The sequence below is a fragment of the Uranotaenia lowii genome, chromosome 3, assembly GCF_029784155.1.
Source record: "Uranotaenia lowii strain MFRU-FL chromosome 3, ASM2978415v1, whole genome shotgun sequence".
Taxonomy (NCBI): Eukaryota; Metazoa; Arthropoda; class Insecta; order Diptera; family Culicidae; genus Uranotaenia; species Uranotaenia lowii.
Window position 1 is genome coordinate 13,862,352 of NC_073693.1, and position 134,408 is coordinate 13,996,759.

Genomic DNA, 134,408 nt, shown 5'->3' on the forward strand with positions numbered 1-134,408 from the left:
GACAGACAGACAGACAGACAGACAGACAGACAGACAGACAGACAGACAGACAGACAGACAGACAGACAGACAGACAGACAGACAGACAGACAGACAGACAGACAGACAGACAGACAGACAGACAGACAGACAGACAGACAGACAGACAGACAGACAGACAGACAGACAGACAGACAGACAGACAGACAGACAGACAGACAGACAGACAGACAGACAGACAGACAGACAGACAGACAGACAGACAGACAGACAGACAGACAGACAGACAGACAGACAGACAGACAGACAGACAGACAGACAGACAGACAGACAGACAGACAGACAGACAGACAGACAGACAGACAGACAGACAGACAGACAGACAGACAGACAGACAGACAGACAGACAGACAGACAGACAGACAGACAGACAGACAGACAGACAGACAGACAGACAGACAGACAGACAGACAGACAGACAGACAGACAGACAGACAGACAGACAGACAGACAGACAGACAGACAGACAGACAGACAGACAGACAGACAGACAGACAGACAGACAGACAGACAGACAGACAGACAGACAGACAGACAGACAGACAGACAGACAGACAGACAGACAGACAGACAGACAGACAGACAGACAGACAGACAGACAGACAGACAGACAGACAGACAGACAGACAGACAGACAGACAGACAGACAGACAGACAGACAGACAGACAGACAGACAGACAGACAGACAGACAGACAGACAGACAGACAGACAGACAGACAGACAGACAGACAGACAGACAGACAGACAGACAGACAGACAGACAGACAGACAGACAGACAGACAGACAGACAGACAGACAGACAGACAGACAGACAGACAGACAGACAGACAGACAGACAGACAGACAGACAGACAGACAGACAGACAGACAGACAGACAGACAGACAGACAGACAGACAGACAGACAGACAGACAGACAGACAGACAGACAGACAGACAGACAGACAGACAGACAGACAGACAGACAGACAGACAGACAGACAGACAGACAGACAGACAGACAGACAGACAGACAGACAGACAGACAGACAGACAGACAGACAGACAGACAGACAGACAGACAGACAGACAGACAGACAGACAGACAGACAGACAGACAGACAGACAGACAGACAGACAGACAGACAGACAGACAGACAGACAGACAGACAGACAGACAGACAGACAGACAGACAGACAGACAGACAGACAGACAGACAGACAGACAGACAGACAGACAGACAGACAGACAGACAGACAGACAGACAGACAGACAGACAGACAGACAGACAGACAGACAGACAGACAGACAGACAGACAGACAGACAGACAGACAGACAGACAGACAGACAGACAGACAGACAGACAGACAGACAGACAGACAGACAGACAGACAGACAGACAGACAGACAGACAGACAGACAGACAGACAGACAGACAGACAGACAGACAGACAGACAGACAGACAGACAGACAGACAGACAGACAGACAGACAGACAGACAGACAGACAGACAGACAGACAGACAGACAGACAGACAGACAGACAGACAGACAGACAGACAGACAGACAGACAGACAGACAGACAGACAGACAGACAGACAGACAGACAGACAGACAGACAGACAGACAGACAGACAGACAGACAGACAGACAGACAGACAGACAGACAGACAGACAGACAGACAGACAGACAGACAGACAGACAGACAGACAGACAGACAGACAGACAGACAGACAGACAGACAGACAGACAGACAGACAGACAGACAGACAGACAGACAGACAGACAGACAGACAGACAGACAGACAGACAGACAGACAGACAGACAGACAGACAGACAGACAGACAGACAGACAGACAGACAGACAGACAGACAGACAGACAGACAGACAGACAGACAGACAGACAGACAGACAGACAGACAGACAGACAGACAGACAGACAGACAGACAGACAGACAGACAGACAGACAGACAGACAGACAGACAGACAGACAGACAGACAGACAGACAGACAGACAGACAGACAGACAGACAGACAGACAGACAGACAGACAGACAGACAGACAGACAGACAGACAGACAGACAGACAGACAGACAGACAGACAGACAGACAGACAGACAGACAGACAGACAGACAGACAGACAGACAGACAGACAGACAGACAGACAGACAGACAGACAGACAGACAGACAGACAGACAGACAGACAGACAGACAGACAGACAGACAGACAGACAGACAGACAGACAGACAGACAGACAGACAGACAGACAGACAGACAGACAGACAGACAGACAGACAGACAGACAGACAGACAGACAGACAGACAGACAGACAGACAGACAGACAGACAGACAGACAGACAGACAGACAGACAGACAGACAGACAGACAGACAGACAGACAGACAGACAGACAGACAGACAGACAGACAGACAGACAGACAGACAGACAGACAGACAGACAGACAGACAGACAGACAGACAGACAGACAGACAGACAGACAGACAGACAGACAGACAGACAGACAGACAGACAGACAGACAGACAGACAGACAGACAGACAGACAGACAGACAGACAGACAGACAGACAGACAGACAGACAGACAGACAGACAGACAGACAGACAGACAGACAGACAGACAGACAGACAGACAGACAGACAGACAGACAGACAGACAGACAGACAGACAGACAGACAGACAGACAGACAGACAGACAGACAGACAGACAGACAGACAGACAGACAGACAGACAGACAGACAGACAGACAGACAGACAGACAGACAGACAGACAGACAGACAGACAGACAGACAGACAGACAGACAGACAGACAGACAGACAGACAGACAGACAGACAGACAGACAGACAGACAGACAGACAGACAGACAGACAGACAGACAGACAGACAGACAGACAGACAGACAGACAGACAGACAGACAGACAGACAGACAGACAGACAGACAGACAGACAGACAGACAGACAGACAGACAGACAGACAGACAGACAGACAGACAGACAGACAGACAGACAGACAGACAGACAGACAGACAGACAGACAGACAGACAGACAGACAGACAGACAGACAGACAGACAGACAGACAGACAGACAGACAGACAGACAGACAGACAGACAGACAGACAGACAGACAGACAGACAGACAGACAGACAGACAGACAGACAGACAGACAGACAGACAGACAGACAGACAGACAGACAGACAGACAGACAGACAGACAGACAGACAGACAGACAGACAGACAGACAGACAGACAGACAGACAGACAGACAGACAGACAGACAGACAGACAGACAGACAGACAGACAGACAGACAGACAGACAGACAGACAGACAGACAGACAGACAGACAGACAGACAGACAGACAGACAGACAGACAGACAGACAGACAGACAGACAGACAGACAGACAGACAGACAGACAGACAGACAGACAGACAGACAGACAGACAGACAGACAGACAGACAGACAGACAGACAGACAGACAGACAGACAGACAGACAGACAGACAGACAGACAGACAGACAGACAGACAGACAGACAGACAGACAGACAGACAGACAGACAGACAGACAGACAGACAGACAGACAGACAGACAGACAGACAGACAGACAGACAGACAGACAGACAGACAGACAGACAGACAGACAGACAGACAGACAGACAGACAGACAGACAGACAGACAGACAGACAGACAGACAGACAGACAGACAGACAGACAGACAGACAGACAGACAGACAGACAGACAGACAGACAGACAGACAGACAGACAGACAGACAGACAGACAGACAGACAGACAGACAGACAGACAGACAGACAGACAGACAGACAGACAGACAGACAGACAGACAGACAGACAGACAGACAGACAGACAGACAGACAGACAGACAGACAGACAGACAGACAGACAGACAGACAGACAGACAGACAGACAGACAGACAGACAGACAGACAGACAGACAGACAGACAGACAGACAGACAGACAGACAGACAGACAGACAGACAGACAGACAGACAGACAGACAGACAGACAGACAGACAGACAGACAGACAGACAGACAGACAGACAGACAGACAGACAGACAGACAGACAGACAGACAGACTGTGGGTGTGTGTAAAGAAGAAATATGAATATTCTGGAATCGATTTTTCGATTTTTCATTAGTTGGGCAGTTGGCATCGGTATATATATTTTTCACAGATCTTCGAAATAATAGCAGCACAGAATTAAAACTGTATAAGAAAGCCGAAAATATTTGTTTTATATAGTTTTTGATACATTCTTGGAAATGAAAACGAGAATGATTAAAATATCGAGGCATCGAGGCATGCAACGTACCAATTTAAAAAAAAATTTAAGCATTTTCTACATCGGAGCTTTCAATAAAAAAAATAATTCAGTTTTAACCACAACAAAAAAAACTCTTGAGAAAAATTAAAAAATATAAATATATTTTGATATCAAAGTTTTCATTTTAAAATCAGAAAGGCATTCCTTAAGGTTTCTCAGATTTGTTTAAAAATTTAAATCACGATCATTGGTTAAAATTTCAAATTCACCCTCTACAGCTGTTATGACCCGAAGCGAAGATTCAAAGCATCTTAAACATCATTCCAACATACTAAAGAACTGAGATTTTATTGCTTATCAAATGGTTTTAATGATTATCAAATTAACAAGAAAAAAATTGAAATTTGAGTGAAGAATATCGGTTCATTGAGAAATGAGATACAGCGAGGCCAAGAAAAAATTAGATGTCTTTGTTTTAAGTAAAAAAAAATTTCTACCGGAAAATACAGGATAGAGGTCAAAATATTCATCGGACCTCCACATATTTCTACATCGTCTGAACAGTTCCAAAAATCGAAGAAGCACTTAAATACTCTAAAACTATCAGAAATTATAAGCAATTTTAAAATAAAATTAGCTATTTTGGGACTTTTTTCATTCGGAACCAACTACAGACAGCCTGTGAAACAAATTCACTTAGATAATTCTGAAACATTCGGAAACTAGAATAAATTACCTACAAAATGAATCTGATACAGACAAGGATTGGTCGATCTTGGATCGATCTTTGCAAGATTACTGAAATTTTCGGTTTTGGGATTGATTCCTACCCTTGGAAAAATCGATTAAATTGGTTTATTTTAGATTCGATCTATCGATCTTTAGAAGCATTTTCTTCTATTTTTTTTCCGGAGATTTTCAGATTCAGTTTAGTGCAGAATTTTAATACCTGCAGCATTAGAAAGACTTCTTTCCATCATTAGTGCTACCAATGTAATCGAAACCAACTTGAGAGATAGTGTTTATTCTTTTGCATCAAGCATTCCGAATTGTCCGTATTTATCCGAGCTTGTCTGGTTTTTCAATGAAATTTTCGAGCCCAGACCGGCCTGGATGTCCGAATATTGTAAAAAAAACCCGATTTTGCTGAGCTTTATTCAAATTTTTTGAAAAAATTAACACAAATATTAAATCTTGTTTGAATATTTAAAAAATACAGGGTTGAATAAAACTATCAAACTTAATCTATTTATTTTTCCGGATGCCTAAAACACGAATTGAATATTGAATTTTTGACAAAAAAAAACAAACTTCAAATCATTTTTCTTCACTTTTACATTTTTTGGATTCTTGTCTGACATTTTCTTTGCTTTGATATTGCCCGCTTTTTTAAATGGAAAGTTTAAAATTAATTGCCTGAATTTTGCCAGGTTTTTCAGATAAATTGGCAGGCACGGTTACGTGTGAAAATAATTCTGGAATGTTTGCTTTATATTCATCTATCCTCTTGAGGAAAACCTGAACTCGAATGCTCAAGTATAGAAATGATACTTGAAAGTTTACTCAGGTCAAGAATTAAGTCCTTATCACAACTTTCAAGTTCTATAGCTGAAGCTCGATAGAAGGCTGTTCAGCTTCTGAATTAGTGAGAATTTTGACCCCCTACCCCTCCTCAGTGGACATGCATAAATATTCGATTTAACCACCCTTAGTATGTGAATTGTCCCTTTTTTTTAAATCCAATCCAGGAACAAAAGCTTGAAGGTGTTCGAAGGAAACAACAGACAACTGACAACGAGGTCCGAAATTAAACTCAAGCTCATACACAAGTTGACACCAGAAATCCAGAAAAAAAATATTTTTTGTTCCAAAGTGCTCCTGAGGAGTAACAAAAAAATTATTAGGAAATACTGTGCCGAATTCCTACAATTTATTATGAAATGCTCAGAATGTCGATAAAAATACGTTCCCATTTGGTAAGCATGTCACCTACCGATGTCTGTGGACAGGTGATTCTTATCACCTCTAGCTGCTTCAACATACTATCATTTAGTCATCGTTTAGCCGATAACAGAACCGGTCGTCGTTTTTGTGGCGCGGGCGGTCATTCTAACGTATTATTTTTTGTCCGGTTGATATTACGTACCTGTAATCCGTCCGGAATGTCTCAAATCAAACGACCAGCACCGGGCCCGAATCAAAGAGAAAACTTGGAAGCAGACAATCCAACGTTCGATCTCAGCTGGGACTATGGCTACGATCCGGAGCTGCGGGTGGCTCCTAGGAATATCGTCACTCCCGTGGGTAAGTTTCTCTAATTGATGGCCTGATGTTGTCGTATTCACTTTTTTATCATTCGCCATTGTCGTTTATGAATTTTTCTAGTGCACATCGGGGAGAATCCAATCATCACAGCACAACCTCAACAACGCGATAATGAATGTGAGTATGGACGATAAGACGAACCACTTGACGTGCGTTTTTAAATGTACCTCTGTAATTTTGTCTATGTCGTCGATTTCTAACTCTAGTGAGTCTTCGGATTCCAAATACCCCGGAAAATGCGGCCATTCGATTCATCAATAATCCTTCGCTGACCCCGTTTAATCCCAGATGTGGGCTAGATTTTCTCTACGGACTGGGATCGATTTACATCGAACAGGATTATGAGTTGAACGATTGTGAGTTGTAAGAACTTATGGATAGACAACAACTAAAACACTTAAAATCTCTCAACAGTTCTTACTGCAGTTTCTTCAGACAATCGGTACAACGTTCGAGGACCATCGAGTGAAGCTTTGTATGCAGCTTCGGAAACTTCCGACCCATCAGATCGATGTTGGGGATCTCTGAGGCCCTTCCAGCTATCCATCATCGACCGAAGTCATCAGGAGGTGTTGCTACTCAAGAAAAACCTTGGCTGTGGCCTCTTGTGCTGCTTTTGTAAGAACCAATTCCTTGAACTGTGGGCCACTCCGGGAGATTTGATCGGCTGCATCCAGCAGGACTATGGGCTGATGTCGCGAGAAATAATCCTCATGAACGGTGATCTGGATGTGATGTTCCGGATACCGATTGCGCTAGTGGAGGCGATTCGAATGCCCAAAGAAACACACTTTCGGGTAATGGATCGGGATCTGTTGACCCAAAAAGGCACCATCACCAGAGCCTGGAATTCCAGCAGTTCTCGGTATACCACCAATATCTACTTTTCCGAGCCGGAACTGGATGTTCGACTCAAGACACTGTTCTTGGGGGCTGCTTTTCTATTGGTGAGTTTTGAATATGACTTTAGAAAATCAAGCTACGTTATTTTCTTGAAACATTGTGGTATAAAAATAACGATACATTTCTTTAAATGTGACAACGAAAAATGCCTATACAAATATGAAACTAGTACAAACGAAAATTGAACTTAGAAAACGGATTTAGGGATTTGTTGTGAAATATCGGAAATGTCCAAAAGGTATCGAGTATTAGAAATGGAATGGCCACAGAATAATCCAACATCTTTTATCAAATGTTCACGTAAAAAGAATCGAATTTCAAAATTGAAAATTATTTATCGTATATCAAATATCGAACATCGTATATCGAATATTGAATATCAAATACCGAATGCAGAATAATGAATATCGAAGTTCGAATATCGATAACACAAAACAACAAAATTTACATTTTTCCGTATTTTAAATCTATGATTTAAAAACTTTTAGGGCGCTGACTTAGCTCTTTTTTTCGAACTAGAGAACTAGAGAAATTAAATTCAATATGTGGCACACTTTCAAATCATGTCAAAGGCATCAACCCTGCGGCTGACGGGTCTAGTCGCTAACTTCGTTAAACGGAGAAGACGAATGCGATTCAGATAGAAAAAGCGTCAGTTTACACACTAATTTCAGAAAAGACGGACGGCGTGTTCCTATGGGCGTATGGTTATACACCATGGGTGCACGGATTCACCGCAGTTTCTGCCTAAGTATGTGCACATATGCATTTTTAGATTATTAAGTTCGACAAATCTCCAATGTTTAAGGAAATAAAAGAGTGAGAAAAGATAGGAAGTCAGTCGGTCTCGACAATGGCGTGATCGGTTTCACTACGTGACGCAGATAAGCTTTTGATCCTAAACTGAACTTGAAATAGTGGATTTTTATTGATAATTAGACAGATTTTTTTATTCGTGATTCGTCTGAATCTTCTTGTTTTTCGTCGACTAGTATCAAGTCGAATGCTCTGGTGTAAAATATAAATTATTTTTTAAGGTGATTAGTTGTTGATGTTTGACATAAAAGATATGAATAATATCCACATCTTTGGGTTCGAAGCATATTGTGCGGGTCTCTGTAAGGAATCATTTTTTTTTTAACGAATAGTCACCGTTGATTATTATTATATGCTAGTTTAATGGCATTGCGGTGAACTTTTACGACGAAAATTCTTGATTGAAGAATTAAAGATTGAAATTAAATGACGGATAGATAAAGCAGATGCTTAGTAGGAGAAAATGTATAGAAGTTTAAAATGAGCCAAGAGCATATTTTATGGAAAGCTTCAAAGGTGCGTTCTCGCAACTACGTTCACCCATACATCCAACCCGATGGATTGGTAAAGCACGTGCTTCCCAATCGGACAAAAAAGTCTAGACCGCATGGCTCTGGCGAAGCTTCCCTTTTGCTGAAACAGTTCAAGCGATGTGATATTGGTTTTTTCGGATTCCGTTTTTATCGGCAGCGCTACTTATTGTTTTCACGCAAGTACCGTGAACGTCCCTACTTTTGCCAACTATTTAATTTTTGAACTGTATTTCGATATATTTACCCCTTATTTAAACCCCCCGAAGCCAAATGATTTTATTCTTTTTAACGAATAGTCACCGTTGATTATTATTATATGCTAGTTAAATGGAATTGCGGTGAACTTTTACGACGAAAATTCTTGATATAAGAATTAAAGATTGAAATTAAATGACGGATAGATAAAGCAGATGCTTAGTAGGAGATGTATGGGTGAACGTAATTGCGCCTCTCGCTATTACTTCTCCCAGCCATTCAATTGATGTGGGACAAAGGGTCTAGAATTCACCTTTGAAGCTTTCCATAAAATATGCTCTTGGCTCATTTTCAACTTCTTTACATTTTCTCCTACTAAGCATCTGCTTTATCTATCCGTCATTTAATTTCAATCTTTAATTCTTCTATCAAGAATTTTCGTCGTAAAAGTTCACCGCAATGCCATTAAACTAGCATATAATAGGAATCTGTTGTGGCGGACCATTTCGGAGGAACAGAAAAAACACTTGTTGTTTCGCGAACAGCTTGCCAGAAAGAGGAATTTTATTTACAATAAAACTAACATCTTGGCAACATTATAGCGGCGCGGTTGAATTGTTCCGCTTGATAGTATACTTTCAGGCGTTTGAGAAGTATATCAGGGTGACCAATAGTCGTGAGATCGATCATACCGGCCACCTAAAACTACTGTTTTAACACTAGTAGCCCTAGCTTTGTTTTGAACCAAGTGTTTACAACAAATTTGGCACAAAATTTTACCATGTTAAGCGGGATCACACGAATTGAACGACTGCTGTTGAAACTGGTACGGGTGCACTTCACTACAGGATGGACGAAGGTCTTAACAAAATGCTGGGATGCTTCGGGACTAGTACTGGCTGGGAAGTCAGCACTGCAGACACCCGGATGGCTGGTGATGAATCAGCAGCACCAGTACCTTCCATCCGGATCGCAGGGACATATGAAGCTGTTAGCATGCAGGTTGGTAAACTTCGGGTCACATAAGATTCCGGTTCACTGGGACATGGGATGACACTACCAGATCCTTGGAAGCGACGAACCATTCGTAGCGTGTACTGGCCGGATTGACAGCACAGCAGATGATGCCCGGATGGCTGGTATTGGACTTGAATACCAGTGCAATCCATCTGGGTTACTTAATTTTCACTTTTATAGGCTGGATCTGATGATATTGGGTTGGCTAGGGTCTTATGTGAACCGGATTTGGGTCGTTACGGCTGGCGGCTGCGGTTTGCCAAACGGGTCAAGGGTCGATAGCGTCAAGCGTGATCGAGGCTAGGTTAGGTTACACAGGACGGGGTAGCTTAACGCTGCAAGAGTAATAAACTCTTGGCGAAAGCTTTCCCATCCTGGTCACGGCACCAAATGTTGTGGCGGACCATTTCGGAGGAACAGAAAAAACACTTGTTGTTTCGCGAACAGCTTGCCAGAAAGAGGAATTTTATTTCGTCTTTATTTAAAATTACAGCTTTTCCCGCGAATTTAAAACAATACAAAAAAAATACAATAAAACTAACATCTTGGCAACATTATAGCGGCGCGGTTGAATTGTTCCGCTTGATAGTATACTTTCAGGCGTTTGAGAAGTATATCAGGGTGACCAATAGTCGTGAGATCGATCAGAATCATATTTTAGACAAGAGCGTTGAAGTACAAACCCCTGAGTGAGGCAGTACTAGAGAGAATATAAGTACAAACCCTTGAGCGGGGCAGTACAAACCCCTGAGAGGGGCAGTACAATGGAACGGTAGATGTAAATCCCTGAGAGGGGCAGTACTATGAGATCAAATGTACAAACTCCTGAGAGGAGCAGTACAATGGAATGGTAGATACAAACCCTGAGAGGGGCAGCACCATGAGATGGAGGTACAAACCTCTGAGAAGGGCGGTACTATTGAGATTGAAAAAGGATGAATAAAGGAGTGAGTACGTAAGTATTTATAAGGCTAACGAATTGAACGAAAATTTAAGAGAATTTCGGGGTTATAAATGTCAATCTGTTACGACAAATTTTGAAGAACAAACAATTGAGATTAGAAAAAATAGTATGGAAGACGGAGAAAAAAATTATGAATACAAAATACGAAGGGAAAAAGGAGCCAAAGAGAAAGGGATTATACAATGAAATCTTCCAAAACCAGTTATTTGAACTTATTTAGGCACCAACAATGCTGTATCCTCGTGCTAACAATCAAATTTCTCCTTTGGCTATCAACCGAGTTTCGTATTTGAAGAATAAATTTCAAACTAGGGATTTCAAATTCTGAATTACCAATTTTCAATTTCGGAATTCGAATGTTTTATTTCGAATTATTAATTTCAAATATTGAGTTGTGAATTTTAAATATATTTTAATTCAGATTTCGGAATTAGGAATTTTTATTAAAAATTTGGAAGTGAATTTGGAATTTTGAATTTGGAATTTGAAAAATCAATCTTGGGAATTTTTAAGAAGCATTTTGATCACCGTTTTTTTTTTTTACTAAAACTTTGTTTATTTGCTCTTTTACAATAATGTTACAGATCAAACAACTCAAATTCTACATACTCTTCAGCTTTAGTAACAGTATAGATTTTCCTCTATTTCATTTGTTTTGTAAGTGCCTACATTTGTTAGTCATTTTATGCATCAAAACAACATTTGGTTTTATTTATTCACCAATATTTATGTTTGTTAATTTATTTATCGGCCTCATCCATCCATCCATTTTAGTGGAGAACATTTCAAGATTTTGAAATTTTATAGACGGATAGAAAGATAGAAGAAATGAAAGATGGTGAAAATGAGTGACTAGAATTTCGTTCGTTCGCACTGCCAGTTTCCGCTTGTGGGGTGAACCACGCTTGGCCTACTTATGGGTGCTGGAAGATTCAATTCCATCTGTATCTACCACTTCATAGAAGACGACCCGTGCTGAACAAAAATTTGATATGCGATGAAAATGCTTCTTAATAAAGAACTACTCGCCCATTTTCAACATCTTTCATTTCTTTAAACTTTCTATCCATCTAAAATTTCGTAATCTTGAAATTTGGAATTGGGAATTGGAAATTGGGAATTTGGAATTTGGATTTTGAAAGTTTTTATTGTAAATTCTCAAAAGTAATAAATGATGGATGATTATGCTGTTTTGTAGAAGTTTGTGCTGGTAAAGTTGATGTTTCGGATAGTAACATTTCAAATATGAAAATTTAAACAAACACTTGGTAAGGAAAATTTGTTTTAAAAAATCATATTTTGCTGCGAACAATCGTATTTTCACAAAGTCAAGAAATACACAATTATTAATGCTTTTTTATAATACGGAGTAGAAAATATATGTAAAACCACGCTAGTTCCTGAAACAAACCGAAGTGTTCCGGAAGGTACTTTTTGAGAATCCGACCTTCTCATCAAAGTTCGTTTGTTTTGGGTTTATTTTGAAATTCAATTTTTTTTCATAACTTTTCATGACTTCATCGAGTGAAATTCGTTGCTAGATTCCACGGCAGAAAACGCTCATCGTGCCTCGATCAATGTTGCTTGTACTGAATCAGTGGGGGTTCTCATTATGCCTCTACAGTGACTGATTTTCAGCTCTCGGCAAAAAATTTTAAAATGCATTTTTGAACGATTTTATCTTCTTTTTCAAAATCCATCCAATTAGATAATAGACTATTTGAGTGTCTGAACACGATACAATGATGTAATTCACATATCATAGCTGTTCTCTATGGTTAAATAAGCGTTTTCCTTAAAATGGTCATTATGCCCTTATCTCCCCTATTGTTATTTTATTATTGTATGAACAAAAAAATCAAAAATTAAATTTCATAAACATTGTATGCCATCAACGAAAAAAAAATATTTAAACTATTTCAGTCTTACAACCTATTCAATTTTTTTTTTTCAAATTTGTCTTCCTTCTTAAATAAAAAAAATTAACAATTTGGAACTTCAGAGGTTGAAGCAGATAAAAAATTCAAAATCATTTGCTGGTGTAAATTTAGGCGTCGGAGGACAAATTAGTGAAAATTAAAAATAAAAAAGTTTCCACTATATCTCATTACGTAGTTCAAATTTATGAAGTGTACAGTAGAAAAATAATCAGCAAATTCAAACTCAACACTCTTAATAACTCAACAAAATTTATATATTTGGTAAAATTTTGCCCAGGATTCGCTAGTTACAGGTGTTTGAGTTTGGAGGACTGACACTTTTTCTCTAGACCACGAGTAATTAAGACTTCTGAGAAAAAAGGTATAGAAGTTTTGTTTTCCTCGACTTTCATCTATTCAACAAAATCAGGAATATTGATTTTTACTTCGGAAACCAGCATCTCTAGGCAAGGTCGGATTTCTTGATTGCCTGAACATAGTAAATAAATTAAAGATCTGTTTTTAGTTTAGTTTTCCTTCTAGGTTTATTAGTTTATCATTTTATTAAAGATCGATTTGATTTTCAATTTCCTATTTCGAATTTTCAGTTTTTTTAATTTGGAATTTGGAATATGGAATTTGGAATATGGAACTTGGAATTTGGAATATGGAATTTGGAATTTGGAATTTGGAATATGGATATTGGAATATGGAATTTGGAATGTGGAATTTGGAATATGGAATTTGGAATATGGAATTTGGAATATGGAATTTGGAATATGGAATTTGGAATATGGAATTTTGAATTTTGAATTTGGAATTTGGAATTTGGAACAATCAACTTGGATTTAGGAATTTTAAAATAGAAAACCTTGAATTTCGAGAATTTTGAATTGGGAATTCTTAAAAGTAGTAAATGATGGATGATTATGCTGTTCTGTTTAAGTTGGTACTGGTAAAGTTCATGTCTCGGATAGTAACATTTTAAAGCCGAAAATTTAAACAAACCCTTGGTATGGAAAATCATATTTTGCTGTGAAAAATCGTATTTAAAAAAAAACAAGCAATACAAATTTTTATTTTTTTTTTTATAAAACAGGGTTAAAAATATATGTATAATTACCTATACAAGACTTGTTTTGTTTATTATTAAATTTTTTTCGAATTTTGTTTTGTTTTCATTACAGGAATACATCTATTATCAGTCAAAGTGCTGCTAACCTATGTATGTTTCCCCTATGTTTTCTTCTGCGTATTTTTTTGTTTGATTATAATAAAACTTATCGGATGCCACTAAGTATGAACTCATTCTTTTTTTATTTTCTTTTCAAACTGGAGCTGTCCCAGTTCCGGTTGTTTTAAATCGCAATGGATAATTCTTTTTTGATACACTTTTATATAAATAAATAAATTACTAAAAACTAATTTGTTATTCCTTTTTTCTTTTAAAACGTATCACAGCCTTTGCACCCCTATCGCCATAATCCGTTAAAGAGACTTAAGCGACCTATGGAATGTTTCAACAAATCCCAAACTGTGATCGGACAATTCGCCACGGGGACGCTCCTATTACAAAGCTGACGTTTCTCACGTTCATTGCTCCCAAAACCAACCGAATCCAAAGCACTTTTAAGGTAATTTGCTGTTTCACACTTGGTCCACTGCTTGCACTGATCACTAAGGTCGTTTCCCAGAATCTGCTCCGTTATCCGATCCAGCTCATCACTCGAACGGCCAGCTTCCGTATTTTTCGAAATGCCTCCACGCTCTGAAAACGCCAACATTAGATAGGCAACCCACAGGGAGGCAGCTTTGAAAATTACCAAGACGAATGCTGCTAGTGACCAACCCCAGGCATGAGGGTACACCACTGGAATTTAGGAAAAATGTTGAAATATTTTTTAAATTTGAGTCATTGAAATCCCACCGGCATCGAAATAAGGTGTATCGGGTGATTGACGTCCAACCTCTACCGGTTCCGGATCCTCCATTGACGAGACCACGTTCAACAAAACGCTGCTACTGAAGATCGCTGCAATGATTAACATGTTGTTGTTATCGATGAGATTACGAGGGCTGAACTGATCAGCAGTGAGCAAATCAAACGTTTTCCTATCATCCGGCGGAAGAAAGCTTCGGTAACATTAACACGATTGCACTAATTGAGATTACCGCATGGAAGCTCAGTCATCTAGTTTGATAACAGTTTTTTTTCTGGAATGATGAAACTCGAACGGAAACTAATATTTCCCAACAGATGACACAAAACTACTGACGAGTAACGCCCGACGTCCAATTTTTTAATTTTAACTTCTGACCTCTAACATCTGTATTGTGACTTCTGCATACCGACTTCAAACTTCTGACTTCTGATTTCTAACTGATGGCTTCTGATATTTTACTTCTGACGTCTGATGTCTGACTTATGACTTCTGGCTTTTGACTTTTTCAGAAGTCTTACTTCAAACTTCTGACTACTGAATTCTGACTACTGACGGCTAACATCTGACTTTGGAGTTCTGTAGTTTGGCTTCTTACTTACTTCTCACTTCTGACCTATGACTTCTGACTTCTGACTTCTGTCTTGTGTCTTCTGATTTCTGACTTCTGACTTCTGTCTTGTGTCTTCTGATTTCTGACTTCTGACTTATGACTTCTGACTTCTAACTTCTGACTTTCGACTTTTGACTTTTGATGCCTGACTACTGACTTCTGATTTCTGACTCCTGACTGCTGACCTCTGACTTCTAACTTTTGACTTTTGGCTTCGAACTTTTGGCTTCTGACTTCTAACTTCTGACTTTTGACTTCAATCTTCTGACTACTGTCTTTTGACTTTTGAATTCTGAATTCTGCATTCTGACTTCTAAATTCTGACTTCTGATTTCTGTCTTTTGACTTTTGACTTCTGAATTCTGACTTCTGACTTCTAAATTCTGACTTGTGACTTCTGTCTTTTGACTTTTGACTTCTGACGTCTGACTTCGGACGTCTGACTTCTGACGTCTGACTTCTGACTTCTGACGGCTGACTTCTGACGTCTGACTTCTGACGTCTGATTTCTGACGTCTGACTTCTGACGTCTGATTTCTGACTTCTGACTTTTGACGTCTGACCTCTGACTTCTGACTTCTGACTTCTGACTTCTGACTTCTGATTTGTGACTTCTGATTTCTGACTTCTGACTTCTGACTTCTGTCTTCTGATTTCTGACTTCTGACTTCTGACTTCTGACTTCTGACTTCTGACTTTTGACTTTTGACTTCTGACTTCTGACTTCTGACTTCTGACTTCGGACTTCTGACTTCTGACGTCTGACTTCTGACTTCTGACTTCTGACTTCTGACTTCTGACCTCTGACTTCTGACTTCTGACTTCTGACTTCTGATTTCTGACGTCTGACTTCTGACTTCTGATTTCTGACTTCTGACTTCTGACTTCTGACTTCTGACTTCTGACTTCTGACTTCTGACTTCTGACGTCTGACTTCTGACTTCTGACTTCTGACTTCTTACTTCTGACGTCTGACTTCTGACTTCTGACTTCTGACGTCTGACTTCTGACTTCTGACTTCTGACTTCTGACATCTGACTTCTGACTTCTGACTTCTGACTTCTGACTTCTGACTTCTGACTTCTGACTTCTGACTTCTGACTTCTGACTTCTGACTTCTGACTTCTGACTTCTGACGTCTGACTTCTGACTTCTGATTTCTGACTTCTGACGTCTGACTTCTGACGTCTGACTTCTGACTTCTGACTTCTGACTTCTGACTTCTGACTTCTGACTTCTGACGTCTGACTTCTGGCTTCTGACTTCTGACTTCTGATTTCTGACTTCTGATTTCTGACTTCTGACTTCTGACTTCTGACGTCTGACCTCTGGCTTCTGATTTCTGACTTCTGACTTCTGACGTCTGACTTCTGACTTATGACTTCTGACGTCTGACGTCTGACTTCTGACTTTTGACTTCTGACTTCAGACTTCTGACTTCTGACTTCTGACTTCTGACGTCTGACTTCTGACGTCTGACTTCTGACTTCTGACTTCTGACTTCTGACTTCTGACGTCTGACTTCTGACTTCTGACTTCTGACTTCTGACTTCTGACTTCTGACTTCTGACGTCTGACTTCTGACTTCTGACTTCTGACTTCTGACTTCTGACTTCTGACTTCTGACTTTTTAATTCTGGTGTTGAACTTCTGACTACCTAATGTTAAAATTTTGAAATTGGAACTTTTGGTTGAAAGTTTGATTAAAAACCATCCTGATAGGAAATAGACAGGCTGCAAAGAGGCTTCACATCCATGAATATAACAGTTTGTTTTTTTTTCATAATTTTTGTTATGTGGGATGCTGCCATTTCAAAGATGTAAGGAAGCGAATAAAAAAATGTGGCCTTGTTTCAGATAAGAAGATATTTTCAAGTGGTAATCCTTTTAAAAATATTTTTATTTTCATGTTAGATTTACATATTTTGAAAATTTAATAAAAATGTTAAGTTTTAACAGATTACTTCCTTTATTTATCATACATGGTTTTTTTTATGAATTAGTAGGTATATACATATAAATTAATTCAGTCTTCATGTTGTCAACTTCCATTGATGCAATCATCAACCCCATTTACTGAACCAAGAAGATGGTGCTCTGAAAAGAATTAAAACAAAATTAATTAAATAAAGCTGAAAAAAATATTGCAAATTGTTATTTACCCATAACTTTCAACATGGCCATCGATATAAATCGGCCCATGCGATCCTTCGTCTGCTGATTTGTAATTTTTCAAACCTTGAATGGCCGTGGTGCCAAATGTAAACAGCACAACTGCCAAAAGGACAGCCCATTTGATTGTGATTATCAGCGGGAACTCCCAGAAACGATACCCTGTAAAATAGAAAAGAATAACTTTGGGTAAAAACAATCAAGTATGACAATACAAAAATTTTCAGCTTTTAAACTCCAAATCTTGATGTCACATCAGATAATCTACACAAAATTCAGATTTTTAATAAGGATTTCTGAAATCCTTGTTTTCCTTTTTTTTCAAAACTTACATAGTGTTGCATAATATAGGGCATTAGCTCGAGCTTCATCGCTTTTAACGTTCGAAAGCAGAAAATCACCAACAACGGCCCCATTCTTCTGACAGCTAACGCAAACCACCTGATAGACCACTAGCACAAACCATGGCATCAAAATGTGTATCCAAAATCGATCCCAAGGCAGCAGCATGTTTCCGTACGTTGAGTAATGGCTGTGGGTTATCTATCAAAATTATACGAATTGAAAGGGAAATTTCGGTAAACGCATCTATTTAATGTCCCAGCCGAGTCCCAGTCAATGGGCGATCTTCACCCCGATGAGATAATCCGGAATCGATTAGCTTCAATTAGCACCCGGAAGCGGGACGGTACGACGGTTGTTATAAATAACGATCGCCTCCATTTGTTATGGATTTAGTGCATTTGTAGCAAACAGTGACGGATGTTGGATTAACGAAAATGAAAAATCGAATTGTTATTTTAGTGGTTGTGTTCTCCATTTTGGCTGTTGATGTAATTTCCGCAAATACAGCGTTACAGCCTGTGGTGAAAAACTCAACAGAACACAGTGAAGCTCGACAAGCAGTGGTCACTACTGCTAATCGATGTGAGTAGATGAAGCAACAGCATCTGTGCAGAAGATTATCATACTTCTTGTTCACTATTCCAGGGTGGCCCTACGGCTGGGGTTGGGGCTGGGGCTGGGGAATAGCTGTCTTCGTCCTCGCCATCGTGAAAGGCTCCATCCTTCTGGGTCTTTTCGTGATCTGGGCCTTCTTCAGAGGATTCGGAGGAAAACATGGCGGATGTGCTCCGATCATCATTCGTGAATCTCCACCACCAAGCTACAGTCATCCGCCCTGGGATCGATCCGGATACGTAAGTGGTCCTCAGCTTACCAGATCCAAACGTTCAACCGACTACAGAGACTCCGAACTCTATTGGACGGACATGATCACCGATCTAGGGTTTAGTTTTCTGGGTATTCACTCCAAGGATTGCCGCAAGCGGTTCGTCTGTGAAGTTGACGTGCAAGCTCGCACCGATCCGATGATTCAACTGGCCACGCACATGTTCGGTCGCGATATATTTCGTCTCTATCGTTCGGCTGGTGACCAGCTTGCCAAGAGCGTTGATCAATGTGGTCAAATCTATAGCCAGTGTAAACTCCTGGCGCCGTCTCTCACGTTTGGTGCATTCACTGGACAGATTGATCCAATGGCGGACTACGATGATACCATGGCGGCATCGATTGACGATGCTGAAGAAACGACCGATACAGCCACCCCTGTGGAAACTGATCAAAAGGAATTGAGCAAGCAAACTATGAGCGAACCCCTTCGGGAAAAGAAGTATTTCAACAAACGGAAGCGATACTTCAAAATAACAAACGTTAAATAAATTTCTTTGAGTCTGTAAGGAAATCTATTTGTAATAATTTATTCTACCACAGAAGACTGCGATATTTATTTTAAATAAACGATTATCTCATTCAACTTAACCTAGTTTGCACTTTGAACAACCAAACAAACTGCATACCTTCTCAACACAAATGGCTTATGCCTGAGTCATAAGAAGCGGGAATAAATTCATGTCTCGTTTACTTTTGCTACAACACGCCTAGACCCCCGCCAAAGATCCAGCCTTATCTCCTAGAACCACGTGTGCACTGTACATTGCAACCGATACAGTTAGCTAGTACTAGTCGTCTTCATAGCAATCAAAGAAATTCAATCTTTATCCCATCCAGATCTTTGAGCTTATCATCATTTAGGTGCATCTTTTATAGATAGGCGCTCACTCAACTTGATTTTGTCGTAAATAAAATGGCAATCAATTCATTCGCTCCTTGGATAAATTTTGTCAACTTAGAATCCGGAATCACTTATTTTGTTTCAAAGGAAAGGAAAGTGACCAGCAAAGTTTCGTCACCAACATTTTAGCTCGGAAATGGCATCAGCAGGTTTTGACGGAGTACCAAGGATGCCTATTTATTAGACTAGTTCACTTTTCGGCTTTTTTCGCAGATCAAAGCCGGACTCAGATGGGTTGTTCCTCAGGCATTTTCAAGTATTTCTGCCAAATTTGAGATCTATTGAAGTAATTTCTGTTCTGCGCAATGAGTTTTTGTGAAAAAAGTTAATTTTTCTTGAAAATTTTCTTATAAGAGTTCTAGCAAGCCCCTTCTAATATGAAACAATAATTTAAGGATGTATAGTGGTTGATATTATTAGCTTTTTTATGGATCTGTTTTAGATAATCGTTCAAAGCAAACCGAAAAAATTTAAAAAATCATAAACTACCAACTTGTACAGAAATTTTACTTACAAGTTGAATGTTTAAAATATACAGTAAATCCGAAAAAAATATTTTTCACAAAATCTTTTCTTGTTAATATAGGCCGGTTTATTATCAATCATTTGATGTATAAAGTTTAATTATCGCAAGAATAGGAGCAAAGTTATTCAAATAATAATGCATCAGTTTTTAAATCATAATTATGTTCCTATTCAAGTTTTAGCTTCATGCAACCTGAAAAACGTGGCATCAAGAGAACTTGCATACAACTTGATCAAAGCGCGCGCGTTTTTTACTCCTGGCCCAGTCTTGGGGTACTAGATTGAATAAAATATTTTGGCTTGTGCACAAGTTGGTGAGGAGAAAACTTGAATGAAAAATATTTTATCAATTCAAATTTGTTGCAAACATCTGTAAATAACTTGATCGCTATGTATCCAATTTGTATGTTAATTACATCAAAAGAAAGGTAATAAAAAGGGCTAGCTTTACAAAAAGAGCTTTTGCGAAAAATATTTTTTTCTAATTTACTGTAGATTTTTAACATTCAACTTGTAAGTAAAATTTCTGTTCAAGTTGGTAGTTTATGATTTTTTAAATTTTTTCGGTTTGTTTTGAACGATTATCTAAAACAGATCCATTAAGATACTAATAATATCAACCACTATGCATCCTTAAATTATTGTTTCATATTAGAAGGGGCTTGCTAGAACTCTTATAAGAAAATTTTCAAGAAAAATTAACTTTTTTCACAAAAACTCATTGCGCAGAACAGAAATTACTTCAATAGATCTCAAATTTGGCAGAAATACTTGAAAATGCCTGAGGAACAACCCATATGAGTCCGGCTTTGATCTGCGAAAAAAGCCGAAAAGTGAACTAGTCTACTATTTATTCATTAACGGTTAGACCTATGTCAAAATGGATTTCGGACAGGAAATTTTACTTGGCAATCACACGGGAAAATGTTCCTGCTTAGTTTAAGTTTGCTTTCATGGACAAATTAGTAAGAAAAAAAAGATGATTTGTCAAGGGTTTTAGAGTTTTAGTGACAGTGTACAAGGACAAATGCCTCTAACCGCGCAAAACCTTTCAAGTCCATAAAAGTCCCGTGAAGTTTTAGGCAGATTTAGGGAGTTGCTACTACAGCCGGCAAATCATCCAGTTCATCAGTAGTATCGCTCTGATAACGTAGATATCCTTGAGCTGGAGCTTGTTATCAACCTACGGCTCCTCCTAGCCAATAGCATAGGGTAACGGACTTATTTTGGACCAGGGGACCTATTTTGGACCACGTTGTCTAGCTCTTTAATAAAGCTACAAATTATGAAAAAATTTAGTGCATTACATTAAATGCTAAAATTGTTAAAATATTTAATGATAAGTTGCTTTATAATTTAGATTTTTTGGGGACAACTTCAACAATTTTTAGAAAGGGCAATATTTTTTAGCAGAAAAAAATCAAAAAATCTGCAAGTAAGAAATCAACAAGTTAACAATTAACAAAATCAGATAGTCAGAAAATCATAACACCAGACATAAGGGAAAAATAAAGTGAGAAAGCCCAAAAGTTGAAAGACACTTCATAACATCGCGCATATTTCGAATCCGTTGTTGATTGAAACCTTCATTAATAGTACACTTGTTTGTGGATTGTAAAAAAAAATAACAAAAAGTGATACAAATGCATAAAATTAAAAAAATCATACCTACATATTGGGGTCCAATACAGTCCCAACATATTTTGAAGCCAAATCTTTCGTATTAAACGAAATTTAAAAAATATAAGAGACACATGTTGGATTCCTTTTCAAGATCTGAGAATTTTAATAGGAAAAATGGCTTTTTTTTTCAAAAATCGTACCAGTGCGACTTCTAAACATCATTTTTCTGAGTCGCCGCTAAATAAAAATTTGTTTTAACACCCTAAGTAATCGGTGGAAGGTTGAGCCCCCAGAATCCCAAACATTAATGAAATTTTGGGTCACCTTAATCAGCATACATTGAAACTTATTTAAAAGTCGCTCAGAAGTATTTTAAAAATTTAATAAAATAAATAAGAGAAGAACTGAATACTTAGTTTTGCATCCTCGAAAATTTGAAGCTTGATCTTCTCGGACTCCTATTTTCCATGCACCTCCTGCCGAACAGCCAGCAGCTGTTATTGCAGTTAGCTCCATCATCATCCCGCTTGCCAACCTTTCGGATCTTCTGGAGCCGCAAATCCTAGTGCAATTTGATGTGAGGCATTTGGAAACGATTTTCCGGTAAATAATTTATTTTTTCCACTGAAATTTCCAAGCTTCCCAAGTTTGAATCTGGCAGATGAATAAAACACGTCTTTCTTGGCACATGCCTGTTTCAGTTTCCCTTCTGATAACGTAGATTTCCTAGAGAAAAAACCAAAATCCCTAACCTCCCTTTTGTATTACGTCACGTTTTCCTAACTCCCCCCCCCCCCCCTTGGAGTAAAATTTCCAACTTTAAGAAATTTGATTAAAAATGTTGCTTTATTTAAATTCATCAGTTTTATTCAAAGAATTGAAAAAAAAGTTAACAATTTTTAATAAGCCTAACAATCATTGCTTAAAACACATATCAATCATGAGTCCAAGGATTATATTGATGACTTTCCATATCAATGATCAAATCTAATCTATCCAACCATCAAAATCTAGTTCCTTTTCTTCAATCCATTCGCTATCCAAATTTTCTCTACAGGTTAGAATAGCCAAGCAATCCTGTTCACGTTTTGCCACAATTTAAGTGGGAAGGACTTTCCTGAGTGTTGCAGTGAAAGTGTTCTTGTGAACTTTCTTATGCTAATAAAATTTACCAAAAGTGATAACGTGAGTATTATTATTCATTAAATGAACGGTGCAAGTATAGTTTTATTGAATTAAGGATAAAATTATTTGTTATTGTTTTGCTGTGTTTTTGTGTAATGATAAGTGATGTCACGCTCAAGCTGACCCCCCCCCCCCCCTCATGTCACAAATTGTCACAAAAATCGAAACCCCCTCTCCCCCCCTAACGCGTGACATAATTTATGGACGGCCCCTTATTAGACTCCACAAGGGAAACAGCAATGATGTTGATTTTTCGGAAGAAAGTATCAATCTTCTCATACAAACCTAAAAGTTAAAATTTACTCAGGTAAAAGTTACTTAAAAATGCTGCAAAATATCATCGAGGAGTTCAGAATCAAAACGAAGCTTTTTAAAATCCAGGGTTTGAGAAACTTAAACATTGTCAGCAACAGCAGCCTTGAAATCTGCGCTTTCTAAGCCAATCCGTTTTTTTCCATCGGAAGGCCAAATCGAAACAAACAATCCACAGCAGCAGCCTTAAAAATCTGCGCTTCCCAAGCCAATCCGTCTTTTTCCAACAAATAATCAACAGCTTCCAAAATCTGCGATTCTTAAGCCAATCCGTCTTCTTCCACCGGAAGGCCAAATCACAACAAACAATCCGCATCAGCAGCCTTAAAAATATGCGATTCCTAAGCCCATCCATCTTGTTCCACTGGAAAGCCAATTATAACAAACAATCAGCAGCAGCAGCCTTAAAATCGGCGCTTCCTAAACCAATCCCTCTATAGCCACCGGAATGCCAAATCAAATCAAACAATTAGTAGCAGCCTTAAAATCTGCGCTTCCCAAGCCAATCCGTCTTTTTCCACCGGATGGTCAAGTCACAACAAACAATCAGCACCAGCAGCCTTAAAAATCTGCGCTTTCTAAGCCAATTGCGTCTTCATCCAAAGGAAGGCCAAATAAAATCAATCAATCAGTAGCAGCCTTCAAAACCTGCGCTCTTTGTGCTTATTCCATCAACTACGCCAATTGTAGTGATTCTACGAATCATACGAATGTCAATTGTTGTAATGTATATGAGACGAATAGCAAAATTGTTGTAAAATATAGGAACCAAAATATTTGCTGGATAGCCGCTTAAAGCAATTTTCGTATTTTCTTGTAAAGGCACGAACAAAAATCTCGGCGTTCTCAAACTAAATTTGACATAATCAATTTTGAATCATCACCTTGAGTTCCACAACGCGCAATGAAGTTTTCTGAGGACTAGCCTTGCTATTTTCCACCCACGCTTATACCAAGAAGTAGGATTTTTTCTCGGGATTTCCACCCGCAAAATGATTCAATTCTTAACCAGGAGGTTATTTTCGAGAACACCTATCTAACTATTTTTAGTAACTTTAAGCTTAGCAATCGTTTAGTCGATTCAGGCCAAATATTGTTTGAGACGATAGACAAATATTGTAAACCTAAATTCTACCTTTTATTTTCGTTGTTTAGTTTTGCCTAGTTTGCAATTTGACTAAACAACTCAACCTTGTAACAGTTTAAAGAGTTCTTGTCTCGAGAATTTATGTTCGACAATTACGAAATTCTTAACACGCTAATAAAGATTTTTTTTGGTATTTGTGATATTCATAAGCGCATTGAGTCAGCAATTTATATTCATACACTCACTTTATTTATCACAGAAAACAGAGGATTGTGGTTACAGAAAACATATCTTTTAACCGTAAGGTTGCCATGAGGAATACCTGAAATGAGAAATAAAATAAATATGATTCAATTTTGCCCCTTAAAAATGTTTTGATTAAATAAAGTATCGAATAAAACTTCTTAAATAATGATGTTGAAGATTGGAGGATAACTCTTTTGGAAATAGGCCAGCGACCTTAGCTTGTAGGTTACAGAGTAAGTTTTTTAGGCCAGAGGTCATGAGATCGAATCTCGATTATGGCGAACATAGTTCATCTTTTGAAGTTTTGGCGGTTTAAGCATTTCAAGTAAACTAATAGCCCCCTCTGAAAATTTATACACTTGAATACAAAGATATGGAAGTATCTTTCAAGGGAACATAAGGTTGCACTTAGGATCTCTTATCTACCAAATAGTCGCATTGGTCTACTCCAAAATAAACCTAGAAATAGACTTACCCATAATGTTGGCCGTCGTACTGATACAGGGTTGGAAGTTCCTCCAGTTCGTCCTTTTTCGGGGTCCAAATTCCGAGCAGCAGGAAAATTTTCAAAAAAGCTAGCATAAAAAACAGTGCCACCTTGAACATCACCCAGCGACCCCAGAAAAATTGCTGCGGAAACCCGAACTCATTGTACCAATCTTCGTAGCTGTAGATGGCACGCCCAACGGAAGTCGCCGATTTATCTTTGAAATTAGTCGTTATCTCCGTCGTCATTACGGAACCGTAACTGGTGAGGAGAAAAAATACCAACAGCATCACCGGAAGACACTCCATCGCTTGCCAGAACCACTAGTTTGATGAACTGTTCACAAATCTAATCGAAATTGCACTGGGAGACGAACAGTTGATTTGCATAGGTGAATGTTGCTCTAGGGAGGTATCTTCCCAGAAGTGCTAAATGGTAATTGAGTAATCGCTAGTCGTTCGAATTTTCTCGTTCGGAAAGCGTCGTTGTCTCATCTCAAATAAGTCAGATCATTTGTAACATTCGACGGGTCAGCATAACCAGGAGCATGGAACAAATAGCGAAAATTTTCCTCCTATTCAGCTGGTGTGCATCGTTGGTTAGTGCACAGACAAATATTTTATACACCGGCGAAGGATATTGTAAGTCATATTTAACTATATATTTTAATTTAATGATACATATATCAAAAATCACGTATATTTCAATCTTCTAGTCCCTCTGTGGTGGAGTACGGCAGCGTATAGCTGGGGATTCCTGAAATTAGCGTACATTTTCTTCGGTTTGCTGGCTTTATATGTGTATCGGAATTGGGGTTACGATTCAAGAGGCGATTATCCCAGTTATTCTTACTCGTAAGCTGATTTACCACATTTCACTAGACAATTTTCAGAGAAAAAAAAACGGTTTTTTTCTTCTACAGACACTACCGAAACCTTGACGATGTTATGAACGTTGAATTAGCGGACCTTGACAGTAGAATACAGGCATATGGAAAGAAGTTTTCCGACTAAGCTAATTCAATACTGTTTGCAAATATTCCTGTGATATAATTTATTCAATTAATTGTATAATAAAGAATTAACTTTTAATTTAGCTGTCGTCTTCAACATTCATCAGCGTAAACGAAGTGCTACTTCGAAATTTAAACCTTTGAATATTGCTAGCGACACGATCGACTATCTTTTTCCACCGGAAGGCCAAATCAAATCAATCAATCAGCTGCAGTCTTAAAAATCTGCGCCTCCTAAGCCAATCAGTCTTCATCAATTGGAAGGCCAAATAAAATCAATCAATCAGCAGTAGCCTTAAAAATCTACGCTTCCTAAGCCAATCCGTTTTTTTCCACCGGATGGCCCAATCAAAACAAACAATCAGCAGCAAAAGCCTTAAAAATCTGCGCTTCCCAAGCCAATCTGCCTTTTTCCACAGGAAGGTCAAATCAAAACAATCAGCAGCAACAGCCTTTAAAATCTGCGCTTCCTAAGCTAATCCATCTTTCCACTGGAAGGCAAAATCAAAACAAAAAATCAGCAGCAGAAGCCTTTAAAATGAGCCCTTCCTAAACCAATCCGTCTTTTTTCACCAAAAGACCAAATCAAACCAAAAAATTCGAAGCAGCAGTCTTAAAATCTGCGCTTCCCAAGCCAATCCGTCTTTTTCCACTGGAAGGCCGAAACAAAACAATCAGCAGCAGCATCCTCAATCTGCGCTTTTCAAGGCAATCCGTGTATTTCCACCCAAAAACCAAATCAAATCTGTCTTTTTTCCCCGGAAGGCCAAATCAAAACAAACAATCAGCAGCAGAAGCCTTGAAAATCTGCGCTTCTCAAGTCAATCCATCTTTTTCCACCGGAATGTCGAAACAAAATTATCAGCAGCAGCAGCCTTAAAAATCTGTGCTTCCTAAGCTAATCCATCTTTCCACTGGAAGGCAAATTCAAAACAAACAATCAGCAGCAGCAGCCTTAAAAATCTGTGCTTTTCAAGCCAATCCGTATCTGTCCACTAGAAGGCCAAATCACAATAAACAATCAGCAGCAGCAGCCTTAAAAATCTGCGCTTCCTAAGCCAATTCCGTCTTTTTTCACCGGAAAACCAAATCACAACAAACAATCAGCAAAATAAGCTTAAAAAATCTGTGCTACACAAGCCAACCCTTCTTTCCACCGAAAGGCCGAAACAAAACAATCATCAGCAGCAGCAGTCTTAGAAATCGCTTCCTAAGCCAATCCGCCTTTTTCCAACAAAAGGCCGAATCAAAACAAACAATCAACAGCAGCAGCATTTAAAATCTGCGCTTTCCAAGCCAATCCGTCTTTTTCCACCGGAAGGCAAAATCACAACAAACAATCAGCAGCTGCAGCCTTAATTTGCGCCTACCGAGCCAATCCTTGTTTTTCCACCGGAAGGCCAAATCAAAACAAACAACCAGCATCAAAAGCCTGAAAACTCTGCGCTTCCTTAGCCAATCCGTCTTTCCACCGGAAGGCCAAATCAATCAATCAGCAGCAGCCTTTAAAATCTGCTTTTTTAAGCTTATCCATCTTTCCACCGGAAGCCAAATTTAAAACAAACAATCAGCCGCAGCAGGCTTTAAAACCTGCGCTTCCTAAGCCTATCCGTATTATTCTACTGAAAGGCCAAGTCACAACAAACAATCATCAGCAGCAGCCTTTAAAATCTGCGCTTCTTAACCGACTCCATCTTTCTCCACCGGAAGGCCACATCAAATCAATCAATCAGCAGCAGCCTTTAAAATCCACCCTCTTCGTACTTATTCTACCAATAAAGGCATTGTAGTTTTTTGAACAGAAACAAAATCCAGAATACAAAAAAGTTCGTACTCATTTGAAATATCAGTCTTTATTTGATAAAAATAAATAATAGAAATCACTTAACCAAAAGAGCTTAGTTTATGTTCGATAACTTCTATTTTATCAATCAAATACCTCTTGATATCTTCATCACTAATCTCACTTAGTCCGTTTAGATCCAATAAGCTGTCATCAAATGCTCGTTGGTAACTGAAAAAAAATTAAAAACAAATCTTCAAACACACTCCTATGCAATCACAATAAGTTTTCTCACTAATAGTAAGGACTTCGGTTAAAAAATCCACCGGTCTCGAAACTCCCAGCATTCCATCCTTTGGCAAAGTACAGAAGAACGATGGCCCCAAGAATCAACCCTAGGGAAGCAATGTACCACGAATACGCTCCAACAGTCCATCCAACGGGGGCAACTAAAAATAAATTTATTTGAAATTAATTTATACAAATTTTAAACAATCAATACTTACAAATTCCATAGCTAAATGAATTGCCTGTCAAAAACTGCTGATTCGGAAAAAGACTCTGAGTGTTGGCCGTTTTAAAAAATGCCACAACGCAAACTAGAATTGATAAACTTCTCGAATATTCGAAACGGACTGCCATCGTGGGTGATCCTTTTACGATTGAAAATTCAACAATAATGCAGCAGGACAAACAACAACGCCGATTATCATTTTTTTTCAATCTTTTTTTTTTTGAAAATGCTTGTTGCACGGAAACGCGTCTTAAGGTGTTAAATGGAACTCGGAGAGGATGATATGTAATACCGGCTATCGCGTGGTTTACATTATTCAAACTGAATCAAACGGAGGCCGATAAACGTTGGAATCATAATCGATTACACCGATATATTTCCTCATGTACAACGTGATAACTGCCTTCCTAGAAACGAAATGAGGTCAACTTTATTTCGGAAACAGATCGATAATCTAAAAAATATCATATAGCTCGTGATTTTTTTTCTGTTATTATCCAACCTTGCACCAACGTTTAGAAAGACGATAACATACAAATATTGTACCTCAGGATGACTGTGGATATATGGAAAAAAATCCATTATCATTTTTCATTTGATTTCTAAAAATTAATTTTTGTCATTGTTGTCTTTATTGTCATTTTTGTCATTTTTGTCATTTTTGTCATTTTTGTCATTTTTGTCATTTTTGGCATTTTTGTCATTTTTGTCATTTTTGTCATTTTTGTCATTTTTGTCATTTTTGTCATTTTTGTCATTTTTGTCATTTTTGTCATTTTTGTCATTTTTGTCATTTTTGTCATTTTTGTCATTTTTGTCATTTTTGTCATTTTTGTCATTTTTGTCATTTTTGTCATTTTTGTCATTTTTGTCATTTTTGTCATTTTTGTCATTTTTGTCATTTTTGTCATTTTTGTCATTTTTGTCATTTTTGTCATTTTTGTCATTTTTGTCATTTTTGTCATTTTTGTCATTTTTGTCATTTTTGTCATTTTTGTCATTTTTGTCATTTTTGTCATTTTTGTCATTTTTGTCATTTTTGTCATTTTTGTCATTTTTGTCATTTTTGTCATTTTTGTCATTTTTGTCATTTTTGTCATTTTTGTCATTTTTGTCATTTTTGTCATTTTTGTCATTTTTGTCATTTTTGTCATTTTTGTCATTTTTGTCATTTTTGTCATTTTTGTCATTTTTGTCATTTTTGTCATTTTTGTCATTTTTGTCATTTTTGTCATTTTTGTCATTTTTGTCATTTTTGTCATTTTTGTCATTTTTGTCATTTTTGTCATTTTTGTCATTTTTGTCATTTTTGTCATTTTTGTCATTTTTGTCATTTTTGTCATTTTTGTCATTTTTGTCATTTTTGTCATTTTTGTCATTTTTGTCATTTTTGTCATTTTTGTCATTTTTGTCATTTTTGTCATTTTTGTCATTTTTGTCATTTTTGTCATTTTTGTCATTTTTGTCATTTTTGTCATTTTTGTCATTTTTGTCATTTTTGTCATTTTTGTCATTTTTGTCATTTTTGTCATTTTTGTCATTTTTGTCATTTTTGTCATTTTTGTCATTTTTGTCATTTTTGTCATTTTTGTCATTTTTGTCATTTTTGTCATTTTTGTCATTTTTGTCATTTTTGTCATTTTTGTCATTTTTGTCATTTTTGTCATTTTTGTCATTTTTGTCATTTTTGTCATTTTTGTCATTTTTGTCATTTTTGTCATTTTTGTCATTTTTGTCATTTTTGTCATTTTTGTCATTTTTGTCATTTTTGTCATTTTTGTCATTTTTGTCATTTTTGTCATTTTTGTCATTTTTGTCATTTTTGTCATTTTTGTCATTTTTGTCATTTTTGTCATTTTTGTCATTTTTGTCATTTTTGTCATTTTTGTCATTTTTGTCATTTTTGTCATTTTTGTCATTTTTGTCATTTTTGTCATTTTTGTCATTTTTGTCATTTTTGTCATTTTTGTCATTTTTGTCATTTTTGTCATTTTTGTCATTTTTGTCATTTTTGTCATTTTTGTCATTTTTGTCATTTTTGTCATTTTTGTCATTTTTGTCATTTTTGTCATTTTTGTCATTTTTGTCATTTTTGTCATTTTTGTCATTTTTGTCATTTTTGTCATTTTTGTCATTTTTGTCATTTTTGTCATTTTTGTCATTTTTGTCATTTTTGTCATTTTTGTCATTTTTGTCATTTTTGTCATTTTTGTCATTTTGTCATTTTTGTCATTTTTGTCATTTTTGTCATTTTTGTCATTTTTGTCATTTTTGTCATTTTTGTCATTTTTGTCATTTTTGTCATTTTTGTCATTTTTGTCATTTTTGTCATTTTTGTCATTTTTGTCATTTTTGTCATTTTTGTCATTTTTGTCATTTTTGTCATTTTTGTCATTTTTGTCATTTTTGTCATTTTTGTCATTTTTGTCATTTTTGTCATTTTTGTCATTTTTGTCATTTTTGTCATTTTTGTCATTTTTGTCATTTTTGTCATTTTTGTCATTTTTGTCATTTTTGTCATTTTTGTCATTTTTGTCATTTTGTCATTTTTGTCATTTTTGTCATTTTGTCATTTTGTCATTTTGTCATTTTTGTCATTTTTGTCATTTTTGTCATTTTTGTCATTTTTGTCATTTTTGTCATTTTTGTCATTTTTGTCATTTTTGTCATTTTTGTCATTTTTGTCATTTTTGTCATTTTTGTCATTTTTGTCATTTTTGTCATTTTTGTCATTTTTGTCATTTTTGTCATTTTTGTCATTTTTGTCATTTTTGTCATTTTGTCATTTTTGTCATTTTTGTCATTTTTGTCATTTTGTCATTTTTGTCATTTTTGTCATTTTTGTCATTTTTGTCATTTTTGTCATTTTTGTCATTTTTGTCATTTTTGTCATTTTTGTCATTTTTGTCATTTTTGTCATTTTTGTCATTTTTGTCATTTTTGTCATTTTTGTCATTTTGTCATTTTTGTCATTTTTGGTCATTTTTGTCATTTTTGTCATTTTTGTCATTTTTGTCATTTTTGTCATTTTTGTCATTTTTGTCATTTTTGTCATTTTTGTCATTTTTGTCATTTTTGTCATTTTTGTCATTTTTGTCATTTTTGTCATTTTTGTCATTTTTGTCATTTTTGTCATTTTTGTCATTTTTGTCATTTTTGTCATTTTTGTCATTTTTGTCATTTTTGTCATTTTTGTCATTTTTGTCATTTTGTCATTTTTGTCATTTTTGTCATTTTTGTCATTTTTGTCATTTTTGTCATTTTTGTCATTTTTGTCATTTTTGTCATTTTTGTCATTTTTTGTCATTTTTGTCATTTTTGTCATTTTTGTCATTTTTGTCATTTTTGTCATTTTGTTTTGTCATTTTTTGTCATTTTTGTCATTTTTGTCATTTTTGTCATTTTTTCTTTTTGTCATTTTTGTCATTTTTGTCATTTTTGTCATTTTTGTCATTTTTGTCATTTTTGTCATTTTTGTCATTTTTGTCATTTTTGTCATTTTTGTCATTTTTGTCATTTTTGTCATTTTTGTCATTTTTGTCATTTTTGTCATTTTGTCATTTTTGTCATTTTTGTCATTTTTGTCATTTTTGTCATTTTGTCATTTTTGTCATTTTTGTCATTTTTGTCATTTTTGTCATTTTTGTCATTTTTGTCATTTTTGTCATTTTTGTCATTTTTGTCATTTTTGTCATTTTTGTCATTTTTGTCATTTTTGTCATTTTTGTCATTTTTGTCATTTTTGTCATTTTTGTCATTTTTGTCATTTTTGTCATTTTTGTCATTTTTGTCATTTTTGTCATTTTTGTCATTTTTGTCATTTTTGTCATTTTTGTCATTTTTGTCATTTTTGTCATTTTTGTCATTTTTGTCATTTTTGTCATTTTTGTCATTTTTGTCATTTTTGTCATTTTTGTCATTTTTGTCATTTTTGTCATTTTTGTCATTTTTGTCATTTTTGTCATTTTTGTCATTTTTGTCATTTTTGTCATTTTTGTCATTTTTGTCATTTTTGTCATTTTTGTCATTTTTGTCATTTTTGTCATTTTTGTCATTTTTGTCATTTTTGTCATTTTTGTAATTTTTGTCATTTTTGTCATTTTTGTCATTTTTGTAATTTTTGTCATTTTTGTCATTTTTGTCATTTTTGTCATTTTTGTCATTTTTGTCATTTTTGTCATTTTTGTCATTTTTGTCATTTTTGTCATTTTTGTCATTTTTGTCATTTTTGTCATTTTTGTCATTTTTGTCATTTTTGTCATTTTTGTCATTTTTGTCATTTTTGTCATTTTTGTCATTTTTGTCATTTTTGTCATTTTTGTCATTTTTGTCATTTTTGTCATTTTTGTCATTTTTGTCATTTTTGTCATTTTTGTCATTTATGTCATTTTTGTCATTTATGTCATTTTTGTCATTTTTGTCATTTTTGTCATTTTTGTCATTTTTGTCATTTTTGTCATTTTTGTCATTTTTGTCATTTTTGTCATTTTTGTCATTTTTGTCATTTTTGTCATTTTTGTCATTTTTGTCATTTTTGTCATTTTTGTCATTTTTGTCATTTTTGTCATTTTTGTCATTTTTGTCATTTTTGTCATTTTTGTCATTTTTGTCATTTTTGTCATTTTTGTCATTTTTGTCATTTTTGTCATTTTTGTCATTTTTGTCATTTTTGTCATTTTTGTCATTTTTGTCATTTTTGTCATTTTTGTCATTTTTGTCATTTTTGTCATTTTTGTCATTTTTGTCATTTTTGTCATTTTTGTCATTTTTGTCATTTTTGTCATTTTTGTCATTTTTGTCATTTTTGTCATTTTTGTCATTTTTGTCATTTTTGTCATTTTTGTCATTTTTGTCATTTTTGTCATTTTTGTCATTTTTGTCATTTTTGTCATTTTTGTCATTTTTGTCATTTTTGTCATTTTTGTCATTTTTGTCATTTTTGTCATTTTTGTCATTTTTGTCATTTTTGTCATTTTTGTCATTTTTGTCATTTTTGTCATTTTTGTCATTTTTGTCATTTTTGTCATTTTTGTCATTTTTTTCATTTTTTTCATTTTTTTCATTTTTGTCATTTTTGTCATTTTTGTCATTTTTGTCATTTTTGTCATTTTTGTCATTTTTGTCATTTTTGTCATTTTTGTCATTTTTGTCATTTTTTTCATTTTTGTCATTTTTGTCATTTTTGTCACTTTTGTCATTTTCGTCATTTTAAATTTTCTCATAGACCCTCCCAGTGTTGTGAGTTTATTTCAAAACAAATTTTTGAATTTTTCAGGCAAATATTCGGGTTAAAATTGATGACCACTAAATTTATCGTATGTTGAACGTTCTTTAACAAAAATTAATTATGATAACATTAAATTCAATTTTAATATCTGTTCAAGCTGTATAATTGGAGGGAAAAAAAACTTATCAACAACGCAATCGCAGTTGATAGGCACGCTTTATAAAAGAATCCGAATATCGGAATATCTCCCTAGAAAATTCTGCAATTTATCTACAGAGATCACAAAAAGGGAAAACTGATAGGCGTTTGCTTCAAGGCGGAAATGATCCCATTTCGGAATATATAGTTCGTAGTTAAGAAGCTGAGATTAAAGAAAGTGTACCAATTTGAATTCCGATAAACTATGTTTTATTTTTACTATTTTTCACCAATCGACATCGGTTAAAAGTAGTTTCACAGTCTTCTCTTCTGGATGGAATTTTCGCTCTATAATTTTTAAACAAATCATATTCAAATTTGGATCCCGCCGAACGATTCCTGCCGGCATCAAAATCCAGCTCACAAACAATCCGCTTCCGGCAGTCACCCTCGGGTACACCCATCACATTGAACATCCAATCTGCAAAATCCGGCTCCTGATTCTGCAAAGACCGAGCGTATCGATGTCCCCAACCTTTCAGAAAATCCCAGAAGCATTTTTTCGGAGCAACCGTTTCCTCGATGTAATAATTTTGATTGGTCCACGGGTATCTTGCAAGGATCTCCTCACCCTCGTGTTTGCTGCCTTTGAACTTCTTCCAATAGTACCCATCTCCGAAGGCGTATATGGCTGCCAATCCGATAGCGATCTTCAGCTTGATCATTATTACCGTTGCCATGTCGTTGAACCACGGCCACCCTACAAATTCAATGTTTGATTCAAAAATATCCAATTCAAATGAATTTCCGAAAGTACTTACAGTAATAGACATCATTGTACCAGTACGAATCGTAGGACTGCAGTCGGCCTTCCACAGGCTGTACGTCATTCTTGACCAATTTCTCGCAGCTTATTTCCGTCAGAAATAAACTCATCAGCAACAAACTCCCCAATGCCCAAAACCGAATCCGTTCGCAAGCGGCCATTGTCCAAATTGAACTGGGTAGAAAAATTTGGCCCCAAATGCCAATGATGGCCTTTAACCGACCCGAACAACTACACCTCACTACAGACAGCAGGTGCTAACAGCTTTCTCAAATAAACAACCCGAACGGCGGAATTATGCAGCTATATTTGGTGCAAAATTATCAAACATCCGAGCACGATTTGGCATCGATTTGGTTTGTCACCTTCCGTTATTCCGTGAACTGCCCGGGCGGATTCCCATTGATGCAACTCAACTCGGTAACAATTTTTATGATGCTGCAACCCAGCCAACGCAACGGAACAGGAAAATGCACCAGATTTTCGTGATAAATATGCGCTAACAGCAGCACAACACCAATCGGTTAGCGGTTTTTTCTTCTTCTTAAGGACCGGACGGAAGAAATGGTACGAGTTGTTCAATATGGTGTGTGAATATTTTTTTTTCGAAACAGTTTAGCAATTCCGCCGGTTGTTATGAGCGTTATGGGAAGTGTGAGCAATGACTGGACGCGGAATTAACACGTGTATTGTCCCCGTCATTATCGGTTCGATTATGGCTGGGATTATGTCATGACGGAAGTAGGTCAAATAAATTATCCGACTCTGAGTACGATGTTTTTATGGGAATGGCCTACAATGTCAAAGTAAGTAGGTACCTACCTATTCTTGAAAGAAAGTAATTCCTCTGAATAGTTTGAATTCCAACTTCTTTAACTACTAAATGCTTATTTAGCACTATTTTTGCTTTTCTATCCTTTCTGGTTGTACAGCATACATCGTTCTTCAACAAAAATTTTAACCCTCTGCTGCATACGAAATCATTCATGGTTCCATTTTTTAAACATTTTTAAGCTTAACTCTGTATTGTAAAACATTTCAAAATATTTTAATGCATCAACAATTCAATGAGCAATTTTAAAACCCAAAAAATCTATGAAAAATGTTATTTATCTTTCCACTGTAAAAAAAGATTACATATTTCGAAAAAATAGGTAAATAAACTTTCTTCCATCAACAATATTTCTTCATTTCGATCATATTTCATTTTCATTTTTTTTTCATAGAGGATTAATGAGACCATAATAATGGAATTCGGGATGAATAAACCTACTTGGTTTAAAATCCCTGAGAAAAAAGGAAAAAAAAATAATAATAATAATGGAATTCCAATGTTTTTTTAGTTTTCAACTAGCAATAATCGCACCTCGGTAGAACCTCATTGGTTACGATATCGCCAATGCGCAAAGCTAAAGAATTCCAATGTTATTCGAATGGAAGTATTTAATCAAAATTTTTCTTATTGTGATTGAATTCAAGTTCGTTCAAAGTAATAATTTCTACTAGAAAAGGATGCCTTCGCCACATCACGAAATTTGTTTAAAGTTTGGGAGAGAAGGTTTATTTGGCAATTGATTTACATACATTAAATTCAGCAATTTGTATCCCAAGTAACAATTTCAATCCCAACAGAGTTTGTTGACGGCAGTGTTTTAAACAATATTCATTGAGTAATTGTCATCGTAAAACGTTTTTCAATAAGAACTCTATATAAACGCTCTTGGACAGCTATAAAACCTATATCCAACTCTGAAGCAAACTTTCAGTTGTATTGCTCCCAAAGTTTTATGCGATTTTTCTAGAGTATTTGCAATTTATTTTAAATGCTATGGATATCTAAAATACTGACCTACTACAATAAATTGAAAATGCTTTAAAATATCATTATAAATTTGCTGTTTAGCACTAAACATATCAACCGATACTTTGTATATATGTACCTATTTATACCGCCTGGGGTCAAATGACCCCAAACAAATTTTCGGCAGAAACTATCTTGTTCCCAACCGATTTTTACAAAATTTATAGTTTTGAAAAGCTTGTAACGTGACTAACATATGATTCTTAGGCAATATTCAGCTACAATAATTGATATAAAAGTTATCCGATGTCGAAAAGTTTGGAAAAACATGCTTCGGGAAAAGACTATAAATCAGTTATGAAGTGCTCGAAAAATAAATCACCTAGTGTCTGAGAAAGAAGGAGCTATTAGAAGCTGTTAGAAGCTTATAAAATGTAAAATGTAAAAAAGTGGTGTAAAAATTTGCGAAAAAAACAATAATTATAGGAGTTATAGTCACTTGAGGTTCTAAAAATGTAATTGGACCCCCTCCGGTACGTTTAGTGTTAAAAAAAAGAAAGAAGTCTTTTGAAACACATGAGAGTTGTATGAATTTTAGATGACTGCCAACAAGAACTTATTCAAGGATCAATAGTGGCAAGCCGGATGAAATGTTAACCAAATTTTCCGAATTTTCAACGTTAACTTTTAGAAATCGCAAGAAATAACAAGAAAATGTTGTTTATTTGTGTTGAGTTATGCTACACTTTTTTTTATAAACGAACTAGCTGACCCGGTGTGCTTTGCTACACCTTCCAAAAATGAATGAAATTTGTGGTACCTAGTTCTGACTTTTCATTTATTTGCATTAAATTTCAAAATCATCAAAAGGTTTTTAAAATAAAATTGCTTTTTTTTGTTCAAATCTTTATTGTTTAGTTGAATACGTGTTTTAATTCTTTTTATGACTCTGGTGATTTTTACTTCATAAGTTTATAAATAATGCCAACATATTTTTTTATATATGAAATCTACGTTGTCCCTTTTTAATATGGTTGTCCCTTTTTAATATCATAGAAACATTTTTTGTAACAAAATACCATCACGGGACACTTATTTTACCAATTTGTTCTCGAATTATTATATAAATTGTGAGAGTGGCCACCTTCCCCCATATAGGCCTAATAAAAGGAAGGGGGGTTTCATAACATCAGAAAAACACTTTTTGTATACAAATACGATCCCATGACTCCATTTTCGATAAGTTCTCGAGTTATTCAGAAAATGGGTGACTTTCTCTCCACTTTGTATCTCCCCTCTGTCAAGAGAAAGGGGTCTCAAACAATCGAAGAAACATTGCTAGTACCCAATTTTACTCCCATGCAAGTTTGGTTCCATTTTCTAGATTAGTTATTGAAATATTAAAAAAATATGTGTGACCCTCTCCCCCTTTTTTATCGTTCCACTGAATGAATGGAAGGGTGCTAAACCACTGGAAAAACATTTGTTGTGTTCGAATACCCTCTCATGCTAAATTTGGTTTCATTTGCTTTATTGGTTGTTGAGTTATGCTATGAAATTAGTAACGGAACCCCTCTTCCTACCAATCCCCTACCTGGAAGGAGGGGATCAAGATCAAACATTCCGTGTATTCAAATACAATCCCATGCCCAATACTGTCCATTTGTTCGATTGTATGATTGTTCGCATACCACATTTGATTCCATTTGTTAGAAAAGTTCTTGGTTCATGCAAAACAATCGTATGTGAGTTTTCGTCTTCTTAAACTGTATCCCCAATGCTTTTCTATGTCAAAGTTGTTTCCATTAGTTCTAGAGTTTGGCGAAAAATTGTAAAGGAGCCCCTCTCTCCTTCCTATCACGCAACTGGAAGTAGTACCAAATATTCACAGAAACATTCCTTGTGGTCAAATACCCTCCCAAGCCAAATTTCATTCCATTTGCTGGATAAGTTCCCGAGTGATGTGAAAAATTGTATGGGAGCACCCTCATCCCTCATGATTTTCCGCCTTGAAAACGAAGGTTTTTAAAAATATCATAGAAACATTTCTCGTAATAAAATATCTGCCCACGCCAAATCCGGATCCATTTGCTTGATTATTTTTCCAGTAATGCTGAATACCGTGAAGAAGCCCCTCCCCACTTTCTATCTCCTCAATAGACGGAGGGAGAGGTACCAAATATTCATAGAACTATTTATCGTACCCAAATACCCTTCCAAGCCAAATTTTGTTTCATTTGCTCGAATAGTTTTCAAGTTATGTAATAAAAAAGGGGTTAAAGGCCCCTCCCCTCCTTCTTGAATCTTCACTGGAAGGAGGGAGGGGTCTGAAATAATCATAGAACGATTTCTCGTATTACACTTCCCTTCCATGCCAAATTTGGTTCCATTTGCTTGATTAGTTGTCCAGATATATAAAAAATTGTAAGGTAGGCCCCCTCCCCCTTCCTATCTCCCCACTGAAAGGAGGGAGGGGTACCAAAGCATCATAGAAACATTCAACGTACCGAAATACACTCCCATGCCAAATTTGGTTCCATTTGCATGATCAGTTCTTGAGTTATGAAGACTTATCACTTTTATTTATATGACCCCCTCCCCCCTTCCACGAAGAGGGAGGGGTCCCAAACTATTATAGAAACCCTCCCCGGCCTCCAATACCCCCATCTGCCAAGTTTCACGCAAATCGGTTCAGTAGTTTTCGAGTCTATAGGGAACAGACAGACAGACAGACAGACAGAAAGACAGACAGACAGACAGACAGACAGAAATTCATTTTTATATATATAGATACAAACATATACAGGATCTCAATAAAACTTGATATTTCCTCGAATAGATTCCTTTTTCTTAACTCTAAGCGTACATCTTTCGAGGATATGAAGGCTAGCATCTTACAATTCAAGAACCACTAACCTACAGAAAGTGTACTATGTGTGCCGTGACCGGGATTCGATCTCATGCCCGCTGGCTTAGAAGACTTGAAGGCTATCCTCTACGTCACGGGCTGCGGAAGGTACACTGTTACCTAACTTAATAAAAAACCTTTTCAATAGATCTAAGAAAGATTCGTGAAAGACTCGAATGCCTTTATAGGATGAGAGGATGAGAACCTGATTTAACGAAGTATTTTTTTTATGAGCTTCATAGCCAAGCCAATCCAGAATAATTCAGACCTTTTAAATTTCGGTCATTTGATTTTAAAAATTTTAATCCAAAATCCGGAGGATATCCGGGAAAATTTTGAGCAGATCCCAAGAATCATTCAATAAAAAATCAAGATGCAAACCACTTGAAAAATTGTTTTTCAAATTATCGAAATGCATTAGATCATGGGGAAAAATATATCTCAATTTACTCTAACTAAATTCAAAACAAAGATCTTAAAATCTCTTTTAAATTGTAGTGTTTTCGAATGTAAATATATGCGAATATAATTTTTAAAGTCTTAAAAATTCAACATTGAGAATCGCTTGGCATTATTTACTCAAAATCGATTATTTTTGCATTTATACCTATTTGGTTCTGAGGGACTCATATAATTATAAAATATCGGAAATTTATCTAATTTTTTATTGTTTGCTGAGCTTTAACAGAAAAGGGTATATTTATGAAAATCCAACCAAATCCAAATTTATTTTTATTGACATCTTGCTCTGTATTTATGAACATCAATAATTAAAAACTAGACAGAATTTACAGTCGGGTAGTAAAATTCAACTAGAACCGATTTGGTACTGACAAATCTCTGAAAAGAACTACCTTTTTTAAGCAAAATTTTGACTTCCTTGACTTTTATCCTGTTCATAGAAGGCTTTCCAAATTCACTTTTCAAATCGAGATATTGAAAAATTTGGAAAGAGTTGGATTGAGTTGAGGTTGAGGTTCGTACTTTGAAAAATCAATATGATTTATGATATAACTAGAGTTCGTCGAAAAAAATATTTTTTTAAATGTCAAAAGTTTGTGAACGCTACTTTTTTCAGCAACACCATTCTGTGATTTTTTTTTTTAATTTGCCTATCAAATTTTTTCTAAGGAAACCGGTAAACTTAAAAATTTTGGAAAATGGGCGGTCATTTTGATTACATGGAGACCATAAAATTCATTTAGGCTACACAAAACCATGATTATTTTTTTTAAACTAACTAAAAAATTCTCGTTTTGGATGCATAAATAAAAATATTTTACAATAAAATTTGATTTATTTTTTGTTTTGTTAGATTTAGCAAAACAGGTTTCCTAGCATTTTGAATTGAAATACGGGCATCCGAGCCGGGCCGGAATTTTCCCAAATTATGTATTGAATATCCGAGCAAACCCGGACAAAACCGGGCAATCTGACAAGCCTGATCTTCACTTTCAGGCTTAAAAAATCGTGCAAGTTCATTTTGATAAAACTTGCTCATTCATTTTATTTTGGGACGAAAATATTGAAAATTACAATAACCCAGTTAGATTTCTTTTTGTTGTTTTGTTTTTTTTTTTCAAAAAAAAATGTATTAAACTAAGTTTTTTCAACAAAAATCGAGGAATATCCGTACAAGAATGGATAAAACAGGGCGATATGACCAGGTTATCCATATATGTTGATTAGCTGGATAAATAAATGGTTTTAATGATCGATAAGGTATTTATTATAATAAATTGTCATTTTCAAAATTCCGAATTATGTTTGTCATACCGGAACCAATATTAAATTATTTTTCCTCAATACTTATGAGCTTACCTTAGCTTAGTTTGATTGACTACCCACTTCCACCTGAAACCCGAAATGCTCCACAATCAATATTTACAAAAGGATCTTAATGAGCTAATCTATTTTTCTTTTAGTTGTCGATTAATGATATCACTAATGTCTATCTTAAAAAAAAAAAAGCTTCTCGAAAACCATGATAGAAGGCGTGGCTCAGTAGAAGAAGTTCCACATCGCCAATTGTTGCTACTCCGTGATTGACTGAGGCTATCAGATTTGCGCAAAAGCCAAAAGAATGATGCTTGGCAATAGCAACTCATTCTCAATGCACAAAACTGATTCTCTCTCTTTCTACATTAATAACGGTGCCGGCCACGTCCTAGTAGACAATAGATAGATTTGGAAAGTAGAAAAACGGATGAATGGTCAATTTTGTGCTTTAGGACCGAGGTCACCTCTGCATCCTAGCAAATAATTTTTGTTTTGGAATGTGGGTTGAAGGATAAGATCAGGAAACACTTTTGACCAGTACGATTTTTTATTCAATCCTATTCTTTAAAAAAAATGTTTTTTTAATACATGTTTCCGAAAAGCTCGAAGGGGGCAATTGGATGACGATTCTGTGCATTTTTGATTGTGTACAAGGTCCAATTTTTTTTATTTCAATTTATTGGATATTTGAATAATTTTTTGCTATTCCTCTCGTGATGTTTGAACTTCAAGATACAAAAGAATGATTTTACATTTGTTCTGGCCTTATTGGACATAACGAATATGTACTAGCTGATCCCGGTTCCACTTTCAATCCTGAAATTGCTGCTGGATCAGTTCCTCATCAGGGTGGTTCCTCGTCAGAATACCTTTTATCAATTGTATGATTAGAAACAACTCTTATATATTACCTAGATTCGATTTCATCTCTTCTTTTTTCTGAAAAACATTTATCATGAATTCAGGAACTTATATATCAGGTCTTGGGTCTCAGAGCTGATTTCAGTTTCAACCTTAAAAATTAGAACGGGATAGGGAATAGTAAATAATTTTTAAAGTGCTTTACATCGATCACTGATCATAAAGTTCATGTGCTCAGAATATGAACAGGCTGTAAAAATCATTAATACCATTGGTAATATTGCATTGAAAATATAAAAGATTTTTTCTTTTTTTTTTTGTCTTTATTTAAGAGGTTTTCAGCCGCAGGCTGGTTCGCCTCTGAAAATATAAAAGATTATTATATAAAACTTTTAACCACTTCACCTCAATGCTCTGTTCAAAGCAAGAAAAAAAATTATTTTTGCTTCGACGCTGTTATTTATTCCCATTATATCTTTCTTCTTAAAGAAGTGGCCACCATTTTGGTGTCTTGAGAATAGAGTTGCAAATTCGTACGCATTCGGACCAGGAATGATGAAAAAGTTTTCAGATTTTCGGATGGCCCTTTTTGAAAGGGGTCGTCCTTACAAGACAAATGTTGTTCAAGCGATATTGACGATATTATACATTGGATTGGGCTGAAAATTTGCACATGAGTTTTATGAGGGATGTGCAATCGATTTCAGTTATCAAATTGAGGGTCAGGGTCATCAAAAGGAGACGTCCTTATTGACTATACACTTTTTTTGCGATGTTGACTTTAAAATACATTGGATTTAGATGGAAATTTGTACATGGGAATTTTTAAGGACGCACAATTCCTTTTAGGTTTTAAATTTTGAGTCAGGGGTCGGCAAAAGAGATCGTCCATATTATCTGTTCACAGTTTTCGCGATTTTGTCTTGATTATTCTGAGACGGCATTGGAAAAAGGAGTCGTCCATAATAATTATCCAATGTTTTTGCAATAATTACGTAATTATGCATTACATTGACGTTTTACAGGACGAGAAATCAATTCCTGATTTCGATGAGACGACAGAAAAAGTGCATATCAACTGTTTAATGTTTTTGTTGCTTTATTATTCTCGGGATCGAGACGAAAATGCAAACACTGTTGTTTTACAAAACGGAGAACTGATTTCTGCATTCATATTTTGTTTCAAACGACAAAAAAGGTTGTTCATATAAATTTTTATGTCCCCTAAGATTTTCATTCTATTTCCAGCAAAAAAAAAAAAAATTGCTAGAAACGTTCAGCAATCCCAATTTTTGCTGAAAACCAGCTAACGTGATTCGTTTTGCTGGTTTTTTCAGTAAACGATCTGTATTACAAAAAAATCAGCAATCGATCCATCAAAGTTGAAACTTATGTTTATTTTCGAGATTAAATTCAGGTACGTGAAAAATGATGTTAAAATTGTTAGATGTCGCTTATATAAAATCAAACTGTGGTCAGTGATTAAACTATATGATGAGTTGATCTATTAAAAACATCAATAACACACCGAAGCTAACAGTTTTTTTTATTGTTTATAGTTGGCAAAACATATCGGACGAATCGGACGAATTTTTTAAAAATTGTGCTAGGGCCCCGCAGGATGACAAGTATGGTCTACTGGTCGACTTCCGACGACAGCAAAAAAAAAACAAGTAAGCTGATTCACAAGAAGTCCCTTTTGGAATAAGAATTTATTACTACTATCATCCACTTTCCATCCACATTTACGTGAAATTCACGTGTAGGGGAACAGAGGGCATAATGCCCATGTTAAGAAAAAAGCCTTGTTTTTGATTTGAAAAGATTAACTTTAATTTTCGATTGTGTTTGGAAGTTTGGTTTATTTTTTGTGTAAATCTGATAGTTAGAATAACTGGAAGGTCAAAAAAGACCACAAATTTAATGAAGTTCAAGGAGTAGGTTGAAAATTGGATTTCAGATTCAGTAGGGGCATAATGCGCATATGTGTGTACCCAATCGCGCCGTTTGACGTTAAATAAGTGTTTATTGATTCAAGTGCCTCCGAAAGTGTTTGCCAGGTATAAAAACTTCTTTTCTACTTCACAGATGGAAAAATGTATTGCTACGCGCAGTGCTGCCAGATATACTGCAATTCTTGTGAATAGTTAATTAAATCTATATTAAATTTAGGAATTTCAAATATATTCGTTTATATTCAAGTTATGTTTTCCAATACAACATATAAATATCTTTAAAATTGTTATGATGAAACTGCATATACATTTAAACAAATATGAAACATGCTTAGAGATTAACGGACATGGCGCGTTTTGCCCTATCTAGACATGTTTATAAAAAATCGTTCAAAATAACAGAAAAAATAATTAAATAAGGAAATTTTTCGTTTTGTGATGCTTTTCAAGACCAATGTTCATTATTGTAACAGATGTCAGGTAATTTTTTTTTACGATAGATGCCGTAATTTCTTACGAAAGTCATGGCACAAATTGCAAGGAACATGGCTTGAAAAATATTTCTGGATTTTTGCAGGGATTTATCGCATATTTGATGCTAATTTTTTGTTCAAAAGGTTTCTACTGTAGATTAGAAGGGAATTACGTACAGAATTCTTTAAAAAAGTGTATATCTAGCTAGATATTGCAGTGGGGCGTTTTGCCCACACTGGGCATTATACCCCCAGTTCCCCTAAATTATGTGAAAGTAAAATAGCTTTTACCAGGGCATCCTTGATCATCTGTGGTTACACAAAACTCACGTAGAATCGATAGGATGCAACAAAATCTAAATTTATGTGAAAAATCCCGTCACCTCCCACCGTTGGACTCGGAGAGCAAACAAACACGTTCTGTTGGACGCGTTCTGCTTGTGGTTCTAGAAATTTCAAAAATTTTACGTTTATAATTTTCATATTTTTGTAAAAACTCACAGTGTAAATTGTTGCACCTTATTAGAATGTAGTTTAAATTTCCTTTCCAATGGTTATACTTTTGATTGGTTCAAACGAACAAAAAGCACTGAAAATCCGGATACAACCTGACGGTGGATCACAAAAACAGATGAAATTTCAATTTGTAAAAAAATCCGAAAGTAGTCAACTTAGAAAAATTCCAGTAAGTTCAATTTTTGTTGCCTCAAAAATCTAAAGACAACCAAATGTTAGAATTAGAATAAATTTTGTAGTCATATTTTTTCAAAAAACTCTACCACCGCTTCAACAGTTTTTTACTAGCAATCGAATTAAAAGTGGGTTTTTCAGGCTACTTTTTTGAACTAATTGTGACCTTTTTATTAAAAAAATAAAGAAATATTTCTTGGCTTCATGATGAAGACATTAATTTCAGCTTTCATATGCATAAGGTATTTTTTTTTTTTTTTTTTTTTTTTTTGACGTGAAATATATGAACTACAGCCGTTTTCCTGAGGCATTTTTTTCTTTCATGCTGAATTACGAGAAAACTAGTAGCTTTAGGTATATATAATGTTCTAATCATATTTTTCTGATATTACAAGGCTTCTATTGATTGAAGTTTTTTATGAAAATAATTCTAATTCAAACGACTTAAATAGATTTTACTTTTGGAGTGTCAAATTGACACTCTAAGTCGGAAAAGGGAGTTTTTTTGTCCAGGCTTCCACGGTTTGTCGATAAAAAAAAGTAAAGATGCAATATTAAAGAACTTTTGAATTCATTCAGGGTCCCCGAAGAAACTTTTGTTTTTTGAAGCTTCTGAAAAAAGTTACAAGCATTCAAACTTGAATAGTGTTAAATTGACACTCTAATGCGGATGAGGTTTAAAAGATGAAAACAAAACGGAGTTCGTTCGGGATCAGCTAGTATGTAAATACAAATCCTTTCCTTTCCTTGTTTAGTATTATTTTCTCCGATTTCTGTTTTGAACTTGTCCGCGATTTTGTTAGGCAGAGTTGATCTAAGAATCAGGTCATCAGCCAACTTAAATAAAACGAGTATCTAATGGATGTTCAGTAGAGCTAAGCGAGTTAGTTCATTGATAAACAATATATGTAGGTAGGGTGGGTGAGCCCAATTTCACTATATTTTGTCAGAAGTTTTAAGATTGATTTTAAAGTAGACAAAATCTTTAATTCTTAGAAATAATTTTTTTTGGTAAATAAGAAAAATCATTCTACCCCAAATAAATATCAATGAAGCAAAAACAATCTCATGCTTATTGGTTTACTCGCCGAGCGTGAAACAGCAGAAAAGTTATTATCTTTGTAGATATGCTAGGGCTGACTTCGAACAAAAGCCGAATTCCAAAAAAAGGTTTGTCTTCCGAAAGAAAGCTGTACAAAAGCAGTAATTTTGCCATCACCAGTACCCAGCCGATCATTACTTGTTATCACTAAAAATTAACACCTTCATATTCCACGACGTCTACCCGTTTCTGGACGTATGGACCCCGTATAAAACGATATTGGCAGCAAAAAGCGCCTACCAGTAAACCGATCGTCGTTCATTAGGATAAGTCTCTCACGTTCAAGCTTAAAATCGGTGCCAGTGTTTATTTGTCTTTTCTATTTTGAACAATCGAACGAAAATGAAAGTGCTACGAGAACTTTTAGTGTTCTCACTCGGTTTGGCAGTTGTGGTGGCCATCGAGACGACGACTACCCCCGAATCATCCCCGAAGGATGAAGTGGAATCGCGTGGCAGGAAGAGATTCTACCGATTTCTTCTCAGGACTTGTAAGAATTCATCCCCCCTTTCTCGGTTGGAGTGATTCATTTTAGTGAAATGTTTTTTTTTCTCGTTGTGATTCTTCCAGTGACACCGTTGATAACACAAGTGGGAACGCTCCTGTTCATCAAAGCGAAAATCGTGGCCCTGGGAATTTTTTTAGTTGGAATCTACTTCTTTGGGCACAAAATTTGGCCCGGTGGCTTCTGTGGGCACTCAGGCGTATTTGATTCGATTCCGCCGTTTGCCAGTGATGATTATACGCCTTATCACGCCTCGGGTCCCGAATATATCTCCAGCTACCCGGGGCCACCGGAACATTGGTCAGCGTCGTATCCCGGTGCAAGCTCTTCTTCGTACTCTACTGGACCCGGAGCGCCCTCGATTGCTGCCTCGGCGTCCGCGATGGCAGCTGCTGGTTCTAAAAGACGAGGACGCCGGGATGTCGGCCGCCAGGAGGATCAGGAGTTGCTGGAAAATGAGTAAGGCAGATAGTGTGGTTCAGTTTGTGATCTTTTAAAGGGGAATCGTTAAATCGTTTTTATCAGGATCCCAAGTATTTAAAATTCAATTCCAGGAGAACTGTAACATTGAATTCTTTTTATTTACTGTGTTAAATTCGTTCCAAATTTGAATTTAAACACATTTTACAGTCACGTGAATCCATTTTTTGTACTTTATTGCACCTTTGAATGAAAATAACAAAAATCAGAGAAATAAATATAGTCGTAAATGTAGATGCCACTTTTGTGTCGAGTACAAGGCTGGATATGGATACCTTTAATTTTCCAAAAATAAATATTTTAAATGAAGGTTGCCAGATTGCCCGGTGAGAACAATCCGGCCCGGCCCGGTTTCCCGGGTTTCATTGAAAAATGGCCGGATTTTGACTGGATTTCTTAATCTTATTTGGCAAATTAAACAGAAAAAACAACAAACACCTCCAAAACGAAATTTTTTGAGAGTTTTAGAAAAATTATCATGAAAAGTTTTTTGGAAGCCTAAAACGCGATTCAAAATCTATCAATGAGTTTTGATGGAAATTTTTTTTTCTTTCTTGATTTTTGTTCAAGAATTTCTGAGTTTTGACAAAATGTGCCTGAATATCAGTGATTGAAATCCTCACCAATTCTCTCATCAGAGGCTCTCAAAATACACGCTTTGAGACCTCGCATAGTAATACAGGAGACGATACATATACATTAGACTAGTTCACTTTTCGGCTTTTTTCGCTGATCACAACGCCACTTACACGGTTTGATCCTCATTCATTTTCAAGAACTCTGGCCGAATTTGAGCTCATTTGAGTAAGTTTCCAGCGTGCGCTAGAAGTTTTATTGAGAAAAGTCCATTTTTCTGGAAAATTTTCGTAGATGTGTTTTAGCAAGCTGTTGTTAATATAAATTGATAATTTTATAGTGCTCGGTGATTGGTATGACAAGCATTCGTATGCACCTGTTTTAGATAATTGACTAAATCAAACCGAAAAAATTTAAATATTCATAAACTACCAACTTTTACAGAAAATTTACTTACAAGTTAAGAGCTTAAAATCAGTAGTAAATAGAAAAAAAAATTTTTTGATATAAAATTTTCATAAAAAGATAGCCTTATTTATAACCTTTAATTTGATGTATAACACTTAATTATCGCAACAGTACAAGCAAAGATATTCGAACATTCACATCACATTCTTTGAATCATAATGTTGTCTCCATTCAAGTTTTAGCATCATGCAACCTACAAAACGTGGCATCAAGAGGACTTGCTTACAACTTGATTAAAGCGCGCGCTTTTTTTAACTCCTGGCCCCGTCATGGGGTACTTGATTGAATAAAATATCCTTTCTTGTGCACAAGTTGGTGTGGAGCAAACTTTAATGAAAAATATTTTATCAAATCAAATTTGTTGCATAGATATTTGAATAACTTTGCTAGCACTCTTTCGATCATTAAGTGTTATACATCAAATTAAAGGTTATAAATAAGGCTATCTTTTTATGAAAAGTTTATATCGAAAATATTTTTTTCTATTTACTACTGATTTTAAGCTCTCAACTTGTAAGTAAATTTCCTGTAAAAGTTGGTAGTTCACGAATTTTTTAATTTTTTCGGTTTGATTTAGTCAATTATCTAAAACAGGTCCATACGAATGCTTGTCATACCAATCACCGAGCACTATAAAATTATCATTTTATATTAACAACAGCTTGCTAGGAACACATCTACGAAAATTTCCAGAAAAATGGACTTTTTTCAATAAAACTCCTAGCGCACGCCGGAAACTTACTCAAATGAGCTCAAATTTGGCCAGAGTACTTGAAAATGAATGAGGATCAAACCGTGTAAGTGGCGTTGCGATCAACGAAAAAAACCGAAAAGTGAACTAGTCTAATATACATTCATTCAAACCTCCCCCCATGAGGAGGATCTGCTCTGAGAGACACTATTCGTGTGCTGCCCAGGGATGTCAACCTTCCAGATTTTGTCTGGATCTTCCAGACTTTTTGACCTCCGGCCAGACTTTTTTTTTGGTATCCAGACTTCCAGATTTTAAGTATTTCTTCCAGACAATTCCAGACATTTTTTGATTGACAAAGTTTTTTTTTCAAAATTTTAATCTATTTTGGCATTATTGACTACTTTAACTGACTGAGGTGGAGTAGAATTGTTCGAGCTCACTTCGCTCTTATCAATAGCCCGGTGGGTTTTGTTCCCACCGAATGACTCTGACCAAGTTTGAATCATAATCGTCCGAATTCGGACGAAAACTGTCTCGGTCCGAACGTGTTATCCAGTTCGCTCTCAGTTGCGAAGTAGTTCGGACGTGGTATCAGCTTGCTCTGCATTTTGGAATTGTGAAAACAAAGGCTTCGTCCAGGGATAGTTAACTCGAAAGCAAAATGGAACCCAAGCGAGAGAAGACCATCAAACTGCGTTTCGGAAATCAGACTCGGAATCCTACCAATAGTGAAGTTTTTGATTTCTTCCGAAAAAATGAATGGAGTTGTGATAACCTCGACGCGATGTATCGTGAAGATTTCAGTCTTTATGTGAAATTCCAAACGGAAAGTTTTAAGAAAATGGTGTTGGCGAAGCTTGGTGATAAGGTTATTTTTGAATATGCAGACGGCAGTCAAATTAATGTCAGGGTTTCTGAAGCTAGTGGATTATTGAAGTACATTAGAATTTTTGGACTTCCTCCCGAAGTAGAGGACAAGCAAATTTCGACAGTTTTATCAAAGTATGGAAAAATTGAACAAATGGTGCGCGAACGTTATTCTGTGGACTCAGGGTATCCCATTTTGAATGGTGTCAGGGGAATTTACATGGAGGTGGAATCAGAAGTGCCTGCTCAATGGCAGTGACGATACTTCAGGCAGCGAGACGGTGGAACGGAAACATATGATAGTTCCAGCTGGAGGCGAGGATTCTTTACGAGCGCAAGCTAGGTTTTCAAGGTTACGCGGAACAAGAAGTGCCTCATGCGAGTCAACTAGACGAAAGAAATAAAACACTGTTGTGACGTGAAACTACTCGGTGCACTTATCTTGGATAAGTTCATTAGAGTTTGTTAAGCGCACATTATGGATCGTGGGTTGTTTTTTTTAGGGTTAATCAGTTTTTACACATAGTTCCATAACGATTTAAATGAAGATAATTTAAAGGAAATGTAAATTAGGTTTAGTTTTATCTTTAAATAAATAATAAAAAAAAAAACGTGCATACTGGGTGAATTTGGAATCATTTCGTCCCGAACTTATTTCATCACTGGGCTGTGTGAAAAGGCATATTCAAATACAATGCGACCAGCCGGCGGCCATGTGTCATTCTTTTCTTGGTGTTTCCGTGGCATGAAAACACGCGTTCTTGCGTCCCGTCCGCGGAAAGTGACTGTTTTTTCGGAAATTTTTGAGAAGTTTGAGACAGAGAAAGTGCGGTTTCGAAATGGTCAGGTTTGCTGGAATTTTTTTAATATGCCCGAGTCTATTTATTATTTCAATCTGAAACCTGAGACTGAAATGAAAAGACTGATATGATTTCTAAGTCAAAATCCGAAAAACTCAGAAAAAATTGTTTAATGGGCATATTCCCCACTCGAATCAGTTACTAGAAATGAAAACACTGTAATCAATTTACATTTTTTTCTAGTATAAACATCACAAGTAGTTATAAAAAAATCATAATAATGTGCCTACGTAACATTCCAAACTGGATCATCTACATACATCACAACTTATCAAATTTTACGCCAGACACAAACGCTTCAAACTTGCCAAATCAAATCAATACTATTTTTGTTAAAATTCAGCAGCTATGTTGTTATACATATATTGTGAAATTTAGGGCCGGATTAAGCCATCGGGGGGGCCGGGGCAATTTTTTCTCGGGGGGCCCCTATGATTCGATTTTTTTTCAAATGCTATCCTTGAGAATACAAAACATTTTAAACGTGTTAAAGAACTGTAGATGAGTTTAGTATACTGTCTTCAAATAGCCAAGTTGTCTGCGTAGAAGATAGTTTCTGTATTGTCTGGCAAATTAAAATTGTAAATTAATCACTTGCAAACGTTGCGGTGGACCTTAAAAATTTTCCGAAAATGAAAGCTTTGATTCGAGCTGCAAAATGCAAAATTCAATTGATATTTTTTTAATACCCTTATCACCAACTAGAATTCTTCGAAAAATAACCAGCTAGATATATTAAGTGATATATCTAGGAAATATGGGACATCATGACAATTGGGAAGTATCATAAAGGTTTGAAACATAGAATATAAAATAAACTAAATAATAAAATTAAGATTTCATAGAGATACAGATGAAAGAGCTTGATAATTCAAAACTGAAAATCAGGTTATATTTAGAGCCACAGTTCAGTGTCTCAAATCTAAATCCTAATTTGAAATCAAGTTTTGAGAAACTAAATATGAATTATATTTAAAAAAAAAAGAGATTCTGTAACTTTGAAGAAGCCAAATAAGGAATTACACCAAATATGAATATCAATTCTATATCTTTAAAATACAAAAACCTTTTGATGAGATATTTATAAATATGATTCTCATCAGATAAAAACAACTGTTATAAAATTGTCCTTCTAAATGTGACGAAAGTTTCATTCGATGCCCTCAAAGCCAAAAGGGTATAAAAGCAAAAATGGTCGATTAAAAAAATATGTATAGAAGCGAGAATGAGTTAGGCACCTTAAACGAAGATCCCGAGTTCTCAAAATTCAGAAAAACCATGAAAATGAACTTCAGTAACTGAAGAAACAACATAAGACTTGAAAATCTCAATGAATTGTTTCTGGAAAAAGATAAGATTAAAAACATAGTAATATTCATGGTAAGAGCATCACTCAATGATTTTAGCAACTCAACTATGAGATAGTTTATATTATAATTTGAGAATGATCATTTGAAATTGATATGGTTAATTCAGGATATTTCCTATTGTTAAATCAGTTGAAAATGTGTCAATACGAATTAAAGTCTAAGACTGAAATTGGGATGGAAATTCAATAAAGAAACTCTGTACTGTCGATTGGTCCAATTTAAGCAACTAAAGCTTGTTTTAAAGAATTTATTTTCAAAAATAGGTAGAGAAAAGGATTTTAACCCGGATACTGCCCGGGTAAAATTCAATTTTTTTATCAAGCTTCTCTGTACTCTCTTAGCACTGGCTTTGGCAGAATTAGTTGCTATTTTAGTGCAGTAACCATTACTTGGAAAGTTGAAGTTATTATTGTGCTAGACGTTTATATGTTATGAAAATGTGGAGATGTTTTTCTTTATTTTACCTGTTCTGTACAGAATATCCTGACTGACAAGTTTCGATGAAAAAAAAAATGAAAATTTGAGATGTTTCGCATCATGTTCTTTGTAATTTTAGTCAAAAAAAAAATTTTCGAATTCAACTTACATTATTTTTGTCCATATTTTGGGTTGAAAATTTTGAAATTTAATACAAAGATTTTGATATTCTCAGCCCACAAAATGCGGAAAAACTCCGTCACAGCTTACACTAGGGGGCCCCCTTAACTTATGTGAAAGAAAAACGATTCTAGATATAAATCGAGGGTCCCTTTAGTTATGTTTCAAGTTTTCATTCCGATTTTCTAGTTTTGATTTCTTTTCATAGATTTGAAGAAATTGAAGAAGTATGATAAAAGTAATGTTTAAACTTTTTTTCCCTCGGGGGGCCCCCCTGAGCCGGGGGGCCCGGGGCAATTGCCCCCTTTGCCCCCCCCTTAATCCGGCCTTGGTGAAATTGCAAAAGAAATTGAAAAACAGTTTTAGACGTTTCATAGCCATTGAAAAAGTAGACATTGACTAATTCAACGTCGCAATCTAGGCTCTGCTAAACTTGGCTGAGATTTCTCAAAATGGTGTTAGTTGTCTTTAACGAAAACTTTAATCTGAATAGTTATCTAAAAGTGAAATCAGAATATTGATATTCTGAATACATAAACATTGAAACCTACGATGTCTTGTTTAAAATCGTATGTACTCAAGTCATGTTATTTAATGTTACAAAAATTATCTCGACAAGCCTCGTTGGACAAATGCTCGACACGAAAGTTTAAATAATTTGGTTCGCATTCAAGTTATTTTATAAACAAATTAATTCACGCTGTGAAAATATACTTCAAAAGTCGTGCTTAAAATAATTTTTACTTTTACAATTTCTCCTCCGAGGAAAAAATCTAAATCCATTTTTTAACCTGAATTTTTTGCATTACTTGATAGAAAGGTTTTAACAATGAAAAAAGGTTTTTCAATATTACCAATCTAGATATGACTGTATGCAATCAGAAAGGAACAAAATCTTTAACTTTATTTTTTTTTCCAATTTGGATCCCGATAACTTTTAATTTATAATAACAATAATAATAATTTATAACAATGAATCTGCGATTTGAAATAACAATTTCTAAATGAACCTGGATTCCGGAATATAAATTGATAAACAGATGGTTTATATTCTGAACTTTCAATTTTTGATATAACGTATTATTTTAAAATTTTAGTATTGAAATAAGCTTCTCAACACGTGGGTAGGGAGGATAGAAATTCGCTGCATCATTTTTCATAGCCAAACATTGAGATAGTGGTTGATGTGTTTCGATTTCAAGGATTTGTGATGTGCATTACCAACCAAATGCATTCTTATTTTTGAAAAATCACTTATTTTGGCAGAAATTAACCCAATAACTGGATAGAGCTGTTGAAACTTTGCATTTTTTTTTGGAACCGACAAAAGTTCACGTGATATCATTTTTCAAATTTTCTAAAAGGAATGATAAAGCTTAATACAATAGGCAATGGAAGCACAAAATCTGACAGCGATTTTGGGTGAAGTGAAACATAAACAAAGTTGTTATAAAAACTGAAATTATAAATCACTTTTTAAACAATATTTCGTGTGTTTAGGATAAAACGGTGAGTAGATTAAAGTTAATATTAATGTGTTCTCTCATGTCTCTTATTTTGGTGATCGGTTATTGTGTTTGTCAAGCAATAATCGGTTGTTTAAGACTGTGATATTTTTGTGCTGTTTAAAATTGTAATTTTGAAATAGTGATATTTAATTTGAAACAAAAGATTTTGAAAAACTTTCACTACCAAAACCTGCGCAAAGAATGGTTTTATTCATCGATACCTTATTTTAAAAATAATAAACTCACTATTGTCTGTAAAAATGTCCGTCAAACTAAGAACATTTGTTGTTTCAGGAGCAAGCTAAACACATCAAAACGGTAGCATTGGACTTCTCATTTGTTGTGGCTTTCTCTGAAGGAGGTGAAATGATGGTCGCAGGAGGAAAATCTTAAAGCAAATCGTTCCCCAGCACGAAATTTCGTCAATCAAGATTCCGGACAATGTCGGTGTTTGAAAAAAGGACTTGTTAATCAAGAAAATTACCAAATCAAGAAAAATATCTGATTTGAATAAACAATCAAAAAAGGTCCTTAACCAATTTTGTTAATTTAATTTAATTGGATGATTGATGAAATCTCTTGGATTTTCATTGATTTTTTTTTGCAAAATTACATTGAATTTCGTGTACCAATCTGAGCTTTCGATCTTGCCGGCAAGTTTTTTTTTGTGTATTGAGTTCCATAGGGCAGATTTTATGTTTATCATAATAAAGCGAACACTGACCTCGGTTGAAAAGTACTATAATAATTAATTAATGGACACAAATCATACGAAAACATTCAAGTGTTGAATTGAATAAAATTTTCATTATTTTTGACTGCTCGATGCTGAATTGTTCTCCGCGAAATTTGGAGGTAGTTGATGTTTCCTAAATCTTTGTCAGATTGGTTCCTAGCGAACTTTTCCGATCTTCCGAATTAATAAATCGTGATTCTAGGTTCATGGCACTTTTTACCGGTGAGTTATATGCATGCCGCCCAATGATTTTTGCTCTCACAAGATGTTTTGAAGGGTTGGCACGTATTTTTTGCAAAAAATACGAAGAAATGGAAAGAAAAACATTAATGAACGCATAGTTCGGATCTTAATCTGCACTTTTATCATCATTTTATCTATTCACATGCCTTTTTTAATTGAAGTTTTTCAACAGCAAAATATTTCCTTTTGAAGTCTTCAAATTTTCATGAATTTCACTCCGCACTTTAAAGGGCAAATACAAGTTTTTATTTTCAACTAGAAGCATGATCCCCATATACGCAATACGAGAAAACTGAAAAATCTATCCATTCTAAACTGACAAAATTTTATTTCCTTTGTTTACATTTTTGTCACCCAATACTGAAAAGTTCACAGTTGGCAGCAGCGCAGCTATTCCGCCTCCTATAACCCAAAGAAAATAAAAGAATCAATGTTTACATTGGTCGGTGAAATGATAAGAAAAATTTGATGTTCGGGCGTTTTTTTTCGTTTTTCGATTCTATTCTCCCCGACTAGCTCAACACTACAATGTTCCAGACATTTATACCCATTTCCAGACATTTCGGCCCAATTGTTCCAGACATTTTTTGAAAAAAGGTGGCAACCCTGGTGCTGCCCCGAACAAACTCTCTCAACGTTCGGTTGCTACATGATGCATGAAGAAGACGAGGCACACATACTCATTAACGTTATTGAATTTGATGAACTGGATGGACTCAAGCCGATAGCTGTCGTTGAGGAGAACATCTTCAACCTCGCCGCAAAGGTTGAGGCAACAACGACACAACCGAGCGAATTGCATTGCATAGGCCCGAAACGTATGGAGCAAGGAGGGGGGAGGAAAAAGAAACGAAAACACAAGCTGTCTGTGTGCGGTTGCTGTGCAATAATAGCAACAGCAGAAAAACCTCGGGTATTCGATCCAGGCACAAACGAAGAGACTCGGGTTTGCTGTGCCTTTTGAATTCGGTTCCCTCGAGAATGTAACAGGAGATGAGTGAGAGACATTCGTTTGGTTTTTTGGATTCGCTGCCTCGAATGTATATTGCTTCGTGAAGCGGGCCATGTTGAGAGCGTATGCATCATCAGTTTTGTCGTTTTCGCTGCCTCAAAGCAACCTTTGCTTCCGAGCAGAGATGCCAATGTGCCTGATTTTTCAGGCGTTGCCTGATTTTTCGAGGCTCTGCCTGACAACCTGATAAGCCATTGATTTTCCCTGATTTTTGAAAATATGCCTGATTTTGCCTGATTTTTGCGAATGTCATGAAAAAGGGGTAGTAAGGAACTGGAATAGGTACCATAGCTGAAGTGAAAAAGTGAAAATGTGGCTGAATCAAAGCAATCGAAAGATTCCCGTTAATTCTTATTGAAAAAGATAATTGAAGGAATTGCTTTGATGCAACAGAATTATTCAACTAAGTAGGCTCACAACACATATTGAAAATGTGGAGCGATGACCAAAAAAAAAAGGTCATCACTTTGAGCGAAATTTCCGTTACTTTTACGTAGTTTGATTTTGCCTGATTTTTATTTCGCAAGTTCCCTGATTTTTGAAAATAAATGTTGGCAACCCTGCTTCCGAGTAAAGCGTTGAGCGAGAGAAGGTTGATCAATTCATTCTCAACCAAATACAACCACTGCTGAATATTGCCCAGATTTATGGTCGTCAATTTGAAATCGAATGCCCGGATTTTGCAAAGTTTTTCCATAAAAATTGCCCGGTTTGTTCGGCCCGGATACGTGCTGAAAAAATTCTGGCAACCTTATTTTAAATACATTTATTAGGGGGTTAGCGGAAAGTGTTATGTCGAATTCCGGAAAGGACCATACATATTAGACAAATCCATGGACAATCGGACTTGATCTAGGGGTGACGAAGAGAGCTGAAAATTATGATTTTCATACCTTAGAAAATCATCTGGGGGGAGTGATCGGCAAAAGAAATAAAAAAAAACTCAAAATTTCAATGACATAAAAATGCAAAAAAAAAACGTCCATATCTGTTGTTTTCACCACGAAAAGGTTGGCAAAAAATTGACTTTCTGGGACTTTCGGATTTTCCAGAAAACTAATGGTTCAGTGTTGTCGAATAAAGTAAATAATAAATCATGCCAAACACATGTTAACCATTAGAATGTTTATAATAAGGTTGCCAGAATTTTTTCAGCACGTATCCGGGCCGGACGAATCCGGGAAATTAAAAAAAAAAACCTGGCAAAACCCAAGGCATGCAATATGCGGGCAAATTTTGTCATACCCAGAAATTACTTGACAGAAATCAAGAAACAAAAATTTGAAAGCAACATTTTCATCAAAATTTATCGACAGATTTTTAACCGTATTTTAGGCTTCCAAAAAACCTTTCATAATTATTTTTGCAAAACTTCCTCGAAAATTTTTTTTTTTTTGGAGCCACAAATAAACAAATTTACATCATTTTTTTTGTTTGATTTGCTAAATAAAGTGAAAAAATCCGCGCAAATTCAGGTCTTTTTTTAAATGAAATCCGTGCAACAGGGCCGTTCCCAAACTTTGTATTAAATATCCGGGCAAACCCGGATAAAACCGAGCGATGTGGCAACCATAGTCTATAAGGCATCTTAACCATTATTTTTCACTAGGATGGTGTTGTCATTAATCCATCGGGTGATCGTAAAAATAATCGAAAACCGAAAATAAGAACAAATTCAATTCTACTTACACATTATACCGAGATGTAATCCAAAAACAATCAAAATATGCAAAAATGCTCAAAATGAAAAAACTGAGATAAGATTTTTAATATTTTTGTCCATTTTTTTATATATATTTCTTTCGATTTGTCATATCTATGTAACTGACAATCACAAAAACGACAGAAATGACAAAAATGACAAAAATGACAAAAATGACAAAAATGAAAAAAAATGACAAAAATGACAAAAATGACAAAAATGACAAAAATGACAAAAATGACAAAAATGACAAAAATGACAAAAATGACAAAAATGACAAAAATGACAAAAATGACAAAAATGACAAAAATGACAAAAATGACAAAAATGACAAAAATGACAAAAATGACAAAAATGACAAAAATGACAAAAATGACAAAAATGACAAAAATGACAAAAATGACAAAAATGACAAAAATGACAAAAATGACAAAAATGACAAAAATGACAAAAATGACAAAAATGACAAAAATGACAAAAATGACAAAAATGACAAAAATGACAAAAATGACAAAAATGACAAAAATGACAAAAATGACAAAAATGACAAAAATGACAAAAATGACAAAAATGACAAAAATGACAAAAATGACAAAAATGACAAAAATGACAAAAATGACAAAAATGACAAAAATGACAAAAATGACAAAAATGACAAAAATGACAAAAATGACAAAAATGACAAAAATGACAAAAGTGACAAAAATGACAAAAATGACAAAAATGACAAAAATGACAAAAATGACAAAAATGACAAAAATGACAAAAATGACAAAAATGACAAAAATGACAAAAATGACAAAAATGACAAAAATGACAAAAATGACAAAAATGACAAAAATGACAAAAATGACAAAAATGACAAAAATGACAAAAATTACAAAAATGACAAAAATGACAAAAATGACAAAAATGACAAAAATGACAAAAATGACAAAAATGACAAAAATGACAAAAATGACTAAAAAGACAATGACAAAAATGACAAAAATGACAAAAATGACAAAAATGACAAAAATGACAAAAATGACAAAAATGACAAAAATGACAAAAATGACAAAAATGACAATAATGACAAAAATGACAAAAATGACAAAAATGACAGAAATGACAAAAATGACAAAAAAGACAAAAATGACAAAAAAGACAAAAATGACAAAAAAGACAAAAAAGACAAAAAAGACAAAAAAGACAAAAATGACAAAAATGACAAAAATGACAAAAATGACAAAAATGACAAAAATGACAAAAATTACAAAAATGACAAAAATGACAAAAATGACAAAAATGACAAAAATGACAAAAATGACAAAAATGACAAAAATGACAAAAATGACAAAAATGACAAAAATGACAAAAATGACAAAAATGACAAAAATGACAAAAATGACAAAAATGACAAAAATGACAAAAATGACAAAAATGACAAAAATGACAAAAATGACAAAAATGACAAAAATGACAAAAATGACAAAAATGACAAAAATGACAAAAATGACAAAAATGACAAAAATGACAAAAATGACAAAAATGACAAAAATGACAAAAATGACAAAAATGACAAAAATGACAAAAATGACAAAAATGACAAAAATGACAAAAATGACAAAAATGACAAAAATGACAAAAATGACAAAAATGACAAAAATGACAAAAATGACAAAAATGACAAAAATGACAAAAATGACAAAAATGACAAAAATGACAAAAATGACAAAAATGACAAAAATGACAAAAATGACAAAAATGACAAAAATGACAAAAATGACAAAAATGACAAAAATGACAAAAATGACAAAAATGACAAAAATGACAAAAATGACAAAAATGACAAAAATGACAAAAATGACAAAAATGACAAAAATGACAAAAATGACAAAAATGACAAAAATGACAAAAATGACAAAAATGACAAAAATGACAAAAATGACAAAAATGACAAAAATGACAAAAATGACAAAAATGACAAAAATGACAAAAATGACAAAAATGACAAAAAAGACAAAAATGACAAAAATGACAAAAATGACAAAAAAGACAAAAAAGACTAAAATGACAAAAATGACAAAAATGACAAAAATGACAAAAATGACAAAAATGACAAAAATGACAAAAATGACAAAAATGACAAAAATGACAAAAATGACAAAAATAACAAAAATGACAAAAATGACAAAAATGACAAAAATGACAAAAATGACAAAAATGACAAAAATGACAAAAATGACAAAAATGACAAAAATAACAAAAATGACAAAAATGACAAAAATGACAAAAATGACAAAAATGACAAAAATGACAAAAATGACAAAAATGACAAAAATGACAAAAATAACAAAAATGACAAAAATGACAAAAATGACAAAAATGACAAAAATGACAAAAATGACAAAAATGACAAAAATGACAAAAATGACAAAAATGACAAAAATGACAAAAATGGCAAAAATGACAAAAATGACAAAAATGACAAAAATGACAAAAATGACAAAAATGACAAAAATGACAAAAATGACAAAAATGACAAAAATGACAAAAATGACAAAAATGACAAAAATGACAAAAATGACAAAAATGACAAAAATGACAAAAATGACAAAAATGACAAAAATGACAAAAATGACAAAAATGACAAAAATGACAAAAATGACAAAAATGACAAAAATGACAAAAATGACAAAAATGACAAAAATGACAAAAATGACAAAAATGACAAAAATGACAAAAATGACAAAAATGACAAAAATGACAAAAATGACAAAAATGACAAAAATGACAAAAATGACAAAAATGACAAAAATGACAAAAATGACAAAAATGACAAAAAAGACAAAAATGACAAAAATGACAAAAATGACAAAAATGACAAAAATGACAAAAATGACAAAAATGACAAAAATGACAAAAATGACAAAAATGACAAAAATGACAAAAATGACAAAAATGACAAAAATGACAAAAATGACAAAAATGACAAAAATGACAAAAAAGACAAAAAAGACAAAAAAGACAAAAATGACAAAAATGACAAAAATGACAAAAAAGACAAAAATGACAAAAATGACAAAAATGACAAAAATGACAAAAATGACAAAAATGACAAAAATGACAAAAATGACAAAAATGAAAAAAATGACAAAAATGACAAAAATGGCAAAAATGAAAAAAATGACAAAAATGACAAAAATGACAAAAATGACAAAAATGACAAAAATGACAAAAATGACAAAAATGACAAAAATGACAAAAATGACAAAAATGACAAAAATGACAAAAATGACAAAAATGACAAAAATGACAAAAATGACAAAAATGACAAAAATGACAAAAATGACAAAAATGACAAAAATGACAAAAATGACAAAAATGACAAAAATGACAAAAATGACAAAAATGACAAAAATGACAAAAATGACAAAAATGACAAAAATGACAAAAATGACAAAAATGACAAAAATGACAAAAATGACAAAAATGACAAAAATGACAAAAATGACAAAAATGACAAAAATGACAAAAATGACAAAAATGACAAAAATGACAAAAATGACAAAAATGACAAAAATGACAAAAATGACAAAAATGACAAAAATGACAAAAATGACAAAAATGACAAAAATGACAAAAATGACAAAAATGACAAAAATGACAAAAAAGACAAAAAAGACAAAAATGACAAAAATGACAAAAATGACAAAAAAGACAAAAAATGACAAAAATGACAAAAATGACAAAAATGACAAAAATGACAAAAATGACAAAAATGACAAAAATGACAAAAATGACAAAAATGACAAAAATGACAAAAATGACAAAAATGACAAAAATGACAAAAATGACAAAAATGACAAAAATGACAAAAATGACAAAAATGACAAAAATGACAAAAATGACAAAAATGACAAAAATGACAAAAATGACAAAAATGACAAAAATGACAAAAATGACAAAAATGACAAAAATGACAAAAATGACAAAAATGACAAAAATAGCGAAAATGACAAAAATTACAAAAAATACAAAAATGACAAAAATTACAAAAATTACAAAAATTACAAAAATTACAAAAATGACAAAAATTACAAAAATTACAAAAATTACAAAAATTACAAAAATGACTTCCGCAAAAAAGGGGTCAGTTGAAAAATGAAAAAAAAATTCTGAATTATGGTTTTATTTTTATCATAAGAAATTTTAACCTGAAATATCTTGAAAAATGTACATTTGAAAAATCTGCAAACAAATATTGTATTTTGAAGTCGCAAAAATGAATCGTATTTAAAAAAATTTTTGTAACATCTGAAGCCTCCCAGGGCAAATTTAACGAAAATAATTCCCTTGAGATACAAATTCAGAAAAAAATTAAAAATTTTATGGATCTTTTTTTATTTGCAATTAAAAAAATGTTTTTTTGTTTTTTAGCATATTCTCTATTGGAAACGACTCATACCTTCAGGCTTTAAGAAGTTTTTTTTTTTCGTTTGACTCGAATTTGGTAATCCTTCAAAAATTATTCTCAATTTCTCACTGCAATGTTAAGCGATATTTATCTCAGAAAAATTGTATGTTTGGATTGAGTTTCAATTTTATAACAAAAATATTTTTTTTAATATTTTACAAAATTTGCTCTAGGGAGCAGTGAGCTCGAAAATTCAGCAAAAAGAGGCGGCGAGACAAACAAGTTTGAAAACCACTGCTCTTGTGTACGAATCTTGCAAAAAAAAACTTTTCTTCCGATAAGTTTAATTCATTTTATCAAAATTTTATCTAGATTTGCACTTACAGGACAACTTATCGTCAAAAATTTTTACCGCTTCTCGCGAATTTCCGCGCATTCCAAGAAAATTACCAAAAAAAATTTTCCCAAACTTTTGGCTTTAACACAATCGTCGCCAAGATTGGGTTACACAAAGTACGTCTAAATTTCAAAAGTCAAAAACAAATTTGGAGATATTCTTTTTATTCAAAATTATCCCGGATTATAACCTTATTCTTTTCTGTTCTGTAGTTCTGTAAAGTTGGACATTTTATGAGTAGGAGAGGAACGTGTTAAAAGAGTATTTATTCAAAAAAATGTACTTAATAATTTAAAAAAATATCTGAAAATCTCGAAGGTTAAACAGCTTTTTCAGCATACTTCCCGATTAAATTCCCAACAAATTAAATTATGTTCGAGGATAAACTCATCCGTGTAATAATAATGCTGGATTTAAAGTTATTGTCTTTTTATTTCAAAAAACATTTCAAACTGTGTATACAAAAAAAAACAACGAGTCTTCCCAAAGTATCAGTACCACCTTCAATGTTCACCTTTTTGTGACGTGAATTCATTCATTTGCGATCGTATTTTGAAAAGACTCTTTGGAACATAAATGAATTTTATTTTATAGCACAAGAAAGCACTATTTGTTGGCTTCATACTGTATAGTTTGGTTTACGAAACAGTTCCAAATTAATTGTTCTGCAAATGTTGTCGAAATTAACACTTTTTTAATCACAAATATAGGGTTCAAGACCATGAAAAATACGCGAAAAAGTTTTTTCCTTTTTTCTTCGGTTTTTGTCAAAATGATTAATTTTTTATTCGATAACGGATAAAATCACTTGCATGCGATAAAAACGCGCAGAATCTGTCTTTTGGAATTCAAATACCAGGTTTAAAACAATCTGTTTTTTTTTTTTCAAATTTATAGAATGTACTGGACCGATCAGCTGACGGAGCTGGGCTTCCGCTTCCTGGGGGTGGACACCCGTGCCTGCCGGAAGCGCTTTGTGTGCGAGTTTGACTTCCACTCGCGCCAGAATCCGATTCTGCTGTTCGTGACACGTGCCATGGGGTAAGTGACTTCAATGCTTGGTGGATTTCACTGGAGCGACGAACCTGCCTAATGCAGAAAAAATTAACAACTTTTCTTTCTCAGTCGCGACATCTTCCACAACTACCGAGATGCATCGGATGAGAAGGCCCGATCGTACCGGGACTGTGGTCGAATCTATGCCGAGTGTGCCGTTCCGAAGCGTCCAACGAGGCCGGTTTCTCACCGAAGGAAGGGACTTCCGACGACGACCACAACAGAAGAACCGGAAGAACAAGTGGACCAGGAACAGGAGGAAGCTGAGCACGATCAAGAGAACGAAATTGATCGTAGCTTTGGCCAGCAGACCGAATGGCGCCCAATAGCTTCGGATCCGGTCAACAGACTGATTCTGAGGCGTTACGAACCGAAAGACGGCAGCACGAATCAAAAGCACTGAACCGTGGGAAGTGCGTGTTTGAGCTTGAATGCCCAGACGATGAATGAGTTATTTGATGAATGAATGTGATCCAATTATTTATTGTTAGTTTTTAAGGTCCAAATGTCGTTCAATTATTGCAATGAGCAACTTTCTCAAACCGATGAAATTAAAATAAATCCAATAATGAAGTTTAGTTTTCCTTTTGATTCCGAAACGAAACATGATAACATTGAAATTAGTCTTGGTGAGTTCATTGCTGTTGATGTTTACTACTTCCGGAAACTGCGAATTATACGATTTTCCAGCACTAGATGCTGTCAATCCGAATCTCAGCTTTCTTTTGAAGCATTGTAAGTATGATTGAAATAAATCCTAAATTTAGACGCCAGAATTTCGCTTCTGAAGTTTAAAATTCCTCAAATTGAGATTGTTTATTTTTCAGGGAGTTTTTTACTGACGGCAGTTGCCCCATTGTTGGCGCTCAAGATTGGCTCATTTCTGATGTTTATTTTCATCTCGGCACTGTATCTGTACCCTAATAGACTCGTGCCGGGTTCTGGTCTTGGAATTGACAGTCCCAGTAATTACAGTGAATGTTGACAAAAAATTAGCTTTGATAAAATGGAGCAAAGATCAACTGAAATTTTGGTCAGATCAGCGTGGTTCCCAATAAGTATAAAAATTGAAAATGAAAAAAATGTATAGATATATTTCTAAAGACGATTTTTATCATTGTTTTAGTTAAAATGCTGCTTCCGATGCTGCAAGCAATCCAGTTGATACAACTGATGATTGTGGTTTTTGTGCTGGTAGCTTCAGGAACGTCGCTCTGCATGGTGAGAGATTGCTTCAGCTATTTGGAGGAACCAACCGAGATTAAGCTTACTGTAGGCTAAATTCATATAAATTTTTGCTGTCGAATAAATATCTAACGAGAATGTTTAGTCTAACGATTTTTGTTTTTTATTTATGGATTCGTATTTCAATATTATTGAATATTTACATTAAATTAGTCGGAAATTTATAAAAATTTCTAACAAAAGGATTCAAATGACAAAAAACTAGACAAAATTGATTAAAAAGATAGCAAACAAAAAAACAATGTTCTTGATCTGTATGTAAAACAAATCAACAATAGTGATTCAAAATACGATATGAAAATTAAACAGAAGGAAGACAAAAATGAAACGAGAAAAAGACAAAAAAAACATGGAAATGAATAAAAAAAAAACAAACATTAGTCAAAAATTAAACAAAGATAAAATCATGTAATATAAGACTAAATATAGCAAAAAATAAGCAAAATTAGCCTGCTCTAGGAAAAAAAATATACGAAAACAGAGAAAAATCTGGAAAAAATTATCTACAATTGCTTAAAAAAGGAAAACAACAATAAAAAATTAATAAAACAACTCGATAAAAATGCGACAAAACTAAACACGAACCAACAAAAATAGAAAAATGAAGTAATCATTGTGAACATTTGAAAAAATAAAGAGAAAAACTAGAAGAAGAAATACAGACAGAAATGAGACAAAAATGTAAAATCATAAAAAAAAATAGAATAAGAGATAAGTCGAAAATCCAAGAAGAAAAAATCAAATTCAAAATAACTTTAAAATAGAGCAAATATGTGATAAAATAGAAACAGAAACAGATTAAACATGAGACATAAATTAGATAAAAATGGTAAAAATAAGACAAAAAAATTATAAAAATGCAAAAAAAACCAACAGAAATTAACAGTAAGAAACATGAAAAATAAAATAACAAATATACAAAAAAGCACATAATGAAAAAAAATAAGGCAGAAATGAATAAAAAAACACAAATATAAGGGCAAAAATAACACAAAAATCAGATAAATATAAAACAAAAAAGGAAACAAAAATAAAACATAAACAGAATAGTAATAAAACAAAGCAAAAAGAAAAATGAATGAAATATCAAATAAAAATAAGACAAAGAAACAAGAATAAAAAGTTCTAAATTATGCTAAATATAAGATCAATACGAAACAAATGTAAATAAAACAACAGTGAAACCAAAATATCAAAAAAAAAAACAACACAGAACTAACAAAAAAAAACGAAAACTAGATGGGGCAAAAATAAACAAGACCAAAATTTTAAAAAAATTAGCCAGCAGTGAAAAAAAACCAAAAATGGTAAAAATGACAAAAATGACAAAAATGACAAAAATGACAAAAATGACAAAAATGACAAAAATGACAAAAATGACAAAAATGACAAAAATGACAAAAATGACAAAAATGACAAAAATGACAAAAATGACAAAAATGACAAAAATGACAAAAATGACAAAAATGACAAAAATGACAAAAATGACAAAAATGACAAAAATGACAAAAATGACAAAAATGACAAAAATGACAAAAATGACAAAAATGACAAAAATGACAAAAATGACAAAAATGACAAAAATGACAAAAATGACAAAAATGACAAAAATGACAAAAATGACAAAAATGACAAAAATGACAAAAATGACAAAAATGACAAAAATGACAAAAATGACAAAAATGACAAAAATGACAAAAATGACAAAAATGACAAAAATGACAAAAATGACAAAAATGACAAAAATGACAAAAATGACAAAAATGACAAAAATGACAAAAATGACAAAAATGACAAAAATGACAAAAATGACAAAAATGACAAAAATGACAAAAATGACAAAAATGACAAAAATGACAAAAATGACAAAAATGACAAAAATGACAAAAATGACAAAAATGACAAAAATTACAAAAATGACAAAAATGACAAAAATGACAAAAATGACAAAAATGACAAAAATGACAAAAATGACAAAAATGACAAAAATGACAAAAATGACAAAAATGACAAAAATGACAAAAATGACAAAAATGACAAAAATGACAAAAATGACAAAAATGACAAAAATGACAAAAATGACAAAAATGACAAAAATGACAAAAATGACAAAAATGACAAAAATGACAAAAATGACAAAAATGACAAAAATGACAAAAATGACAAAAATGACAAAAATGACAAAAATGACAAAAATGACAAAAATGACAAAAATGACAAAAATGACAAAAATTACAAAAATTACAAAAATGACAAAAATGACAAAAATGACAAAAATGACAAAAATGACAAAAATGACAAAAATGACAAAAATGACAAAAATGACAAAAATGACAAAAATGACAAAAATGACAAAAATGACAAAAATGACAAAAATGACAAAAATGACAAAATGACAAAAATGACAAAAATGACAAAAATGACAAAAATGACAAAAATGACAAAAATGACAAAAATGACAAAAATGAAAAAAATGACAAAAATGACAAAAATGACAAAAATGACAAAAATGACAAAAATGACAAAAATGACAAAAATGACAAAAATGACAAAAATGACAAAAATGACAAAAATGACAAAAATGACAAAAATGACAAAAATGACAAAAATGACAAAAATGACAAAAATGACAAAAATGACAAAAATGACAAAAATGACAAAAATGACAAAAATGACAAAAATGACAAAAATGACAAAAATGACAAAAATGACAAAAATGACAAAAATGACAAAAATGACAAAAATGACAAAAATGACAAAAATGACAAAAATGACAAAAATGACAAAAATGACAAAAATGACAAAAATGACAAAAATGACAAAAATGACAAAAATGACAAAAATGACAAAAATGACAAAAATGACAAAAATGACAAAAAATGACAAAAAATGACAAAAATGACAAAAATGACAAAAATGACAAAAATGACAAAAATGACAAAAATGACAAAAATGACAAAAATGACAAAAATGACAAAAATGACAAAAATGACAAAAATGACAAAAATGACAAAAATGACAAAAATGACAAAAATGACAAAAATGACAAAAATGACAAAAATGACAAAAATGACAAAAATGACAAAAATGACAAAAATGACAAAAATGACAAAAATGACAAAAATGACAAAAATGACAAAAATGACAAAAATGACAAAAATGACAAAAATGACAAAAATGACAAAAATGCAAAAATGACAAAAATGACAAAAATGACAAAAATGACAAAAATGACAAAAATGACAAAAATGACAAAAATGACAAAAATGACAAAAATGACAAAAATGACAAAAATGACAAAAATGACAAAAATGACAAAAATGACAAAAATGACAAAAATGACAAAAATGACAAAAATGACAAAAATGACAAAAATGACAAAAGTTACAAAAGTTACAAAAGTTACAAAAGTTACAAAAGTGACAAAAGTGACAAAAGTGACAAAAGTGACAAAAGTGACAAAAGTGACAAAAGTGACAAAAGTGACAAAATGACAAAAATGACAAAAATGACAAAAACGACAAAAATGACAAAAATGACAAAAATGACAAAAATGACGAAAATGACAAAGATGACAAAAATAAAAAAATAATGACAAAAATGAAAAAAACTTGTATCCAATAGAGGGTTTTATTGTATGCTTTGAATTATAAATTGGTTATTTTTCTTCTTTTTTGGAAAATTTTTCTTTGAATTTAAAACCTGTTCAATTTATACGAAAAGCTTTTATGCGAACCAATTGAATACCAACCTGACCGTGCGCCGAACTGTCAGTTGAGTCTTCTTCTTGCCCTTATCGGTCACACATTTTTCTGCGGTTCTCCTCGACTGGCTCGCGTGATAATTTGGAAGCAATTTTCTCGGATTTTGAGGGCCCAGACAAACGTGCTTCGACATTCCATCTATCGGAATGTGTTCCCGGTGGACGGGTCTATTGCTGGCCTTAGCCATTTTTGCGGTTCCTAGCCGGGCCAGTGAGGTTTTCGGTTGCGGCGGCTTCATCAAAAATGCCAACTCCGATCTCGACTTCAGCAAAGTGGAAGTGGGGCTGTAAGTACCTTTCTGATTCAATTTTAATCTAATTAACGGGAGTTACGAAATTTCGTTGAATGTGAGATGTATTGAATCATATTTGGTTCGTATGGTTTTAGGTTTAATCAGAAGGGCAGTTTGAAAATCAAAACGGACTGCTCCCCCTCGAATGGTTACTACTTCATTCCGCTGTACGATAAGGGGGATTACCTGCTCAAGGTGATTCCTCCACCGGGTTGGAGTTTTGAACCGGAACAGGTTGCGATCAAGTTCGATGGGGTATCGGACATTTGCAGTCTGGGAAAGGATGTGAATTTCATCTTCAAGGGTTTCGGCATTACCGGTAAGGTGGAAGTCTTCCAACAAACGACTGGAGCCAAGGGGGTGCAGGTGGAGTTGCGGTCCGAATCGAACACCAAGATCGGCCAAACGTTTACCGATTCCAATGGAGTCTTTTCGTTTACGCCCATCAAATCTGGTTAGTCACTTAAATGGAATTATATTGAAATTTTTATATTGAATATTGAAATTCTTATCTTTTGAAACAGGAAAATATGTCATCAAAGTGAAGCACGACAAGTGGCGCTTCGTTAAGGAGGACCTGCAGGTAACGGTAACAACCGGCAACACCGAGATCCCACCAAAGTCCCTGATGGTTTCCGGTTTCGATGTGGAGGGCAGCGTTTCGAGTGATGGTCAACCTTTTGCGAACGTTGGCTTTCTGCTGTACGCCGAAAAGGACGCCCCTACGATGGTGGCATGCTCTTCGGAAGGTATCCCTGCGGTGCGTGGAACCGATCCCAAATACAATGCTTCCCCTCGATGCTTCGTGGAAGCATCTAAAGCCGGAACATTCGTTTTTCCTGGGGTATCTTCTGGAAAGTATCGAATTGTACCGTACTTTAGTCAGAAAGCAATCAAATTCCACATCAGACCGGAGGCTTTGGAAATCGAAGTGGTCCGAGATAGTTTTAAGCTGAGGGAGAACTTTGAGATTACCGGATTTAGCGTCAGTGGAAAAGTGCTACAGGCAATTGGAGGATCAGGAGTTGCCAATGCCAAGGTTAAACTGAACGGAAAGGAAATTGCCACGACTGGTGCTGACGGTAGTTATACTTTGGACAATATTCAATCTGGAACGTATACTATTCAGGTATCGGCAAACGATTTGCACTTCAAGGATCGAATCGTTAAGATTACTCTCAGCAATCCGGAGCTTCCCGATGTCATCGTTTCCGGTTTTAAGGTATTCCTATTCAAATTTTTTTTTTCTTAGTTCTGGTTTTAAATCTTCATTTTTTGTATTTGTTTCTGTACTCTAAATATTCTCCTAATCCCGAAATTTTGGATCTGAATTCGATCATTTCCGATAAGTGTAAAATTTTCCCGTTCAAACAAAATTTCGGGTTTTGATGCCAGGAACGACTATGACTTTATTATATTTCTACTGAACTTAGCAGAATTTTTGTTTTCAAAGCATTGAATCTCTAAGAATCATTTACTAAATGACTTGACTCAAGTTCAGCACTTACATTTCATATCACTAAATCATCTCGTAAATTTCGAATTCAGTTCGCCAAATTCTTCGAAAACCTCTTCCTCTGTGTTTGAACAACATTTTGATATGTGTGGTTTGTTTCAGGTTTGTGGTCAAGTAATTTCCAAACAAACGCACCGAGTTTCCATCGCCGATAAGGGCTCATCGTTCCACGTGGAAGTTTCGACCAAGCCAGATTCAGCAGGGGAATGGTGTACCTTCCTCGAAAATGGCCACTACTCGGTTCAGGTTTTGACGAGTGAACAAGAACAGGCCGCTGGTGTCCAATTCTTCCCGCTAGTTCAATCGATTCACGTTGATCGATCTCCCTTGAGCGGAATTATTTTCTCGCAGCTTCGCGCCACTGTTTCCGGTGAAGTTCGTTGCCTCGCTGACGCCGGCAACAGTTGTACCGATGACATTACCATCACTTTGGCTTCGCTAGATTCGAACGGAAATCCTACTGGTCAACAGATTAAGTCCGAGCTTCAAGGTGGAAAGTATGCGTTCGCAAATGTGCTTCCCGGAAGTTATGAAGCAAGCGTTCCGAAAACGAAACTTTGCTGGCAATCAAACACGGTACGGATTAATGTTAAATCTACTCAAGAAACCGTTCCTGCCTTCGTTCAGAACGGTTATCTGGTATCCTTGATAGCAAGTCACTCTGCCAAGATGAATTATAAGCAACAAAGCAATGAAGAAAACGTGAAAACCGAAGAAATGACTCTTAAAGCAGGTGTGAACAGCTTCTGTGTCAAAAAGGCTGGAACCTACGACGTTAGCTTCTCGGGATGTCACAAATACGACGAAAGTGTTCCAAGGATATTTGATACCCAATCTTCAGCTCCTCTGTACGTCAATGCCATTAAGCATCGGAACACCGTTAAAATTCTAGCAGAAGAAAAGAGTACTTACAAAACTAAACTCTCTTCCGGAGAAACCATCGAATTCCAATTAACCACCGAGCGCACCGGTTCCCACCACATTTATTACCACGACTTTTTCCTCGAACAAGGGGAAAAACTGACCCTAAACCCCATCAGCGACATCATGCTGTTCCATCCCACCGAACTAGAAATCGCCGGTGGTTCCGACTGCACCGAAGTGCCAACTAAAATAGTTGCCAACAAGGGTTTACTGATCAACGGCAAAACGAATCCACCCATCAAGGAGGCCAAAATTACGCTTCTTTTCCCGAAAAATCCGGAACTATCTCCATTGGTTGAGCAAACCAACGAGCGAGGAGAGTTCCGCTTTGGACCCATTGATTCTGGCTTGATAGTGGAACTGTCGGCCGAGAAGGAATCTTACGTGTTCTCGGCCTTTGATCGAGCTACTAATAGTTTTAGCGGCCATAAGCTTTGTGAGATCATTGTAACCGTTAAGGATGATGCCGGAAATCGTTTGCCGGGAGTGTTGCTGTCCCTGTCCGGTGCCGAAAGCTATCGAAAGAATCTGGTTACAGGTGAGTAGTGAGAGTGAGTAGTGAGAGGATTGTTTTAACTAACGATGCGTGTTGTCCAACGCTTGTAGCATATAACAAACAATTTTTCCTTCGTTACATTTGCAGGTGAAGACGGTACCATCAAGTTCCACTCCCTTTCTCCCAGTGAATACTATCTGCGGGCGATGATGAAGGAGTATGACTTTAAGCCGAACTCGAAACTGATCGAGGTCAAGGAAGGCGCCACGGTGATGGAAGAGCTTCGTGGAACAAGAACCGCATTCTCGATATTCGGTTCCATCACCTCTCTCAATGGGGAACCTTTCCAATCGGTAACCGTAGAGGCTGTGACCGACGATCAATGCGGAAACCATCTGGAAGAAGCCACCAGCGAATTCAACGGCCAGTACAGGATCAGAGGTCTGCACCCAGGATGCCAGTATCGTGTTCGTGTGCGAACTGTTGGTTCAAACGTCGATCGTTCGATCCCTCGGGAAAAACTGATCACCATCGAAAAGGGAGATGTTCGTGACGTAAACATGATCGCCATCAGCCCTATCACGTTTGTCGATGTCACGGTTCGAGTGCTAGCTTCCGAAAACGATTATTACAAAACTCTCAAGATCTACCTGTATAAAAAGGGTAGCGATACACCGGTCCACTCGCAGCGAATCGAATCTCCGCTGAATCCCAAATCCAAATTCAACCCCGGCATAATGGTGTTCTTCCCGCGGATTCCTTTCGACGGCAAAACTTACTACATCGAGCTCACCTCAACCCTGTCGGACAAGAACTATAAATACTCGCTACCGCAGGTCCAATTCACCGCCAACGGCAGCAGCTTCTTTGCGGAGATGCACTTCCGGCCGGAGCTTCGTACCGCCGAGGGAGATCTCAACCAAAATTCCTTCTCCGCCATCATACTCATCTTCCTGGTTGGGTTCATTTTCTTCAAGCAGGATCTGGCCCTGGAGCTGCTAGGTTTGGCCTGGGGCAAACTTAGCACCGGAGTCGGTGATCTAGTCAGCAAATCTAAGCCAAAAGAACAAAAGTACGAACCGGTTGCCATCGATGAGAAGGAGATCGACAAGCTGGCCTCCAGCATCAATGCAATCAAGAAGAAAAAGGTGAAGAAGGTTAACTAGGGAGAGTGCGGTGGCGGCTGGTAAGTTTAGTTTTAATTTAATTTTGTTTTGTTTTTGAATCGTTTCTTCAAAGTGAAGGAACTTGGAGAATTGTGCAACCGAAAAAAATTGGGCGGTATAAACGTTCGGTGCAAATACATCGATACAGATAAAATGGGTTTTATCACTGGAAAGAACCTCCTTTAAGAAATTATTACCCTGTGTGTTGAAGAGCAAGGATATTAAGTAAAAAAATTCAAATCCAATCACGGAATAGGGAACTAAGGCGAATAATTATTCTAACAGAAACCTGAAGGAGTTCACTCTCTGCTTTCGAGGCAATCAGTCGCATTTTCAAGAGTGTGCTAGTTTCGGATCGAGAAGCAATTATTTTTTTTACTGGATGCGTAAAAAAGTGAAGCAGTGATGAGTCCTTCACCATGAGACAATCCTGGTCGGACCGATCCCGAATGGATGGACACGGAAAACCTGCGAGAAAGGCTTTATTACATGATTTTGCGCGCTAAATCAGGCCATACACTTCCCAAAAAGCCATTCGTTATTGGGAGATCAAAAGAGAAGTACGCTGGAAAGGTGGAAGGAGGCTACTACGAAAAGCGCAAGTCATGGTACGTCATCAAAATTAGGAGCAAGGACCAAGGTTAACCACTTTAAAAGATGGCACGAAATTGGTCACCATCCGGAGCTAAACTCGCTCAAATTCGTTGTATTATGCAATGAAGTTGATGATATGAAGGAAAAATAAATTGGCGTTGAGCTTGCTTTCCAGAAAATAATAAATGTTCACCGCATAACGAAGAAGACAGCAGTTGGTATAGTTAACACATATCAACCATTGTGTTAACGATCAATTGAACCGTCGTATCACCAACTCATCTTATGACGATGTCGTTAAGCGACAAATTGAAGAACACAGTAATGTACGCACCGTAGAAAACAACCACAAGAGAACACAAGACCGGACTTGCAGAGCAATCTCAACGACCTCACCGAAAAGTGAGTTAGCCCGGTCTTAGAGTCTTCATTTTCGAAAATCAAGTTGATGAAAGTCAGGTGTCGATACGACGTCCGCCGGTTGAAGAATCTAGAGGTGAAAAGGGCATACTTTGAACAGCTAGAATTCCGAGCCTCGGGTTTGCCGACAGACGGAACAGTCGGAGAACAGTGGTGTGGAATCAAGAATGCCTTTATCACGACGAGCTATGATACTCTCGGTAAAGTTTGTGGAAAAAGAAGTGAATGGATGTCAGGTGAAACTTGGAGGGTGATCGATGATCGAAGAAAGGCGAAAGTCGGAATTGAGCAGGCATGTACCGGGTCAGCCAAAGCAGCCGCCCGCTTAAGATATGCGCAGCTGGAAAAGACAGTTAAACGAGCTTGTAGACTGACGGAGCACTTCGAACAACTCTTCCGAGTCACGAATAGCGATGGCCAACAGAACCCGCAGCTCGATATTGCCGGTGTTGTCAAAACTGACCCTGAGACGAATTGAACACACGCTGCGAAGAGATAAGAACGGAATTGCCTAGAGGCGTTTGACTAGAATCCAAATGGGTATCGTAGAAAAGGCAGACCCAGAAGCCCCTGGCAGCCTAGCCGCTAAAATACGCACAATTGACGAGAACCTTGGTTGGCCGCAAGTGAAGAAGCGGGTTGGACATTCACAGTTCAAATGAAAAAGAGATATTCAATTATTGTACACCCGTCATGTTATTCGTTTGCATAACTTCAAAATCCAGCTCTCGGCAGCGAAGGATTGATGATCATTTTGGATGTCGTTCCCTTCCTGTAGTACGCTTCTACAGAAGCGATCGTATCCCGGTAACCGTGCCGCCTGACCAAATGCAGTGCGTAGTCCGCAGCCGTAGGGGTATCGAAATCACACTCTTCGCAACGTTTGCGGGTTCCCTCCCGGGACAACAGGACATGTAGTTTAAGATGCGTGATGAAATGTTCCAGCTCCCGAAACTTTTCCTCGCAAATCTCACAGCATAGCTCGCCTCCCTTGGGCAGACAGGTTAGTTCGTGCCGGTTCAAATCGGCCGTCGAGACGAAGTACTGATTGCACACCGTATTGGCACACCGATAGTAGACCAGCTCACCCCGATCCTGATGGATCGAGGCAACGTGATCGGCAAAGGAGTCGCTGTTTCTCATCGGCGCATTGCAAACTGTGCAGAGCAGCGGGCCCTTGTGTTGGCGCATGTGGATCTGAAAAGATAAAAAATTGTAAAAAAGCTATGCTTCCTTATTTTTTGTGTCATGTAACCTACAAGCAAATTGGTCCACGCCTCTTCGACCTTACCGCAGAAAAAGCAAACGTAAACGGTACGGGTTCGGTGCGGTGTAATCGTCGCCACCTGAGTCGAGTGCTCCACCCTCTGATGGGCGGCCAGCTGCTTTATTCCGGAAAACCGCATCCAGCATATCGTACACCGATATAAATTGTCCGGTATCTTGTGCGATTCCATGTGAGTGGCCAAATTGGTGGCCGAGAAAAATTTTAACTCACACAAAGGACATTTGAGCAACTCCAGCTTCGTGTGGGACATCTGATGTTTGCTTAAATCGGACCGTTGTGCAAACTTCCGGGTGCAATATTGACAACTGATCGGAAGTCTTCGGTTGAGCAGATGCTTTGTTCGATGTTTGAGGAACAGATCCATCGTTTTATACGACTGTTTGCATTCCAAACAGTTGTAAAGAGAGTTTTCAGTCCTCAGCAAACATTTAACATTCACCGGGGGAGACAGTTTTTCATTGATGGTTCTAACGGTTTTGATCTGAATAGGAGCTCTTGGAACAATGTGTTTTTGCTGTAACGGTTGTCGCAAAGGTCTCGACCGAGTTTCGCGCTGTTCGGGTTTAGTGTAGGCATGCTCGTTCCAATCTGAGGGAGTGACTTCACCATCACCATCATCTTCATCAAAATCCGACTTATTCCCAATTCTAGATATACTACTGTCGCTACTTTCGTACCCGGCCTGTACTTCTATAGGATCCAGCTCTATCACATCGTCAATAACTATTTCCTCGTTGATTACGAACGTTTTTTCTTCCTCCCAAGTTTCCCCGCCTTTAAATCTCTTTTCAGCTGGCTCATCACCTAGAAAATCGTATTGTGGAAAAAGAGGAAATTAGTGTATATCTGTTAAACTCTTTTAGTTTTACCTACCGTATACCTCTTCTTCTAGTGTTTCTACAAGTTGATCCTCCTGGTTAGGCAGTGCTAAATCCTCTTCACATTCCATTTGATCTACTGCCTCTGCTTGTTCTCCTGTATCAAGGGTGTCCCCTGAAAACGATGGTTATCGTAACATCCAAACGGTAAACAACGTCAAACAACCAGTCCCCTATATGTACCTGATTCTTCTTCATCTTTCGGTATCAGTAAAGGTTCCAACATGATCTGTTTCGGCTCGTCTGTAATAAATTCTTCGGTGTCGGATGCAGTCGATCGTTGGTCTTCATCGAGAAAAATATCCTCTACATCTCCCGGACCCGGTTCTGGGTCCCGTTCCTCCTCCCCTTCGGTTGCATCATCAGTCGTTCCCGTAACGTTATCTTCATCATCTGGAATATATTAATACAAATTTTGTAAGGTACCTAATATTTATTTTAAATAACAAAAATTTAAGGTGTTCTACCTGATGCTTCATCTACATCCTCTCTCGGTTCATTTACTGGTTCCGATTCCGGTTCCGGCGCTTTGCTGTTGTTAGTCGAGATTTCGCTTATTTCAACTGCCGACGCTGGATTACTTATTTCAGGTGTCTGACTACTTTCCTTCGGCGTTTGACTACTAACTTTCGACGTCGGACTGCTTATTTCCGGTGTTTGGTCACTTACTTGTGGTGTTTGACTACTTGTTCCCGGTGTTTGACTACTTACTTCAGGTTTTTTAGTACTCACTCCCGGTGTAGGACTACTTACAGCCGGTGTTTCCGCTTCTGATTCCGACGGCATCTTCCAGGTCGACAAGTAATGGGAATTATCTATGGAATACCTTTCAGTTACGGAATGAGATTTGATGGTTTGATTTACAGAATAATATGCGTTTACGATTACGACTCAGCGCAAATCCAACGAGCTAGCTATCGGGTTATTTCCGTTATTTCGTTCTGCACAATTCCGTTCAGAAATGCACCAGAGAAAATCAAAACATTGTGAAAATACTACAACTCGGTTTATAGACAATATGTCTGTTCAATCAACTCTAGTCGAAACGGGTCGAAACAAGTAGAAATGGATTGACAGTTGATCACCTGTCTCTTTCCAATTGACTTCGACCGATTTCTACCAAGTCGAAACTAAATGTCTGTTCAATCAACTCTAGTAGAAACGGGTCGAAACAAGTAGAAATGGATTGATAGTTGATCACCTGTCTCTTTCCAATTGACTTCGACCGACTTCTACCAAGTCGAAACTAATCCTGCTGCCGAGCTGGATTGGTTTCGACTAGTTTCAACTTGCTCCATTGAACAACGACCTGACTAGTTTCGACCAAAACATTGGCTCGTTGAACATCTATCAGTTAACAGAAACCAGTTGAAACCGATTTTTACTAACGATTGAACGAAGCTTAATCCTGCTGCCGAGCTGGATTGGTTTCGACTAGTTTCAACTCGCTCCATTGAACAACGACCCGACTTGTTTCGACCAAAACATTGGCTCGTTGAACATCCATCAGTTGATAGAAACCAGTTGAAACCGATTTTTACTAGCGATTGAACGAAGCTAATAAGCCCGTTCAACAGCCAATTGAAATCGGTTTCAATCGATTTCGATTGGTAAATTGTTGTTCACTCAGCCAATGTTTTGGTCGAAACTAATCCAATTGACGTTCAATGAAGCCAATCGGAATCAATCGAAACCAATCGAAATCGATCAAGCCCGAGAGCAGGATTCGTTTCTATCGGTTTCTATCGCACTAACACAAATGCAGTTGTTTACTGTCAAAAAACAGCTGATTCGGTGTGTTGTGAAAAATTATTTGAATTCGGTGTCATTCGGTGCGGTGTTCTCCGTCGGGTGCTGAGTCGGTGGTGCTGTTCCATTTGTGGTGAGTCGGTGGAGCTGTGCCTGTCGTGCTGTGTCAGTGGTGTTGTGCCAATCGTCCTGAGTGGAGTTTTGGAATGGTGTCTGCCTAGATTGCACAGGTGCTAGTGAAAGTGGTGTCAGTCGATGTGGCATTGGCGGTGCTGTGCCAGAGGTGCTGTGTCAGTGATGCGGTGTCAGTAGCATCTTTCAGTGCGGTGCTGCACTGAAGCAAATGTGAAATTTATGAAATAAGTTTAAAATAATAATAAATAAATGTTACATATTTTGAACAATAGAAGAAATTTATTTTTATCACAATATGCCCATGGAGTATGGTGTTGTTGACACGGAAGAGACCACCCAAAATAATAAAGAAATTATTTATACGGGATTTTTCACGTAAACTAAGATTTTGCAGCATAATATCGATTCTACGTGTGTCTGTAGTAAACACAGTGCATAAAGGAAGCCCTACTGGTAGTAACTAATTTACTTCCACATAACTGACTCATGAATTTCACGTAAAGTCTAAGTGGATGGCTTACAGTACATTTTCTCAAGTGTGTATTATTAAATTCTAATTAGAATAGAAGCTGCCTTCAGTCAGCAACTTTTATTTACTATTTCGAAAAATCGTGTTAAACGTTGTGTTTGTTTTTTTGGTAATCTCGTGGATTCACGGAAACCTGGAACCGTGGCCTCAATTTCTGGCACTCAAAGTTTCAGTTAATAATAGAATAAATTCTGCTTCAGTCCGTGAGGTGGTTCTTCAGATTGAAAAGTTCCGGCAACTCGAGAAGGTTGCCACCGTTTAATAGCTTCAAAAAAGCGTTTGCATTTTGGTGAGTTCGATTAAAGATATCTTTTCAAATCTGTTTCAGTATCTGAGTATTCAATATTTTTCAGGCAAGTCAACTGTACTAAATTGGAAACAAACCCAATAGAAATGAAGGCCAGTTTCGTGTACTCCATCCATAAATTTCACAATAATTGTGATAGTGATAAGTGGTAGTGGTGGTGTTGAATAATTTAGAAAATAAATTTAATGCAATTTAGTTTTATTGTTATTTATTTCAAAAAAGAAAAAGCAACGAGAAAATCGACCCCAATTTAATTTCGAAACCAAAATTATTTCATGCCTTTTTCATAATCGCTCCGTGTCGAACATACTTAAAATTCACGTAAATTGTAGCTGAAGCTCATAGCGTGCGAATTCTTATTGAGGTGCGTTCACATGGTTTACTCGTACAAGCTACGTGAAAATCAATTGGATAAAAATTATGTAGTTTTTCACGTAGCCACGACGTGCGGATTATTTTGGGTGACGATATTCGCATTGTTATTCCTCGGAGCTTTCTATTTTTGGCAAAACATGTTGGTTGTTCGCCAAATCTGGATAAGCAACAACAAAACTCGATTTGTTCTGTTCGCACATCCATCGGACTTTATCGCGGTAGACATACTGGCCCTTGCTGTTAAATCGGTTAGCGATTTCGGTACGTGAACCCAACATAGAAACTCATTCCTTGGTATCTTCCAAGTTTCCCGCCACTCCTTAAGCAGCTTTCTCAGCCGCTTGGCTCGGGGAATATAATCGTCATCGTCATACTTTTCGTAGAAAAGTTCCCGATCGTCTAGATGAATTCCGGTTGCGCGATCACGACGACGCATCTCAGCCTCAGCGTTTGCTGTCCGCAAAATTTGTGGACGAATGCTTGAAGCGCGCAGCCGAATAAAAAATGAAAACAAACTAAGCGCATTTGTATTGGTGTCTGGCTGTTCATTCAGCAGCCTGATAGAAATCGATCGAAGTCAATTGGAAAAACAGCTGATCAACTGTCAATCCATTTCAATTGATTTCGATTGAGTTTTGTTGAACACACCTAATCACCACAGCATATTTTTAACCTAACTTTTTTCAGCATTCAACATATAATGCAATCTTTTATGCAAGGTCCAACGTGGAATCTGCGCACAGTGGTTTCAAATAGAACAAAAAACGTTTGTCATCGTTTTTGAGACATTTTATAATAGAGAATTGTTTTTGACATTCATTACGCACATTTGATGAGTGTACACTTAAGAAGGACAAATTATCTCAAAAACTCTCGGTATATAAATCGGGCACAAACGCTGTTGTTTTTGAGGTTGTTTTCAGCATAATAATACGAACACTCACAACAAACGTTTTGGCTGTTTTAAATGTTAATTTGCTGAACAAAAGCTGAGCTAAAGCATAATAATTGCTGTTTCAGCTCACATCTGACTGAATAAAGACAAACTGAAACCATGTTCCAGCATTTTAAGAAGTCTTACAATGGAAGAAGTTTATTGAAATTTTAAGAAGTCTTAGTGCAGCCAATGGGAGAAGTAAATATTGTAATTTTTGTAATTGGCTTCGTAACATGGTGGAATCGATGAGGAATAGTTTGAAGATGAATTTTGAACTGGTGTCAGTGTTTAAAACCTCTTTTAAATGTTTTAATTTCAGTTCCCCCGGTTTTCACCGCGGAAATTTCACTTTTCTCAACTCAAAAACATTTTTAAGAAGTTTTAAACACTGAGATCGGTTCAGAATTAAACTTTCAATTATTCCTCATTGATTCCACCATTTTACGAAGCCAATGACAAAAATTACAATATTGACAAAAATGTCAAAAATGGTAAACATGATAAAATGATAAGATAACAAAAATCACAAAATTAGCGAAAATAATAAAATTGTATAATTTTTTGAATATTTTTTAAAATTAGTTGAAATGGCAAAAAATCTATAAAATTAGCATAACTGACAAATATTACAAAAGAAGTAAAAATGTATAGAAAAACAAAATGATAAAGATAACAAAAACAATAAAAAGATGACAAAGATTTCAAGATAAAAAATCACAATATGATAATGATGACAAAAATTACAAAAAAGGAACAAAAGTCACAAAATGCCATAAATGACAAATATGACAAAATGACCAACATGTCAAAAATGTATAAAGATGACAAGAACAACAAAAATGACGAAATTTATAAAGCTGAGACAGAAATAACCAAAATTTACAAAAAAAAAAACAAAAAGCCCAAAAAAGTTCCTTGAATTATAAAATTTCGTTTATACACCCTTCCGCCATATTACTCCAGTTGAACTGTCACCTTGAAGCGTTGGTTTTACTTTCTTGTGCTGTCAAAAAAACCCGCAAGCGTTTGCGTCGGCCGTCGTCGCGTAAAAAAAACTCGCGTTTGCTTCTGACGTGGATTGATTTTCTTCTGGTGGTGTAGCTTGATTGTCCACCCAAATTGTGCCGGAAGATAACGCAATTTCGGACCCCATTACGGCTGGAACCGGTTGAAAGCTGCTTCAAAATGAAGACGACAGGTAAGTTTCTTGATTGGGAATGTTATTTGATTCGGGGGGATTGTTTTTTAATGGGAAAATTTAAAATTAAGCTGCCGGCTACCGCCGGTGTATTTGGGCTGCGCTACCTGGTGTAATTGATTTTGTGGTTCTTGCGTTTTAGGTTTATTTTTGATGATCTGTTTGGTATCGTCAGTTTGGGCGACGCGGGCGGTCAATAAACGGATAACGCCTCAGGACCAGGAACGGTATCAGCGAATTTTCGCCGATGGGCTGAAATCCTCGGATCTGCAGGCCGTGTATTATTCATCATTGAATGTGGCCAAGGTTGATCCGGAAGCTTGCAAGAGATTGACCGCTATCTACAGCGAATCGAAGTTGAATGATTTCGAGAAGAATTTCTATTTGACCGGGGCATGGAAGAATTTCGGATGTAAAGATTCGGTTCCGGCTAAGGTGAAGGATGCTGTAAAGGCTGCTTTGGCCAAGGATGCCGGATCTTCCCAGGAACTTTATTTCAACTTGAATTCGGCAAAGTTTTTGAGTCTACCCATTGATGAAGCCGTGAAGACACAGGTGGGGAAGAATCTGCAAGCTATTTTGAAGAAAGATGACTCGCTGAACAGTTTGGGCCATGGTTTTGTGGTGGCTTCCGAAATCGGTGCTCAAGGAGCTTATGCTTTCGATAGGATCGAGGAAGCTTTCGTCCAGGCCGATGAAGTCGACGGAAAAATGCTACAGTTTGAAGGAGGTTTGAGTATTACGGCACTTGTAGTCAATAGCGCATTTAAATTGTCTGCCAGTTTAAAGAAACCTGTTCCTTTGAACGCTGACCAGGCTGTTAAGTTTGCTGCCTACTTCTTGTCCCGTGCTTCAGTCCAAACGCCCAAGGGAATCAGCATTCTGCTGGAAGCGCTCAACACTTTGTCATCTGAAAAGTCGATTGCTCCCATCAGCGTAACACTCGGAGGAAATGGCCAACTTCAACACGACTCCCCGATCCTTGCCGTCCAAATTAGCGATCTGCAGGGTAAAGCCATCAAACCAGCCCTGGCCGTGGTCAGCGCAACCGTTACATCGAAAATCACCAAGCAACCTCTAGGAACCAAATTCAATCTGGTCCCCAGCAACTCGGATCCAACTACCTACACCTTCAATCTGAAATCATCGAACCCAACCCGTGGCCAGTACAAGGTGGACGTCGAGGCCGGAACCTACAAGCAATCCCTCGCCGTGGCCGTTCTCGGAAAGGTAAAGGTTGACTCTCTGGAAATCGGAATTGGCGATTCGGATAGCACCTCGGCCCCGAAAAAGTACACCGTCAAGTACGGAAGCAAACTGGACTCGGAACTGGCCGCCGACTCGCAGCAAAAATTGGTCCTCCGTACTCAACTGCTGGATGAAACCACCGGAAAACCAGTTACCGTGCATCAGGCTTTCGTTCTGTTGAAGAACAAAGCCACCAAGCAGGAGATTATTTTCGTGGCCGAAGCTGACACCTCCAAGACGTACAAGTTCGAAATGGTGAGTGCTACATTATGACACCTTTGACAATTTTTCGCATTTTCTTTATGAATCATTCCGATATTATTAACAATGTGCATCAGTTCAGTTCCAGAAAATGGAAGAAACATGATTCCATTTCGGCTGAATGTTTTGGTAATTTTATCCGTAACATAATTTTTTTTTCTAAAAATCTTGATTTTGAGGTTTTTATTTGTTCAGATATTTTTCCATTGGACCTTTTGATAAATCTGTCAATTTTGACAATTTTTCGATAATTTTAGAAAATTTGAGGATTGGCAATTTCGACCATTTAGACAAATTAAACAATTTTGAAAAATTGGCAAATTTAACAATTTGACAAATTAGTCAATCGCCACATAAAATAAAAGACGGAAAGAGGTCATAGTTTAATTCAGAATAAGGAAATTTTTATAATTTTAATTCGTTTAATTAATTTTTAATTCGCTTTTTATCAGGACGTTGGTGCTCGCAGCGCAGACTTCGGATTCAAGAGTGGTGCCTACTCTGTGGAAATTATTGTTGGAGATGCCCTGATCTCAAACTCATTCCGCTGGTTAGTTGCCGACGTTAACATCAAATTCACCGGTGAAGCTCCTAAAGGTAAAATCAACACTTTTCAAGACCTTCCCAAGCTACTAATGGTAAAATTCTCCGATTTCCACAGAATCTGCCAACCTTGTGCGTCAACCCCTCCCGGAAATTATTCACCAATTCCGGGTGCCCGAAAAACGTCCGCTGCGAGTTGTCTCGGACCTTTTCACAGCCCTGTGCCTAGCACCCCTTGGCCTCCTAATCCTGCTGTGGCTCAAGCTACGTGCCAACGTGTCCAACTTCCCTTTCTCGCTCAGTGCCATCGGCTTCCATCTGGGCTTGGGAACCATTTTGGCCCTGTTTGGAGTGTTCTGGCTGAAGCTGAACATGTTCGACACGGTTCGCTATTTGATTCCCCTGGCACTGGCCACGTTCCTGTGCGGAAACCGGCTACTGAGATCGATTGCAGCGGCCCGAGGTGCCAGTTCCGAGAAGCAGCAGTAACAGATCTCATTCGTCGTCCAGTACTCGTCGGCTAGCACGAAACATTAAATAGAACCAACCAACGAAATCAACAAAGTCACATTCCCGCGAATTGAAAACGCAAACGCGCTGGTGTGAATCGTGTTAGGAGGGGGTTACCAAAAAGAAAGAGACAAAATAAAGTGACCAACCACTTCCGGGTGGTGCGAGTCTGTGGTTCGGTGTGGAGAATATTTTCCGTTCTAGTGGAAATAATGTGCTGCTTCAAAATAAAGTCTGATTGAAACAAACTATTTCATCAAACAACATAAATGCCTGTTTGAGTTTTGTCCAACCATTTTTTTTTTAGGTTCAATGTTTTCCGAGAGACAGGCGGAGCAGAACTTCTCCTACTTCAGCTACTACTTACTATCTCTAACACACTTTCTCTAGAATCTAGACACTCTGATACAATGTGAATAGTTTGAGTGAAATAAAAAATAAAGTAAACGAAATTTAGTCTGTTTTCTGTTTGTGCCAAAAGTTTTACTATAATATCACAAATTCGCAACTTTAAACTTTAACTTAAACAGAAGTCGAACAAGTGAACTTGAATAACAAAAGAAAAATCTTACTAAAATCAATTTTAAAAAGTAAATTACAAATTTCCAAGCCCCAAGCATGGCATTCGAAAAAATAAATCTACTGATTCAGATTTTCAATTAGGGTTCAAAATACGCGATTTGCAATTCAGAGTTTAGTTCAATAACTTTTGAAACTTATTCCGAATCCTTACTCTGCACCTAGCATTTCGATTTAATTATCGGGTGAAATTAATCATGAGTCGATCGCGTCAGCATTATGGTTATCTCTTACTTTGTATAGCACGTTACAGAGATGATTTGCAAAATTTTCAAACACTGAAAACAATATTTAAATGAATCGTCAAAAGAATAAAAAAAATGAGCAAAATAAAACTAAAAAAATCAAAAGTTGACCAAAATGACAATCATGAAAAAATGTAAAACTTTAAAAAATCACTAAAAATTAAAGAGATGACCTAAATGACAAGATTCCAATGAAAGAATTGATCGAATGACAAAAATTAGGAAAATTCTAAAAATAACTATTAAGAACACAGTGACAGTGATAAAAAGACTAAAATGGCAAAATTGACTATAATCGTCGAAAATGTAGAATTGACAAAAATCACAAAAATGAAGAAAATAACAAGAATGAAGAAAATTATCAAAAACATAAAAATGAAAAAAAAAAAAAATAAGCTAATCTAAAATTTACCATACAGAATTTGAAATCACTTTGGCCGCCGAAAGCCGAGTTATTCGATTCCAGGAGTCGCTTTAGGTGAGGAACGTCACTTCGGACTTCGAAGAACTTTGGGAATGATTCTCTGCCACTTCACTTACGCGCGGCGCAGAATAAGGGCCTTCAGCCATTTTTGCATATATTTTTAATTTTTGACTATTAAGTTATTTTGTCATTTTTCTCATTTGGGTCCATCGTGTCGTTTTTTTTTCGTCCTTTTTAAAATGTATATCACTTTAGCAAAGTTTATACTATTCTAAGTTTATTTTTTTTTATTATTTATATTTTTGACATCTTTTTAACTTATTGCATTTTACATTTTTTTGCATTTCATTATTGTATAGAATAAGATATTTTTGTCTTTTTTCTTTTTATTCTGTTGGTTATGAAATTTTTTGATTTTTTTTATTTGTGATATTTTTTCCACTAAATTCGGTTATGACGATTTTTTAAAATTTTTTAATGCCTTCATTCTATAAGTTTTGACGGTTTTTTTTATTTTTTTTCTTCTTTTATGCATTTTTTTTTTCGTCTGTTAACTACATTGAGAGTTTTATTATGTGTTTAATTTTTGTCGCTTTTGTAATTTTAGGCATTTTTATTAATTTATGCAATTTTCTCCTTTTGAAAAAAAATTATTTTGTAATTTTTAAAATTTTACAAGTTTTAACCATTGGGTTTTTTCAAGGATGTCAACTTTATCATTTTTCAATTTTGTCACTTTTCTCCTTTACAACAGTATATTGTTTCTTTTTTCCATTTCTTATTTGTATTTGTTATTTTTGTCATTTTTTATTGCTTCTATCGGATTTGTCTTTCTTGTCATTTTTTTAGTTTATGTCAGTTTTTAATCCTTTTTTATTTTGGTTTTTTTTTTAGTTTTTCTTTGTCAACTTTTTTTTTTTTGCCATCCTTATTAGTTTTTGGTTTTTCTCTTTGTGTCGTTTTTTCATTCTGGTACTTTTTTTCATTTGAATATTTTATTTAAATTTTTGACGTTTTTACCACTTCCTATTTTTCTTCTTTTTTCATTTTTGTTATTATTGAAAATTTTGTGATCTTTCGAATTTTCCAGTTTTTGTCATTTATAATAGTTTTGTTTCTTATGTGATTTTCGATATTTAACAAATTTCGTTATGTCGTTTTTGAAATTTGTGTCATTTTTGACATTTATGTAAATTTTAACATTTATGTCGTTTTTGAAATTCGTGTCATTTTTGACATTTATGTAATTTTCAACATTTATGTCATTTTTGACATTTCTGTCAATTTTGTCATTTTTGTCATTTTTTGTAATTTTTGTAATTTTCGTTATTTTGTTATTCTTTTCAATTTTTGATTTCTATAATTTTGTCACTTTTGCATTTTGTAATTTGTGTCATTTTTGTCAGTTTTGTCATTTTTAATATTTTTGCCTTGCTAATCTTGTAAATTTTTTCCAGTATTTCGATATTTGTCATTTTTTATTGCTTCTATCATAAAGAACATAATATTCATCGATTAGGCCGTAAAAGTTAAACAGAAATTTTTATCATGGTTTTTTTCTGTTTTGTATTTTTCCTATTTTTTCATTTATGCCTTTTTTGCCATGTGTTTGATTTATTGTAAGGTTGCCAGATTGCCCGGTTTTATCCGGGTTTGCACGGATAATTAAAACAAAATTTAAGAACTGTGCGGTCCGGCCCGGATTTTGCCCGTATATTTATTCACTTTATTTTTCAAATTAACAAAAAAAAAAAACAACAAACACCTCCAAAACGAATGTTTTTTAGCAAGTTTTATAAAAAAATAATCATAAAAGGTTTTTTCAAACCTAAAATACGGTTAAAAATCTATCGATGTGTTTTGATGAAAAAAGATTTTTTTTTTTTCAATTTACTTTACTTGATTTTTGTTGAGGAATTTCTTAGTTTTGATAAAATTTGCCCGGATATTGCCCGGATTTATAGTCGTCAATTTGAATTCGAATGCCCAGATTTTGCCAGGTTTTTATATACAAATTACCCGGTTTGTCCGGCCCGGATAAGTGCTGGAAAAATTCTGGCAACCTTAATTTATTGTCAATTTCTTTTAAATTCTATTTGTTTGGTTATTTTGCTCGTTTCGTTTTCATTTTTTCTTTTTTTCTCATTTTTTCATCTTTTCAATGTTTGGTTTTGCTGTCATTTTGTTCATTTTGTTATTTTCATCATTTTTTGTTTCTGTTATGTTTTTCGCCTCGTCGTTCATAAATTTTTTTCATTAATGTTATTTCCGTCGTTTTTATCTTTTTCATTTTTTTATAATTATCTTTCTTTGTATTTTTCATGTTTGACATTATAATCTTGTTTCTCATTTTGTTTTAATTTGGTATTACGATTACCTACCCGCATGAAGCCATATCATACAGTAACTATTCCCATTATCTTCTACCCAAGACACCCAAAAGATTACCTTTATAGTTTCCGGATTATTAATGAACGATTGAACAAATCGTTTTTTCATCAAATGGAATCGTTTAGACACAAAAAACGATACAGGGAACGGATTGTTAAGTAAATCCCGCATAATCAAAAACCGTACAACCAATCGTCAGTATTATACTGATCTGATAACGGTAATCGTTGCTGTTCGTAAAATCATTATTCGTGTGTCCAAACTTATCCGTATACGCTAGAGATTATTCCAAATTATTTTTAAAAGATACAGTTAACAGTTTGAAAAACTATAGTGTCGTGCGTCTTTACTACAGTAGGAGACGCGCCTTCACTGTTTCTCTCTCGAAAAAGTGATTGTCACCGGAATTAATCGGAACCTGGATAGCCGTTCCTTCACGGGATACCCGAGTCCCTCGACGTGTATCGGTAGTGGCTGTTTGGCATCGATTGTACCAGGTTTTCTACCGGATCTGCCATCTTTTGGGAGAAAAATTGGTAGGCAAATTGTATATATTATCACGATTTTTTACAATAATTTTTTGTTTTGTTTTTGTAGTCAGTGCGAGATGTTTCAATAAGCGGAACCGGAAGGAAGAATTCCTAGATGTTCTCCAAAGGAAGAGCCAAATTCAGATCAGAAACGTAGGTAAAGCTAAGAAGATTATCCTGAACTTGATGATTAATGTTTTCTAATTTGCTATGTGATTTTGTGTTTTTTTAGGTTAGTTTTGATTTCGCTGAATTGGCGTTTCCGGAACAAGCTGTATTCGCTTGTCGGGGGCTCGGCCGTTACCACAACCTCGAACGAGTCGGATGATTGGAGATGGTTGTTGCTAATCTTCAGCCATGTCGCATAATCGGGAGAATAAGCATCCCATGCACCAAAGAAACAACGAAAGCAGGAGAGCTCCTGGCAGGTACCATATCAAATTCGTTTAAAAAATAATTTCCGTTGAATTATTTCTATTTTCGAATCCATCCATACAGCTCGTCAAAGTCCAGCAAAAGAACCATCTCACTGGATGAGCACCACAACGGCAGCAGCGATAGCGAGTTCGGGCGGAAGAGCAGCAGTAAAAACAAATTTGTTAAAGTGATCGCTCATGACGAGTGCTGATGAAAAACAGCTACGATTATTGTCGGAAAGGTGGGCAACATTTTTATCGCCAAGGTATGGACTCAGTAGGAATAAATTATGAACGAGGAGGCAGAAAAACGTGGCGGTCAACACCATCAACACAGCCATGTAGAGATTTCCATGCCATCTTTCTCTCCGCCGATATCGCAACAGCATTTTGAAGGACTTAAGAAAAGGTAGGTTTAATTTACAAACTAGCAAAATTAGAATTTTATTTCGAGAATCAGTATAAAAATCTAAAAAAAACTCATTAAATGTATTTAAATAAAATAATATGGATTCAAAGTCAAACAATAGATCAAAGTTTAAAATATTGTCGTGAGATTGAAAAATCTGATACAACATTCAAACAATTCAAATTGAAATTTTTGTTTTTTATGTTTTTGATTCACTGAATGGAAAATAAAAATTGATTCGAAACTTTTAATCAGAAATTCCGTTCTTTGAAATATAAATAAATTTAGCGAAAATGTAGGTTCGTTACGTCACCACAAAATACCAACTCTTATCTCAGATCAATATATGAACGCTCCCAGATTAAATGTATACTTAAGATATGTACTTTTAAATTTTAATCAAAGATTTTTGGAAAAATGGTTGGTTTTTGAAACTATATTTAAAGTTTATGAAATAGTTCTTTTTTTTTCTAGCCAATTAATATTTATCCAGGATTTACTTTTGTTTCAGATTTTCAAATGTCCATTCGTGATTTCTTTACACGATGAAGCCCGCATCTGGCCTTCTGGACTCACCGCAACTGACGGTAAAATTTAGTAATTCTTTCTTAATTTGATTGTAATTAAGTTTATTTTTTTCAGATAAATCGGAAAAAATCTCCATCGGTAACGTCGCACATTTCGAAAGGGTAATCGGAACCTGGAAACGATCTGCCCTCTCCCGTAGAGATTGTTAAAAAATATTCTGGAACCTATAGTAGGGGTTGATGTCATAAGCATTGACCCTCTCACAAAGGGGATTTCGCTTGTTAAGTGTTGTACCTTTTTTAAATTTATTTGGTGCTATGGATTTTAACAGCTGGATATCATTCATCCCCAATTTTATACCTACATATTTAAAAGCTACCTAAAATTGAAGAAATTGAAAAAATATCCAGGAGCGTAGAGGATTAGGTAATAATCATTCCAATAGATGTGAAAATAGAAACACAGCATTTCAATACAGAGTTGAAATTCCTTAACAGATATGAAGATATTTGAAAATTGAGATTTAAAACTGGTTGTAAGAATTGATATTCGTTATTGACATAGTTTTTTGACTGTATACTCAGAAATAGTATAGAAAATTTAATATACAAAAAGGCACTTACGTCAGAAGTCGCATGAAAACCAACTTCGAAAAAAATGAAGTACAAAATACAGAAAGCTAAATGAGAAAAAAATATTCCAAGTCATGTTCCGAAAACCATGAGATATGTATTGGATCCGTAGATCTTTTTTTGATAAATCGTAATTAGACATTTATAAAAAATCATTTGCTAAACAAAAGCAATATCTGTTGGAAATTTTGAACATCATTTAAATTTTTTGCAAAATCTTATTTTATAACGTCTGGACAATAGCAAATTTAAAATTAGTTTTGTGTCTATTAGTTTAGGACAGGATTGTAATAACCCTATTTGCGACAAAGGTACTCGGTGAAGGTACTGATTTGTGATAAAAAATAGATTTTCATAGTTTTACAGATAGAGTAATCTAGACACTACATTCAGTAATAATTCTAGTATTATAGGTACTCAGCAATGTATTCCAAGGACTGCCCAATGTAAAATTATCACCAAATTGGTGATACGAATGATATGATTTGTTAATTAAGCAAAAAACTAATGTAAATAATCGAAACCCATATTAGAATAAAATATATTATTTTAAACGATTTTAAACATGAATAATTTTCTTCTTTATTATTTATCGTAAAATGATCCTTTGAAGATACGCGTTATCATCCGTAATGATTCAAGTCGACAATAAGATAACGATTATGTAGTGACCGCGCGTCTTCAATTCGCTGAAATCATCTCTCAAAAACGCGTGCTTACTCATCGAATATACTTTCTTAACTGACTTCTTCAACCTGCCTATGAAACTAACGACTTTTCTTTCAATCATGCATACTACCAAGACATCAATTATTTAATATCTCTATGCTCTCTATGCTGATTTTCAATCGATTTCACGAACACACTTATTAAGCTACTGTTTTTCTCTCTTCTCATTAATGTGATAACTCTTGCTAACGCAACTGGAGCACGTTCTCACAGTCGCGCTGACAAGAGCAAGTAACATATAATTTATTTGAATTAAACGTTAGCTCTAGTTCGTCTATATTCATCTAACTTTATTCTATTTTTGGTTAATCAATAATTCTATTTATCTTCTAACCAATCCTATTCTCTACATCCGCCCCCTTGCCTACTCTTCAAGTATCTGGTTTTACACAAAACGTTCTCCATTGTTAATAAGAGCAACAAGGTTTGTTAACAAGCGTTGCCGCTTTGCATTGTAATGACAAATTAATTAAAATATTATTACTTTATATTGAAACTTGTTCATAAATTCTAGTATTGACAAAATTTAAGCAATGTTTTTTTTTGTTCAATGAAAATTACTGCATTTAAAATTAAATATTTTTCATAAATTTTACGCCAACGGTTTTCGTGTACTGTTTTTTTTTGAAAAATTTGGACCGAATAAAAAATTCCGTTTCGATATTCAAAATTTTTCTAAATTACGGCTTTTGAAAACATTTTCAATGTATCAGGTACTAAAAAAGTTTCGATTTTGATTCTTTTTATTTGAATCATTCATCAACGTAAGTTTAGCATATTCGATAAAACTATTTTTAAAATATATTATCGTCATTCCATAATATATATCGTTATTTTCAATAAATACTTCTTTTCAAGCATTCAAATGATTTTCATTTTTAATTCCAGCATCTTGCATAGCAAACCAAACTTCTGAATTACATCACAATTACCTAGCTTCCATTCCGTTTGTATGATTAAAAATATTACTTTTTACCCTCACCGAAAATTATTAACATAACTTTTTTTTTATACTGTTTGGTTTGTTGTAAAAACATCTTAATTTAAATACTTCAAATATTTAACTTTCCAACTCTAAAACTTCGCACAAATAAACTTTTCCAAAAGGCAACCTGCTTTCGTCCCATTTGAGTTATTGAATATTTGAGCCTTTTAAAAGCACTTCCCAAGTTGAAGTATTTTAAAAGAATTTTTCGTTTTCTAAGTTACATTTTTGATTATTACCATATTAAGCTACAATAAATTTAAGCATTAGGCTTTCAAGCTTAAATCATGATTTATTTTTATTATTATTATTTTTTTAAATATCTTTAATATAAGTCTAACTTTCTTTCGTTTGATTCAAATGATTTTTTTTTTAATGTTAATATGTTCAACCTTTGTTGGTAGGATTTAATTATTTTACATGAAACAAAAAAAATCGACTTCCAGGAAACTTTCAATTCAGATACGTTCCATTAAAATTAAATTAAAATTCATTTTTTTTTTAAGTGTCCCTTTGGAGCTTTGAATGACAACCTTTCTAATAGTCAGTTTTGATTCAAAATTATTTTCTATTAGATTTATTGGTTTTAAATTTCTCAATTCAAATCCCTGTCATTTTTCGTTTTGATTCTAACTGAATAGTTCGTAAATCAATCACTTTTATTTTATTATTCACTGTATTCATCTTATTGTATTAAGTTTACGCTCTTGATAGAAACTCTTAACAAAATAAATATTTTGTTCTTAAATCATGCTTCGTGTTTATCAAAAACTTCTTTTAATTTAGAAAACTACTATCCTTTTAGCTTCGACCTTCAATATTCCATAAAAACAAACTATCTTAAAGAATGTAAAATTGCCTTCGTTCTATTTAAACCATTCATTATTTCCAGAATTCCCATTTCCAAAACATTCATTAGAAAATATTTCATTGGTGAAAGGAACATTTTCCTATTAAAATGATCCAACTATTATCGTTTCGATTTCCACACTTGCACAAAAAATCACTTCAACTTACTTTTGATCCATTTGAATCACTTCAGCAAAACAAAACTTCTAAATTGCATTTCAGCTTGCTCTCATTACGTATGTATCTTTAACAAATTTCATTCAATTTTCTGCTTTTACTAAACTAATATGAGTAAAATACATATGAATTGTGTACCCATTTATTCAAATCCTGGAAAATCTATTTCCTGGAAGGATTTCAATTCAGATACGTATGTATACCAATAAAACCATTAATTATTTTCTTCTAAACTATGCCTTTTAGAGTTTTGGCTGGCATCCTTTCAGATAGTCACTTATCGAATAAAAATCATTTTCTATTAGATTTATTATTTTTTAAACTTCTGAATTTAAATATTCCATTCATTTTTCTATTCCAATTGAATAGTTCGTAAATCAATCACTGTTACCAAAAAGTATTCTTACTTCATTTTGATAAACTTAACTATTCATCGTACTCTTTTAAATTTACACTCTTGAAAAAAAAACTCATAACAAAATAAATGTTTTGAATTTATGCTTCGTGTTTTTAAAGAACATTTCTTTTAATTTAGAAACCTACAATCATTTTAGCTTCGACTTTCAATATTGCGAAATAAAACTATATAAAAATTATGTCAAATTGCAATTGTTCTATTTGAACCATTCATCATTTCAAGAATTCCCATTTCCAAAATATTTATTAGAAAATATTTAATTTGTTCGATCAAAACCTTCCTGAAAATGATCCAACACTTTCGTTTCGATTTCCACATTTGCACGAAAAATCACTTCAACTTGCTTTCGATCCATATGAATCATCTCAGCAAAATAAAATTTCTTAATTGCATTACAACATGCCTTTATTTCGTATGTATCTTTAAAATTTTCACTAAATTTTCAGCTTTTAGTTAAGATTATTTACAAAAAAAAAACAACTTGATTTAGATTCATTTAAATTAACAATCCTGCTAGTAAATTTACACTCTTGACTAAAATTCTTTATATTTTTTTAAAAAATGTTCTTTGTTTCAATAGAAACCTCTTTTTAAATTACTATTTCTAATCTCGGGTCATTTGAGCTTCGACTTAAGTACTTATAAGCAACTTCAATACACTTCCAAACAATTCTAAAAAGAATAACCACATGCATTTCTTCCATTTGAACCATTCATAATTTCCAGAAATGCTTTAGAACATTTTTTTTTTAAGCAAATATATCGTTTTATCGATGAAAACTTTTTTTTATAGAACGTTCAAATAATTTCCGTTTAGATTTCTGCCCAGTAATGAAAAACCATGTTAACTTGCTATAAATCCATAATTTTTCAGTTTCGATCGTGACTTTTCTAAAATTAGTATTTTTGTATTAAATATTATTTCAACTAACACTTCATTTGAGGTAATCATTTTCAATGCGTTTCCAAAAAGCAATTCAACTTTCTTCCACTGCATTTGAATCATTTATCATTTTCTATTAATTATAACATTTTTGAATAAAATTTCTTCCTAGTCTTTGTCTGTCTCGTTTATTTTAAAAAGTTTTTTGTTCTTTTTTTTCCAATACTCCAATCATTTTTCGTTTCAATAACAAGACTGTGAATCCGTAACTAAACAGCACTTCAATATTCATTTAGATGAAAACTCTGTTAAATCTACTAAACAATAACATACAAATACTACGATTATTTTTCCATGTTAACAATTTCCCAATACAGGTTACTTTTCATTCAATTGAATCATAAATCATTTTATTTAAAATTCCCCCATTGCATAAAACTTTGAACCAAAATAATCGTTTCTGTGAAACAATTTTGTTTGTTCTAGTAAAACTGCTGATTACAAACAGGTACTATTTTTACTTATTTCATTATGTTATGTTTGATTTAACAAATCTATTTATTAATATACAATCTGTTTCGTTTTAATTTCATTACTTCGCTTATTTTTTTTTTTTTTTTTTTATTTAACCAACAGAATTTACTTTCGTCCAATTTGTTTTATAAACCACATTCTTATAGTTATGATTTATACAAAACCTCAGTTTCGAAATGGTTTTCCCTTTGTTTCCGTTGTTTTAAATACTTTTAAATCAAATACTAAAACCTTGAAATTGTTTCCATTTCCACTAACTTGTCAATTTGTCAACCATTCCTCGTTTCCTATTCAATTCGCGCTTTTCAATACAGAAAACTCTAAATAAAAACACAAGTTTCGTTTCAATGATATTTCCATTTTTTTTAAATGAAAACTTTCAGTTTTCAAAAAATCATATAAAATGAATCCTCAAATCAATTTCGTTTTGTTTCCAATGACGATTTAAATTACGTTCACCCAATTCAATAATTTATTATTTTAAATAGAATTTTCCGCTTAGAATAAATAAACAGTTTAAAAAAGCCTATCTTTTGATAATATTTGGATTGTTAAAAAAAACTTATTTTTAAATTGATGATCCTATTTAGTTCAGATTTTAGTACTTCGCACTGTACCCGAAAAGTAATTCGCCATGTTTTCGTTCCAATTGAATCATTATTCTTTTTCTTATGGTATATCCGTTTTTTTAAATTAAATTTCGTTTAAATAAATAAACTCATATCTCAAATACTTCAGTTCTTTTTGGTTTTGATTTCAATACTTCGCATTGAAACTTTTTTCATTTTATCTTGGCGTCGATATATTAATCTCATTCATTTTTCCTTTTCAATTTTAAGCTTGTTTTAAATACTCTTTCAAAAGACTTTTTTTCGAAAATTCAACGCTTGTTTCAGTAAAAAAAACTCTTTAAATAATCATCAGATTTTCCATAATTTTCGTTTTGAATTTAAAACTTCGTATAAAGAAATTGTTTCAAAGAACCTTTTGAATTTGCTTTCGACCCTTATGAACGTTTCAGTTTTGAATAAAATGAAATTCTTTTCAAATAATTTTCCACGAAAAAAAATTTTTTCTCCGCAAATATAACAATTTTTGAATAATTGTAAATACTAATTTATATTGAAATTTCTATCATTTTTCGTTTCACAAATTCGTTCAAAGCAGCATTTCAGTATTCATTCATAAAAATTACATTTTCATTTCAATTTGTGTATTGGTATAAATTCTTTCAAAAATAATTTCTCGCTTAGAAAGAATTAATTCCAAAAAATTATCCAACCATGTTCGCCAGTTAAAAAAAAATGTTCACTAAGTTTTTCTTGCTCCTCCTAAATGAATTCATGTCGCTAACTATGTACTTCACAGAACCATAAGTCACTATCAATCCTTCATAAAAATAATTTACACTGCCCAAATTTTCATTTAAATCTTCACTTTTAAACTTCTGAGATAGAACACATCACAGTTAAAAAAAACTATTCAAGCAACAAGATGGCGGGAGCGTATGCTGCGCCAATGTAGTGACCGCGCGTCTTCAATTCGCTGAAATCATCTCTCAAAAACGCGTGCTTACTCATCGAATATACTTTCTTAACTGACTTCTTCAACCTGCCTATGAAACTAACGACTTTTCTTTCAATCATGCATACTACCAAGACATCAATTATTTAATATCTCTATGCTCTCTATGCTGATTTTCAATCGATTTCACGAACACACTTATTAAGCTACTGTTTTTCTCTCTTCTCATTAATGTGATAACTCTTGCTAACGCAACTGGAGCACGTTCTCACAGTCGCGCTGACAAGAGCAAGTAACATATAATTTATTTGAATTAAACGTTAGCTCTAGTTCGTCTATATTCATCTAACTTTATTCTATTTTTGGTTAATCAATAATTCTATTTATCTTCTAACCAATCCTATTCTCTACAGATTACATCTATCGTTTTACTTCATTTAGGATCTATAGAAAAAAGCAAAAAAATGAATCGTTCATTTACTTAACAACCCGTTCCCTGTATCGTTTTTTGTGTCTAAACGATTCCATTTGATGAAAAAACGATTTGTTCAATCGTTCATTAATAATCCGGAAACTATAAAGGTAATCTTTTGGGTGTCTTGGGTAGAAGATAATGGGAATAGTTAACTGTATGATATGGCTTCATGCGGGATGAACGATTCATTTTTTTGCTTTTTTCTATAGATCCTAAATGAAGTAAAACGATAGATGTAATCGTTATCTTATCGTCGACTTGAATCATTACGGATGATAACGCGTATCTTCAAAGGATCATTTTACGATAAATAATAAAGAAGAAAATTATTCATGTTTAAAATCGTTTAAAATAATATATTTTATTCTAATATGGGTTTCGATTATTTACATTAGTTTTTTGCTTAATTAACAAATCATATCATTCGTATCACCAATTTGGTGATAATTTTACATTGGGCAGTCCTTGGAATACATTGCTGAGTACCTATAATACTAGAATTATTACTGAATGTAGTGTCTAGATTACTCTATCTGTAAAACTATGAAAATCTATTTTTTATCACAAATCAGTACCTTCACCGAGTACCTTTCTCGCAAATAGGGTTATTACAATCCTGTCCTAAACTAATAGACACAAAACTAATTTTAAATTTGCTATTGTGCAGACGTTATAAAATAAAAGATTTTGCAAAAAATTTAAATGATGTTCAAAATTTCCAACAGATATTGCTTTTGTTTAGCAAATGATTTTTTATAAATGTCTAATTACGATTTATCAAAAAAAGATCTACGGATCCAATACATATCTCATGGTTTTCGGAACATGACTTGGAATATTTTTTTCTCATTTAGCTTTCTGTATTTTGTACTTCATTTTTTTCGAAGTTGGTTTTCATGCGACTTCTGACGTAAGTGCCTTTTTGTATATTAAATTTTCTATACTATTTCTGAGTATACAGTCAAAAAACTATGTCAATAACAAATATCAATTCTTACAACCAGTTTTAAATCTCAATTTTCAAATATCTTCATATCTGTTAAGGAATTTCAACTCTGTATTGAAATGCTGTGTTTCTATTTTCACATCTATTGGAATGATTACTACCTAATCCTCTACGCTCCTGGATATTTTTTCAATTTCTTCAATTTTAGGTAGCTTTTAAATATGTAGGTATTAAATTGGGGATGAATGATATCCAGCTGTTAAAATCCATAGCACCAAATAAATTTAAAAAAGGTACAACACTTAACAAGCGAAATCCCCTTTGTGAGAGGGTCAATGCTTATGACATCAACCCCTACTATAGGTTCCAGAATATTTTTTAACAATCTCTACGGGAGAGGGCAGATCGTTTCCAGGTTCCGATTACCCTTTCGAAATGTGCGACGTTACCGATGGAGATTTTTTCCGATTTATCTGAAAAAAATAAACTTAATTACAATCAAATTAAGAAAGAATTACTAAATTTTACCGTCAGTTGCGGTGAGTCCAGAAGGCCAGATGCGGGCTTCATCGTGTAAAGAAATCACGAATGGACATTTGAAAATCTGAAACAAAAGTAAATCCTGGATAAATATTAATTGGCTAGAAAAAAAAAAGAACTATTTCATAAACTTTAAATATAGTTTCAAAAACCAACCATTTTTCCAAAAATCTTTGATTAAAATTTAAAAGTACATATCTTAAGTATACATTTAATCTGGGAGCGTTCATATATTGATCTGAGATAAGAGTTGGTATTTTGTGGTGACGTAACGAACCTACATTTTCGCTAAATTTATTTATATTTCAAAGAACGGAATTTCTGATTAAAAGTTTCGAATCAATTTTTATTTTCCATTCAGTGAATCAAAAACATAAAAAACAAAAATTTCAATTTGAATTGTTTGAATGTTGTATCAGATTTTTCAATCTCACGACAATATTTTAAACTTTGATCTATTGTTTGACTTTGAATCCATATTATTTTATTTAAATACATTTAATGAGTTTTTTTTTCGATTTTTATACTGATTCTCGAAATAAAATTCTAATTTTGCTAGTTTGTAAATTAAACCTACCTTTTCTTAAGTCCTTCAAAATGCTGTTGCGATATCGGCGGAGAGAAAGATGGCATGGAAATCTCTACATGGCTGTGTTGATGGTGTTGACCGCCACGTTTTTCTGCCTCCTCGTTCATAATTTATTCCTACTGAGTCCATACCTTGGCGATAAAAATGTTGCCCACCTTTCCGACAATAATCGTAGCTGTTTTTCATCAGCACTCGTCATGAGCGATCACTTTAACAAATTTGTTTTTACTGCTGCTCTTCCGCCCGAACTCGCTATCGCTGCTGCCGTTGTGGTGCTCATCCAGTGAGATGGTTCTTTTGCTGGACTGACGAGCTGTATGGATGGATTCGAAAATAGAAATAATTCAACGGAAATTATTTTTTAAACGAATTTGATATGGTACCTGCCAGGAGCTCTCCTGCTTTCGTTGTTTCTTTGGTGCATGGGATGCTTATTCTCCCGATTATGCGACATGGCTGAAGATTAGCAACAACCATCTCCAATCATCCGACTCGTTCGAGGTTGTGGTAACGGCCGAGCCCCCGACAAGCGAATACAGCTTGTTCCGGAAACGCCAATTCAGCGAAATCAAAACTAACCTAAAAAAACACAAAATCACATAGCAAATTAGAAAACATTAATCATCAAGTTCAGGATAATCTTCTTAGCTTTACCTACGTTTCTGATCTGAATTTGGCTCTTCCTTTGGAGAACATCTAGGAATTCTTCCTTCCGGTTCCGCTTATTGAAACATCTCGCACTGACTACAAAAACAAAACAAAAAATTATTGTAAAAAATCGTGATAATATATACAATTTGCCTACCAATTTTTCTCCCAAAAGATGGCAGATCCGGTAGAAAACCTGGTACAATCGATGCCAAACAGCCACTACCGATACACGTCGAGGGACTCGGGTATCCCGTGAAGGAACGGCTATCCAGGTTCCGATTAATTCCGGTGACAATCACTTTTTCGAGAGAGAAACAGTGAAGGCGCGTCTCCTACTGTAGTAAAGACGCACGACACTATACTCGCTAACTTTCAGCTACTCAGTTCAGAGTGACGGCTACTCAGTTGTCGCCAAAACCACACCTACTCAGTTCTGACTAAACGGCTTTTACTCAGAACTGACTAACAGCCCTTTTCGCGACAACTGAGTCATGGTTACTCAGAATGCGCGAAAAATTCTGAAGCGGTTTTTGGCCGCTTTTCTATGCTAGTATAGTTAAAACCTGTATTATTTTTCAGACAAATGATGGATTAGTTGATCTGATGAATAACAAAAGTCCAAATGTTGTGCAAACACATTTATTTAAAAAAAATCACAAACTTATGGAAATTTTTTTTTCCCGTCGGGTTTAGTCTCCCGGGCCGGGACCCATGATGCCGTAATATTCCATAATAATTGTGTTTGAACCATGATTACTTCGTCACAGAAACCTGTAATAAAAATAATATTGAATTAATAGCCAGAAATTACCTTTAGAATGAATATTCACCTTGTAAATTTTCTAGCTTTTGCCGCACGAAAACAACCAAGTCTGACCGCCGCGCACAAACTGATCAACATTTACTCAGTTGTCGCCTTCAAGCACTCGAGTTCTCTGAGTGCCGAATTTTCTGACGACTGAGTAATTTTTCCGCTGATTTTTGAGTTCATTAAGATCAGCCGTCGGCTGCTTCATACATGAGGCGACGTCTGAGTAAAAGGTAGCCGTGCTCTGAGTATTTCAAATTTAGCGAGTAGTTTTTCAAACTGTTAACTGTATCTTTTAAAAATAATTTGGAATAATCTCTAGCGTATACGGATAAGTTTGGACACACGAATAATGATTTTACGAACAGCAACGATTACCGTTATCAGATCAGTATAATACTGACGATTGGTTGTACGGTTTTTGATTATGCGGGTAATCTGACTATGATCTCTGATTTTGAATTTGGATTTTTAATTCTAATTCTCCGTTCATAAATTTGTGCACACACTGTTCGACTCTCAGCCACTCTTCTTTGGAGGGAGAGGAAGCTTTCTTCCTGAGAGATTTCATGCACTTTTCGCCAAGCCAAAGCTTTTGAATTTCCTTCCCATTTCCCATGCTATCCTCTGTTTTCATGAGAGCCGCGAGAGAGTTGGAGAGAAAGCTTATGTTGTTTTGGCACAGTGAGAAGCAGGAGAGAAAGGTCCGTTCCAATCAAAGGCAATGAAAGAGATGAAAATATTGTCACCCGTTTCGTTCTACAAAACTGTGGGAGAGAGCATGGTTTTGTTTTGAATTTCGAACGGAACGGTCCATTCAAATCGCTCGATCAGCTCTCATTCAAGGTTCACCATCCGTAGAGAGCGGTCAGGATCGTTCCGTATCAGCTCGCGTCGCGTCGTTCAGGCTCCGGCATATCCATCATCAAACGCATCATCAGTTTTTTTTCCTACCTTTTCTCATTCATTTGTTGTGTTGAGTCTCGCGTTCTCGTTCGTTCTCACTCGCTCTCATCGCCGCCGCTGCATACCGAATTATCATTGGAGCTGCTACTGCAAAGTTTTCGGTTGATATCTCACGTCACGGCTCCACCAAACCGCCAGACAGGTTTCAACTCAGCGAAACTGCCCCCCCAAAGGTTGGGGAAAAGCGCGAGCCCATTACAAAGTTGTTGTATTTACACCATCAAATTGTTGCTGATGATTCGAATTTTCGTCGACGCTGCAGCGGCCGTTTGATTGTTGCTGGTGTGGGAATGTAGCAAGAGAGAAAGGAAAAAAATTACGATACCGTGCTCATCTCTCTGCTCTGTTGCACTTGTTTGTAGTGCGAGTTCGTGGTGCGTGGCGGCTGGATTGCTTGCTGATGCACTTGTTTTGATTTGAATTTGAGCTTGGGCGCCCTGGAGCAAAGCGCGAAGGTTCGTTTCCGTTTCCTTTTTCCTTATTCGTGTGTTTTGCTTACTCGCGGTGACGATTACGGGTGATCTAGCTGTTAAGGGAACAGTTCAACGGGAGGAAAAACACGGAGAGCGGAAAGAAAATTCCGTGAGTGATGTAGCTGCTCATTATCAATTCCCGGGAAGTTTTCCGACTTTTTTTGGGCTACTGAAATCCTCCTTTTCCGATTCAAGAAAAGTTCAAAGAACAAATAGAGACGGACGGACACCGGAAGCGCGGAGAGAACTTCGAAGAAAATAAAAAGTGAAAACGACGAAATGATGGGTTGTGCAGCGGGGGCCGCCGAATGAAAAAAGAAGTTTGCGCCGACAACGACGCCCGCACGGAAATACAAATTTCCTGCTCCCTGGAAGTGGAAAAGAAGTAGGCGCGCGATCGATGCGGGGGATAATGTGTATGAATAAGGCAGCAAATGAGGCGTAGGTAGCAAGAGGGTGGCACCCAGTCATCCACCCTCGCCCGATTTGTGTGTGTACTGTTGGGTGGGAAATTTTCCTGGAAAATCTGCACCGATAGCAAGAAGATTCCCGGTAAATTTGTGTCAATCAAACGGATTGAACGTGTACTGTTAGGTTGTGCAAGAAGGTAAAAACAAAGTCGTTTTGTGTTGACTTTAAAATGGCTTTTTTGATGTTCAAATTGATCATGTGGAAGGGAAGAAAATGATAACAAATCACCACCGTAAAAAAAATTACCAACATATCGTAATCGTACTGGAATTGTAAATTGTGTGTAATAATCCAAACCCAACGAGGAGATGGCTCGCAAGAAAGGAACAACGAAAACGAGTAAGTAACTCAACTACTTTTCCTTTAAAATTTATCTTTATTTATCAGATAAAATTTAAAAGTTTGCTTAGGTAACCAAGCATTCAAGTCACAAAATGAACTGATACCAAGTTTCGCGACCCTTATCAGTGTAAATTTGGCCCATCAATATTTATTAAATCTTGTGAATAAGGAAATTTTTTTAAGCCAAACGTGCTAAATCGACACACGATTTTTTTTTTTGAATTTCAAAATATTTTTAAAATTAATTTCTAAATGTAAGAGTAGTTTTCAAAAGTCTCTATATAGTTTTACCTCATAAATACTTCTTTTCGTTCTTACTGATGAACTTACAAAAGAAGTTTTATTAGCCCTTTTTTGATTATCTTTTATTAATCGAGTTTTTGACAACCAGTTTCAGTTTTTGACTTTTAAGGATACAGTGTTCAACAGACATGTTTCATGCAAAAAGCAAGAATAACAAGTGAAGTTTTCAAATATCCATGAAATAATTTTTGTCTCATTTTTTCAAAATGAGTTGGTTTAGAATCAAATTTTAATTTGGTATTTGATAAAAGGGCTCGAGCTGTGGTGATCAATTTAATTTGGAAATTTTATTCTATTATTTTTGTAATATCATCATCAGATGTTCACAAAACAAAATTTATGAGGTCTTCAACAATTTTTGAAATTGTAAAACAAAACAATGATTAGCTAAGAATTTTGTTGGATTTATTCCAAAATGTAATGAAGACTTTCCAAATTGATGTGAAAAAAGCATCGCTTATAAAGACGTTAAAGTATTTGATACAAGATCAAGCTTGCGAAAACTTTTGTTAGAATCTTCGGGCCCTTGCATTGATTTTTTTATTCATCTTGATTTTATATTAAGAAACCAGTTAAAACCTGTACAAATAATCATTTTCAAACGGGAAAATTGGAAACAACTTTGGAATTTTAAACCGAAAAATCGCTAGCTACCCTGAATATTGTTTGATTTTAGGGGAATGTCGATCTTCAAAATGGATTCAGATAAACATCCGTATCCACCTAAAATAGCGGAGCTTGAAGAACGAACTCGTATGGATCAGTCATTTTCATTTATAACTTTGGGAAGCTTGTTTTTGTAAAAAGCAAAAAAAAATTAGACACGACGTTTAAAAGATGTTTCAACCTTCAACCTATGGATAAAAATTGAGCCAATAATTTGATGTAGACACAAATCTACTTTTTTTTTTAAATGTGCAGACACAAAAGACGATCAAATTCCGAGAATCGATAACGACTAAATGCTAAACAGATGGCACTGTTTGGTAATTAAATTAGTACTCGAATTGGACCTTTGATTGAATTTCCGGCTTAGCGAGAAAAAAAATAAAAGAACTAAAAGATCGCATCGAATACAAACCCATCTAATAGATTTTGGCCAGACTAAAGAATCTGCCCCAAAAATCGAAAATCTTGGCTGGAAAGATCGATCTTCCACTGATCGGCCAATCTCAATCTATGCAACCGGGTTGAGAGAGATCGATCCGAATCGAAATTTTTGCATGACTTATGACTTTATGGTTTGTTCAAACTTTGCTCCCTTTTTTTCAAATTTGTCGTCAAATAAATATTAAGAAGGAATCCTTATAGCTACAATTGGCTTCAAGTTTAGCCCGAAAAAGTCTGTATGTGCAATAGGGTGGTCCAAAAGTAGAGCTGTGTTTCGGAATCGAAACCTTGAGGACTGAAATCGCTACTCGGCGTGCCAGAAGGCTTCCTGCCACGCTAAATTTCGCAGATTTGTTATATCAAAACTCATTGTTCATTGCTCATTGTTCATAGCAAAATTGCTTGAAAATATGTTTCACCAGGAGCACAAATTAAAAGCAAATGACTAAAACCGTAGGGGTCCTGCACAACAGAGGAACCAAAAAAAAAATACAACCAGCAATAACGGCCGAATTTCTTGAGTAAAGGTAAAATTCATACTTCTACCACTGCTTCTACCATCGGGATGATTCGTTAAAATACTGAAAATGGAATAGATTTGACCAACGAAGATCATTGGTTCGATATTTGAAGAAAAATGTTTGAATATTTTGATATTTGAAAGATTTGGTTACTTTGTATTCAGTTTACAATTTTGCTTGATATTTATTTCAGGCGCACTAAACACCCTAAATTCGTACGAAACACATTACAAAGCTCATAGAACTCTAGAAACAGGTTATCTGAAGCTACCAAATCAAATTTGAGCTCTTAGGCTCCGAAATATGAGCACCAGTATGAACGGCAGTAGGGCGTAGGGCGCTGTAGGGCGCTTTGCTTGTTCCGGACACCGATTTATTTTTTAATTTTCGGAACAATAATAATCAGGTTCTTAAATCGCATTTTTCAAATGAATAAGGACAAATATTCCAAGTTACAAAGGGATTTTTAGCCACTTCGTGTAAAAATCAACGGTTATTTGTTATTTCCGATTGTAGACTTCCGCTTGCTTCCTCTTTCGTGCTGAACCGCTACGGTTTTTAGCCTTTTGCTTTTAATTTGTGTTCCATGTTTATTTAAAACGTACTTTCAAGCAGTTTTACTTTGAAAAAATCCTTCCTGACGGTATTTAGCTGGATGCTTACGAATATCTGGGGAAATTTGTGTTTTAATCATTTTATCGGATTCAATCACACCCTGAAAAGTATAAACAATTAATAAAACGATTTTTTTCGAGGAATTTTGTTGGAATTGAATCTTTTTGGCTCATAAGAAGACGGAACAATTTTCTATTCGGAAAAAATAGCGAACTGTTAAGGTTATTAAAAATGTGCACTTTATTTTGTCTATCGAAAACTGATTTTTAATACAATTATCAGGGTGGCAACTAATTCGGGCAGTCGGGAAACGCAGAAAAAGTCGGGTTTGAACATTCACCTGGAAAAAGTCGGGAATTCTCCCAAGAAATCGGGATTTTTTTTATCTGTTGCTCAGTGCAGTGCATACATAATGCTTCAGGATAACTGAAAATTTGTAATTTGTAAAACTTAAACCATGTTCTAAAGAATTAAACTCAAAACTTCGAGCAACTAAAAATTATAAAATTGTACACTTCAGTTCAATTTTAACGAGAAATAGCTGGTAGAAAACTGAGATTTTTCAGTTTAAATTTCTTGCATAACTTGCATCTTCTTTTTTATTCAGTTCAAGTAACATGTCTTAGCGAAAATTCCGAACATCAACTAAAGCACATAATTTGAAATTATTTAAGTGTAATTTTATTTTAAAAGTATTCGAAATTGGAATTTAGATTACGGGTCGATATCTGCTTATGATGTGAAGTCAGAAATTCATCGATTACTTTCGGGAGATTTCTTGAATCGCTGAATTTGTACATAATGAAACGGTTCAGAATAAAGAAGTATTTACCTTACGTGAAAAAACTTTTAATAAATGAGTAGCAAAGTTACGAGTTTTAGGGCTATACTTAAAATTTGTATTAGAATTTAACAGTTTGAACCTTCAGTGAGATTTTAAACGATTGTAACTGTGCGTCATTGCCATGAGAAAATTTTGAAAAAACGTAATTTGAATCTCATTTACCTCATTTACCATTCACCTTCTGGTCCTTACAATTTATAAATTTGGTGCCTTGTTTGAATTTGAATAATTTGTACATACAACTGATGTTTCTTGAAAAATTTGATGGCGTTTAGTTCAGTCTGGTCTGGAATTCCGACCATTTGTCCTTCGGTATAAAATAAAAACTCATGAAATATTTTCAGATGCAATATTAACGAGAAAGTAGTGTGTCCATTTCCCGGCCATTTTTCCGTTCCCGGGAATCTGGAAATCTGGAGGCCTGTCTCCCGGGATCCCGGGAAATATTCAAAAACATGTAAAATATAGCTTATCAAAATGTACTCTTCATAATGTTTTTTAAAACTATTTTTAATAAAAAAAACTGTTTTCAACAATAAAAAATTAAAAACAGTCAAACTTATAGCTCGTTTAACTGTTTTTAATAAACCTGAACAAGTCAAATAAATCATTTATTCATGCTATTAGGGTTTAAAAAAAAATCTTTTTATTTGATTGATTTTCCTGAACACTTTACATATTTGCTCTTCATATGAAACAAAAAGATATCTTCTTCATTTCCAAGCCAGAAGGGAAACAAATGCATAAATGTTACTTTCGAGAAAACACAATCTGGCTACCTGTAGCGCGATTTTTCATATATTTTTCGAAGTGTTGTGGGTTTTTGTTCAATAAAAGCGGTGTGGAAATACATACATATTTGAATAAAAAAAATTGCGCCAAATGGCTTCAAAATGTCTACTGCCTCAGGCAGGAATCAGCATATTCTCAATGAGTTATGTATGACTACATTTTCAAAAAGAACAATTAGAATGGTTCCGGAGGCTATCGGGCTTTTCTAGAGAAATAATTTCATTCATGTCGGGAATTCCCGGGATTGAAACAATGATTTCCGGGAATCGGGAACTCCCGATTTTTTGAAATTCCCGACCGGGAAATCCCGGGACGGACACTCTTATAGGTATTCCATAACATGTTATGAAAATCAGTAGTCAATAGATTGAAATTTACCGCTTTTCAGTGTATTTTACGATTATTCTGCGTAATAGAACATATCGCCAATTATTTTAAATTGTAAAGATTGGAATATGACATTTCAAATCAAATCCAAGGCCGGATGAAAGGGAGGGGGGCAATGGGGGCAATTGCACCGGGCCCCTCGGCTCAGGAGGCCCCCTGAGTGAAATATGAATGAACACTCTAGAAACCTAAGAAAAATTGAGAGAATACGAAAATCGAAATTTGAACATAACAAATATATAATGGGGCGTCCGTCTCGTCTCGAATAGTTTTACTCTTGTTTAAGTTAAAGAGGCCTCACAAGGAGCATTGCAGAGTTTTTCCCGTATTGATGCAAGCTGGGCAAACCACGTGTTTTTTTTTAAACCTGGAACACAAAATTTGAAGAAATTTAAACAGATTATTCAAAAATAAAAAATCCAGAAGAAAATGAAAATAACACATCCGCTTTTTAATCAAAACACGTTAGTTCCGTTTTCAGTTTCCGTTTTTTTTTTTCGTTCAGTTTCTGTTTTATTTTTTTAATAATGGGAATCGATCCAGAAAATACGGACTTGTTTATACAATATACTAGCAATTGGGCCAACCCGTTGTTTGCTTCACTTGTCCACTTTACTTTGATGGACCGGGCATGTTATAATATTTCGGGAAGTTTAGAGTTCTTACCCTATGGTAAATAGCACAAGCCAACAAAATTTACATTTTTCCGATGCGTCAAGAAATCAAGAGCTTATTTTAGCTAATTTTAGGACGCTGATTCCGAATTTGTGTATGTTACTTTAATTTTTCGGCCTTAGCGGTGAAAAGTGATGTCCTTTTTAGTAGGGACATCTAAAGATTATATTTTTTTTTATATATAGATGGATAGAAGGTTAGATGAAATGAAAGAGGTTGAAAATGAGCGGGTAGAATTTATTTAGAAGCATTATCATCACATATCAAATTTTTGTTCCTCACCCACCATCTTTCATTTCATCTAACCTACTATCCATCTATATAAAAAAAATCATAATCTTTAGATGTCCCTACTAAAAAGGACATCACTTTTCACCGCTAAGGCCGACAAATTAAAGTATGAGTCCGCATCCTATACATTACCTATTACATTCACAAGTTGAGATAAATTTAAGAACACAAAGACTCCTCCCGTCCTCCATCTTCTTCTTCTAATATATAAAGATGAGTTGGACTATATATGCACCGCTTAACCGATCAGCCTGGAATTTGGTACAGTTATGTGTTTGGACCATGGGAAGGTTTAAGTAATAGTTTCGAGCCCCTCCCACCTGAGAAAAGGGATCCTCCCATAGAACTTTCGTTTTTTCCCACAAACCAAAAGTCATGGCACCCATTTTTCAGAACCAATTTTTTTCCATTTGGCGGGGTTGTTTTCACCATCACCATGGGCGGGCATTAGAAACGACCATCAAGAGTTCACGTGGACTGGAAAGCAAATCAAAGCTTGCTGAGCATCAAAGATTTGAAAGGTAAAATTTTGGCGGGTGTTTTTTCCTTCTACTGTTCAAAACACGTGGTACCGGTACGAGATATTTGGATGCAATAATGAGCCTACATTTTGTATTGAAAAATACAAGTATCCTGTAAAGAATATATTGACTAAAATTGTAGTGATTTTCAATGTGCTGCCTACCGCCCCGCTGGGGGGCTTTGAGAGTTTACAAGGATATACAGTGAACTGAACAGTGAATTGGTCTCTTCAGCTGAATAACTATTTGGACTGAATGCTGAAAAACTAATGAACCGATTTTCATAAACTCCAGCTTTTCACCAACCATTTTCAAATTTTTAGGATTCCTTATAGAGAAAGAAAAAATCACTAGATTAAGAGTTACACCTATGTTGAAGGCTGCAATTTCAAAGCTTTGATAGCCGCCGGGGAACCTAAATGGGAGATTAGAAAATTGATTAGATAATACAATCTGAGCTTTTAGTTTTATACCATCCTATTTCATTGGCCAATTCATTTATACTTTTTGATTTATTTTTGGTCATCAATGTGTTCAATTCTACCATCCAATTTTGAAAAAAAACCGTTTGGTACTGCGAGTTCAAACAAATGATTTCAAAGAATTTTAACATTGATCATTCTTCAAAATAATAAATGGAACTCAAATAAGACCATTTCCATAACATTTAAATGGTTATTTCGGTTCAGTGATGATTTCTTTTCGATAACTCCAAGAAACTTTTAGTGCAACTTTCAACGTTTAAGAAAAACAGTGTTAAATTAAAAAAGCGAAAAAAGCAAACATACAATTGAAAACATGCCAAATGAGTCTTAAACATGGTTCAACAAGGTTCGGAAGTGTTTTTAGCGTGATCTGGCGAACGTGGGGTGCCCGAGGAATTGGAGAACGGTTGCCATGGACCGAGTGAATTTTAGGAATTATGTTCGCCAAGTTATGTCGTGAGACGGAATACTACATAAATAAAAAAAATTTTAATTAAATAAAACTTAATTTTTAATTAAATAAAACTTAAATATACCATTGTACAGGGAGATCATCCATCTTGAAAAGAGGGATAGTCTCCAAAAGAGATTAAAGTTTTTTGTGATAGAGAAGAAGGAAATTATTTTGAAATTCATTTCATAATCCTTAAATCTACAAGCTTCTTCTAAAAAAATGTAATCTTTTAAAAGACTTACAAAACTTTCGTGGCCAAACATGGGCCCAATTTCTTAAAATGATGAATCTAAAGCTTCCAATATTTCGAAAAATCAAACGACTCATTTTGATTAATATCTTTTGTAAACCCGAGCAAAGCCGGGTAAAATCAGCTAGTCCAATATAAAGAAAACACGAGACAAACCCTATTAGGACATTTTTTGAGCAAGTTTCATAAAAATAATCATGAAAGGTTTTTTGGAAGCCGATTTAAAATCTGCTTATAAATTTTGATGGAAATTTTTTTTTCAAAAAATTTTTTTTTTTTATATTTATTGAACAATTCTTGGATTTTGACCAAATTTTAATCGGATAGTGCCCGGATTTTTGGTCAACAATTTTGATATCAAATGCCCAGATTTTGCCAGGTTTTTAGATAAAATAACCCGGATTTGTCCGGCCCAGTACGAACTGAAAAAACCTACTTGAGCCCAACATATTTATTGCTAAGGTGAGAGATCAACAATTGTATACAATCAGTGATCGAGATTTTCTGCTAGAATCTCTAGAACACAACTGTACTGTATCAGGTTTTCCACAACTGAATAATAACAACGAAAAAACCTGCACTTTCCAGCTCAACTCCATCCGTCGCCGGTATAGAGCGTGGGTGTCAAAGCGTGACTTTAAAGGAGAACTTGTTCGCATTCTTCCCGGGGTTGTTTCGAAACCAACCCTAGCAGAACTCGGCTTCGCGTGCTCTACTATTATCCAACAGCCTTTGGTATAGTTGGGACGACAATCACTCGCTATAACCTACATACATTCTTGGACTTAGAAAACTTATGTAACACTAGGGCTCTGTTTAGAACGAAAACTTCTGGGCGAGGAGCTTTGTTAGGTGATTTAAGATTTCAATTAAAAGCAAATATACAAGTTTTCCACAATGAATTAGTTAACCCTAGAGATAATTCGATTCATCGCTACCCTTTTTGCTGCTGTAAAATTCCGGAACCCAAAATCAGTCACAAAAACCAGAAAAGGGATCTGGCCGAAAGGAAGTGACAGCAGCAAGTGCTATTTCGCACCCCGGAATTCTAGGAGAGAACATTTACCGTAAATGAATGAAAGGAGAAGAAAAGAAAAAGGTCATTCAAAAGCCTAGGCTGTATCAGATCAGGACTACCCCGAAAAATGTTTACCGCCCCCACCATTCACAACGGACGGACACTTGAAAAACCCGATTCTCTTGAAAGGGAATGGGTGTCGAGTTTTTTTTTTTTATTAAGCTTTACCTTGGCTCATTCAAATAGCATTTGCAAATCACTTTTCCGCCCACCATCGGAGCAAAAACTGGAGGGCGCAGCAGAATATTCCAATCCAACAAAGTTAGTCGACGTCGTCGTCGTCCGAAGGAAGGAAGAAACGTTCTGAGTAAAATGGTAGCACCGGAATGGGTGGCTGCCTAATAATAAATAACGATTTTTTGTGGTGGCGGCACCTTGGAACACTCAAGCTCTACTCTGATGGGTGGTGTAAAATATGAAGAAACATCAGGCACCTGGGATGGAATCGGGATGGTATCGGATGGGATGGCACAACGACATTCCTCAGCCTGTTGGGCGCGCAGAAAAACCGCAATGTCGAGCAAATACAGAGAGAAGCGGCGAAGCGCTTCTGTAAATATCTAGCGAAATTCCAAATATAGCTCAGTTGCGGATTTTTCCTCCCACTGAAAAACAGAAAACGGCAGAAGGCAGCAAGAAAAAAAAAACAATAAGTAACAACGATGATCTGTTTTGGTAAAATTTTTGTACCTTTGACGGTTTCTGAGTGAAGAAAAACACATCGCACTTGTGTTGCGATTCTTGTTGGAGCCAATGTTGTTTATCTGCTTTCAATCAATCGCTGAGCTGACTCTGTCCTGCCATTGCCTGCCGCCGTTGAATTCCCAAAGTTGACGTCAAAGATGCGCAAATAATAATAGATTGGAAGTACATCAGAGCTCAGACTGACTGTCTGCTGCTGGGATCTGGATTTGTTTGACGTAATGGTTGCATTATTTGCGCAATTGTGTAACTTTATCCGTTCTAGTAGATTTTAGGATGTTAAGACGAACTGACAACTTGTCGTTTGAAGACAAATTCTAGGGAGAAATTTATTTTTTAAGCAAGCTCTCGAATTTGAACCTACATTCGTGACTTTTTTCCTTGATAATTTTCAATTTTTCAATTATATTAATCGTTAAAAACGTACCGACGAGTATGACATCTAAAAGGTTTATAAGGACATAAGCCAACGGCCAATAACTGTAGAGAAACATCAAACAACACACAAAACAGTGGCCGGGATAGATATTTAACGCCGTTATAATCGTTCCTAGGTGAGTAAGCGAACAAATTTGTCGATATTTAGTCAAAATTTAGTAATGGCTGCACCAGGTTTAACATCCCAAGTAACAATTTTAGCTTTATTATGGTAAGCAAAATTTCGTTTGGACTATAGCAATAATCTTCATAAAAAGCTAAAGCGCATTCTATAACATCACCTGGACTCTAATAAAGCCTAAATTAGGCTATTTGGCCCTATTCTAGAAACGTCATCATGACATATCATTGTTGGTCACCAAAGCTTTTAAAAAGCTATTATTTAACATGTAAGGAATTTTTGTTTTTTCGATTCTGTGAGTTCTCGGAGTTTTATTTTTATTTTTTCCAGCAACCATAAGAGCACCTGCAACGGTTCAGGCGTAATATTGGTTTTAAGTATACCAGTTTTAGCACAATTTGAAATTTTAGAATCGGCTAAAACATCCACTCCCCACCGGTGTAGGAGCAAATTTAAAACGGAAACACTTTCATTGCAGACACTCAATAATTGAGAAGAAAAAACCCATTTTATTATAAAAATTGCATAAGTTTTGAGTTTCACGGTTAATTGTCTAAAAATTAATTCTACGAATATTCTTTTTGACAGAACAATGATTTCAACTATTCTACCAGGATTTCATTAATTTAAAAGCAAAAATGACTACACAACGAGGAAAAAGGTCAATTGAAACAATTCTTCAATTAATTCAATCAAATTGCTTTGAATCAATGGAATAAGGTTTTGTTAAAATGAAATGAAAAAGCAATTTTTTCAAGTTATTGCTGACATTGATAAAGGAAACGAGAAATGTTTATCCCAAAGTCAAAGGAAATTTTCCTTTGATTTGTCGACATTTTTGTTTGACAAAAACTTCTTTCACTATTTATAAATTAATGTATGGATACAGAAAAATATGCTGATATTGACGAAAACTTTGAGCAATCCATACGAAACTAAATATCTCTCAATATCTCAAATAAAACAAAAATTATAGAACAAACAGTAAACATTTATTTTACCTCATCGAAAAAGTATTAAAATTTTCTTTTCGTTTATTTTTTTCAAATTTTAGAACGCTGACTGGATTCACTAATTCGTCGAGCCCAAATTAAAAGCTTTTTATTTAATTATATTAAATCGAGAATAATGTGACATCTATTATTTATACTTGATATGATTTTTATTAACATCTATTCTCAATTTATGTTACGTATAGGGTGGTTGATGCAAAAAAAAAAACATTCAAATAATATCTCAAAAAGAAACTATTATCACACCCAATGTTACCCAAACATGTATGAAAGAAATCATTGTTCGCTAAAATTTCCTCACCGTGAACTTAATCGGTCTGTCGTATATTTTGAAATCCTGTTCCAAATTTGCATGAATTTGGAACAAAGGCGTATAACTGTTGGGAATTTTGAAATCGATAACTGTGCTAAAACAGCAATTTACACCACCGGTGCCAGCCGAAATGTTTTAGCGTGGTCGAAAACCGTGTTTTGCATCTACCGTTGGGACAGCCCTAATGGTTGATGAATGATGATTGCATTATTGAGATATGAACTGGTAAAATTAGTAGCCAAAATACCAATGTTTTAACCATATTATGAGCCTCTTTTGTACTGCCAGTCAAGATTTTAGGTAAAATGTGTATGAAATAGTATCTTAAAATAAATGCGCCTCGTCAAATCTGATGGCCAATCATGATGGAATTGATGGAAAATAGGCCTGAAAAAATATTTTCCAATGCTTGCATTGTGGATCCATCAACATGGCGTCATTTTGAGCCCTTCGATTTTGCAACCAACGATTTGACGTTTCTCTCGTAAGCCAACCAATTACACGCTTAGGATGAGTTGCTCATTTCTGAGTTAATGAGTACAGTAAATGAGGACAGACATTTTAAATAAAAACGGGTTGGTTGTTAATCAACCGTGGATTAAATCATGAGTTGAAGTCAAATTTTATTGTCTGACGCCATATTGAAATCCAAGATGGCGGTATCCGCTGAACTTTTAATGCTGTAAATGATAAAAAGTCGCATTAAACAACCACTATATGTGTATTGGTTGAAAGGGCTAAACTAGAAGAAGCCGATTTTTTCTTTTCGACGCTCTCTTGAAATCCAAGATGGCGTCTTCCGCTGAACTTTAAAACGCTGTTAGTCACTGAGAATCGGCGGAAACTCCCACAATATGGGTATAAGTTGAAAAGGATCAACGAGTAGAATACAAATTTCGCTATCAGGCGTCATCTTGAAATCCTAGATTGCGGCTTGCACAGAACTATAAAATGATTGAAATCATTGAAAGTCACTTGAAATTCCCCCAATATGGTCATTCGGTAAAATGGCTTAATCAGTTTAAGTGGAATTTCTCTATCAGATCATCTTGAAATCTAAGGCTGATGTCATGCTGAAGCAACTAGCAACGCAACACAACGCAACGTTCCAATAAGATTGCGTTGCAACGCATTGGTATGTCATGCTGGCGCGACCTGTGACTTTGAAATTCCCTACAAATCATCACTTCTCTACATCTGATAATGCTTTGAATCGTCTCCTTTCTTTCGGGAGCCATCAAAAACTCATCAAATCACGACCCGGATTGCAAGAATGCCGAAATTTGAACCGACAAAATTCCTTGTTTTTTTTTTGCGGGAACTAAGAATTCATGAAAATTTTCTCGCCGATTAAGATATTTTTTAGTTTATTATCACAAGTTCGGACAGATCTTCGTACTATTGTGCTTAAAACCCGGAATCAATGCTTCAAATCGAGAAAAAACAATATTCCTATTGGATTTCCTACTAGTCGCGCTACAAAACACATTGGCATCAGATTGGTCGCGCTATACAAAGCGACCAGTATGACAGGTCTGCGCGATTTCCATGGAGATCAAATGAGAGCTGGTTAGTCGTGTGAACGTTGCGTTGTAGGTCGCGTTGCTAGTTGCTTCAGCATGACATCAGCCTTAGCCGATTTAGGCTTTACAGACTGAATAAACGTGTAACTTAACACGTTAAGAACCACGGAGAAATCTAAACTGGGGACCACCGAAATTAGGCATATTGTATCTCAGAAACTACTGGACCAAATTCTTCAAATTTAGTATCTTTGAGTTACCTAAAATGGTGTGTATAATTTAGTCGAATATAGTTTCATTAGTAAATTTATAACATGTAAGTTGTGCTTCTAAGTGAAACACACTTGCGTAGAGCGAAAAGACGAGATATCCGTATTTGGTCCGCAATGTATTAAGATTAACATTTAACACCCAGTTCCGAGATGGGAATCGAACCCCTGCCATCAGTGCCGCTGTGCGAAAAAATCAATTGAACAAAGTTAATTATTTACAAAAAATACGACATCCCATAACCTTTCTATCCCGGATTTACCAGTGCGTTGCTCGTCAATAAACCGGAGCAAAAAACGAAAACCTTCCCAAAAGCCAGAGAATGCGCTTCCTAGCAAGTGCTAGAGGCAATAAATCCGCATTCGAATCCCATTTACGACATTCCTATTTCAAGGCCACCACCATCAATCCACATCCATTGCATTCGGTATTCCGGATTCACAACACAGTAACAAGCACTGTTGGCACTCCGCACTGTCTGACGTTGACGCGAAGCACTTGTCGTCGGTCTGTGATCCCCGTTTGCTAAAAACAGAACCGGAGCAGCATATAGGAATGAATCGAAGGAGACAAAAAAAAAAAACGAAAATAAACACCATCAGCAACAACAACCGAGCTAAAGCAGCCCAGAAAAGGGATAAAATGTTATTTTGCCCAGTCCTGAGGCTGTGTTGGGTGTTGTTGAAGGCCCGATTTTGCTGCTCTCGAGAATCCCCGACCGTAGGAATTTCGGGGTTTTTGTCTCCTCGGTCGGTCGGTCGGTCACGGTCTATAAATAGGCGAGAATAGGCAAAAATCAACGAAAAAAACAACCCAGAGGACCAAACAAAACTTTGTGTTGGGCACTTGAGAAAAAGATTCCCCGAACAAAGAACCGTCCTCACTTTCGATGCCACATTAAAACCATGCAGGGCATGGTGTAAAAAATGTGTTGCTTGCTGGCAGTGAAGAGATGTCCGAGTCCGGTCCGATCTGGGCCCGGGGATATCCCTGCGCCAAGCCAGTGCCGGGTCTTCCCTCTTGGTATGGCAGAGGATTCCCAAGAAATTACTGCCTAGTTGCTAGTATGTAGAGAAGACAGCCACGGGTTTGTACCTGCTGCAGCAAAACATGCCAAAGGATCAACGGAAAAGAAGAAGCAGACACAGGGCAAGTGAAGTGGAAGTGTGCTGTGGTGGGAGGATGAGTAGAAGAAGAGGAAGGGAAGTAAAGAGCCGGGAGGCAATAGAGAAAACACCCTCGTTTTCCAGGGCAGACAAGGATTTCCTCGAATTGTTAATGCTGCTTGCTGCCGCTTTGAGCGAAATCGGGCGGACAAAAAGGAAACGACGACGTCATTTTCTCAAAGTTGGTTCGTAAACCGTAGGTACGCGCTGTATTTCTTCCCGGTTTATGGATGCCAGCAGGGATGCCATCAGGTTCGACTCTGTAGCAGGGTTCTTGAATACCGTTAAACTGGTTGATTTGTCTTGGATTTAATATGTGTTTTGAGCCTACTTTGTTGAATGATTCCTCTGAATCAAAGCAATCGAAAAATTGCAGTGCTTTTAAAAAAAGTAAAAACTGTACGTAAATCGGTGGACTCTGTATTTCATTCTTACTTTTGCCCCATAGGCGGTTTGTACTTTTGGCCCTTCCAAGATTTCTTTTGATTCACAATTTATTTTGCATATTATTATGCATAAGAAGAATCTTTACTTCTTTTGGAAATGGAAAAATTAAATGGAACCTTTACATAAAAGTTCAGTTTTAGAACACCTACTGCACCTTACTGTACAGTTGGTAACTCAAGACCAGTATAAATATGAATAGACTAGTTTATGGACCATATTGAACACTTTCTAGACTAACCCAATATCGATCGTAACTTTTCCAATCACGACATGCCGATATTTGTACCTAATTGGCATAAGATTTCCACACGATTGGCGATAGTAAGCTTTGTGACTGTTGGCACAACCGCATTGCATTTGCCTGAAAGAAACCATATTACCGTTTTTTGTTTCTTCCTATCTCATCACAAGACAAAGAAGGATCCCAAGCATCCAAAAATCTCACATCTATTTAAACGCGTGCCTCCAAAGTTAGGATTTCGCTTGACAAAGATTGAAAAAAAGGAATAGCTCGAATGCGATCATGAAAGTTACAAAATGTTCCTCAAATAACATTTTTTGTGACATGTCAATTGGGTCTCAATTTGCATTCTATGGATTTGAAGTTCCAAAATGTTCCTCAAAAAGCCTTTTTTGTGACATGTCAATCGAATTCATGCAGTATAAAAGTTACAAATTTGATCTCAAATGGCCTTCTATGAACTTGAAGTTACAAAATGTTCTTCAAGTAGCCTTTTTTGTGACATGTCAATCGCATCCGTTCAGTATAAAAGTTACAAATAGGGCCTCAATATGCCATCTATGGACTTGAAGTTACAAAATGTTCCTCTAATAGCCTTTTTTGTGACATGTCAATCGCACTCATTCAGTATAACAGTTGAAAATTGGGTCTAGCCTTCTATGGACTTGAAGTTGAAAAATGTTCCTCAAATAGCCTTTTATGTGACATGTCAATCGCAATCATGTCGTATAAAAGTTATAAATTGGGCGTCAAACAGTCTTCTATGAACTTGAAGTTTCAAAATGTTCCCAAAATAGCCTTTTGTGACATGTCAATCGCTTTCATGCAGTATAACAGTTACAAATTGGATCTCAAAAAGCCTTCTATGGACTTGAGGTTCCTAAATGTTCCTCAAATAGCCTTTTTTGTGACATGTCAGTTGGGGATTTTTTTTTATTATCTGACAATTTGCGCCGGGGGTCTTCAGATTTTCCCCAAAATTGAAAATTTGGTTCCTTTTTGCGACTTAAAAACACATGTATTTTTTCAGATTTCTAACATTTTTATTTTTTGAGCTAGCTTCGGTTAGATTTTTTTGTAAATAAAAAATAACCATTTTTCAAAGCTACATAACTCTGTTGTTTCTTAACGGAAATTATAAAATAGCACATCGAAATGCATTGAAATTTTATAAGCTTTCCAAATAGAATAGTTGAAAAAAATTAAATAATGACCTTCAACATGAAAAGTTGTAAATAAACTTTAATTGGCGTCTAAAAGTACCGTCTGCACCACCGAATATTTTGCAAAAAATACCATTGTGTAGCTCAATTCATGATGCAACTTTCATCTGAGGACACCAAAGTGGGCCATTAACACCTTGAAGAGTTATGAAAGAAATAATGACAATAAATTTCTTTTTTTGCATCGAAAACAAACAATGGTCGAACAACTACACTCACATATGGAGATAGTGCGCACTTCTAACAACATGGAAACAAAAGAACTTACCAAAGCAGGTAAAAAACACTACTTTTTCGTGCTTTGTAGAGTGTTTGCAGCATAACTGACTTTAAATTTTAACCAAAATTCTGAGTATCGTATTGTTTAAGTGATATAACTAATAATGGGAATGTTGCTTCTACAACCTGGTCATATACTATGTAACTTATTAATTTTTCGATCAAAGATCATTGTGAAGCATAATCAATGCCAATAGTAGAAGGTTCAGTCCCTGTGTTTGGGATCACAAAAATGTGATTAAAAAAATGAAATATAGACGTGCTTTACATAGTTTTTATATCGGGAGCTAAGCACTGGACACCAAAATCCTTTCCCATTGATTAAAAAAGTATGAGAAAGTGGCACAAATGTTGTAGAAATAATCAAAAAGCTCAGTATGGCCAGCCCAGGCTGTAAAATGATGAAAATATGATACTTTTACCGTATTCGTTTTCTACATTCGTCCAGTTTTGAGGTTTACCATACTAGAACGAACATAATTCGTCGTCAGTGTTTTGCTACCTCGATTGCTCACACACGAATCTTCAGTGTTCCACCGTTCATTTTAAATCAAATCTGGGGAATTACGGATGCAAAACTTAGCGCATAAACTTCTAAAAATGACAGCAAAATTCGCAAAACTTGTTGTGACCTGGTGCAAAACTGGGTATAAACGAATACGTTAATAGATTTTTGGATTTAACATGAAGTCAGTTAAGCTGCAACAATCTACCGCCCCTTCTTTCATAACAGTCCCATATACAAAAATAAGCAAGCGAGACAATCAGCTTTTTCTGTTTTGGAATATATTTTTAACTTGTGACCACCAGTTTCAGCATAAACGAAAATCGTTTCTAGGTTGTCATAATAAATCGTAAGGCCTGAAATTTTCGAAATTGGGTTATTGGTAAGGTCGAGAGCACCATTTTTATTCATTATGGGACTGTTAATCGACCATATTTGAAACCTTTTTCGAATCTACTAGCATAACAGTCCCATACAAAATATATTTTTCTCACCAAGCTACTTTCTAAGACTTAAATTTGATCATTTTTGAACTTCTAAATGCAATTGTCAGAAAAAGAAACATACTTTTGCAAAAAAATATCATGAATTCATCAATCAAGATTTTTGATTGCATCCGATAGTTTTTCGCTCAGGAAGTCATTCCTAAGAAAGTCAGACCTGCCTTCGAAAACTAGTGTGCATCATTCGACATCAAGTGAGTTAAAAAAATGTTTAAATGATTCAAAGCAATAAACTAAAGACTATTTCGCCGAAAGAAACATTGAAAAGTAACCAAATCCGTGGTATTTCACATATAGGACTGTTATTCAGGTATATTTCATATAGGACAGCCACGAATTGATATTTTTTTTTTCGAAATTTCTAGAACAAAACTTCTTTTTTTAGTCTTTTATGTTGAAGCCTTATGTTGACCTAAAATGACGAATATTCATATGGGACTGTTATGCGAGTAAGGGCAGTCTGAAAAGGACAAAAAAATAGTGTTTTTTACCAGCTTTGATAAGTTCTTCTGTTTCCATGTTGTTAGAAGTGCTTCCTATCTCCATATGTGAGTGCAGTTGTTCGACCATTGTTTGTTTTCGATGCAAAAAAAGAGATTTATTGTCATTATTTCTTTCATAACTCTTCAAGGTGTTAATGGCCCACTTTGGTGTCTTCAGATTAAAGTTGCATCATGAATCGAGCTACACAATGGTATTTTTTGCAAAATATTCGGTGGTGCAGACGGTACTTTCAGACGCCATTTAAAGTTTATTTACAACTTTTCATGTTGAAGGTCATTATTTAATTTTTTTAAATTTTTCTATTTGGAAAGCTGATAAAATTTCAATGCATTTCGATGTGCTATTTTATAATTTCCGTTGAGATACAACAGAGTTATGTAGCTTTGAAAAATGGTTATTTTTTATTTACAAAAAAATCTAACCGAAGCTAACTCAAAAAATAAAAATATTAGAAATCTGAAAAAATACATGTGTTCTTAAGTCGCAAAAATGAACCAAATTTTCAATTTTGGGGAAAATCTGAAGACCCCCGGCGCAAACCCGTCAGATAATAAAAAAAAATCCCCAGTTGTCTTCTATGGACTTGAAGTTGAAAAATATTCCTCAAATAGCCTTTTTGTGACATGTCAATCACATCCATTTGGTATAAAAGTTACACATTTGGTCTCAAATAGCCTCCTATGGACTTGAAGTTGCAAAATGTTCCTCAAATAGCCTTTTTTGTGACATGTCAATCGCATTCAGTATAACAGTTAAAAATAGGGTTTTAAGTAGCCTTCTATGGACTTGAAGATAAAAAATGTTTCTCAAATAGCCTTGACTGTGACATGCCAATCGCATCCATTCAGTATAACAGTTTCAAATTGGGCCTTAAATAGCCTTCTATGGACTTGAAGTTGGAAAATGTTCCTCAAATAGTCTTTTTTGTGACATGTCAATCGCATTCAGTATAACAGTTAAAAATAGGGTCTTAAGTAGCCTTCTATGGACTTGATGGTAAAAAATGTTCCTCAAATAGCCTTAGTTGTGACATGCCAATCGCATCCATTTAGTATAACAGTTACAAATTGGATCTTAAATAGCCTTCTATGGACTTGAAGTTGGAAAATGTTCCTCAAATAGTCTTTTTTGTGACATGTCAATCGAATTCATGCAGTATAACAGTTACATTGGGTTAGTTACAATTGGGTCTCTAATAGCCTTTTGTGGTCTTGAAGTTACAAAATGTTCGTCAAATAAACTTTTTTGGGACATGTCAATCACATTCAGTATAACAGGTACAAATTGGGCCTTAAATAGCCTTCTATTGACTCGAAGTTCTAAAATGTTCCTCAAATAGCCTTTTTTGTGACATGTCAATTGCATTCATGCAGTATGAAAGTTACACATTGGATCTCAAATATCCTTCTATGGACTTGAAGTTCCAAAATGTTCCTAAAATAACCTTTTTCTTGACATGTCAATCGCATTCAGTATAACAGTTACACATAGAGTCTTAAGTACCTTTCTATGGACTTGAAGTTAGAAAATGTTCCTCAAATAGCCTTTTTTGTGACATGTCAATCGCACCCATTCAGTATAACAGTTACAAATTGGGTCTAGCCTTCTATGGACTTGAAGTTTAAAAATGTTCCTCAAATAGCCTTTTTTGTGACATGTCAATCGCATCCATTTAGTATAAAAGTTACAAATTGGATCTTAAGTAGCAAATGGTACTTAGCTACTTAGCCTTCAATGGTAGTAGCAAATGGAGATAGTTTGGACCGACGCAACTAATTGTATACTTACTAGCTATCCTGTTTGTTGAAAGGTAGCTTGATGTTTTTTGACTGATTGATATGCTTTTTTAAACCTCCATTTTTAACTTCTTTCCCTTTTTTGTTATTTTTTGTATTATTCTTGCAAAATGCTGATAATAAAAGTAAAATTTAAAAACCGATTTTTAAAAATGGGGGGGGGGGGGTTTATTAAAGCTACGTTATTATCTAGGGGGGGACTATGACTTTGTGACGAAATGCTACGACGGGGGAGGGGGGGTATAAAAACTCGTTAAAAAAAAGCTACGTCATTTATGGATGTTCCCTTAAGCTGTGTTGATCTGTTTAACGAGACTTTTGGTTGCTTGGAACGGAAACAATCACCGGCCAAGTGCTATTTTCTTGCTTCAAACCACCGGCAAACAACCTCCGGCCAGGCTGCTCGACGTTGTGCATGTGTCTCTGAAAGATATTCTTGTTTCCCTCGTATGTTTCTATGTAGTAGTTATACATCATTTTGCTCGAATGCTACAGTCTTTGTGCCAGTAGTCGCAAAGGCAGTCTTGTCATCTTTGGCGCAATGCACGTTTCAGTACAGCGCCCAAAGAAGAGATTGTGCAAACTCTTTTTCGGGTATAGATAGATCGATAAAACAAAATTTAAGTTTAAATGTCAAAATAGAACTTCCTTATTCCAATTTGCCTTATTTGCAAATTTGAGGCAATTTTTTCCTCCGCATCCTAGTCTACTTAGAGAGAGAAAAGTCATTGAACAGAGCTATTGTACACCCATAGAAGAAGTTGCAAAAATCCGATGCCTATTTAATAAATCTCTGTGCCGAAAATGCGCTGAAAAGTGTACTGTTCCAAAGATGATATGATGAAAAAAACAAAATTGGCATAAAGACTCGAGCTCTCAAGCTTAATTATTCCAAATAAAAAATATTGTGAGAATCGAACTCACTGCAACATCTTATCTCAGCTTGCCAGTCCGATGTTTTACCCAGTGCACCATCTGAGTAGGTTAGCAAACGAAAGTTTATTGTCATAGTCCTTCTGCCAGAACCGATTACCAAAAACGCACTGCATTAGCCGAGAAGAATGAGGTGGGAATGGGAAACTAGAAACTGTTTTCTATCGCCGGCCGGTTTACATACACACGCGCAGCTCATCTTAGCGCCACCAGGGCTTTGCCGTCGGATGGAAACAAAGATTTTTTTTCTAATCGGTACATCATTCGACAATATCCTTGCGAGTTGATTGTTTCCATCCAGTTTTGTCTTGTCGTTGGATATGGTATATGTTTTATTTGTTTTTTTTTAGAAATATGCAATGCTGTTGCGCTGGAAGGACAATGCCAGTTATTAGAAAGCTTGTTAATGCCGGTCCGGCATAGAACCTAATACTGAAAATTCCACCTTCAAGGAAGTTCATTATTGGACAAGTCTGATTTGTAGGGGTAGCAAGTTGAATTTTTTTTTCTTATGTCCAGCAGTAGAGGCTTATGATAAAAAAGTTATGTATCCGTTTTCTAATAGCATAATTAAAAACAGAACTGCATTGTTCAACAATTAAACCAACAGGTCTGGCATCTCTGACTCCCGAATGAGATTCCACCCGAAAAGATTTCGCACTAACTAAAAGCGGCAAGGGTCAAATGACTTTTACCTTGGTTGGTTGGTCCCTTCGATAAGAGAGATTCGGCACTGCCCGCCTGTTTGCTTCCCTTCCTAGCTCTAGCAGCCCACAATTGCCGGGACCATAAAACGCAGAGCACCGGGAGCATCCCAACCAACCAACCCAAATCCAACCAGAAAAGTAAAGCAATGTTCTGTTACCCGCCCCTCGAATGTCGCTCCCAGTTCCCCTTTCCTGTTTGCTTGCTCTGCCACTTGTGATTGAGTTCACTGTATGGGAATCCCCTTACGTAATGAAAGAAAAGCGGAGCGATGATATTCTTTGGCTTTGCTCTGTGTTCTGTTCTGTTTTCTGTTTTGTGTGATGTGAATTGTAGCAGTTTCTGGTTTTCCTACTTTCTGGTTGGTGTGTTTTTTCTTCTTCTGTTGTTGATTTAGTTGGTGCCAACAACGCCAACAAAGGGCAACGTCGGGGAATTCGTTGGGGTTTCGATGGTTGAGGATGGGAAGGTGAAATGAAGAGAAGAACCAAGACTTTTCTTGACAATTCCTCGCACATTTCCATACACCGACGACTACTTGGATCGGGACCGATCCAAAACACACTCAAGTAACAACAGTCACGTTTCGCTGTATTTCTCCTCCGCTACGACTTAAATCTACCGATAGCGCGATGATATGTTTGCCGTATACAGGGAACATCTTACCGAAATTTCTCCCATCCTCGTAGACGTACGCTGCTGCGCTGCTACACCAAGCAGTCAAGTTATGTAGGCGACGGAATTCCTCCAAACCTTGGGAGCAGCTGTAGGGTGCCAAGCCAAAACAACACACAGTGATATCCGCGTTTCACCCACATTCAAAGCACGGTCATGTACATACCGCTACTTTATCTCATTCGCTTGCTTGCTCACTCACTCTTCTTAGTGTTATCTCTCTTGCCTGCTTCTTCTGCTGAACCGTGAAACGGAAAAACGATTTCATTGCTTCACCCTCGCTCGGCACTTGCTGCTGCAGTTCGTTCGTTTACTGTTGGTGCTACACCTACATACAACAAGAGAGCAAGCAAGCATTCTGGGTGCTTCGTAGACAACTGTCTACCGCCCGTTTAGCTTGGTGGCAGCTTGGCAGATTTCGCCTAACCGGGTCCAACCTTCTTTTCCTCCTACCCCCAAACGACGACGACTGTTTTTGCCATCCCCACATCATTCAGGTTGAATTACTCGGGGCGGTATGAACTTTCCAGAACCGTAGAACAGAAGAAGTTGATACATCACGCTGCTCTGTTTTGGGTAAGGGGTCGTTAAGGTGGTGCAATAAATTTATTTTACTTCGCAAAAGTCTTGAAATTTCTTGCAACGTCTTTGACAACTCGTGAATTTCCAATTATCAAAACATTGTATTAATAGCTAAAGAATGTATACTGCGAAAAGCAGTGGTCCCAAAATTCTCCCTAGGGAAGTCATTACGAAGAGGAGGTCTAATTGAGCGATTAACTTCGTTATAATCACGAGTAATTGCCGAACCGTTGCCGAAAACGCCCGACCCGATCGAACCGCCCTAAGACAGCCGCCTCGACTCCGCTTGTTGCCGCCGTTCGTCGTCGTCGTTGTTGTTGGTGTCATTTTACCGTTTTACTGCTGTGCTGGCTGACTTGACTGACTGCCATAACTTGTTACACCACCCACCCCCACAAAGCTGCTGTTGCTGCTCCTAAGTTGTTGTTGTGTTACCGATTTGTGGAGACCGGCTGAGCTGTTAAGACCGATCTGGGTTGTGTCGAGAGAGGGATTTCCCCGCGAGAGTCTCTGTACCGAACGTAAACAACAACATCATCAACACTTTTAGGAATTTAGTGAGCGAGAGCGTATTTTTTTCTGGCAAAGTGTTGGATCGTGAATTGCCTATGATGATGTGATAAAAATAAATCATGACACGCCGAATTCGATTTAATGCTATATGTGATTGCCGTATCTATCGATGAGCCAATACCTACCATCTATTTACGGGAATTAGCATCCTAGCACTCGCTTCCTAATAATTTAAAAAGACTGACTGAAAATGACAACAAATTGCCATTACTGAGGGCGGGAAGTGGTAGCTGCTTTGAATTACTGCTTGTTTTTCTTTCAAATTTAAAAACTAAAGATTCATGTTGCAGATTTCAGAATTCAGAATTCAGAATTGAGAATTCAGATTTCAGATTTCAGATTCTGATTTTAGATTTAGATTTAAGATTTCAGTTTTCGGATTTTAGATTTCTGAATTCAGATTTTTACCTTTGGCTGAAAGCAAAGTATCATCAGCAAATAATCTTCTACCTTTTCCTTCTGGTACATCAGGAAGATCAGAAGTAAAAATATTGTATAAGATTGGCCCAAGTATAATACCGGAGCGAAGTTGGCCTTGCTCGAGTGTGGTCGCATTTTTTTCCGCGGTCGCGTTTTACTTCGTGATTTCTTTAAATTTATATTTCCCTTACCATTTTTCAATAAGTAAAACAGCGGTAAAGTCTTTTATGTATATCGTTCAATTCATAGAGATTAAGTGGGTTATAAATTTGAAACCTTAAGTGGAGTGAAATAAATGCTTTTCGTAATGGTTTGTGAAGTTGTTGAAAGTGGCCGAATGTGGCTGGTACTACGCTTTCCGGACCGGCCCAGGACCATTCTTAGAAGACACCCAGGAACTCTTGAACTCTTGACTGATTCGGATATATAAGATAAGTACCTGTTTTAATTTGGTGAATGAATTTATTCAAGATGTGTCAGAAGTTCGGTTTCCACGACCGAGGAATTTTGATTTTTTTTTTTCGAGCAGGTGGTCGTAACAGCCATCGATTGCTTTGATCTTAAAAATGCTCAATGCAGAAATCCGAAATACATAGTTAAGCATTTAAGAGTTTAAACTTATCATAATTTCACACCACTTTTTTAAATGATAACAATTTTCATTTTAATTTCTTTTGCGGGCTGCGTGCGCGTGAGTGTGCTCACTGTATTGATTGCTGTTATTGTTAGTAAATCAATGCGTTACTTAACGTCATCTAGTAGTTATAAAATAAGCATTTAAGTTGCTTCATAAACTATGCATTGAAATTTAAATAATTTTGATAATATATGTGTGAACAGTTCAAACTCAAATGTAATATTCTTTATTCTAAACATTATTGCGGTGAGTATAGTGTTCGTAAGTATCGTAAGTTCCTAATTCCTTAACAGCATCTAATGTATCAATATTCCGTATACACTTTCCCAAATAACATAAATTCATATTTAGGTCTTTCCATATTCAAAATATTATATGAAGCGTTTGGTAGGGATCTCCACGCCTCATTCTGCCCCTGTATCCTGTATCTTTCGCGGTTTTCATCACATGGTTGGCCTGGCCGTAGTAATATCTGCAATGCATAGGAATATGTAACAGATAATACGCTGAAAAGAAAAATGATAGACGCAAGTCTCTCATTTTCCAGGATGCCTACATGTTTTGGCCATGTTGATGTAAGAAGACGAAGAAGAAGATTTCTGAATTCAGATTTCAGATTCAGATTTCAGATTCAGATTTCAGATTCAGATTTCAGATTCAGATTTCAGATTCAGATTTCAGATTCAGATTTCAGATTCAGATTTCAGATTCAGATTTCAGATTTAAATTTCAGATTTCAAATTCAGATTTCAGATTCAGATTTCAGATTCAGATTTCAGATTTCAGATTCAGATTTCAGATTCAGATTTCAGATTCAGATTTCAGATTCCGATTTCAGATTCAGATTTCAGATTCAGATTTCAGATTCAGATTTCAGATTCAGATTTCAGATTCAGATTTCAGATTCAGATTTCAGATTCAGATTTCAGATTCAGATTTCAGATTCAGATTTCAGATTCAGATTTCAGATTCAGATTTCAGATTCAGATTTCAGATTCAGATTTCAGATTCAGATTTCAGATTCAGATTTCAGATTCAGATTTCAGATTCAGATTTCAGATTCAGATTTCAGATTCAGATTTCAGATTCAGATTTCAGATTCAGATTTCAGATTCAGATTTCAGATTCAGATTTCAGATTCAGATTTCAGATTCAGATTTCAGATTCAGATTTCAGATTCAGATTTCAGATTCAGATTTCAGATTCAGATTTCAGATTCAGATTTCAGATTCAGATTTCAGATTCAGATTTCAGATTCAGATTTCAGATTCAGATTTCAGATTCAGATTTCAGATTCAGATTTCAGATTCAGATTTCAGATTCAGATTTCAGATTCAGATTTCAGATTCAGATTTCAGATTCAGATTTCAGATTCAGATTTCAGATTCAGATTTCAGATTCAGATTTCAGATTCAGATTTCAGATTCAGATTTCAGATTCAGATTTCAGATTCAGATTTCAGATTCAGATTTCAGATTCAGATTTCAGATTCAGATTTCAGATTCAGATTTCAGATTCAGATTTCAGATTCAGATTTCAGATTCAGATTTCAGATTCAGATTTCAGATTCAGATTTCAGATTCAGATTTCAGATTCAGATTTCAGATTCAGATTTCAGATTCAGATTTCAGATTCAGATTTCAGATTCAAATTTCAGATTCAGATTTCAATTTCAGATTTCAGATTCAGTTTTCAGATTCAGATTTCAGACTCAGATTTCAGATTCAGTTTTCAGATTCAGATTTCAGATTCAGATTTCAGATTCAGATTTCAGATTCAGATTTCAGATTCAGATTTCAGATTCGGATTTCAGATTTCAGATTCAAATTTCAGATTCAGATTTCAGATTCAGATTTCAGATTCAGATTTCAGATTCAGATTTCAGATTCAGATTTCAGATTCAGATTTCAGATTCAGATTTCAGATTCAGATTTCAGATTCAGATTTCAGATTCAGATTTCAGATTCAGATTTCAGATTCAGATTTCAGATTCGGATTCAGATTTCAGATTCAGATTTCAGATTCAGATTTCAGATTCAGATTTCAGATTCAGATTTCAGATTTCAGATTCAGATTTCAGATTCAGATTTCAGATTCAGATTTCAGATTCAGATTTCAGATTCAGATTTCAGATTCAGATTTCAGATTCAGATTTCAGATTCAGATTTCAGATTCAGATTTCAGATTCAGATTTCAGATTCAGATTTCAGATTCAGATTTCAGATTCAGATTTCAGATTCAGATTTCAGATTCAGATTTCAGATTCAGATTTCAGATTCAGATTTCAGATTCAGATTTCAGATTCAGATTTCTGATTCAGATTCAGATTTCAGATTCAGATTTCAGATTCAGATTTCAGATTTCAGATTTCAGATTTCAGATTTCAGATTCAGATTCAGATTTCAGATTCAGATTTCAGATTCAGATTTCAGATTCAGATTCAGATTTCAGATTCAGATTTCAGATTTCAGATTCAGATTCAGATTCAGATTTCAGATTCAGATTTCAGATTCAGATTTCAGATTCAGATTTCAGATTCAGATTTCAGATTCAGATTTCAGATTCAGATTTCAGATTCAGATTTCAGATTCAGATTTCAGATTCAGATTTCAGATTCAGATTTCAGATTCAGATTTCAGATTCAGATTTCAGATTCAGATTTCAGATTCAGATTTCAGATTCAGATTTCAGATTCAGATTTCAGATTTCAGATTCAGATTTCAGATTCAGATTTCAGATTCAGATTTCAGATTCAGATTTCAGATTCAGATTTCAGATTCAGATTTCAGATTCAGATTTCAGATTCAGATTTCAGATTTCAGATTCAGATTTCAGATTCAGATTTCAGATTCAGATTTCAGATTCAGATTTCAGATTCAGATTCAGATTCAGATTTCAGATTCAGATTTCAGATTTCAGATTCAGATTCAGATTCAGATTTCAGATTCAGATTTCAGATTCAGATTTCAGATTCAGATTTCAGATTCAGATTTCAGATTCAGATTTCAGATTCAGATTTCAGATTCAGATTTCAGATTCAGATTTCAGATTCAGATTTCAGATTCAGATTTCAGATTCAGATTTCAGATTCAGATTTCAGATTCAGATTTCAGATTCAGATTTCAGATTCAGATTTCAGATTCAGATTTCAGATTCAGATTTCAGATTCAGATTCAGATTTCAGATTCAGATTTCAGATTCAGATTTCAGATTCAGATTTCAGATTCAGATTTCAGATTCAGATTTCAGATTCAGATTTCAGATTCAGATTTCAGATTTCAGATTCAGATTTCAGATTCAGATTTCAGATTCAGATTTCAGACTCAGATTTCAGATTCAGATTCAGATTTCAGATTCAGATTTCAGATCCAGGTTTCAGATCCAGGTTTCAGATTCGGATTACAGATTCAGATTTCAGGTTCAGATTTCAGATTCAGATTTCAGATTCAGATTTCAGATTCAGATTTCAGATTCAGATTTCAGATTCAGATTTCAGATTCAGATTTCAGATTCAGATTTCAGATTCAGATTTCAGATTCAGATTTCAGATTCAGATTTCAGATTCAGATTTCAGATTCAGATTTCAGATTCAGATTCAGATTTTAGATTCAGATTTCAGATTCAGATTCAGATTCAGATTTCAGATTCAGATTTCAGATTCAGATTTCAGATTCAGATTTCAGATTCAGATTTTAGATTCAGATTTCAGATTCAGATTTCAGATTCAGATTTCAGTTTCAAATTTCAGATTCAGATTTCAGATTCAGATTTCAGATTCAAATTTCAGATTCAGATTCAGATTTCAGATTCAGATTTCATATTTCAGATTACAGATTCAGATTCAGATTTCAGATTCAAATTTCAGATTTTTAGCAAAAATTTAGATTTTAGTTAGGCCGAATGTACGTGAATTTTTTTGAAAAGTTAAGTTTTTGCAGAAAGTGTTTTATTTCAGACAATAACAATTACTGAGTTGAGTAAAAAAATCACCTTTCTACTAGTTTTAATGATTTTCGCAATTTTTCTGGTTGTTTCTGATAAAAAAAATTTGAATCACCAATTCCGAAGCTGGAAGAAAATTTAAATTGAAGGAAACGTATCAAAAAATCCGGTAGGCGTATTCTAAAACCGAAATTTGCTTCCAAGTTATGTTATTAATGAATTTGTAGATAGTAGTTTAATAGTTTAATTAATCAAACTTTTTATAGACGTAAATTCGCAAAGTTAAACAACTATTCGTTTATTTTTGGGGGATTTGTCCATGCTTTCCTTCAAATAGGAGATTTTCTTTAAAACTTCTGTTTGAATGCTTGATGAAGAGGCAGTTATTTTTTGTTCCCGAAACTATTTATTCTTGTAAAATGGATAAATATCCAAAAAGTTTGATTCAGACGCAAATTTTTCGGATATTCATTCAATGTTTATTTCCAATTTCGACCAGAATTGAAGTTTTTTTTACATGCATTCTTTGTCAATTTGAATAAATTCCATTACTTGAAAAGCCATCAGTTGATCGTTGAATGCACCCTCCGTTCAAACCTTCCCCGTTTTTCATCTGACAAGGCTCATATCACACTGGGATTCTTCCGATCCTCAAAGAGTTGATATGCTTCAACTGCTGGAGTTGGAATACTAGGTGGTTTGTGGTATCGCTGACGAAATGTCTCAACTAAGTTCATTCGTATTCGAAAAAATGATTGATTCCGGGTTCTGGATCTTGGATTCCACTAAAAGATGTTCCGATTTGGATGGATTTGGTTCCGCAGTTGCATGTTAGCAAAACACAGCTTTTTCCGGAAAACTAAAAATTAATATACATTGAGCAATAAACGGGGTTTTAAAACAAAGATGATTCTGAAGTTCACTTTTTCTTACTATATTCGCTAATAAAACCTTGAATAATATTCCAACTAACACTGAAATTTGAAAACTTTCCGTTTTGTTTCGGAAAAGTTGTACGCACATTGACATTTCCACACAATGTGGTACAAAGAAGGTGATGAAGAAACACACACACTATTACAGAACTCGTTATTCAAAAAGAAAAAAGGTAAACAAAGCCTATGTCTTATGCCAGAATGTTTATGTATCCCAGTCGAGAATTGTAAACAGCAGTTGGCAATGGTTTTTTCTCTAGTTTTCGCTGGTAAAGCGATGATGGTTGTTTGTTCGAAAATGCAACTGACGTCACGAATTGGCATGGTTACAATGTTTACAAAAAAAAAACATTAACTAACATTTAGCACGGGGTTTCCATCGCCACCTGAGATGTGTATACAGGTTGATTTCCACCCATAATATCATCATTTTGATCGCAGCGCCCTCTGAGTGTCGTTTCTATCGCGAATAGCGAATTTTGCAAAATTACTCCTGTGTTTTGCAGAACCATAACGTGTTTTGACATTTGAGTCCTTAACATCATCATTTTGATCGCAGCGCCCTCTGAGAGTCGTTTCGAGCTGAAAATTGTCAATAGGAAGCATTATCGACTTTGGTTGCCACATTCCTAAACTAAGGGTGCCAGATTGCCCGGTTTTATCCGGGCTTGCCCGGATATTTTATACAAAATGTGGGAAAAATCCGGCCCGGAACGGGTGCCCGGATTTATTTACTTTATTTGGCAATTCAAACAAAAAAAAACAAATTGTGTTGTTAAGATTTTCTATTTATGCGTCAAAACCTAATTTTTTTGAGTAAGTTATACAAAAATCATCATGAAAGATTTTTTGAAGCCTAAAATACGATTTAATATCTGTCGATACATTTTGATAAAAAAATTATTTTTCAATTTTTTTCTTGAGTAATTTTTGAGTTTTGACAAAATTCTCCCGGCTATTGCCCGGATTTTTGGTCCCGGTGTTTGCTCAATTTTGCCTGGTTTTTATATAAAATTGCCGGGATTTGCCCGGCCCGGCTTCTAGCTGAATAAATTCTACTAACCTTATCCTAAACACTAAACACACATGTGCTTTCTTAGATGCGAACCCGATTCTATCGTGTTGCTTATCGTGCAGTATAAATTACTTTTAGAACTCAATTTTTGGTGACTGTTGTTTCTAGTAAAAACCCTTCATTCACGAAGGCATTCAAGAATTTTGGAAATCCGCTTCAGAAACAACACTTTCTTATCTAAGTTTGTGGCATATCGGCAAATTGAAAATCTAATTAGAGAGCAATTATGATAGATATGAAAATTGATAGGTGGAAAGGTCAAAGCTAGAGCGCTTTGGGTAGAAGAAACGAATAGATGGTGAAACTGTGAGCTTAGGGCATTGTTTCTTATCGACAGCATGAAACTGCATGTGTGATTCTTTACCCGGCATCTGCTGGCTGTTTGTAGTAAGTGACGAAGAAGCCACATTGCTACCCACAACCAGCCCAGATGGGTCGAACACATGAGGTTGCGTCCGACCGGGCAAAAACACTTTGGAATACTCTGGATGCCCCTTCTGACCTTCCTAAGATAATGCTGAACCATTTTGGAGATGAAATTCTGAAAAAGTCGATGTAACTTGCCCCACGGTGTGAATTCACAAGAGTGATTTTTCTGTTAAAAAAATATCTGCCTTCCCTTGAATATCAGTTCCAAAAAATATTCACCTTTCAAAGATAAAAAGGATTGAAAAGCCCTTTTTGTAGCCAAAATATCAAAATGTTTGGTTGAAAATTTGAAGAAACTTCAGTTTAATACAACGCCAGCACTAAATTTTACTTCGGAAGTCCGGACTTCCGATCCCGAACTTACTTTCGAACTTTTGACAGTTGTGTTTGAAAAAATAACAGTGTATTATATGCAACGTTGCCACACATAAATCTGTATCCACCAGAGTATCTCTACATACATTACACTCTTACGGACAAAAATGAGTCACAACGCCATTAGAAAAAATATTAAAAAAAAAATTGAATAAAGAAGTGGTGAGGAGGTTTTATGCCTTTGGGAGAAGTGGATTGAAAAGTGCTACACTCCCAGGGGCTTTTCCCTGCTCACACATAAAAAAAAAGGTACACAAACGATTCAAATGAATTTGTGGCAACGTTGATTGTATGTGAATTTGAAAACAGAAAATTTCGTGGCGCACGCTTAAATAAAACGACTCAATATGTTTTGGTCGGAAGTCAGCCATGATGCCAGTTCACCAACGACGTTTATAAAATTTTTATCTAAACGCACAATATCTACGTCGGATTGTTTATTTCAGGGTGGCCAGCGAACCGAGAAAACCGTGAAAAAACCGGTAATTGAAAATGGGACCGGGAAAACCGGGAAAAACCCGGGAATTTAAAATCAAAACCGGGAAAATTCTTTATGGATAATTTTTCCCCTATATAAACCAATTAAATTCTAAAATTAATTCATATTATAATTTTTTTTTCTCAAGAGCGAAATAACATTGGGATCTAAATTCCATAAGGAAAATGTGGACAAAAGTCGATAATTTCTTGCAAAGTCGAGATTTTTTAGCTCAGCACATACCTTCACATAAAATGCCCCCTTGAAAGATGTACGCTTTAGTGTTCAAGTAGAATTCAGATCTCTTCAAAGAAACATGATGTTTTACTGAGATCCTATATGTGTGTGTTCGTTCTACATATTAAGAAATAATGTAAGAATCACATTAAGCTATTAGCACAACAAAAAGGTTTATTTGAAAAGCTTATTCAAGCCTTAGAATAATTTTAAAAATTCGTGTTAGAACTTCAACTTTGAATTACGATATTCAAATTTTCTGGTTGG

The 134,408-nt window shown here is 35.2% G+C and overlaps 11 protein-coding genes, 2 long non-coding RNA genes and 1 other non-coding gene across 16 annotated transcripts; 7 read left to right on the plus strand and 7 right to left on the minus strand.

Moving 5' to 3' along the window:
- Window positions 1-6,391: 6,391 nt before the first annotated feature.
- LOC129756661 (phospholipid scramblase 1) lies at window positions 6,392-14,404 on the plus strand. The gene is made up of 5 exons (XM_055753588.1): window positions 6,392-6,655; window positions 6,737-6,793; window positions 6,883-7,032; window positions 7,091-7,623; window positions 14,211-14,404. Exons 1-5 carry the CDS (start codon window positions 6,514-6,516, stop codon window positions 14,241-14,243), a joined length of 915 nt encoding a protein of 304 aa, XP_055609563.1. The 5' UTR covers window positions 6,392-6,513; the 3' UTR covers window positions 14,244-14,404.
- A 3,217-nt stretch (window positions 14,405-17,621) lies between these two features.
- Window positions 17,622-18,281, minus strand: LOC129755174 (uncharacterized). The gene is made up of 3 exons (XM_055751537.1): window positions 18,081-18,281; window positions 17,739-17,910; window positions 17,622-17,673 (listed from the first exon to the last, which is right to left on the minus strand). Exons 1-3 carry the CDS (start codon window positions 18,256-18,258, stop codon window positions 17,640-17,642), a joined length of 384 nt encoding a protein of 127 aa, XP_055607512.1. The 5' UTR covers window positions 18,259-18,281; the 3' UTR covers window positions 17,622-17,639.
- Window positions 18,282-18,501: 220 nt separating this feature from the next.
- Window positions 18,502-19,523, plus strand: LOC129758600 (uncharacterized). Its single transcript, XM_055756145.1, has 2 exons — window positions 18,502-18,675; window positions 18,739-19,523. The coding sequence occupies exons 1-2, from the start codon at window positions 18,528-18,530 to the stop codon at window positions 19,467-19,469; spliced, it is 879 nt and encodes a 292-aa protein (XP_055612120.1). The 5' UTR covers window positions 18,502-18,527; the 3' UTR covers window positions 19,470-19,523.
- A 5,366-nt stretch (window positions 19,524-24,889) lies between these two features.
- On the minus strand, window positions 24,890-25,647 carry LOC129751777 (uncharacterized). Its single transcript, XM_055747479.1, has 2 exons — window positions 25,336-25,647; window positions 24,890-24,936 (listed from the first exon to the last, which is right to left on the minus strand). The coding sequence occupies exons 1-2, from the start codon at window positions 25,635-25,637 to the stop codon at window positions 24,909-24,911; spliced, it is 330 nt and encodes a 109-aa protein (XP_055603454.1). The 5' UTR covers window positions 25,638-25,647; the 3' UTR covers window positions 24,890-24,908.
- Window positions 25,648-25,876: 229 nt separating this feature from the next.
- Window positions 25,877-26,393, plus strand: LOC129755494 (uncharacterized). The gene is made up of 3 exons (XM_055752017.1): window positions 25,877-25,988; window positions 26,063-26,201; window positions 26,270-26,393. Exons 1-3 carry the CDS (start codon window positions 25,895-25,897, stop codon window positions 26,358-26,360), a joined length of 324 nt encoding a protein of 107 aa, XP_055607992.1. The 5' UTR covers window positions 25,877-25,894; the 3' UTR covers window positions 26,361-26,393.
- A 1,850-nt stretch (window positions 26,394-28,243) lies between these two features.
- LOC129751983 (uncharacterized) lies at window positions 28,244-28,802 on the minus strand. The gene is made up of 3 exons (XM_055747777.1): window positions 28,649-28,802; window positions 28,438-28,591; window positions 28,244-28,373 (listed from the first exon to the last, which is right to left on the minus strand). The coding sequence occupies exons 1-3, from the start codon at window positions 28,782-28,784 to the stop codon at window positions 28,244-28,246; spliced, it is 420 nt and encodes a 139-aa protein (XP_055603752.1). The 5' UTR covers window positions 28,785-28,802.
- A 5,482-nt stretch (window positions 28,803-34,284) lies between these two features.
- LOC129751984 (uncharacterized) lies at window positions 34,285-35,008 on the minus strand. Its single transcript, XM_055747778.1, has 2 exons — window positions 34,843-35,008; window positions 34,285-34,781 (listed from the first exon to the last, which is right to left on the minus strand). Exons 1-2 carry the CDS (start codon window positions 35,006-35,008, stop codon window positions 34,285-34,287), a joined length of 663 nt encoding a protein of 220 aa, XP_055603753.1.
- A 1,114-nt stretch (window positions 35,009-36,122) lies between these two features.
- On the minus strand, window positions 36,123-36,258 carry LOC129758866 (U4 spliceosomal RNA). Its single transcript, XR_008740102.1, has one exon. It is a non-coding gene; the product is annotated as a U4 spliceosomal RNA (small nuclear RNA).
- A 10,410-nt stretch (window positions 36,259-46,668) lies between these two features.
- On the plus strand, window positions 46,669-64,426 carry LOC129757272 (uncharacterized). The gene is made up of 4 exons (XM_055754435.1): window positions 46,669-46,906; window positions 46,987-47,380; window positions 63,728-63,871; window positions 63,956-64,426. Exons 1-4 carry the CDS (start codon window positions 46,759-46,761, stop codon window positions 64,287-64,289), a joined length of 1,020 nt encoding a protein of 339 aa, XP_055610410.1. The 5' UTR covers window positions 46,669-46,758; the 3' UTR covers window positions 64,290-64,426.
- Window positions 64,427-68,917: 4,491 nt separating this feature from the next.
- On the plus strand, window positions 68,918-73,443 carry LOC129756368 (BOS complex subunit NOMO1). The gene is made up of 5 exons (XM_055753225.1): window positions 68,918-69,181; window positions 69,283-69,641; window positions 69,712-70,409; window positions 70,806-72,165; window positions 72,271-73,443. Exons 1-5 carry the CDS (start codon window positions 69,042-69,044, stop codon window positions 73,287-73,289), a joined length of 3,576 nt encoding a protein of 1,191 aa, XP_055609200.1. The 5' UTR covers window positions 68,918-69,041; the 3' UTR covers window positions 73,290-73,443.
- Window positions 73,444-74,993: 1,550 nt separating this feature from the next.
- On the minus strand, window positions 74,994-77,499 carry LOC129754773 (zinc finger protein 629). Of its 3 annotated transcripts, none has more exons than XM_055751007.1 (6): window positions 77,352-77,486; window positions 76,937-77,284; window positions 76,653-76,862; window positions 76,465-76,584; window positions 75,563-76,395; window positions 74,994-75,500 (listed from the first exon to the last, which is right to left on the minus strand). In XM_055751007.1, the coding sequence occupies exons 2-6, from the start codon at window positions 77,253-77,255 to the stop codon at window positions 75,018-75,020; spliced, it is 1,965 nt and encodes a 654-aa protein (XP_055606982.1). In that variant the 5' UTR covers window positions 77,256-77,284; window positions 77,352-77,486; the 3' UTR covers window positions 74,994-75,017. The 3 variants fall into 3 exon arrangements, with proteins under 3 accessions (XP_055606982.1, XP_055606981.1, XP_055606980.1); XM_055751006.1 differs by having other exon boundaries at window positions 76,937-77,295; window positions 77,352-77,474; XM_055751005.1 differs by having other exon boundaries at window positions 76,937-77,499.
- A 4,044-nt stretch (window positions 77,500-81,543) lies between these two features.
- Window positions 81,544-84,713, plus strand: LOC129755532 (dolichyl-diphosphooligosaccharide--protein glycosyltransferase subunit 2). Its single transcript, XM_055752077.1, has 4 exons — window positions 81,544-81,699; window positions 81,842-83,202; window positions 83,661-83,805; window positions 83,870-84,713. The coding sequence occupies exons 1-4, from the start codon at window positions 81,687-81,689 to the stop codon at window positions 84,238-84,240; spliced, it is 1,890 nt and encodes a 629-aa protein (XP_055608052.1). The 5' UTR covers window positions 81,544-81,686; the 3' UTR covers window positions 84,241-84,713.
- Window positions 84,714-88,197: 3,484 nt separating this feature from the next.
- LOC129756483 (uncharacterized) lies at window positions 88,198-90,970 on the plus strand. The gene is made up of 6 exons (XR_008739467.1): window positions 88,198-88,436; window positions 88,498-88,587; window positions 88,663-88,858; window positions 88,929-89,255; window positions 89,767-89,842; window positions 89,898-90,970. It is a non-coding gene; the product is annotated as an uncharacterized LOC129756483 (long non-coding RNA).
- Window positions 90,971-97,028: 6,058 nt separating this feature from the next.
- On the minus strand, window positions 97,029-100,047 carry LOC129756864 (uncharacterized). Its single transcript, XR_008739546.1, has 6 exons — window positions 99,870-100,047; window positions 99,719-99,808; window positions 99,448-99,643; window positions 99,053-99,377; window positions 98,464-98,539; window positions 97,029-98,408 (listed from the first exon to the last, which is right to left on the minus strand). It is a non-coding gene; the product is annotated as an uncharacterized LOC129756864 (long non-coding RNA).
- Between the last annotated feature and the right edge of the window lie 34,361 nt (window positions 100,048-134,408).

What these genes read in the sequence shown, in the direction of transcription:
- LOC129755494 (XM_055752017.1), top strand. Translation starts at nt 25,895, where the DNA reads ATGGAACAAATAGCGAAAATTTTCCTCCTATTCAGCTGGTGTGCATCG. An exon ending in ATACACCGGCGAAGGATATT is followed by an intron (nt 25,989 to 26,062) that starts GTAAGTCATATT and finishes TCAATCTTCTAG; the next exon opens with TCCCTCTGTGGTGGAGTACG. An exon ending in TATCCCAGTTATTCTTACTC is followed by an intron (nt 26,202 to 26,269) that starts GTAAGCTGATTT and finishes TTTCTTCTACAG; the next exon opens with ACACTACCGAAACCTTGACG.
- LOC129758600 (XM_055756145.1), top strand. Translation starts at nt 18,528, where the DNA reads ATGAAAAATCGAATTGTTATTTTAGTGGTTGTGTTCTCCATTTTGGCT. An exon ending in GGTCACTACTGCTAATCGAT is followed by an intron (nt 18,676 to 18,738) that starts GTGAGTAGATGA and finishes TCACTATTCCAG; the next exon opens with GGTGGCCCTACGGCTGGGGT.
- LOC129757272 (XM_055754435.1), top strand. Translation starts at nt 46,759, where the DNA reads ATGAAAGTGCTACGAGAACTTTTAGTGTTCTCACTCGGTTTGGCAGTT. An exon ending in CAGGAGTTGCTGGAAAATGA is followed by an intron (nt 47,381 to 63,727) that starts GTAAGGCAGATA and finishes TCAAATTTATAG; the next exon opens with AATGTACTGGACCGATCAGC. An exon ending in TTCGTGACACGTGCCATGGG is followed by an intron (nt 63,872 to 63,955) that starts GTAAGTGACTTC and finishes TTTCTTTCTCAG; the next exon opens with TCGCGACATCTTCCACAACT.
- LOC129751777 (XM_055747479.1), bottom strand. Translation starts at nt 25,637, where the DNA reads ATGCTGTTGGTATTTTTTCTCCTCACCAGTTACGGTTCCGTAATGACG. An exon ending in TACGACGGCCAACATTATGG is followed by an intron (nt 24,937 to 25,335) that starts GTAAGTCTATTT and finishes TTCTCATTTCAG; the next exon opens with GTATTCCTCATGGCAACCTT.
- LOC129751984 (XM_055747778.1), bottom strand. Translation starts at nt 35,008, where the DNA reads ATGGCCGCTTGCGAACGGATTCGGTTTTGGGCATTGGGGAGTTTGTTG. An exon ending in GTACAATGATGTCTATTACT is followed by an intron (nt 34,782 to 34,842) that starts GTAAGTACTTTC and finishes TTGAATTTGTAG; the next exon opens with GGTGGCCGTGGTTCAACGAC.
- LOC129751983 (XM_055747777.1), bottom strand. Translation starts at nt 28,784, where the DNA reads ATGGCAGTCCGTTTCGAATATTCGAGAAGTTTATCAATTCTAGTTTGC. An exon ending in TTCATTTAGCTATGGAATTT is followed by an intron (nt 28,592 to 28,648) that starts GTAAGTATTGAT and finishes ATTTATTTTTAG; the next exon opens with TTGCCCCCGTTGGATGGACT. An exon ending in AACCGAAGTCCTTACTATTA is followed by an intron (nt 28,374 to 28,437) that starts GTGAGAAAACTT and finishes ATTTTTTTTCAG; the next exon opens with TTACCAACGAGCATTTGATG.
- LOC129756368 (XM_055753225.1), top strand. Translation starts at nt 69,042, where the DNA reads ATGTGTTCCCGGTGGACGGGTCTATTGCTGGCCTTAGCCATTTTTGCG. An exon ending in GTTTACGCCCATCAAATCTG is followed by an intron (nt 69,642 to 69,711) that starts GTTAGTCACTTA and finishes CTTTTGAAACAG; the next exon opens with GAAAATATGTCATCAAAGTG. An exon ending in TCATCGTTTCCGGTTTTAAG is followed by an intron (nt 70,410 to 70,805) that starts GTATTCCTATTC and finishes GGTTTGTTTCAG; the next exon opens with GTTTGTGGTCAAGTAATTTC.
- LOC129755532 (XM_055752077.1), top strand. An exon ending in AGACGTACAAGTTCGAAATG is followed by an intron (nt 83,203 to 83,660) that starts GTGAGTGCTACA and finishes GCTTTTTATCAG; the next exon opens with GACGTTGGTGCTCGCAGCGC. An exon ending in CACCGGTGAAGCTCCTAAAG is followed by an intron (nt 83,806 to 83,869) that starts GTAAAATCAACA and finishes CGATTTCCACAG; the next exon opens with AATCTGCCAACCTTGTGCGT.
- LOC129755174 (XM_055751537.1), bottom strand. Translation starts at nt 18,258, where the DNA reads ATGCTGCTGCCTTGGGATCGATTTTGGATACACATTTTGATGCCATGG. An exon ending in CCTATATTATGCAACACTAT is followed by an intron (nt 17,911 to 18,080) that starts GTAAGTTTTGAA and finishes TCTATTTTACAG; the next exon opens with GGTATCGTTTCTGGGAGTTC. An exon ending in GGCCATGTTGAAAGTTATGG is followed by an intron (nt 17,674 to 17,738) that starts GTAAATAACAAT and finishes AATTCTTTTCAG; the next exon opens with AGCACCATCTTCTTGGTTCA.
- LOC129756661 (XM_055753588.1), top strand. Translation starts at nt 6,514, where the DNA reads ATGTCTCAAATCAAACGACCAGCACCGGGCCCGAATCAAAGAGAAAAC. An exon ending in GAATATCGTCACTCCCGTGG is followed by an intron (nt 6,656 to 6,736) that starts GTAAGTTTCTCT and finishes GAATTTTTCTAG; the next exon opens with TGCACATCGGGGAGAATCCA. An exon ending in TCAACAACGCGATAATGAAT is followed by an intron (nt 6,794 to 6,882) that starts GTGAGTATGGAC and finishes TTCTAACTCTAG; the next exon opens with TGAGTCTTCGGATTCCAAAT.
- LOC129754773 (XM_055751005.1), bottom strand. Translation starts at nt 77,255, where the DNA reads ATGCCGTCGGAATCAGAAGCGGAAACACCGGCTGTAAGTAGTCCTACA. An exon ending in GGATGTAGATGAAGCATCAG is followed by an intron (nt 76,863 to 76,936) that starts GTAGAACACCTT and finishes AATATATTCCAG; the next exon opens with ATGATGAAGATAACGTTACG. An exon ending in GAAAGATGAAGAAGAATCAG is followed by an intron (nt 76,585 to 76,652) that starts GTACATATAGGG and finishes CATCGTTTTCAG; the next exon opens with GGGACACCCTTGATACAGGA.